The 143,836-nt window shown below is 40.9% G+C and overlaps 6 protein-coding genes and 3 long non-coding RNA genes across 12 annotated transcripts; 5 read left to right on the top strand and 4 right to left on the bottom strand.

Annotated features, from left to right (window-relative positions):
• Window positions 1-27,431: 27,431 nt before the first annotated feature.
• On the bottom strand, window positions 27,432-28,615 carry LOC133423558 (uncharacterized). The gene is made up of 3 exons (XR_009770820.1): window positions 28,257-28,615; window positions 28,067-28,128; window positions 27,432-27,444 (listed from the first exon to the last, which is right to left on the bottom strand). It is a non-coding gene; the product is annotated as an uncharacterized LOC133423558 (long non-coding RNA).
• Window positions 28,616-60,520: 31,905 nt separating this feature from the next.
• On the bottom strand, window positions 60,521-66,285 carry LOC133423304 (inositol monophosphatase 1-like). Its single transcript, XM_061713489.1, has 9 exons — window positions 66,113-66,285; window positions 65,411-65,515; window positions 65,140-65,279; window positions 64,945-65,049; window positions 63,253-63,298; window positions 63,041-63,149; window positions 62,816-62,924; window positions 60,980-61,131; window positions 60,521-60,873 (listed from the first exon to the last, which is right to left on the bottom strand). The coding sequence occupies exons 2-9, from the start codon at window positions 65,471-65,473 to the stop codon at window positions 60,746-60,748; spliced, it is 852 nt and encodes a 283-aa protein (XP_061569473.1). The 5' UTR covers window positions 65,474-65,515; window positions 66,113-66,285; the 3' UTR covers window positions 60,521-60,745.
• A 5,219-nt stretch (window positions 66,286-71,504) lies between these two features.
• Window positions 71,505-73,281, top strand: LOC133422979 (uncharacterized). Its single transcript, XR_009770791.1, has 3 exons — window positions 71,505-71,625; window positions 72,349-72,611; window positions 72,779-73,281. It is a non-coding gene; the product is annotated as an uncharacterized LOC133422979 (long non-coding RNA).
• Window positions 73,282-73,332: 51 nt separating this feature from the next.
• On the bottom strand, window positions 73,333-90,267 carry LOC133422978 (inositol monophosphatase 1-like). 3 transcript variants are annotated; one of them, XM_061713051.1, is made up of 9 exons: window positions 90,116-90,267; window positions 89,806-89,907; window positions 88,604-88,737; window positions 83,120-83,224; window positions 82,834-82,879; window positions 82,527-82,635; window positions 82,281-82,389; window positions 81,006-81,157; window positions 73,333-75,216 (listed from the first exon to the last, which is right to left on the bottom strand). In XM_061713051.1, the coding sequence occupies exons 2-9, from the start codon at window positions 89,866-89,868 to the stop codon at window positions 75,095-75,097; spliced, it is 840 nt and encodes a 279-aa protein (XP_061569035.1). In that variant the 5' UTR covers window positions 89,869-89,907; window positions 90,116-90,267; the 3' UTR covers window positions 73,333-75,094. The 3 variants fall into 3 exon arrangements, with proteins under 3 accessions (XP_061569035.1, XP_061569033.1, XP_061569034.1); XM_061713049.1 differs by having other exon boundaries at window positions 89,806-89,987; window positions 90,116-90,265; XM_061713050.1 differs by having other exon boundaries at window positions 89,806-89,987; window positions 90,245-90,261.
• A 2,339-nt stretch (window positions 90,268-92,606) lies between these two features.
• On the bottom strand, window positions 92,607-95,931 carry LOC133422977 (myb-related transcription factor, partner of profilin-like). The gene is made up of 5 exons (XM_061713048.1): window positions 95,769-95,931; window positions 95,465-95,528; window positions 94,886-95,019; window positions 92,792-93,609; window positions 92,607-92,707 (listed from the first exon to the last, which is right to left on the bottom strand). The coding sequence occupies exons 1-5, from the start codon at window positions 95,795-95,797 to the stop codon at window positions 92,682-92,684; spliced, it is 1,071 nt and encodes a 356-aa protein (XP_061569032.1). The 5' UTR covers window positions 95,798-95,931; the 3' UTR covers window positions 92,607-92,681.
• A 6,563-nt stretch (window positions 95,932-102,494) lies between these two features.
• On the top strand, window positions 102,495-106,579 carry LOC133423381 (ADP-ribosyl cyclase/cyclic ADP-ribose hydrolase 1). Its single transcript, XM_061713565.1, has 9 exons — window positions 102,495-102,543; window positions 102,665-102,788; window positions 103,432-103,558; window positions 103,647-103,797; window positions 105,003-105,070; window positions 105,212-105,285; window positions 105,373-105,465; window positions 105,746-105,832; window positions 106,174-106,579. The coding sequence occupies exons 1-9, from the start codon at window positions 102,495-102,497 to the stop codon at window positions 106,271-106,273; spliced, it is 873 nt and encodes a 290-aa protein (XP_061569549.1). The 3' UTR covers window positions 106,274-106,579.
• A 6,746-nt stretch (window positions 106,580-113,325) lies between these two features.
• Window positions 113,326-136,656, top strand: LOC133423196 (ADP-ribosyl cyclase/cyclic ADP-ribose hydrolase 1-like). Of its 2 annotated transcripts, none has more exons than XM_061713353.1 (8): window positions 113,326-113,563; window positions 114,259-114,385; window positions 114,475-114,610; window positions 117,096-117,178; window positions 119,052-119,125; window positions 119,650-119,736; window positions 136,170-136,253; window positions 136,331-136,656. In XM_061713353.1, the coding sequence occupies exons 1-8, from the start codon at window positions 113,385-113,387 to the stop codon at window positions 136,386-136,388; spliced, it is 828 nt and encodes a 275-aa protein (XP_061569337.1). In that variant the 5' UTR covers window positions 113,326-113,384; the 3' UTR covers window positions 136,389-136,656. The 2 variants fall into 2 exon arrangements, with proteins under 2 accessions (XP_061569337.1, XP_061569336.1); XM_061713352.1 differs by lacking the exons at window positions 136,170-136,253; window positions 136,331-136,656 and adding exons at window positions 119,833-119,916; window positions 119,994-120,311.
• LOC133423198 (ADP-ribosyl cyclase/cyclic ADP-ribose hydrolase 1-like) lies at window positions 126,718-133,238 on the top strand. Its single transcript, XM_061713354.1, has 8 exons — window positions 126,718-126,943; window positions 127,034-127,154; window positions 127,261-127,396; window positions 127,495-127,568; window positions 130,985-131,058; window positions 131,342-131,425; window positions 132,371-132,454; window positions 132,548-133,238. The coding sequence occupies exons 1-8, from the start codon at window positions 126,789-126,791 to the stop codon at window positions 132,603-132,605; spliced, it is 786 nt and encodes a 261-aa protein (XP_061569338.1). The 5' UTR covers window positions 126,718-126,788; the 3' UTR covers window positions 132,606-133,238.
• A 2,941-nt stretch (window positions 136,657-139,597) lies between the features above and the next one.
• On the top strand, window positions 139,598-142,435 carry LOC133423199 (uncharacterized). The gene is made up of 2 exons (XR_009770809.1): window positions 139,598-140,297; window positions 140,571-142,435. It is a non-coding gene; the product is annotated as an uncharacterized LOC133423199 (long non-coding RNA).
• Window positions 142,436-143,836: the final 1,401 nt, after the last annotated feature.

The following is a 143,836-nucleotide window of genomic DNA, read 5'->3' as shown; positions in this document are numbered from 1 at the left end:
TAAAAAAATTTAAAAAAAAATAAATATATATATATATATATATATATATATATATATATATATATATACTATATACACACACACACACACACACACACACAACCTAACTGACTCAAAATATTCAGATATCCGAACATCCGTCCGCTAAGTAGACGTCCCGGTTTCTTTTCTTGACATCCAAATAACCTTTTTCATGCGGCCAAAGTCTAAAATTATTTTTTTCAGCATGCTGTAATGTTTAATTCTACCATTGAAATGTAAAAATGATAATATGATACAATCTCCTCACTCTGGCGGCTACGGATTTTACCCACCGTCCACTTTGGCTGCTTCAAGGGAGACAACATGACACTTTAAATGAAGCAATGAGAACACAAAAAACAGCCTGCCAAATATGCAGATCAGTGCAAAACAATACATTCATTGTAGGTGACAGTATAAATGAGCATCGAGTTACTAGCACACTTAGAGAATACTACTGGATTCTCCATGAAAACAGTCAGTAACTTTGCACATGATTTAACTCCCGTTTTAACACTGAAAATGTCCACAATAACAGCTACTCTACATGCTCCTTATACTTCTGCAGCGCTGTCTGATCCAAGTCTGACAAGATATTTATGCATGTAGTTTAGGTTGTTATCTAAAGTAAAAGTGCCTTTACTGTAACGGAACTACTTGCTTAGTTGCTTTTTATGCATTTAAGTGTTGCAATAATATGCTTTCATGCCAATATAATAGTATGCATGTGTTATAACTAGGGGTGAAAGCAGACAGGAATGGCCTGGAGCGATGTTCTTGTTGAAGATTTCTTGACTGAGTGCAGTTCTGATAAGAGAAGAGCAGCTGCTGCTCCAGAACCAGTCACTGTAGCACTTTAAATAAGAAAACACATCTGCTAATGTTATGCTATCCTAAACTATACGTTGTCCCTTTATGAACTGCTTTCATGGTGGTCTAAATTATCAGGGTGGTTTTAATAGATGTACTGTAGCTGACCTACCGTACTTCCACTTCTGAGGAGCCTGAGCAAGCAGATGGTTATTACATTACTATATTGTGAGACAGTCTTGTTCTTTTTGTTGATTTGCATTCTCTGCATCTAATTGGCCGAGCTTTCACATAGACGTTGACTGCATTTATTTTTTTAATCAACATAACGAGGAGATTAGTGTGCATTAAAACTTCTTCAGGGTGCAATCTCCACCTACAACATATAAGTTGCAGTCTTTTCCCAGCCCTCAGTTTTGAACAACAATAAAACTTTTTTTCTTCTTTTTTTTGGGACGTATGAAGCTAAGACAAACGGTTGCCGTAGTTTCGAGAATCTACTTTTAACCCTGAACTGACAGCTAACCTCACCCTCGATATCCGCGATCAGCAAGTACAGCAGCTATAGACGCATAAAGACGTATTAGGACCATTTAAGAGATCATTTTAGAGACCAGGTGTTGTTTAAAAGTGTTTCCTTTGCTTTGAGTTAATCATCTCATGGCACTTTATATTTATTTTCGGGGGTTGTGAAAGAGTCAAAACACCAACCTCCATCACAGGTTCCCTTAAAAATATTGCTTACACAAATAATGCAACTTATCAAACGTTTGAGAATATGGTTTCTGTCATGGGAGACAAGTAGCCTACTCTGAGTTGTAATACTTTCAGCTCATTTTATTGATGACAGATAATTTCTCCATCAGGTCGATTAAACTCCTTAAAATGCATCTTAAAAGATGATTATCCATCCATCATTTATACCCGCTTCATCTTATTGAGGGTCAGAGATCTGCTGAAGCATATCCCAGCTTTCTGCGAACAGAAGGCAGGAGTAAACTGGATAGATGGGCAGAATCTTAAATGTAATATAAATGTCGTTTTTTCAAATGTTTAAAAATCATTCGAGTGTAAAACTACATCTTTGCTGCCTCCATCTCCTTCTTGGCGGCAGGTCAACTTTGATTTTGCTAAAACTTTTGGGTCTTCACCTTGACACCTCTCAAACATAGCTTTGTTGTAGATATGCTGCTATAGACCTACGCTGCAGGGGGACACCGACATTATCCACTGAGCGTTGCCCACCACCCCTCTTTCTCTACTCTTCGTCTTTTCTCATTTATGAATTATAAGTATCTCATAACCATCATTGCTCTCCATTGTAGTTTGTTGTGCTGGTCTGCCCACCTCTTTTTCTCTTCTGTGCATGTTTGCCGGCCGGAGCTTCAGGAGCTGCATGCTGACCTGTCCCCCCCTCTGATCATCCCTTGCTTCCACCTGTCTGTATGGATGTCTGGTAGATGCCCGCTGATATCCTGACCTGCAGAAGGTTAAGGTTTTTTTCCCACTAGGGGAGTTTTTTACCTGCCATTATTAGGGCCCGAGCACTGAAAGTGCGAGGACCCTATTGTATCTGTGATGTTTATTATTATTATGGGCATGCCAAGTAGTGGCATGACCATATTGCAATCGTCCAGAATGGCCCAAAGGGCAATGCTGCTAGCATGCTAAAGTCGCAAAAGTCCCACTGCGCACCAGCGGGTGTACAGCATGACCCCGCACTGATGTGGAAAAAAAAAATCCCCAAAAAGTAAAACACGGCCGAAAAAATGAGGAAAAACATGAAAATGAAGGCGATATATTAGTATCTAGAAAAGGTTTCCCTTTTTTTATTATTATGGGCATGCCAAGTAGTGGCATGACCATATTGCAATCGTCCAGAATGGCCCAAAAGGCAATGTTGCTAGCGTTTCGCTAACATGCTAAAGTCGCAAAGGTCCCACTGCGCACCAGCGGGTGTAAAGCATGACCCCGCTCTGTTGTGGAAAAAAAAAATCCCCAAAAAATGAAACACGGCCGAGAAAACCTGAAAAATGAAGGCGTTAAATTAGTATCTAGAAAGGTTTCCCTTTTTTTATTATTATGGGCATGCCAAGTAGTGGCATGACCATATTGCAATCGTCCAGAATGGCCCAAAGGGCAATGCTGCTAGCATGCTAAAGTCGCAAAAGTCCCACTGCGCACCAGCGGGTGTACAGCATGACCCCGCACTGATGTGGAAAAAAAAAATCCCCAAAAAGTAAAACACGGCCGAAAAAATGAGGAAAAACATGAAAATGAAGGCGTAAATTAGTACCCAGAAAAGGTTTCCCTTTTCTTATTATTATTATTATTATTCTTATTCCGCACTTTTTTTCGTCCGTTAATACGGCCCGAACCGCAACGTGCACCCATGCATGGCATACATCGTTGGATGCGTCTCCATCGTGATTCGATGGGCATTACTTTTCTCCGTAATAGGGGTTACCGTGGCAACGCTAGTTGCCAAAAAGCAAAAAAAAAGGCGAAAATTCCCACGCTTATTGCTCGGCCGAACTTTATCGTAGAGACATCGTTCAAACTTTCAAACACTCGGCCCGATAGTCACTAAAGGACCATAAAACTTCATCATGCTACTTATCACGGTTTTTGCGATATTTAACTTTCAATTTAAAAAAAAAATCAATTTTATTTTGGACGCTTGTTGCTAGGCAACGGTTTATCGTACAGACATCATTACAACATTGACAAACCCGGGACGCTTTGTACTGCAACATATTTTAGTCTCGTCATGCTTGCTATTACGGTTTTTGAGATATTCCACATTGTTCATTTTGATGCTAACGGAACTTCGGATGCTTGTTGCGCGGCAACGCGGTATCGCAGAGACTTTGATTCAACGTTAAAATACTCAGTTTGATGTGGACTACAACATACTGAGGGCTCATTACGCTGTCGTTTACATCTTTTGAGATATTGAAGCCAAATTGTCCCATTCTATCCGAAGGGGCTTGTTACCATGGCAACAAAAACCAATGCATTTGTATGGGGGAGCATGTGAATAAACAATCTGTTAATGCTGCCTGAACCGGAACGTGCACCCATGCATGGCATACATCGTTGGATGCGTCTCCATCGTGCCTCGATGGGCATTACTTTTCTCAGTCAAAAGTGTTACCGTGGCAACGCTAGATGCCATAAAGCAAAAAAAAAGGCGAAAATTCAGACGCTTATTACTCGATCGAACTTTGTCGTAGAGACATCGTTCAAACTTTTAAACACTCGGCCCGATTGTCCCTAACGGTACGTACAAGCTCATTATGCCAAGTATTACAGTTTTTGCGATATTTACCTTTCAGGTTTTTTTTTAATTTCCGTTTGACTTTGGACGCTTGTTGCTAGGCAACAGGTTATCGTAGAGACATCGTACAAATGTTTCCCGACTCGGCACGCAGTGGACTTCAACATACTCAAATTTCATGAAGCTGGGATTTAAGGAAATTTTATGTCAAAATCCAGGCCAAATGGCCCCATTCATTCGGATGGGGTTTTGTACCATGGTGAAAAAAAAAACCTATCCGTTAACGTAGCCTGAACCGGAACATGCACCCATGCACGGCCTACATCGTTAGATGCGTCTCCATCTTGCCTCAATGGGCATTACTATTCTCAGTCAAAAGCGTTTCCGTGGCAACGCTAGATGCCAAAAAGCGCGCCCCATTAATAACTATTGGGAGCACAGGAATGAATGAAATACAAGCGTAAAAACACCTCAAACTGACATAGAACCGCCCCAAACACAACCACTACAGCCCCAAACCAAAGCGGCGAGAGGGGACGAATGGGCGGTAGGGCATGCCCATATCAAAATTTCCAGAAATTTTCTAGTTATTATTATTATTATTCCGCACTCTTTTTTCGTCCGTTAATACGGCCCGAACCGCAACGTGCACCCATGCATGGCATACATCGTTGGATGCGTCTCCATCGTGATTCGATGGGTATTACTTTTCTCAGTAATAGGGGTTACCGTGGCAACGCTAGATGCCAAAAAGCAAAAAAAAAGGCGAAAATTCCCGCGCTTATTGCTCGGCCGAACTTTATCGTAGAGACATCGTTCAAACTTTGAAACACTCGGCCCGATAGTCACTAAAGGACCATAAAACTTCATCATGCTACTTATCACGGTTTTTGCGATATTTAACTTTCAATTTAAAAAAAAAATCACTTTTATTTTGGACGCTTGTTGCTAGGCAACGGTTTATCGTACAGACATCATTACAACATTGACCAGCCCGGGACGCTTTGTACTGCAACATATTTTAGTCTCGTCATGCTTGCTATTACGGTTTTTGAGATATTCCACATTGTTCATTTTGATGCTAACGGAACTTCGGATGCTTGTTGCGCGGCAACGCGGTATCGCAGAGACTTGGTTCTAACGTTAAAAGACTCAGCTTCATGTGGACTACAACATACTGAGGTCTCGTTACGCTGTCGTTTACAGCTTTTGAGATATTAAAGCCAAATTGTCCCATTCTATCCTATGGGGCTTGTTACCATGGCAACAAAAAACAATGCATTTGTATGGGGGACCATGTGAATAAACAATCTGTTAATGCTGCCCGAACCGGAATGTGCACCCATGCATGGCATACATCGTTGGATGCGTCTCCATCGTGCCTCGATGAGCATTACTTTTCTCAGTCAAAAGTGTTACCGTGGCAACGCTAGACGCCAAAAAGCAAAAAAAAAGGCAAAAATTCAGACGCTTATTGCTCGGTCAAACTTTATCGTAGAGACATCGTTCAAACTTTCAAACACTCGGCCCGATTGGCACTAACGGGCCGTACAAGCTCATTATGCCAATTATTAAAATTTTTGCGATATTGACCTTTCATTTTTTTTTTAAATTTCCATTTGACTTTGGACGCTTGTTGCTAGGCGACAGATTATCGTAGAGACATCGTACAAATGTTCCCCGACTCGGCACGCTGTGGCCGTAAACATATTCAAATTTCATGAAGCTGGGATTTAAGGAAATTTTATGTGAAAATCCATGCCAAATGGCCCCATTCATTCGGATGGGATTTTTTACCACGGTGAAAAAAAAACCTATCCATTGTCATTGTCTATCATGTAGCCTGAACCGCAACGTGCACCCATGCATGGCATACATCGTTAGATGCGTCTCCATGTTGCCTCGATGGGCATTACTTTTTTCAGTCAAAAGTGTCACCGTGGGGGGCGCTAGACGCCAAAAAGCGCGCCCCATTTTTAACTATTGGGAGCACAGGAATGAATGCAATACAACCGTAAACACCTCAAACTGACATAGAACCACCCCAAACACAACCACTACAGCCCCAAACCAAAGCAGCAAGAGGGGTCGAATGGGCGGTAGGGCATGCCCATATCAAAATTTCATGAAATTTTCTAGTTATTCTTATTATTCCGCACTTTTTTTCGTCCGTTAATACGGCCCGAACCGCAACGTGCACCCATGCATGGCATACATCGTTGGATGCGTCTCCATCGTGATTCGATGGGTATTACTTTTCTCAGTAATAGGGGTTACCATGGCAACGCTAGTTGGTAAAAAGCAAAAAAAAAGGCGAAAATTCCCGCGCCTATTGCTCGGCCGAACTTTATCGTAGAGACATCGTTCAAACTTTCAAACACTCGGCCCGATTGTCCCTAATGGTACGTACAAGCTCATTATGCCAAGTATTACAGTTTCTGTGATATTGACCTTTCATTTTTTTTTTTTTTTCCGTTTGACTTTGGACGCTTGTTGCTAGGCAACAGGTTATCGTAGAGACATCGTACAAATGTTTCCCGACTCGGCACGCTGTGGACTTCAACATAGTCAAATTTCATGAAGCTGGGATTTAAGGAAATTTTATGTCAAAATCCAGGCCACATGGCCCCATTCATTCGGATGGGGTTTTGTACCATGGTGAAAAAAAAACCTATCCTTTAACATAGCCTGAACCGGAACATGCACCCATACATGGCATACATCGTTGGATGCGTCTCCATCTTGCCTCGATGGGCATTACTTTTCTCAGTAAAAAGTGTTACCGTGGCAACGCTAGACGCCAAAAAGCAAAAAAAAAGGCAAAAATTCGGACGCTTATTGCTCGGCCGGACTTTATCGTAGAGACATCGTTGAAACTTTCAAACACTCGGCCCGATTGGCACTAACAGACCCTACAACCTCATTATGCTAATTATTACAGTTTTTGCGATATTGGCCTTTCATTTTCTTTTTTATTTCTGTTTGAATTTGGACGCTTGTTGCTAGGCAACAGGTTATCGTAGAGACATCGTACAAATGTCCCCTGACTCGGCACGCTGTGGACTTCAACATACTCAAATTTCATGAAGCTGGGATTTAAGGAAATTTTATGTCAAAATCCAGGCCAAATGGCCCCATTCATTCGGATGGGGTTTTGTACCACGGTGAAAAAAAAAACCTATCCGTTAACATAGCCTGAACCGGAACATGCACCCATGCACGGCATACATCGTTAGATGCGTCTCCATCTTGCCTCGATGGGCATTACTATTCTCAGTCAAAAGCGTTACCGTGGCAACGCTAGATGCCAAAAAGCGCGCCCCATTAATAACTATTGGGAGCACAGGAATGAATGAAATACAAGCGTAAAAACACCTCAAACTGACATAGAACCACCCTAAACACAACCACTGCAGCCCCAAACCAAAGCAGCAAGAGGGGACGAATGGGCGGTAGGGCATGCCCATATCAAAATTTCCAGAAATTTTCTAGTTATTATTATTATTATTATTATTCTCGCCGTAAATAAATTGCCTTTTTGGAGGCCTTAAAATGCTCGAAAACTCACCAAATTTTGCACACGCTTCCAGAGTCGCGTAAAATTACGTATTTTATGGGCGACAGGCATGGGTCGACAAGAATGGGCTCTATAGCGCCACCTATTTTATGTTTTTTGACGAGCCCCACAATATGGTTTGACTTACAGCAATGACCTTTATGTGAGTATTATATTAGACAAAGCCCTACAAAAAAGTATTTTGGACCCATGGTCTAAGTTACACAGGAAGTCCGGCATTTTGAACAGAAAATGTCATTTTTCATGAATTCTGATCATTTCTAGGCCTCGTACTTTAACGAACTCCTCCTAGAGATTTTATCGAATTGGCTCACAACTTGGTTTGTACAATCTAGACACATGGCCGACGCTAAATTGCGAAGCTTTTAAGTTTTCAGCAGAGGGCTTGACCGTAGTGATTCGGCGAAGTTTGAGGTCATTTTTAAGCCTCGCCATCAAACATCAATTGGCTGTAATTCAGCAATACATGATTTGATGTGGTTGAAAACGTATGTGCATGATTGTAGGCTGAGCCTGAAGACATCTATGGTGGAATATTCAGGATCGGTTGTAGCGCCACCTGTTGGCACCAGGAATTGTCATGTCTTGTAGTATGCATCTGTGCTCCAAGCGAGATGAGTGTATTGATCTCAAAGCTGGTCACTTTAATAGGTAAGACATTGACGATGACTGACAGAGAAAACTGTACGTTCTTATCGAAGGGCGTGGCCGTTAGAGGGTGTCAAATTTTGGTGTCTCGCCATGAACATAAAAGTTGTTGTAACTTAAACATAATTGGTCAGAATTAACCCAAAATCAATACATGTAATCAGGCTTCCATTCTGAACAAGTGGATATGACAATCTTGGATTGAAATCCATAGCGCCACCTTTTGGTCAGGTATACATTTTTCATCAAATTATGTGCTGTCATTGCTGTTTCGTTCATCCAATGTTAAAGCAATCGACACATATGATTGTCAGTATGTTCCTTATTGACCGTGTCGCGTATCGTGGTCAGAACTTGAAAGGAATTGGCATTTTTCGTCACTCTGAATTTTTTGGTAAAATAATAATTTAAAATCAGAGGTTTTGTTAAATGTCAATTAAATGTCAGATTTATATACCTTTCAACATGAATAAAAAATCATACACTGGTACCTATAGGTTTTTTTAAAGTTTGTAACTCTATTTTTTTCAAAATATGAACTTATTTTAAAATAAATCACATTTTTTTTTCTTATGTCCTTTCACCTCCGTAACTCCCTTAATATATTGTTTAATGTGTTGTTTAAAGCTACAGTTAATTCTATGAAATTGTGTCGAACATTATTATTTTTAAATAATATTTTTGTTCGATCAGTCTGTCTGACAGGCTGGTCTGATCCTTCTCTGTCAGCAGAGTAGAGGAGAGGGGAGGGGAGGGGCTGCAGCTCCCGCAGGAGGACGGGGGGAGGGGTGGTGGGGGGGTGAAGGGGCGTTGCGCGCGCAGCTCCCGCGGGGGGAGGGGCTGATGTTCAGCGCGGCCGCCATCTTGGTCGAGGCGCCGCATTGACTGCCTGAGAACGTCGGGCGTGGCCGCCATCTTGGATCGGTATCGCTAGGAGGTGTCTGCATAAGTAAAATAACTATAACTTGCTTAATTTTCAACCGATTTTCACGCGGTTTGCTTTGTTACAAACGGCAGACATGTAGCTATGATACAGGACGCTTGATGTACGTTAAATATGAAAGCTTTGATGCTAAAATACGTTCTGCAGGTAGTCACACTTCAGGTATACACACATAAGCAAGCCTTTTATTATTTTAATATTGCTGATTATGGTTTACAGTTTAAGATTCACAGAATATTCAGACAGAATGTGAAGCATGTGAACAGTGAATGTGAACAGAATTTTTTGAGATAGGATATTTGAGTTTTCTTAAGCTGTAAACCAGTGGTCGGCAACTGGCGGCCTGCAGGCCAAAATTGGCCCGTCTCCAATAATATCTGGCCCGTCAGATGACAATTGAAAATCTGATAAATATATAAATATATATTTTTTTAATTATTTACTATCACAAACACGACAATTTCATAGAGAATTCGAAGCCTTTATTTAGAAAAGATAAAATAAAATAAAAGTAGAATCTTCATGATTCCGGACGCACACAATTCTGTCACCTGTAGCATAGGGGGGCCTTAATTAGAGGTGCACACAAATATTCAGGAGTAACGTAGGCACAGACTCCCGACAAAACTCCTGGAGCTGTTCAAATGGTAAGACGTACTTGCTTGCTTTAAAGTGATTTGTTGTGGTTTAAACTGTGAAAAATACAACTGATAACTTACCTTGAGTTTTGCTGTTGGTCTTTTAAATGGTAAAACGTCCATTATATGTGTAAAAATACTAGGAAAATCCGCCTCATTTGCATATCCTCTCACTCTTCAGCAGACAGAGCTGCTGCTCCATGTGCACTGACTACTGTGCTACTGTTCATATCATGGGTTTTTCATGTGTTTAATGTCGTTCTGTGTATTTTAAAGAAGGACTGCATTTGTTAGTAGCTTGGCAGAAAATAATATTATTATCACCAAGTTACTTAAGCGGTTTCATAACGGAGCCACAGAGTAGCTAAAGCAGTAATAACACACTAATAACAGTCTGTAGCAAATTCAAGTTACTTTATTTAAACTAATGACTTTCTTAAACTACTTTTTTGTACAAGATATAATAGTATAATAATACTAGTAGCCTATAGATAAAGGGAAAAAAAGTTTTGTTTAGTAGAAAAAAAACATGTTTCGCCTGATTGATGTGATGTTCTACCATTCAGTTGCTCCGAAAAAAATTGGCCCGAGGGTCAATTGGTTTGACATAGGAAGTCGTAAGTGTCATTTCTGATATGCTTATGGGGGGCGGTTGACGTGAGTGCGAGGGCCCGTTCATCGCTGCTTGCAGCTTTAATTTATGTTATGTTTGTGTAATAATTGCTTGGGGGTCATGTTCTGGGTCTCTGCAAAGCGCCTAGAGACAACTTCTGCTGTAATAGACGCTATATAAATAAAATTGAATTGAATTAAATACCCCCCCCTAGGGAGCTACATGCATTTCAGATGTGAACCAGGTAATTCATGTATTGCAGTTCATCACCTGACCAATGGCTGTTGGTTTCCAAAGCAACTCGATCGACGGAAATGTTGGCCTAATAAATAAGTGAACAGTGAGAAGTAGCTGTGCAGGAGTCTTCTTGTTAAGTTTGGCTGCTGCTTTCCTCCTCTGACGCACCTTTGCAAATCCGGTGTGCAAAAAGTTTTCCACTTTGGATAAACCAGATCAGGTAAAATTATATCAAAAACCACTTTATCTGTGGTTAAACAGACATAAAGATACTACAACATGGCTCAAAATTGTTTTTTCGTCTCCATCACTAAATTGACGTCGATGACAACTATCTGAGAAGTGATTTAAAATATTTTTTTTTAACCTTTGTATCAGATTAGTTAAAATTATATAAAGAAGGCGTCTTTTGAACCAATTGCTAGCTGTCACTTTAGCTACTTAGCGCATAGCACTGTCTTTCCTTCCACGCTGTGAATACAGACCAAACAGTGCATAATAAGTAAGAAATGTTTTGTTACACTGTTAATTGTACTAACAGGCCATTGTGACTGGCAGGTTGGTCAGGAAGCGTCTGAGGATGAAGCTTAGCTAAGCAGCTCGTGCTAACTGTGTATCAGCTAAGCAGACATTTCTGATTTCTACACGAAACATTTGAAACGTTAGGCCCTGCTACAAATGTTTGCCAGCAACGAGGCTCATTCAGCCAAGCCACGGTGGATCATTTCAGGACTCTTCCGAGCAGAAGTGTACACCAAGAAGATATTTGAAAATGGAGGTCCCTCTGCAGCCCCCCTTTGCCAAGACTCGTCTGAAAGAGTAAAAGAGGAGCTAACTCTGACGAAACCACAGGGCACTGCAGAGCTGGACAAGTCGTCCTTGTTTTAACTCTGATATTACTTGTTTCAAATGCTACTTTAACGATGACATCAGATTCAGATTTGAACTGAATGAATATCAGCTGATGCAAGTTCCCAGCATGAGCTAAACCAAGCTAAAGTGGCTAACAGCATTAACTGAACTCAAGTGCTTGAGTCGCAGCAGCCGCCATGGCCTTCAAGTCTGCTTCTTCCACCCATCAGCAGCTTAAAAAGGGCTTCAAAAGCACTCCTCAGAAAAAACATAATTTCTGTCTCAAGGGGTTTTGAACCATATGACATAAAGTGATATTTTCTCACATATGAAACCCTGGCTGTCTTACTCCATGATTCTGATGCCTATATCATTATAAGTGGCATTTTAAGTACATGAAAGAATAATTAGCACATGAAGGGGTTCTCTTTTCTTCTCTGGTATCAATATCTTCACTTACCCAAACGGTTGGACAACAATTAATTTGGACAATCACTTCCTCAAGCTTGCCTTTTATACCTGTACCAAACATCTTGCACATAATTACAACATTCACGGGAAACAGTTGATGGCAGATTGGAGCCGTAATCCGTGACCAGTAATTATATCCAGTAAACTGGTTGTGTGATTGAATTTGATTAGTTAAAAGAAGCTCCTGACGTATTCTCTACTTGTGCCAGATGTCTAATAATCGATGCTACAATCGTTCCAAAGTTATAGCGCTGTAATCTGCAGCCATGCACGTGTGTTTCGCTGCTGCTGCTCAGATGTATGCTTCACTTCAAGAATCAGTCTGATCAGTGGCGCGTATGAAACAAATGTGGCACCGACTTTAACAGATGATGTGGATTCTTAGAGACATCTGCTACGTTTGTTAACATATAGTACATTTAAAGTCTAAGGATTATAAACACAATTTTAAAACACTTTTTTTTTAATATAAATTCTAGAGGTGTATGTAGTGCCAGGTTGCAGATATCTTGAAACTTCACATAGGATCTTCAGATATGCAACCTAGGTGGAATTTTACTCATATTTTCATTTCAGAAGGGATGATATTTCAATGATTTGTCCCCAATATGTTGAATCACATTTGTAGGATTATATCTTCCAAATGTTAAATCTAAAATAGTTCTCGTCTATGGAGGATAAAGACGAGGGTAGAAATAGAACCACATGATGCTGTAGTGACTTGATCCCACAAATATCAGTGTTTTTGGGGTTTTGCATATACACACCACAGAGGAATAAAAAAAAACAAAAGAAAACAATAGGACTGAAATGTTTGTCTTTGCTTACTGAACTCAGTCTGTGCACATTTGTAGCAGAATAAACAAGGGGAATTTGCTGCAAATACAGCTGTACTTGCTAAGAGAGAGAAGAAGAAAAAACAACCAAAGACCCGAACTGATCAAAGCAATTGTCATACATTAGATACACGTGCCCAGGTCATGGCAAGCGCTGTAAACTGTTACAGCCCAATGGCTCCCCGAGTTAAATTATGACTGGGAAGAACAATAAAAACAACCCAGGATCAAATGTTGATGCATCATTCCACAGCCCAGAGCAAAGAGTACAAAGAAGTTCATAAATTGAAGATAAATAAACGCTGCATTCACTCTCCCAACATAAAGTAATAAACATTTCCTGGTAATGTGACCAAGGTTATGTTCATACTGCCAACACAAATCTGATTTTTAATGTATTTAAGCACAACTCAATCTTTGAGCATGACCTTTTACATTATATATTGCAAATGATCAGATGTGATCAATGTAGTCTTGGTGGTGTTCGCTAATCTGCATGGTTGCTATGGTGACATACTAACATAAAATGGATTTAAGCAAACCATAATGGAGGTTGGCAGTCTGGCTTTCCCACTGTTGTAAATGTTTATGGGGAGCTGTGGTGTTTTGTGCGAGTTTAAAAAAAAAAAAAAAAAAACTCCAGAGTTGGAGGAGACTCCTCCTGCACTGCTTTAAAATCGGGCAGCTGTCGCCCTCCCAATGTTAGTACAGCAGGGTGCATGGTCCGGGCAGGTTAACTGTTAGCTAGCAGACATTTTAGGTTAACTAACAGCGGAAAGCTGCAGTTTTACGAAACAGAATTGTTTTGTTGCATAAGTCATTCAGAATGACATGCATCTGTACTTGGACTTGCATTTGAAAACACATCCATGTGTTTGAATCTGACTGCGGGGGGAAAAAAAAAAAAAAAAAAAAAAAATATATATATATATATATATATATATATATATATAAATAAATAAATAAATAAATAAATAAATAAATAAATAAATAAATAAATAAATAAATAAATTAATTAAATTTAAAAAAAAAACACATTTTGGCTCTTCAGACATAGGTTGTATAAAAAACGAATGGAAAGCCCCCTACAATGTCACAAATTAGGTTTTACATTGGTTCCGTCTCAATGTCTTTATTCATCCTCAGTACTGATATTGACAACAAAGCAACATCTAAAAGGCAGTACTGCCAGATCCAACAAGAGAACTGTTTGAGCTCTGATCAAACACCAGCTGGACCCTCAATGAGCTGATAGTTAACAGACACTGCCTTCGAGTCACGGGCCATCACACGCATTCAGGTTGAATCTGTCCATTCACCCTCATTCCTGATGCGACTACTGAAATTTGAAATGAGCACCACTGGAGCTGAAACAACGTCTGGCTTGACTAGTTGACCATGGCCGCGTGGTCCCTGAGTCCCAATGAGGCCGAGCAGGACCCGGATGCAGGAGAGCCAAGGAGGCAGGAGTTCCAGAAAACGTGATTTATTTATTCAAAAAGCCCTATTAGCCCATGCTGACCATGGATGAAGGTGGCTGCTGCCTTCAATTCAATTCATTTGTATAGCGCCAAATCATAACAAAGGTCATCTCATGATGCTTCACAACACGAAAAACAGAGATAAAAGTGATCAGATATAACATATCATAAAATAATGTATAAAAACACAAGCATCAGAAAACATCATCATCGGAGAAACAGAAGAACATCAAAACATCCAAAAAACACATAGGCTAGCTAACTCTAAGCATAGGATTTTTCATAGAGGAAGGTTTTAAGCCTATTCTTAAAGGCAGAGAGTGTGTCTGCCTTTCGGACCAAGACTGGAAGATTATTCCAGAGGTCAGGGGGCCTGAAATTTGAAGGCTCTGCCTCCCATTCTGCTTCTGGAGACTGTAGGAATCACAAGTAATATTGCATTCTGTGAGCGCAGTGATCTAGCAGGATAGTAGGGAACTATGAGTTCTGTGAGGTAGGATGGAGCCTGACCATTCAGGACTTTATAGGTGAGAAGGAGGACTTTAAACTCTATTCTGGCTTTTACAGGGAGCCAGTGTAAGGAGGCTAATATTGGGGTGATATGGTCTTGTTAGCACACGAGCTGCAGCATTCTGAACCAGCTGGAGAGACTTTAGCGTCTTGCTGGTACCGCCTGATAAGAGTTACAGTAATCCAACCTTCTGATTGGCTCAGCTTCTAGGTCCGCTCGCGGGCAGTTTTATCAGTCTGTTAAACAACTAACTATTCAGTCTTTATATGATATTACCTGATGAGGTTCATAAAAGTTCACTCCCTACAATTGATCTGGATGTAAAATCTAGCAACAAAGAGAGAAAAAAAAAACTGAAACAGACTTTAAACAAGTTTATTACTGCTGCAAAATGACACGTAACAGGGGTGTTAATAGAGATTCACTTGCTTTGTGAGCCAGCATCGAGAGGTCAGTCGAACAATTACTACAGCTTCTTCACCTGTTAGTTTGCTTCAGATTAGCGAGCTGGATGGAGCCGCTTCGTTCAGTGTCAAAAAAAAAAAAGAAAATGTATGTGCATATAACCTGGATATGCTGAAAATCTGATATGGGCCAGCAGATTGAACATGGCCCAATATACCGTATTTTCAGAATGGATTGTTTGATTAAAGATATGATGCATTAATACGTTACCCAAAACCACTATACATTTATGCAGTTAAGAGAAAAAGCACAATATTTTCACACAGTTCTGAGGGTAAATGATTTTGTGACTTTCAGCCCTTCTGACTTTCTACTCTTAAAAAAGGAAGCTGATTAACAGTGGTGGTAGGAGGCACATCTCTCTCCCTGCACAGCCTATTCTTTGATGTTGTTGTTTTTGTATGTTGCACCGCCCCATCATTTGAATATCACACACAGGGGGCCCCTGCTTGGCCACTTGCTGCGCCTTTGTTGCCGTGATTAAAGCAGGTGTCGCGCAGGGTTGTGTTTGTTAATGACAGTTTGCATTTAAATAGCTGTCACTCGTCTGTCAAGGGGAGGGGAGGAGCAGGAAATGTTTGTTTCTGGGCCTCCAACGTACTCAGAATGCATCTCTTTTACATAAGCTTAACCTAGCTTTGCAAATGAGCAGGCAAAGTTTTGCAGCAGTGTACCTGTAAAAGACTCTTCTGATGTTGGCAAGTGATGAAAGTCCAAACTTGGAAATCAAAGTGCAAGCTAACCCAGTTGAAATTGTTGACTTGAAAGTATTTGTTTATAGGCTTGTGATCTGTATATATTTTATTCATGCTCATTTCTGTTTCCTACATAGAAAATTCTGAACCTTAGAAAAAACGAGGTCACTGGGTTCAGATAAGAAGACAAATGTTCATATCTGTTTAGTTGTGCAGGCCTCTAACTACAGTAAATGGAAAGAAGAATACATTTCAGACTTTCCTGGGCCTCTAACTGTTTTATGCTGCAGGCACTTTGCCTGACCTGTTCTCCAGGTTACACTTAATCCAGCCCCGAAGTGGCTGGAGTTTCATCAGTCAGTTGCTCTCGGGTTGTTTTAGAGTGTGGATGTGTTTCTTTAACTCTTATTATGCAACTATGTTAAGTTAGGGAAATGTGAATTCTCATTCGACTTAGTTATCATTCTGATTGACATCAGAAACCCAAAGAAAAAAATGCGTTGGCTTGGATTCCAATGCTCTATCGGCTCCACTTTTATACCCACAAATCTACCCAGGGATCTTCATACCGATGGCCGAAATGCAAAGCCTCCGATCTTAGAAATGCTGTATCCTGAGAGAACAAAAATAAAAACGTGTTTACTCGAACAATGATAATCTTTAGGTAACATATAGATGTGATGTGACACTGCTTTTACTCATACTAAAAGGCTGACTAGGTATTAATGAGTTGTAGAGTGGAGGAGGATTTTTCAAGCCATCGATATGGACAAAAAAAAAACACACACACATTCTTACAAGCACACCCATCGGTAATTTAGACCCATCAACCAACATAACATTTATGTTTTTGGACTGTGGAAGGAAACTGGATCACCTTGAGAAAAGCCACATGAGCACAGCGTGAATCTCACTTCTGATGATCGATGTGTCCTGATGTTATGAAACACGGTTCTTTTCCCAAAGAAGGGGAAACTGTTAAAGGCAGCACAAATGAGTTTTTCATCTGAAAATATCCATTTCAATTTCATCAGAATTAATATTTGATTACTTTGAGGAAATGGCATCTGGTCTCACAGTCTCCCGCCCCTACTATCAGTAAGTAACTTGTGTCCCAGTTAAGCCTTGGAACAGCTGTATATCACTTTGCGGCACTAAGTCACAGAACACGAACGACTGAGCTAATTGGCAGAGCTGCGTGAAAATTATGGTAGAGACATTAAGAATCTCCAGAAAGTGATGACAAAAGAATAAACCAGGAATTGACCCAGCAAGAGATGGAACTAGAGGAAAACTTCAGGGTCATAAAAGCAGTTCAACCTCCGTGCCACTAGGGGGACCCTTTCATCTATTTGATGAGGACAGTGGCTATTAACGAACCCTAATAATAATAATAAATAAAGTTCCAAACCTGCAATCTTCTGTTTTGTTTCAATCAAATACTCACAGATCAGCAATGAGCTTTTGTGGTCTGGTGGTTTCAATATCAGTTTTGTATTTTAGTCTTGTTTTCTCCTGTCTTTGTTTTCGTCTTAATTTTAATCTTGTTTCCAATCCCCCTTTTACTTCTGCTGTGATCTGTTTAGCTTGACTTCCTGTTGTATTTTAGTCTTTTTACGATTGCTAACACTCAGGTTATCTGATGGATGGATGGATGTACATACATACACACATGCATATATATATATACACACATGCATATATATATATATATATATATATATATATATATATATATATATATCTCATAGGAAGGGTAGGCAAACAAAGAAGCCCTACACCTGTCCCTAGAGGGGTGTTTGTTGGTATCAGTTGCATGATTCAGTGGAAGAGTGCCCGACAAGGACAGCGAATGACTTATTCATTGGTCAGACCAATAACTGAGGAGTGTGCAACAGCAGTGCATCTAATGGAAAATAACATGTATACCACTGAAAGAAAAAAGATATTTCTTCTTCGAATAAACGCAGTGGAGAAGGAGTTTAGTTGCCAACTTATCACTCAATCAAACATGTGTCACACAGCCGAGCTATGGCATGTCGTAATCCTCTTTTAGCTAAAATGGAGTGAAACATTCCCGTAGGTGACGTTAACGACTGCCGGTGAGTGATAGTGCTGCAACTGGCTGTTTGTGAAAGCGAAAAAGATAAATAAAAAAGGAAAACTTCAATTGAAAACGTAATGTCCACCTAACAAATTAATATCCAGATATCCAAGCATTCACGTCCAGCCCTAAACACATGACGCAACTAGATTTTATGCATCACACTGCATTTGACAGGACAATAGAAAAACGGCTGCATAAAGAAACAAAAGAAACTGTAAAAAATAAAAATCACATTGCAGAGGTATTAACGCTAATCACTGCGTTGGACCCATATGTCAAGAACAATTGTATTGTCCTTGAAATGCAAATTCCTCATTACTACAACCGTCCTCCACTGCTCTGTTTGGTTATTTAGCCCTTGACGGGTCGGCAGCAGCCAGTCATTCATGAGCCACTTTCATCATACTAAAGTTGATAAAACAAAGTCTAACAAGGGGAAAATTGCCTTCTGGATGTAATTAGCCATAATCGTGCTGCTCTTTAGCAACTGGTGGCATTAGCTTACCTTCACTCTTAATCACGTTTTGCTGATAAGCACCCAAGGGTTTCAAATATTTAAATAAAGTTACTGCTACCTCTGAAGTGCATTAGTAGAGCATGAAGTATGTTAAGCAACTAAACAATTGGCCCAGAAATGCCCGTTAGCAGAAATGATGGCACTTTAATGACATTAGCATTGCTGATATAAAAAGGGCTAACTTAGGTTTCTGTGTAGGCTATTTCAGAAAATCTGTGCTTTCTCATGTGTGATAAGCTAACAAGTCAGAATAAATAAAAGAACAAGTAGTTACATATCTTCACTTTCAATCCCTCATCCATTGTTTTAAAAATATGTATCCAGCCTGATTCTAATTCTGTTTTTTAGCACTGGGAAACCAAGTTGCTCATTACACTCGCCTATTGATCGCCTCAGCCTGACAGAAGGGAGATTAGCAGTCAACTTTCAACACCTCAATCAATAATCATCTCCCTAATTGGGTATTAGTAAGAGAAAAGTGGACTTGCTTGTCACACAAACAAACAAAGAGACTAAAATTCAGTGTCTTGGAGCGCAGGTCTGCATTATTATTTATCTGAAGCTTACTTTTGTACCCCTTAATCTTAAATTAGAGGATTGCTCTTGTTAAGGACACAGTGTTTGTTTAACTGTGAAACATAATCCAGAATCGGCAGAATAATACTGCAAATGTAACAGGATGGAGACACATGTTCGCATTCATTTGCAGATTTTCTAATGCCAAACCACGTTTGAGAAAAAAGTACCAGATATTATAGCCACTAGTTTTTAATTAAAAACAGCAGCTTAAGTAGCCTAAATGAAAAATTACCCATCTGTAGGTGTTAAAATGAAAGATGAAGCAGGGCTGGGTATTAAGAACCTCACGATTCGATTCGATTTCGATTCTTTAGGTTTCGATTCGATATTGATTTAAATGCTTCGATATCGATTCAGTAAGACGTAGAAATACACAAATACCTGTCGGCAATTTTTCATTATTTTTATTTTCATGCCTATAACACGTGGCATTGTTACTTCACATATAAATGAACTGAGCAATTAAAATTAGCAACACCATAATGGCTCACTTGTGCATTTGTACTGTAGTACAAAAGTTAAAATAAAAAAAAACATGACAGTTCTGTGTCAACATGATCCGCAGGTTTGTCATGTTGCTGTTGTATTTTAGTTCTGCCTGGCACAACTTAAGCTGCTTTCACATAAAGCGCAGTTTGCGCCGCGCCCCCCACCGGGTAGGGCGCAGAGTCAGCCGAGATGTCGTCAAAGCGCAGGAAAGTGCAGCGCAAGCGCCGCGGCAGGCGCCCTCTCGCGCACCGCTGAGCTCGGCAGCCGAGCGGTCCGCTCTTGCACCGTGGCAGCACATACACAATGAATGGGATCGCCGGCAGAAGTCGCCGCATTGCACCCTCTATGTGAAAGGGGCTTTACACACCACCCTACTTTTGTCCGTTTCTCATGTTCCTTCTTTAAATGGGAATTCAAAATGAGTCCAAACGTCTTATCTGAAAGATTTTCCACTTGCCAGTGTCGCCATTTTATTGTTGTTTGGTCGCGTACAGCCACCGTCCACAAAATGCGAATCATAAGAAAATGTTGCGCACGGCCAGGCCAGGAGGTGAATCGATTCAGAGGCTTTGCTTAATCGATATTGAATTAGGGCGCGGATAATTGCGATGCATCGATTTTTCAATATTTTTACCTACCCCTAATATATATATACATATATATATACATACACACATACACACACACACACACACACACACACACACACACACACAGTCCAAAAAATAAAAATCTACTTTCCAGTTTCCAATGCAATTGAATGTCTTTTGGCTTCAGCACTGCTGCACCGGCACCGATTTTGGTGGAATATTTAACGGGTTTTCAGCGCTTTTTAAGTGAGTAAACAGAATGAGAGCACCTGTGAGCACCTGCTTTCAAATGTCCATGGTGGTCACTGGTCATACCCCTACTTGTATGGTCATAAACTATCATCGAGAAGAAAATATAAATAAATGAGCTATCATTTTTATATTTTTTAATTGTGGTAGCACGTTTTTTTTTTAATTGTCCAGTTTATATTTCTAATTTTACCCAAATATATGTAACAATAAACGATTCCTTCTCATCACTGCAGCATCGTCATCCATCCAGTCTACCAACAGCCCCGACGTGCCAGGAGAGTCAGATCTCACTCCCCCACCTCCACATCAGGAATCATGGAGACAGCCAAACAAAACTTCACCCGGCAGCTCTGCACAGCATGTTCATGGAGCAGGCAGCACAAGATAATGCCACCCTGTCAACAATTTGTGATGTGCTGAAAGAAGCAGTCGCCTGTTTTAAGAGGGCTATAGTAGCTTCAGAGGCAGCAGAGCGCCATGCTCATACTTTAGAACTGATAGCTGGAGATCGGCTGCCTAACCCCCTATCACCTCCTGTACACAGTCCCTACGTTCACGAGCATCACCACCATCCACGTCCTCCTTCTTCAATCCCCTACCAACACTCCCAGCAGTAGCATCCCTTTTCCTACCAACACTACCAGCAGCAGCTCCCTTCAGCCTCTAACTGGCCATTCCCACGTACACAACACATCCCATCATTTATAAGTCATGTTATTTTACTATCGTCAGTGTTATTGCTCTTTACATGTTCTTATTGTTATTGACACGTTGCACTAGTTTTTTGTTTCTTTTCTCTAAGATATTTTTAGATATTATTAGATATTAGATATTTGAAAATGTTGGTATCATGTTCATCGTGTTTTTTTGTTTTCTTTTTCGGGGGGAGGGGGGGTTCCGAGTATGAACCTTTTGTAAGTAATTACGTTAAAGTTCATGTATTTATATTTTATCAGACAGGTAATTCTCTAAAACTTTCAGTAAAGGTTTTAAAATACACCTTAATGTGTTGCATTACTGTTCAGTCGGTACGCATTGTTTACAAAGTTTCTGTGAAATTGTCACCTTGACCATAATCCTGAGAGGGCTATGGGTACGTGTATCCCTGGTTTGGGGATTGTGTGGGGAAACTAATGACCTGTGACCAGATGCTGGGCAAGCGCTTCTCTAATTACAAGCGCTCTTGGGTCTGCTTGATCCCGGGGGCATGCTTGGGGCTGTGGAGCATGGCGCTCTGTAGGATGTAATGCCACAGGTGGTAGCCGCTGTCTCTTCTCCTCACATGTGTTGTGTAGAACACAGCATGCGGCCACTGACATTGGCATTAAGTGGAAATCTATGTCAGACTATTTAGGCAGAACATGCCATCTCGCCTCCAGGTGTCACAAGGCATGCTCAACTTTCATGCAGATGGCACCCAAATGTTGATTAAATGTCTCTTGTGTTCCTGTCAACCTGGGACCCCCCGCCTCATGAGTTAGGGAAGAAGGGGATAAGCAGGGTCACCAGTAGGGAGTCTGGAATTTGGACTCGCTCCACTTCTTTAGTTGCTTGTGGGTGTTTAGCTGGATATCTGAAATTAGAGCAAATCCTAGCAGTGTCAAATAACATCTAAAATTGCAAGCCAAAAACACACTAAGGTATAAAAGAAATTGAGATGTGAGAAACATTTTTCAACTGGCTAATTTTTTTTTCATTTGTGTTTGTGTAAATATTTCATGCAAAATATACTCTGGTACTTTTACTTAGCTAGTACGTATTAATCGATCGTCAATAATGGCCTGCAGGACAATGGATGTCCGACCCTCCCTTTTCAAGTGGTCTTGGTAGCCAATAACCCGGGACATGTACAAGTTTGTGAGACCCGCCGATTGCACTGTACACCTGGGGTAGTATATGTGTCTTATAATTACTTTGTGCAACCTCCATGGCCTTGTCCACACTTGGGAACCTGTTGTACTCAGCGCAGGTAGCCAGTGTGTTGAGGGGTAATGTCCACTCGTTTCTGAGTGGGAACAACCTCCTCGGTTCCTGAAATCCAGAAATTCCTCACAGAAATTCCTGATTCGCTCCTGCCACCACACATAAGTATAGAATATAGAAGAATAAGAATTTTATAGATCTTGTTCAATCTCAAGATCTTCCTCTGCTTTGTTTGCGGGAAAGGTCTCCACCAGCGATTTTACTGCTGAAATGCTCGTCTGATTTATGTCTGACTTGGCAATAAAGCTTTTTCTGATTCTGATTCTGATTTCAGATTCTGATTCTAGGAGTCATACTAGTCTCACGTGACAAAATTTCAGGGGAATTACGCTTATTCGAAAAACCTTGTTCAACAGAAACACTGACCTCCTGCAGCACTACCATTATGTGATCCTTCCACGCGCTACGTCCAGAGAAGCCCCACCCTGTCTGGTGAAAAGAAGCGGCCTGCTCACTCCTCAGGTTAAGGAGGAGACCTGAGCTCAGCGCAGGCCCCTCCTGGGGTTGGTAGAGGGAGCAATGTCTACTTAGGTAGGAGCACTGGGTGATAAAATGGGGGAAAAAAATCAGGAGAAAAAAAAGGAGAAAAAAAAAAGAAATGCAACTTAAAAAGCCCCAAGCGTCAGCCTGCTAATTTGTGGTTGGGGCCAATGCAGAACTAAGATTTGTTGCAGTTCCACGACTGTCTGCTGGAGACTGGCTCCAAAAGCAAGACAATTTTCATTGACTCCCAAAAACATTTGGGGCTCAATCTTTAGATTTTCATGTCCATGACAACTCTGAGGAGGGGGTGAAATTATATAAATCCTCTTGGCATTGTACAAAATAAAGCAATAAGCAATGTTTCATGTAAGCACTTTTTGCTGCATTCTATGCATGAAGGGTGCTCTATAAATAAAGTTTGATTTGATTTGATTTGATAAATGTATTTCTAATGTGATTGACTGACAGCTGGCTCAGCCCATGGCTAGCACTTAACCATTTCTCATCCATAATCATAATGCCACCGCACATAACAAAGCAACCAGCAATTTGCACTCACCCAGCGTCAGCTACATGTGACAATTTTTGATTTCACCTTCAAGTCAACATGTTAAACTCTAAACCTTTCTCAGCATCTCTTGAGATATTTCAGCTGGGATCTGCTAAAGGAGCTGTTAGCCAACACTAACTTTCATTCACATGGTGGGCGTGTTCCTGTCAGCTTGTCGGGCAACGTGGCTGTTTCCTGTACGAAGAAAAAGAGGCTTCAAAACTGCTTTTCATAGTGGAATTACAAGATTTGCTGGACCCTCCCCGCTCAATAGTTCTTCAGCTCAGTATTGTCAGTGGATCTTTATACCCCCATGTAGTCAGAAGCGGCATTGCAACATCAGTTGCTTTCTACACAATTTTTTATGAAATAATATATTTTCAACGGAAGTTGCAACCAAGCTGTGCTTCTCTGACAGAAACTAAAACTATTGAGCAGTCATTGCATTATTTTGGTGCACATGGCATTTAAATGCAATTGATTTGTCACAGTCACTGTGAATGCCACACGCCACAAACACATTCTTTCTCTTCTCTGCCTCCTTACGTTACCATCTGGCTTCCTCCAATCAACAAAGATTTGAGGAAATCACAGGGCTCCTTCCTCTATGAATAAAATTGAAACAAATGCCCATTTGAAACCAAGAGTGTCTGCTTAATTCACAGAAAATGTGAGTCGAAGCTACTTTTGGAGGCAAAGACACTCAATGCATGCCCCATTCATAACCGCTAATGATGTAGCTTGTGTTAAATGAGAAGAAAGCAACGCAGCAGAGAATTTAAAGCGATAAAAACAGAAAAACAATGATGAGAATATATTATTGGATGAAAAATAAGCATTCCGTCTTAAAACTATGAGCTCTGAGCTCATTGTGGGCAGAGTATCATTTTTCTCCAAAGCTTTCAGTACACTGCCGGTAGAAAGAATTGAAATTAATGATATTTTCATTTCAATATTTAATCCTTCCTCATCAAATATTGTTGATTGGTCAAGAGCCATTTGCTTCACATTTTCAAACATTATATACCCCCTTTGCAACGTTTTCCAATATAAATTAAAGTGATCTTTGTTATTATCCTGCAAAGTGAGGACTTACTGTATCAAAACTGACAGTTTGTTTATTGATGGGCTTTTCAAGGAATAAAACAGGATTTATTCTTTTTATGCACTGTTATTTTTAAAAATCTTCTGACATGTTTTACATTGGGGCAGCACGGTGGCTGAGTGGTCAGCACTGTTGCCTCACAGCAAGAAGGTCCCCGGTTCGACTCCCAGCTCCGGCAGGGGCCTTTCTGTGTGGAGTTTGCATGTTCTCCCCGTGCTTGCGTGGGTTCTCTCCGGGTACTCCGGCTTCCTCCCACAGTCCAAAAACATGCACGCTAGGTTAATTGGTGATTCTAAATTGCCCGTAGGTGTGAACGTGAGCGTGAGTGTGGTTGTGAGCATGGTTTGTGTGTTTATATGTGGCCCTGTGATGGACTGGTGACCAGGGTGTAACCCCTGCCTCTCACCTGAAATGAGCTGGGATAGGCTCCAGCAGACCCCCGTGACCCCGCAAGGGATAAAAGCGGGTATTTAATATGGTAAGAACATGGCAAGTGTGAGAGTAGGGCTGGTGAGGGCCAGCTGAAATGCAATTCAGTGTCTTTGTGAAAGGTATAATGCTATAAGTAGTTCTGACTAAATATTCATATGTTATGAGCTAAGAGCGGTTTTATTTGTAGCCAGTAACGTGCATTTAAAGTAAAGACACTATAGTGCTTTGGTTGGTAGTAGATGTTTTTAATGACCTCAGTTCATTGAGGTTTTTAGGGGCACTTTGTTTACGTCAAGCTGTCTTAAGGTGTCACCACAGCATTTTAAATAGGTTGAGGTTGGACTTTGACAAGGTATTTCCAAAAACTTTTATTTTTTAACAGTATAGATTTGCTGGTGTGATTAGGATCATTACAGAATAATATTGAATTTTCCTGGTGCATGACCATGTTTGGGACAGAATTTATCTGCCGGACAGATGTCCTCACATTTGCCTCTAGAATACTGTTATACTGAGGAGTTCATGGTCAACCGAATGACTAAAAAGTGCTTTAGTCCTGAAACTGCAAACCGGCCCAGAGCATCACCCCTCCACTGTCGTGCTTGACAGTATGAGGTTTTACTGCTGAAATGCTGTTTGGCTTTTGCCACCTCCAGTCTCATCTGTCCATCTGGCTGTCACAGTTCTGGGTTTAAGTCACAGCTTTTACATGGTTTTTGTATTTACATCCTGTTTTATTTTGAAATCCCATGTCCTTGTGTTTTAGTTTTATATTGACTTCCCTTGTTCCCACACAGCAAAAAAACCAGGGTTTACGGCTGTGTATACCCCCGGTATTCCAGGTGCTAGCACGGGAATTTATGTAAGGTAAACCAGCCGAAAACTAAAAATTTCCCCGGTCCGGAAACACCCGTATTGTACTGGGACCTCCTGCTGTGTTTGGAGTAGCCAGCTCAGCAGGGTGCCATGCTGGCTATTGTCACACAAAGGTGGGACATTCCAGACTTGAGGGGGGCGGGGGGGGGGAACTTCACCCCCCCCAAGCCTCACCCCCCCCACACCTCCAAGTCCCACCCCCCCAACCTCCCCCAACCCTCACCCCCCCAACCCTCACCCCCCAACCTCCCCCAACCCCCACCCCCCCTACCCTCACTCCCCAACCCCCCCAAGCCCCAACCCCCCCCAAGCCCCATCCCCCCAACCCCCCCAAGCACAGCAACCTCTACTGGTGCAAAAGAAAATTGCACCCGAGAGGATTACTGCAAGCTACCTGCAGTTTACCAGGCTACAAATACATGCACATTTCAGAAATCAAATAAGCAACCACCTCAGTACAAGTAAATGTATTTATTGCAGAAAATTAAAACACAGTATTCCAAAAAGTTCAGTGTGTGTCCACATGAAAAAAACAAAAAAGGCACTTTTAAAAGCAAATCTCCGACAAAGAGATCAAAACTTAGTCCAGTCAGTGAGCACTTCTCTCTCTTGCAGTTTTTTTTTTTTTTACAGTTTGATCTGAATGGCCCCTGCTCCTCTACCAAACAGGTCAACTTAAGAGTTTAACAGAGCTAAAAACGAGCCATTGTCTCCCAGTGGCGCCGCCCGTTGCGTGGCACCGCTCTGCCCCAGTGACTGTCGCTGCACATGTAGGTATAGGGCTGAATTCTGCTTGTCTTTCCTCTGCTGAAGCACCTGGCACAAAGCAGAAGCCTCGTGTCTTTGGGGTGGAGGTGAAACTATCCACACCGCCCGTCCATCTACGACGCCATCTTCTTCTTCGGACATCAGGTCATCAGGTCACATTTCAGCGGGAGTCTGTACACATCTAGCCCTGGAGGCCAGCAACTGCAAAATATAGAGTAGCAATTAAAATGTGTATAATTTTTTACCAATATTCAATTAACACTAAATTAAAAACATCTCAGTTCCATATACTGTAACTCACTAACCCAAATATTGCTGTAACTCACCCTTGTTTTCCGTTGTCTAGTCTTCATTGCATTGTTAAATTTCTTTTTCTGGGGAGCATTTTCTGGCTGATCGAGACGATGGCTCCTTTTCAAAGACTCAAAATAAGTCTTGCAAGCAGCTAAAGCACAAGCAAAAATACAATTAGAATTTAATTAGTTTCAATATCTATTCAAAGCAATTCTAAAAGAACAAGGATGGATGTGCCTTTCTTTTTACCTGTTATCACGTCGCTGTCTGTGTCAGGAAAAGCAATGCCGACCTGCTCCAACATGTATGTCGTAACTGCAAGGTTATATGGAGAATTGATACTGTTGGGAAAGAGAGGAGCCATGTTAGTTGATTAAAAACAAACTCAAACCCCAAAGAAACCTTTTATTTATTTTTGTGTGGAGAAAATAGATCTAGATCACACGTGACTACACTGAGCACACGTGACACGTTACTAAGAATACTATAGAAATATTGATTTAATATAAATACCATGTCATAGCTATCTGTTTCTGGTTATTTTCATATAAAAGTACGTTTTTCAATGTTTATAATTATTCACAAGTATGCAGTGTCATAACTACATCTCTGACGTTGATAAAAAACCAAACTGTTTGAAAATCTGTTGAGAATTGAGCAAGTTAAGGTTGTTTAAGCAGTACATGCACCATTAAACACAATGTTAGAGTGAGCGAGCTCTCCTGTGGCAAGATGGCCGACGTGTGACGACGTCGCTCTGCATTGGCAGCAGCGCGGACGAGTCATCTAGCCTTTAATAAAGTCCATAGACATATATAAAGTTGATATATGTCTATGGTCCGACCCATCACTACTAAATCAGTTTGGTTTTTCAACAATTTCTTTCCTAATGCCGTTTATTCTTTTATTTTTTATTTTGCTGTGGTAAATTACAGTGATTACAAACAAAAAACATATATTTACCTTTGTTTTGGATCCAGCTTCATAGCGTTGTTTTCAGAATTGTGTAAACGTCTTACAGCCTCCTGTATAGATTAATAATACAAAGTTAGTGTGATTCTAAAAGTATTTAAGCATTATTACCTCATGTGGACATGCAGTTAAATGTAAAAGGAATTGTGCACAGTCCTTAGTCATAAGCAAACTTACTTACAGCAACACGTGTGTTCTTTGCTCTTTTAATCCGTTTTGCGGGTGTGGAATCGGAGCTGAAAGTTTCAACACGATCAGAGCTTAAGTTCTTCACTTCCTCGTCCAGTAGCTCAAATCTGCCGTCGATGTCCTGTAGTCTGCGCTCTATCTTTTCAAATCTGCTGTCTACTTTTTCTTCGAATTTCGATATTTGTCGCGACAAAGAATTTAAAGCATTAACAACAACAGATACACCTGAACCGGGACTTTCTCATGGGGAAGAAGATGGAGTTGACCGTCCTTGTCGCTCTACTGCAGGTCTGGTCGGAGTAACATCTGCTTCAGGTTGATTTGGATAAAAGCACAAGGACCGTTTATGCGACATGTTTTACAACAACGCAGCAGTATCTCCTCAAAAGCAAAAAAAGTTCTACCGGGCGGGAGCAAAACAAACAGTAACTGACTAGGACAAACTTTAAAGACCCCCGCAACTCTCAACGCTTTGAGACAGGAACCAATCACATTGCTGAATCAATTCTTAGCCACGCCTCCGCAATAACATGCGCTGTGATTGGTCTGTCAGGAGTGTAACAGTAAAAAGTGGGGTCAGTAAACTCCCGATTACAGCTCAGAAATGGCCGTATTTCACAGTAAACTTCTTTCACCAGTAAATTCCCAATAACAAAAAACAACATTTAGTTGAACAATGAACTAAACATAGCCTGCTCAAACTAAGCAGTCAGACTTTGTGTGGTATCCCTGAACAGCAAATGTAGCTTTCTGGTAAAAATGTGATTGTGTTGCAAAAGTGTTTTTGTAGAAAGAACACTGAAGTAAATGAGGTCAAGTTTGTGATCTGTTCATGATGGTCTACACATTCCAGTGATAGGCCCAAATCTCCATTTGCTATTCATGTGGGCCAATTGGGCATAAACAGGTTGGGGGAGTTTGAATGGTAACTCACAGAAGTGTTGATGGCCGTTTGATGGCTCTCGATGGCTGCATTTTTTGAACAAAGGCCTAACGGTCCCCTGCTGTTCCTCTACCCGTGGCAAAAAAGTGGGGTCAGTAAACTCCCGATTACAGCCCAGAAATGGCCGTATTTCACAGTAAACTTCTTTCACCAGTAAATTCCCAATAACATCTACATACACCCAGCAAACACGAACATTACCGGTTAAATGCTATGTCAGCATATTCCCATAAACTCATCTTTTCGTGCTGTGCCATCTGCCCTGATCATCTGCACCTGTGTCTCATCAACCCTTCTGTGTTTATCTTCTCTTGTCTTCCCCTTGCCCCTGACAGATCCGTACTGTTCTTACCACCATATTTCCTATCATGTCTTTTGGCAAGTTTAGGCTCTTGTCTTTTTAGTATCCTGTTCAGCTGTGCTTTGTGGTTACAATAAACCATGTTTTTGGAAATGCATCTGGGTTCGACTCATCCAAACCCTGACCCTGGCCTGGCTTCAGAAGGCTTGCAGTCTGTTCAGTTGGCATTTTTGAAACATCAGTCATACTTCCTATCCCTTTTGCAAACAGAAGGAAATTTCTCCAAACAGCTAGAAACTTCTTGTAATTTCGCTGTTATGGAATTTAATGTTAAATATCTGTGTTGTAGCTTTTTAATCTTTCTTATTTTTTGTATTTCTCTGAGCATTGCCTTTTCTGACCTTGGGGGAAAATGATTAGGACATTCATTCCTGGAAGGAATGGCAACTATCTTGAAGAAATACTCTTCATCACTGTAGAACTCTGTTTTATTTGGAAATTGTTTGACAACCACTTCAAAATTGCTGTGCATCAACAATCGCTTCTCTCTAAGCCACTCCTTATGTCTCTCTGTGTCAACGCACAGCTGAAAGCTCAAGACCGCAAACAACCAAAACATACAAACCCGCTAATGACCAATTAATCACGGGCCAATCTTAAAGTCTATGGGAACAGTAAGGGGGTACTTAGTTTTGCTTGTTTGTTTTTTTTTTATTTATACACTACCGTTCAAAAGTTTGGGGTCACCCAAACAATTTTGTGTTTTCCATGAAAAGTCACACTTATTCACCACCATACGTTGTGAAATGAATAAAAAATAGAGTCAAGACATTTACAAGGTTAGAAATAATGATTTGTATTTGAAATAAGATTTTTTTTACATCAAACTTTGCTTTCGTCAAAGAATCCTCCATTTGCAGCAATTACAGCATTACACACCTTTGGAATTCTAGCTGTTAATTTGTTGAGGTAATCTGGGGAAATTGCACCCCACGCTTCCAGAAGCAGCTCCCACAAATTGGATTGGTTGGATGGGCACTTCTTGCGTACCATACGGTCAAGCTGCTCCCACAACAGCTCAATGGGGTTCAGATCTGGTGACTGCGCTGGCCACTCCATTACCGAAAGAATACCAGCTGCTTCTGCTCTAAATAGTTCTTGCACAATTTGGAGGTGTGTTTAGGGTCATTGTCCTGTTGTAGGATGAAATTGGCTCCAATAAAGCGCTGTCCACTGGGTATGGCATGGAGTTGCAAAATGGAGTGATAGCCTTCCTTATTCAGAATCCCTTTTACCTTGTACAAATCTCCCACTTTACCAGCACCAAAGCAACCCCAGACCATCACATTACCTCCACTATGCTTAACAGATGGCGTCAGGCATTCTTCCAGCATCTTTTCATTTGTTCTGCGTCTCACAAACGTTCTTCTTTGTGATCCAAACACCTCAAACTTGGATTCATCTGTCCACAACACTTTTTTCCAGTCTACCTCTGTCCAATGTCTGTGTTCTTTTGCCCATCTTAATCTTTTTCTTTTATTGGCCAGTCTCAGATATGGCTTTTTCTTTGCCACTCTGCCCTGAAGCCCTGAATCCCGCAGCCGCCTCTTCAGTGTAGATGTTGACACTGGTGTTTTGCGGGTACTATTTAATGAAGATGCCAGTTGGGGACCTGTGAGGCGTCTGTTTCTCAAACTAGAGACTCTAATGTACTTATTTTCTTGCTCAGTTGTGCAACATGGCCCCCCAATTTTTTTTTCTACTCTGGTTAGAGCTTGTTTGTGCTGTCCTCACCAGAGTAGTACACACCGTTGTAGGAAATCTTCAATTTCTTAGCAATTTCTTGCATGGAATAGCCTTCATTTCTAAGAACAAGAATAGACTGTCGAGTTTCAGATGAAAGTTCTCTTTTTCTGGCGAATTTTGAGCGTTTAATTGACCCCACAAATGTGATGCTCCAGATTTCAATGTGACCCCAAACTTTTGAACGGTAGTGTATGTATGGTTTCATTTTTGATAAATAATAAGACAATGAAAAAATTGTGATGTTCATCTGAGGTTATTTGTTTATTTGTGTGTAATAAAAGAAATAAAAATCATTGTGCCATATAGTTGGCCCCTGGTATTTGGCAAAGGATTAAAAGAGTGTTGACTTCTGCACTTCATTGCATTACCACAGTCTAGTTTCGTTGAACAAAAATGTTCCATCTTTGATCCTGCATTGCGGCCTCACCTCGATCAGTGTATCAAGAAAACCAGGGGCTCCTCACACTTAGCAGGTCCATGTCTGTGTGCAGCAAGAATGATGTTTAATATCCAAATGTTAATTTTTCCCTACTAAATCTGTCTAGTGAGAGTACCTGGACAATAAATACCTTGTAATACTTTTTAGTTGGATATCACAGGTAAACCCACATGCAGAAAGATAGACGAAACAAATAGGTCCACGTATGTTTATTACTTGTACTAATATAAATGTTTCTAATAATGAGCTTGGGGTGTAGGAAGTCCAACCACAACAACAAAAAAATCCTTCAGAGTTGTCATGGACATGAAAATCAAAAAATACAAACCAATCAACCAATGGGCCGACTGAAAATTACCAAGGTGTTCAGAAAAAGAAAGGGAGGCAAGACTAAGTAAATTCACACGGGGAAAAAAGATTGGAATAAATGAAAAACAAGGGATTAAAGCTAAATAAGTTAGAGAGCACAAATTCTAAACAAAAAGAGCAAAGGACTGAACCAAAACTGCAGACCGTAGCGGTCACACCAAAGAATGTGGATTAATCATTAAGCTATGTAGAAAAAGTCATGTTTGTATGTGTCCATTAATCAGTCGCTTGTTGTGCAAACAAACTGCCATTTAGATACTTGGATCCTTGTACAAACCTTATTCACTGCTGCTTGGGTTTGTCATTTCTTTTTATGTGTTCAAAAGCAGCACAAACTATCATTTTCTGCTGCAGCAGTCTGTAATCACTGATTCAGAGCCTTTTGCTTGTTTTCTTGCATCTCCTGTTACTGCGTTACTGTATTCAATTTATCTCAAATGAACTCTGCAGAATTTTTAGTTTATCTTAAGGCTAAAGCGTGGGTCTTGACCAGACGCAGCGGGGGGACAGTGATAAGGACTAGCGGTCCATGCCTTGAGCAAGTCTTGACAGTAGGGGAGCTGCGGCACCCCATCCCCTCTACCAGTTCATCCAGCTCCCTGAGGACTGCTGGTAAACACTGCACACCAACCCTGAGGCCAATTAGCCCACAAGATCAGTCTGGTGAGAGCCCTGCCGGAAAGGGGAGGGGGACTTAATTCAAAGCGCAGGCTCTGCGAGAGTTCAGCAATCCTAATGGCTAAAAGAGCTTAGGTCCTGGGGGAACGGTTCAGGCTTTCAAGAAACAGAGAGGAGTTTTATTGTTTGCAAAAAAGTGCTGAAATGATGCTCTGTGGTGATTTTCTCATGACCATTTGGTGTTACAATATGAAAAATATCATGTAAAAAGAGGTATCTGCAGAGGCTTCCGGTCCATGGCCTCTACGAGCAGATCCACCCACAAACTGAGTATCTCTCCACCAACCAACATGTTTTTTGTTGGGGTTTTTTTCCCTAAAAATTTGGACAAAGATTTGTACTTTTTCTTCTTTTTTTCCTCTCTTTCTTTTGCAATCACAATACAGTAAACAAAAGCTAAACTAGAACTAACCTTGGAGCCTGTGAGACAAACATTGTTAATTAGCAGAATCGCACAGGTAACAGTTGCATGGTGCAGAATGAAATGATCTATTTGGGGCTGCTCTTGTTGACTCTCCACTTGACCCCTGCCCCGAGCAACCTCTCGGTACTTGCCGTGTTTAGGATTCAAGGTTTTCATTAAAGGCTACAACCTGCTTCAGCCTAAACACCAGAGAAAAACAAAAAAAAAGTCTCAAAATAAAAAGGTCCAAAACAAGATAATAGCGCCACTTTTCGGAGAAAATGACGCCATTAAATCTCCAGAAGTCGTCCAAAGTGCGTCGTAAGACTGGACCGTGGTTTGCTTGATTCTTCAGTTTTGGATCAAAGTCACTTATTTTGGTGTTTTCACTCCACTTGCTTTGGTCCACACAACCAAGAGTGATTGGTGTGTTCACACCCGCCAAATTTACTGCACCAAGCAGGAAAACCATCCCATGTTTGATTTAAGTGGATTAAAGTCTGGCGGGGTGAAGCCACCATGAATCACCATGGTGACTGATGGATACCACTTCTGATGTTTTGGATGTAGACATATCTTGCTGGTTTTGAAAAAAATGTGAGTATTCAAACTTGGGGCAATAACAAAATCTTCTTTACTGGAAACTGGAAAATTTACCGGCCCATGAATCATTGACTGTAAACCCCTCTGACACACATGGGGTGAACAACATTCCAGCATAGCAGTCATCAGCGTTGGACCTCTGATGCTGCTCTCGTTACATTGGAGCAGTCCCTGCAGCAAGGATCCAAACTCTTTTGGAAAGATTTCCCAGTCTCCAGCAGACACTGCCTACGTCCACTGTCTCAGAATGAGACGTTTAACTAACAGTTAGGGATGTCAGGACTGGATGGTTATTTACTTTTGGCCAAAGGTTATTAATGCACATTTCAATTCTACAGCTGTGTTGTTTGCATGCTGTGAAGATGTATGTTTTCTCGTCCTTCTTCTTTTTAAACCCTCTGTGCATTAATGGCTCCCCATACTGGAATACAGCTCTGTTTCTCTAAATCAGTGGGAATGAAGTGATGTCTCTGTTGCACAGTGGCTCTGAAAACTTCATCTATTGATGTGTGCTGGTAAACAACAAATGGACTGAGAATAAATACTGGTAGTTAAATAATGGTAGTTAACAATCGATTGGAGGGTTGGAAGTGTACCAGAGGCATACTGTATGTATGATATGGGTGTGTGTTTTTGTTTTTGAGTAACAGCTATAGTCATAGCTGTCAAGTTTTGGATTCAAGTGAAACATTTACATTTTCTTTTAATTTGTCATTTTCACTCATGTGGCTTTCTGCCCCATCCTGCTCCTCTATAGGAAAGTAAATTTGGTTTCCCATTTTTAGAGATATTTACACCAAGTCTTTGCTTTTTTGGCAGAAATGCCTCCTTTCTCGTTACATCCATCCATCTCTGATTTGTTGTTCCGAGTTTGCTACCGTTGTCGCCACTAACCTCGCGAGAACTGCCACCCAGGCTACAGCAGGGGGCAGTTCTCACGAGGTTAGTAACAATTCAGTTTGCGGTTTAAAAATTATCATATTATAAAACTGAAAATTTAGCGGAAAATACTAATGCGGGAGGAAGGTAGGAAAGAGGAGTAAAATACGGTAATTTCCGAGCCAAAACGGGAGACTTGACAGGTATGGTTATAGTGCCGTCTGTGTTAAGTGTATAACTGTCATCATCTTGGTCACTTTTTTGTGAAGTTATAATGTGAGATATTAATGCAGATTTTATTTTAAGATTATATGACTTGTTGAGTTTTTAGCTGTGCTAACAGATCAGTGTGACTGGATCTGGGTTGGCCTGGGAGGGTCCAGGTTGGGCCTTCTGATGGTCACTGACCAGCTAGCTTGCCTTTGGCCAGTGGCGGAGCTGGCAGCCAGGAGTGGCGCTGAGGGTGTGAAAGCTGCCGACTAGCTGAAGATCAAATGCCACTGCTGTCTACTGCTATGACCAAACCCCCGAGCCACACTGAGACTAGCCTTGGTCTTTTGGCTAGTTGATGGAAACGGGAGCTCCAGCAAAGCCAAGCTCGTGCTCATTTCAGCTACCAGAGTGACATCTGGAATTATGCCAACTGGAGATATTCAAACAGGACTAATTGTCAAAATTGGCATTTTGGATTTGCATGAGCTAAAATCACCAATTTGTAGTAGCTGGGGTAGGGTGGGCCTCTTCCAACTGGAGTTGGGCAGTCAACACCTCCCAACATGATATTGGTGATTAGGGGTGGGACGATACAGGTAACTCACGATTCAATACTGTGGCGATATGTGGCCCACGATAACGATAATATCACGATACACGATACTCAATATATTGTAAGAAATTTCATGAACGATATATGTGACTGAAAAAGAAAAAATACCCATAAAAAGGAAAACGTCTGTAGTTATGCATTTATTCAATACCAAAACTTCATACAATGTACAAAGAAAGTGCATTTGTATAGAGCCTCACTGCCTGCTAGGCTTGTAAATGTAAACACTGCACAGCTGGACAAATTGAAGTGCATGAACAATAGTGCAGTGACAACAGCGTAAATCTATTATGTGTGTTGTAATAAAATATTGATATTTGCTGTCAGTTTATCGATTATTTATTGCGACAGAGAGCGCAACAATATATTGCAATATCGATTTTTTTCCCCCACCACTATTGGTGATGTCACAGGATTTGTCCAGTTCTCCTTATACAGTTTTTACCATCAGGAGCCCTTTGAAACAGTGAAGCTAAATGTCCCAAAAGCGGTCCCAAAAGGATTTCAGTATAAAATCTCAAGATGTTAAGAAAAACACAACCCGACCAGAGCATCAGAAAATGATCCAACCCTCGTGACACAACGGACCCGCTACCGGGTCCAGCAGCTGGATGCACCAGTTCATGTGTGGAAAAAGTTACTCAGGTGCTGTCAGGGTATTTTCTTCCAACTGTTTCTCGAACAAGAAGCCCTAAAGCCAATATGTCAAAACTCCAAGTACGTTTTGTCAACAAAGTATTTGATTTATAACAACTTCAAAATACAAATGCAACAAATGATGGCGCCCCCAACATGAGCAACACTCACAACAAAACGCAACAGAACGCAAGATAAATTTTCTCCAGCCCAACGTAGTGGGTATCATATGAAACTAGAAAAGCTACACTTTAAGATGAGGCCGAACATAATCTTTTTTGGGCCGAACACTTCATGCCAATCTCAAAACAAACCGAAAGCCAAAATTAACATTTCACAGCCCGCACATCAGATTGCGAGTTCATCTCAATATACGTCAGCAAATCCCAAAACAATATTGACCAAAAGCAGTATATTTTATTTCCTTACCGATTCGTTGTCATTTTCAGTTTATCCACACCATCTTTGACCGGAATTAACAGCTTAATCTTTCATAGTAGTGAAACTGCTTCATCCGCCGTCATTACATATCCTGCGTCATTTTGTTGACTTCACGTGGCTTTTGGGAATTTACTTAGTTTATTGACAGTCTACATGTTGCAAGCTTTCAAACGAGATATTACACTTGAACGAGACTTCATCCATCAGGCCTCTACCATTGAGCGTAAACTCCATAGACATGTACGGGACGCGTCCGCCATCTTGGAGCGGGCACCCGCTCCACTCAGTGTCATCTGTCTGGCTGGCGCAGTTAAGTGTCAGCGCATTTAATCAGTCATCACTCGCAGAATACAAAACTGATTTTCAGGAGGGTTTTCTGCAAACGTCATACATCTAGGCATGATACCGGACACATGATTCAGCGTATTTTAATATTCATAGTAGGCTTGACAGTAATAGAATATTCTGGCATGTGAGTATGATGAGTAGGCTTTTTTGCAAGACACACAATATATATATATATATATATATATATATATATATATATATATATATATATATATATATACACACACACACACTAAAAGAAAATTAGATGGGGATAAAAATTGCATCTTTTTTCTTTGGTTTATTGCAATTTGCTCAGGCATATGAACAGTCACAATTTTTTGACACTGGAAATGTATGCTGTAAGGTCTTAGCTATCCATTGAGACCAATATTATGCATATTGTCCTTATAATTGTGGAGATATTGTTGATTTAATTTGGATAGGCCTGTTCAGATGAAATTCACCTCCAAAATCACCATTGGGGGTCAACAGCCAGGCTGATGATTTTGTTCTCAATACAGTGATTCTTTTGATTATTTCCTGTTTTGTTGATGGTGTACAAATTAAAAAGGCAAAAAAAAACCCACCGATGTGAGTTCAGACCAGCTCTTGTCCTCACCTCCGCCTCTGTGCTGATACTTCCTCAGTGTCATTATGCAGACATTTTTGGTCAGCTCTTCAGACACGGTCGAGCGCCGCTGAGAGAGAATCCATCCACTGTGACGTTCTTTTGTTATCCTCCGTGTCATGATGTTGATTGTGGACTCGCTGCCAGATTCGGACCATAAACCTTTGCAGTCACAGGCAGCCTAACGAGACACGGGCATGTATGCTCCAAGACGCCAAAACCGTGGCGTCTTTCTGCTTTCAGAAAATGAGAGGAGCTTCTTATAAAATGTCACTCTACAACAGAAGCCTGCGTGTCCCCAAGGAAACCGAGCTGGTACGGTCTGCCAGTCTATCACACAGGAGCACGCTGCTTTTGTGACAAACTGGCAGACTAACATCTCTCATTTCTCTAGCTCCTCTGTGCTCTTCCTCTTCCTCGACAATCCTCACAATAACCCCGGTGCATGACTACACAGCATTCCCCGTTGCTCTCTGCTGATTTGGTGCAGCGCACTGGTGGATATCAGTGCCCCAACACTCCACATTTGTTAAGAAAACATTTTAAATATACAGCAGAGAGCTGTCAAACCCCACGGATAGTTCAGTTGGTTGAGTGGGGGCACCGTATTCAGAGGCTATTGCCCTCGTGCAGGCGCTGCAGGTTCGAATCCCTGACTGCCGCTCTTTACTGCGTGTCTAGAGCCACTAGAATCTGAAAAATGAAAAACATTGCATGCATGACGTCTGAATACGGATTTTATTACTTCTCATAGAAAGTGGTGCATATCCTTCCTAACCTCCGGATCATTTGCCTGCAGCAGAAGCATCACGCTTTGGGAAAGTTTGCCAAAGGATAGACTTATGTGCTGACTCTATTTTAACAGGTGAGCTGCCTGGCCATCCTTAAATCCATCAGAGCCAGTATCCATTACAGGATCCATGAAAGGTGGGTGAGAAGCAGAAAGCACGCGGCGCTGCTTCACTGCACACCACACAAACCCTCCTCGCAGTCCGACTGGCAGTTGTTAAATTCACGCCCGTGTCAGTCTTCTTCACCATTTAGAGGCCTGTCAGGCGTCTCCTTCTGAGCTAAATTTATTTGCACTCGCTGATGTTTCAGAATGAAAGCGTAAAAATAATTCTCCTTTTCCCTCTGTTACACAGCCTTGAGGATGCACGGGAGGGACCGCGCATTCAAACAAATTTAATATCCATCCTGTTTTGTACTAGCAGCAGCACAGCACGACGAAGGGAAGTGAGTCATTGTGCCCCAGTGGCATGGAAGTACCCAAATATGCAAATGAGTGAGTCGGTGCAATAGATTATTCAAATGCATCAATGCACTGCCTCTAGGGTGGCCCCGCCGCTGAGTCGTGGTCACTCTCCGTGTGTAATAAACCCCTCATGCTGTGTTTCCTTCCCAGTCAGGGGGGACTGTTGACTCTTTCAGACATTAGGGTGATGCAAGGTGACAAGGTTTTACAGGGAGTCTTGTAGATCACACACAAGAGATGAGCGGCTCCTACAGATGCTTTCTTTTCTTACTTATTGGGAATAAAAATATAAATAAACAAAATTACCTAGTCTATGCTGTTCATTCTTGTTATCGCATTATTCAACCAAACGTCATCTTTTTTTGTTGCCTTTTCATAAGACGGTAATTTCAAAACAATATGAGATGCTATGTAATGTAAAATTTAAAGTAAATGACTTCAAAACTCTCATAAATGCATATTTTAGAGAAGATATAAAATATTTAAAGTGATGTGTAAAAATGAAAAGCCTTAAAAAGTGAGTGGCTGTAATAAGAAATACCATCTAGGATGCGTTATCTGATAACAGGTGTGAGTCTCTCAGAGCTAAAGATGGACAGAGGTTAAGCAATCTGCAAAATAATGCAAATACGAATATATTGTAACATTTTAAGAAACAACAAACAGCTTGTTTGTTAATAAAACTATGTTCTTATTGAATTTATGGGCTGTGCATCCTCTGCAACATGTGTTCCTCTTTCTTGGAACACATGTTTTCCTTTCATGGTATTTGCTTTTAAGGTCTTGGGGTGCTAGTCCCCAGGTGGCTTTGTTGGCCTTTATTTTTACTATTTTACACTCATATGGCCCTTCTGCACTAGTACCGCTTCAGCCCGACTCGCCTCGGCGTGGCTCGTCCTGGCTCCACCAGTTTTGTCCTCGTTTGTTTTTCCACAGCCAGGTGAGAAGTGGGCAGGTTGGGGTGAAGCTGCTGTGACGTACGCGATTGCGCAACACCTTTGTTTGTGTCGGCGCTGATCAGAAATCAGATGGAGCCGCGAGCGGCTGAGAAAAAAACAGCCTGTCGACATCCCTTTTTTAATTCTCTCGTCAGTCACCAGGTTTATGAACATCTGCACCTCAGAGTTGGATCATGAAACAGACGTTTGCGCTTTATAATAAAATCGCCGCAAGCCGCCAGTCGCTCTCGCGCTGACTCCCGCTTCCTGAATCAAACGTCTGACGGCCCGCCCCCCGACCAATCAGTGGCGCGGAGGGTGATGCCTGTGATGATGATACAGGCAGCTGATTGGTTGGGGGGCGGGGCCGTCATCACCCTCCACACCACTGATTGGTCGGGGGGCGGGTGTTGCGCAATCGAGTACGTCACTGCAGCTTCACCCCAACCTGCCCACTTCTCCCCTGGGGGTGGAAAAACAAACGGGGACAAAACGGGTGGAGCCGCGCCGAGCCGTGTCGGGCTGATTAGGTACTAGTGCGAAAGCGCCATTAGAACCTCGCCAGAATGGTTACAGAAAAAGTATCTGCTTGGAGCGGCTCTACCCGCCTCAGCCCCTAGTGCAAAAGCGCAAGACGGGGGCGAGGCGGGTAGAAGCGAGCTGAGTAGATACTAGTGCAAAAGGGCCAATAATCACCCCGCTCTGCCACAGATACAATCCCCCGTCCTGAGTAAGCACCAGGTGACTGTGGAAAGAAAAACAATCCCCTTTACCAGGAAGAAACAGGTGTGAGTCTCTCAGAGCTAAAGATGGACAGAGGTTAAGCAATCTGCAAAAAAATGCAAATACAAATATAGTGAAACATTTCCAGAATAATGGAAAACTGTCCTGACCGGCTTGTTTATGGGAGTTTATTTTGGGGAGTGGAATAGATGTCTCAGAAATTCATGTATCAGATATGATACAACTGGCACAATAAGGTTCAATTCAATGACTCTTTGTTTATATAGTGCAAAATCTTCTCAGGCTACTTCAACAATAGTTTAACACGTTCCAAATTAGTCAGATTGATACAAAGACAGTGGAAAGGGGAGTTTTTACCTGCCTGCCCTTGTTTTTGTTATAATTGCTCAGGGGTAATTTGTAATTTATTTAAAAACAGGGACAGTGCACAATAAGACATTAATCTTTTGCAAGAAAATATGCATTGGTCATGTTCTGGGTCTTTGGAAAGCGCCTAGAGACAACTTCTGTTGTAATAGACCAGTGTTTCCCAACCTCGGTCCTCAAGGCTCACTGTCCTGCATGTTTTACATGTTTCCCTTCATCATCACACCTGATTCTAATTAATGGTCCTAATTAGCTTGTCATCAAGGCCTGCACAATTCTGTTGAGGACACAGCCACTTGTATCACGGTGTGTTGAAGCAGGGTTACATCTAAAACATGCAGGACACTGGGCCTTGAGGACAGAGGTTGGGAAACACTGTAATAGACGATGTATAAATAAAACCGAATTGAATTGAAAAATGCAATAATTTTGGCTTCGCTAAGGAAACCAACAGATTGCATCAAAATGTTTCTTCGATATATAGTGGGGTATCGTGAACACGCCCAAGAAGCTCAGTCAGGCTCCTGATGCCCAGGTGGATCATATAAGGCTTCATTGGGCCATTTTCCACAGGCTGCTTTCATTGCTGGTTTCTGCCCTCTTGATTTGTTTGGGTGGGTTTTCTTTCTTTTGGCCTCATTTATATGAGTTTGACTCTTAGTGCTTTCGTCTGTTTGTTTATTGGGGTTTTGAGTTTGTTTTTGCCATCGGTTGTATTTGTGTTTTGTTGGATTTTATTAACCTTTTGGATCTGTGAACTGGGTGTCATCAGGTGGGAGGCTACGCACCGTGGCGAGTCCTCACTCCTGCATGACAGTATAGGCACTGGGACACTTTTAATTGCACGCTTTGTGTGTGTTTGTAGTGCTGCACCCAGAGGAAGGAAGAGGGACACTTTTCCTAGTAGGCTGCCTCCCACCAAGGACCCCGGCTCAATCATTTTAGTTTAAACTATCCCGGGGGTTAGCTTGTTTGTTATCAAGCTATGCTCTTATTGAATCTACGGTCTCTACGTCCTCAATCCTGAACCTGTGTTCCTCTTTCTTTGATTCTTAGTTCATGGTATTTGCTTTTCAGGTCTCGGGGTGCCAGTCCATGGGTGGCATTGTTGGTCTTTATTCATTTTTTTACACTCATCATGCCGCTCTGCCACAGCTACAATCCCATGTCCTGAGTAAGCACCAGGCGACTGTGGAAAGAAAAACAACCCCCTCTACAACCAGACCCAGAAGGCGGCAATCTGCCTCGACTGGTTGGGGGTTGAGAGGACAGGAAAGAGGAGAGAACATCCACAACAACAGATTAACAACAACAATACTGTGGTTAAACTGAGTTGGAGTGGAAGAGAACAGAGTGAGAAGAGGTTTGGGATTATGGGAGGTTTCCCAACAGTCTAGGCCTAAGGCAGCATATCTTAGGGATGTTTCAGGGCACCCGAGACATCCCTAACTATCAGCCTTATCAAAAAGGAAGGTTTGAAGCTTAATCTTAAAGGTTGAAACAGTACTTTCTTCCGGGTGAACTATAACTGATACTCCCTTAACGGCAAACTTGCAAGGTTGCAAGGTTGCTAATTCTCATACATTGGAACAAAGTCCCATTCAGACCTTGCAATGTCATGTGTCCTGAGAAATCTGACCACGGGTGGCCCGCGCTGTTCACACCTAGCATTTAAATGCGAACACAACTGCGTCTGGAGTGATCGGATCTGACCTTCCTGTTCTTTATGCAAATATAAATGCAGAACATCTTCACTTGCAAACACTAAATGTGTTCTCCTTAATCCCAGAAGCAGCAGCTGAAAATAACCAAGGATAACTCAGCGAAAGAAAAAGAACCAACACAAACTTTTTCTTTTTTCAAAACTACACTACAGTAAGAATCAGACAAAAAGCTACACAGAGCTGTTGCATACAAGCCTGGTTTAAAGGGGGTCAAAAGTGGTTCTCGAGTCCAAATTGGCAAGTAAAGATAGTTTGTATAACCGGCATGTCCAATAAATGGTGGCAGGGCTATCTATCATTCTGTTATCATCTGTCTGAACTGGAAAAAGAAGTGTGATGATGACAGGAACATCGTTACGAACCTGAACTGGTGCATCTTCTCATCCCCCATTTGATGTTGATGATTATGAGTCTAAAAACGGCAGAGAGGCCCCACAAATGGGCCACACCAGAGTTGACTGACAGTTACCAAGATCAACCTCATTATTTTTCACTTGAATGCAGTTGCTGCATTCACACTGACCCAAGAAAACCGCACTTGTGCACACAGTTCCAGTGCCAGATTGAAAACACCCTGAAATCATGATCCACATGAACCAAATAGAGTACACGTTGGGCCTTTAAGCCCTGTGATATGAAAGTACAAATATGCAATTACTTGACTGTGCTTTTGTAAAATGATAACCATTCAGAGATGATCATTGTAGATTTTATCCAACTTTTCTCAAATAGAATTAAGAGAACAGAAACACAAAGCTTAAATAGGTAACAACAATTAAATCAGGATATGTAGTGTTGTTATTCGTTTTTTAGATTGGTGATATTGATTTCTCTGTAAATAAAAGGTTAGAAAAACTTAAGATTAAAAAAACTCAAATAAAAATGCATCAAAGGGAGTTATTTCCCCTCAACAGAACACTCAAAATGCCTCATTTGCTTTTGGTACTTATCTACAAAAACAGAAGCACATTTACATAATGTCTGGTACTGCCTAGTTTCACAGGCCTCAGCTCGGGTTGGACCGACTGGCAATTAACAGAGGCATCACTATGGTTACCGACAGTATCATCGTGATATCTTTGATGGCATATGTAGATAATGATATGTTAAATAACCAGTGCTGGTTTCTCGTGCTCGAAAGGCATGTGCACATTGTGAGGGGTGAATGGGTGAATGTATGGGAACATTAGCCTTGTTAAAAGAGTAAATGATATTTTATGGTTACCGGTGTTCTGCATAAGCATATCAACCTGCTGCCTGGATGTTGCGACAATACCCGACAACCACCACTTATTTTTAAACTCAAAGACGAAAGGGATGTTGGAGGAAGGGAAGGTTATAAAACTACTGACTGACTCTCCCGGGCTGCCTCTGGCTCTCAGATCCAAACCAATTAAGCTCTTTGGAAGTTTGAAAGACATCTACTTTCTTTTTAAAAAATTGAAAAAACTCTCAATTTCCTGAAACGGCAGCACACACCTTTTTCTTTGTTCATGCAGTGCTGGGCACCATCGCTGGCGAATATTACTTAAAAAGCGAGGGAAATTGCATTTGTTTCCAGAAAAAATGCATTTTACCGCTGCACAAAGACCCTAGAAGACCCTGAAGCACCGTTGGAAACCCTTGAAACGTCCAAAGATATTCATTTTAATCAGAATTTGTCACCTGATTAGGGAAATTCTTTCATTTCCAGGTATTTGTTCACAATAACGACAAAAGATTTAACCTGGCAAAGCAAAAAGGTGAAGCTGCAACAATTTGCATGGTTATTTGTCAAATTACCTGCTAACAAGAACTCGCACTACAGCAGCTCAATCCATTTGTCACCCATCCAGGGTGTCATCTGTTAATTGCCAACACCTACACAAACACCAGGCAGGGCTATTGATTCGCCGTTCCCACATGTCAAACATCCTTAGCGATGCGAAGAAGTTGGTAGTGAAAGACCACCCAATCAGAGGGCGGCATCCCGCCGGAGGAAGTGAATTTACTGGGACTAGTGTGGGACGCTGCACCTACTGCTGTGCTGGACCAGAAGACAAACCTCCCTGGGTGTTTAACAAGTGCAGACAGGTGACTCGTGTGCGGCGAGGGCACAGACGAAAAGTACAGCATCGGCAGATGTAATTAAATGTCTGGTTTTAAAAAGAATAGATTAAGAGTGTGTTTAATAGATCAATAATGATGGACAGATAAGACAAAGACGATTAATCCAAGTGCTTAGAAAGTAAAGCACTTAGGCAAGCAATTAATATATCAAGGAAAGCCTGCAAGGACAAAAAAATCTGTTGAAATAAGTGTAAGAACCGCTTCAATGGCTATTACTTAGGATTATCATCATTGATTTCTGCTATATCTGTGAGGGCCTGTGATGTTAAAATCCCTATCGATTCTCAACCTTTTAGCAGCTTTTGATAGACATCCCTCATGCGTCGCTTCTCATCAAACATGGGTTTAGATTTCATTACAGTGGCCCTATTGTTCTTCCTTCATTTCCTCAAGGAGGGTTTTGTGAATTATCGATCTGCTCCAGAGAGGAAACATAGGTTCACCATATGCTTTGATGAAATACGTCTGAAATTTTCTACCGGAGTAATAGTGCATCCAGAACAACTGGGACTGGGAGCCCCCCCAAGTCAATATGGCTGCCGGCCAGGACAAGCTAATTTCTTTGGCTTTGATTCAGGATGCTTTGCATAACACGGCTCACAAAAGGGAAAAAAAAAGGGCGGGAGGGGGGAAAATAAGCACTGATAGAGGCGGGAATAAAAGCAGCTAAGCTTACTGTATATAATAATCCCTGCAAATCACCAAGAGGCTGCTGAACTGTACTCTAACTTACTGGATGAATTATTGCTGTCATGCAGTTGAAGTAACCACAGGGCTCAATTACCTAATGATGACGGCTAATGGTAACAAGCACAAATTAAAGGTTTCCTGCCTTTTCCATTTTCATCGTGGCGGTTGTTTACTGTGGTTTTATGTCGGACCCACGGGATCTGCAGGCTCAATCTCATGTAGCCGGCTTTGTTTCTGGCTCTATTGAACCTGGACTCTCGGTGGATATCTGGGAGCTTTTCCTGCTTGAGATGGTCTAGTTTTTTTTCCTGTGTTCAATTTCATTGCACTTACGGACATGCTTTTAGACGTTAACTGGAAGAAATTGGGAAATCAAGCAGCTTTTCTATCTTGGACTATTGCTTTATTGCTCTCTTAAACTCCCAGGCCTGCCGATTGTAGTGTAGTAGTATATAACACACATTTCACACTCAATCATTGCATTATAATCTGCTATATCGAATTTAAAGGGAACTCATGATGGAGGGAAAAAAATAAAAACAACACTTTTCTCTGTGCTTTGGAGCATCTGTTGGGGTGTATGTGAAGTGACTCCGAACCCAAAATGAAGGTAAATCGCATTTTGTGAATGATTCACGTGTTCTGGGTAACGTTACATCACAAACGCAGCTCAGAGTGGAAATATCTCGCCTCGCCTTTTTTCATCTGCTCGCAACTTTAACTTCAAATCACGATGTACTTCAAAAGTCAAAATCCTTTTGCTCTTTGCATTGCTGAGAACAACAAATTTCCATCTTCACTCATACAGTTGATTTGTCGGAATAATTGATTACTTTTGGGAAGCCTCATCCAGCTCTTGTGGTCTCCTGTCCCCCGACCATTGGCAGAGTAACTTCAGACTCCCGCTCTGGTACTCTCCTCCATGGCACCATTCTGCCTCCATTAAGGATTTAGAGTCAATTCAGATCACTCAAATGTTCAGACTCTGATCTAGCAAGTCCTTTGGAGCTGTCTATCCTACAAACAAACAAAGAAATCCTGCCAAAAGTTCATAGATAATGTATAGTCTCTTTTACATTGGTACCCGTGTTTAACACCTGAATCCTGTCGTCTATCCTTTTTACATTAACTGACACTGGGTCGGGTGTCGAGCTGGCCCCGGTATCAACTCACCTCTGATGGTTGACTTGATTGCGGGTCAGGGGTAGAGGCTGATTCCTGATGTAGCAAGAACGAAGTTCATTTCAGCCAGGGCATGTCGTACTTGAGGAAAAAGTCAACTGCAGAACTCCTGAAAGTCCTCAGACGCCCATCCCACCGCAGCACCCACGTGTAGCTCTTGCAGGATGTCACGATTGGTTTTGTTGAGGACCCAAACGCAGGACAGTAGGAGGCAGGAGTTCACTAAAAAGCAGGATTTATTAAGCAAAACCAAAAACGCTGCTGAGCAGGATAAAAAAAGTAGGATCAAAAACTAAACAAATGGAAACACGGAGGGAGCAAACAGTACGGACCAGCAGGGAGCAGGGGAAAGACAAGACTAGATATACACAGGGGATAACGAGACACAGGTGCAGACAATCAGGGCTGATTAGAAACAGGAGGGACAGAACTGAAACTCAAAACAAAGGGAAATGTCAAACCCTGACACAGGATTAAAGATCAGAAAAATAAGCAACAGTCATATGAATGCTGAAAACCCTGGTGTGGAGAAATCATGTGGTTTTATAACCCATCATGAAAAGAATATGGATCAGTTTGACTCAGGGGAGCTGAAAACATTGCAAAAGTCAAGATGTGTCAGGACTGGGAGAGAATAATAATTCTCTGACCTGTCCCATATTAGTAACTCAGAGACAAACACCATAAAATATCAAGTTGTACATAAAAGTGATTGTGTGTACAGTAGATACAGTGCGGTCCATGACATTTAAATGGCTCTACGTAATGATCCGCCAGGTGCTGCTGTGATTTGTGTCGCTTTCTGTTCCTAAACATTGGTCACATTTCGAGAGCGGCCCTGTCAGGTTGATGCCGTTCATGGAGATTCTTCACAGGAAAAAAGAGAGGAGGCAGATATGTTCATGCCTGAAACAAGCCACAGCTCTGAACAAGTCCAAAACAACCCTCAGCAGAGAACTTCATACAAAACAAGTCCAAGGTTGCTTATAATTGTCAATGTAGCCAATGTAGCACATGTACAGCAACAGCACGGTGACAATGGCAAAATGACAGATGATGAGTTGATGAAGGAGTTGGAGAATAACATGTTTGAAGTGGAGGAGGAGGAAGATTTGTCGATACTATTTGAGACTGCCGAGGACATGGAAAAAAGAGCTGCTGCACAAACATCTACACTAGTGGAAAAGCGTGGCTGACATCTGCGTTTCCACATTAGCCACACCCACCATACATCTCTGACCAATCACACAACAGTTCTCGCACACCACATGAGAAAAGTTCTGCACAGATGTGTCGAGAGCAAGCTCCCAGAACCCCTAAACCAGAACTGGGAGAACACATTTCTCTGCTCTTGTGGGGTATGTATCAGCCTTCGGCCCCGTTTACACGGAGCAAAAACTGAGGCGTTTTCATGCGTTTTGGCCGTTCGTTTACACGAAAACGCAGCTCAAAGCCCCCAAAAACGATCATTTCTGAAAACTCCGGCCAAAGTGGAGATTTTCAAAAACTCAGTTTTCACATTTGCGTCTAAACAGAGGAAAACGGAGGAAAACGGAATAAAACAGAGGAAAAAGGAGGGAAACGGAGATTTAGGCTTCAGAACGTCACATATGCACCAGAAACTCACCAGCGTCATGTGTGCGACCTGTGTTTACAATTAGTTTGGCCACCGTCAATATTTTCTTGTATTTTACCTGTTTTATATTCTAAAGTCACACTTAAAAGTAACTCCACTTCTCTGTCACTCCAAACGAAAGACTCTCGTTCCGTCTTGGAAATCAGCCTTAACTGGAAGTTACATGTGTCATTTGTTGATGTTTTTTCCAGGATTCTGATTGGCTGGCATGACGTTAACAGCGTTTTCATGCGGGTTCGTGTAAACGAGGATATTTTTGAAAACGTAGACACACACACACACCACACACACACACACACACACACACACACACACACACACACACACACACACACACACACACACACAGTCACTTAGTCACATGCATATACACACACACACACACACGCATGATCATATACATACACACACACACACATAGACATACACACTGGCTTGTTCACCTGCATGCTGGCTCTCTAGTTTTTCGGTTTAGGTAGCGGTAGCGATAGCTTAGCTCAGACTGCGATCAGATCTCAAGATTTAGGTCGATTGCTGTTATTGTTTTGGTTGGCTCCGTGCCGGTTTCGTGCTTTGTTTGTGTTTTTTTTTTTTTGTTGCAGATTTCCAGTGCTTGACGTGTGTCTCCGTGTGTTCCTGCTTCCTGGATTGGCAGTGGATGTCGTCACCCCGTCCCCCCCCCCCCCCCCCAAAAAAAAAAAAAAAAACACTGGGAAAAAAAAAAAAAAAAAAAAAAAAGAAAACGTAGAGGGGAAAATATCCGTTTTTGTAAATACCCTGCTACGTGTAGCCTAAACGTGGCCTTAATGCAAACAGAACTCACTCGGGGTGGCAGGTTGTTGGTGGGATTTGTTGATAACAAGACGAGGATGTCCGGTAGCTCCTCTTCCTCAGAGCCGTGGTTGCCATAAATCGGCATATTACAAAACTGCAATCTGCAGCCGGCTATTGGAATAACAACAAACAAAACTCGGGTCATTAACAAATTGAAGAGCCTCAGAAAGAAGTTATTTTCGGTCAACGAACAAAACAGCAAAATAATTGCCCCCCACTTAACACTGGTAATATGACATTTGGGCATTAATATTTCCCCCAGGCTGTCAGAGCTCTTTAATCTTAATTATACTCCTCTGCTAAAAAAGATAGAACACGATTTTAAACGCTAGACTAATCTTTCACTGTTGATCATTGGCCCAATTTCTGCAATTAAAATGAAAATACTAGCTCAAAGTCACTTTTTTTAAAACACTCCCAACAGACAATTGGTTTAACTAAATTAACTCACTCAATTGTACATAAAATTGCAGTGGAAAAATAAAATCTCCATATCAACTTTACAAAAAGAAAAAAGCATTAGGCAGTCTAGACACTCCCAGCTTTCATCATTATTACTTAGCACATGAACTATAATATCCTGTGAAATGGAGTTCAAATGAAAATCTAACTCCTGGATAGAAATGAGACAAAGCTGATGCAAAAATACTTCCATTCTTACCCATTTCAATCAAGAAAATGGATAACTGTAAAAATATCACAATTAAATCGACTCTAACAGCCTGCTGGGAAGTAAATAAAATGACAAAATCCTTATAAACACCATGTAAACATTCCCCAATTTGGCATTATCCTGATAATCAACTACACAATCTTCTTCCCTTCATGTCAGCTAAACCTGCAGCACTTGTTCCATAATAACCAGTACTGGCTGGCGGGGGGTTTCCTCCCCTCCCTCCTCTGGTCCTCCGTGGAGCTGCTGCTGGCCGGGGTTCGGGTTTCTTCCTTGTCGACTTCTGTTCTCTCGGGTGGCGTGGTTGTGCCGTCCCTCCTCCACTCTAGTTGCAGTTCAGGTAAAGTCTTGTTTTTTCACCTTGCACACACAGATTTACACAGACATACACACCTGCTCACTCACCTACATGCTCACTCCACAGTTTTGAGGGATAGATAATCGCAGTAGCCTAGTCCTGATTTAGTTTCAGAGACCTGGAATGGTTGCTGTTTGTGTCTCTGCCTGTTTCCGTTTCTGTTTTTTTGTTTTCTCTCTTGCAGATTCCAAAGGCTTGTATGCCCGTTCTGTTGCAGAAAATGATTCATTTGATTTTGCTTTATTTTTAGTTTAGTTTAGTTTAGTTTATTTGCACATGAAAATATACAACCGTTTTAAAAGTACAGACAAACAGTATGTAGAAAAAAAAGGAAATAAAAAAAAGAAATACAATATAACAGAAAATGTGCGGGAGTAACCAAAAAAACCCATAAGGGCTTGTCGAGTGGTCCACCTATAACGAAACAAACAATATCTACAGAAATATGTAAAACATAGTACAACTAAGGAAAATAAGCTACCTGTAAATTACTAGAAAACAAAACAGGAATTTGATGAGGATGTGTCAAGCCGTTTGTCAATACCAAGTTTGGACTTGTGTACTTAAAAGTTCATACTTGGCAAGTAGGACTAAAGAGAATGTTCTTTAGAGGACAAGAGGATGCGGTTTGGTCTTTCTGTAATTGGAAAAGCAGCGTATTTGTGCTCTTGATGGTATCACAGCTCAGCTAACAGGCTACATAGTCAAAAATGTCTACATTTTGAATGAGCAAGAATGAATGCTTTGAACATTAATACATTTCAAAATGGACCATAGAGTCCTCTGGAAAACGTAATTATAACAGTTCATATGTCCTTTTTAATTTGTTTTATGCTTCCAACCATGAAATAGATGAAATTCACTGGAGGTGAAAAGAAAAAGATAACTGAAATAACTTCTGAGGAAATGTTAAATAGACTATATCTTGATAACTTGAATACAAATGTGTACTTAGGAGAAATATATTCTTGCATAAAAACATCTTAAAACTACATTCTGTACCACAAAAGTAATGTTGTAACTTTTTGTTTGACTCCTTCCTCCTCCGCTTACTTCTAGTCGTTGACGAAAAATGCATTCTGGGATCAATTACTGTGTCAAGTCTCAGAGATGTGTCCAAGTTACAAGACTTGGACTCGAGTGGTTTATTTGACAACTTCAGAACTAAGCTTCGTAGTGCGTAGGATTCATACTAAAAGGGTACGTGCGCTCAAAAGCCCAAAATGGCGTGCGCACAAAGAAATATAAAAGATTTATAAAACCGTGTACACGCACACCTGCACGCAATGTTCACTTTATAAATCACAGTCCAGCTGGAAGGTTGCGCAGGTGAATTCGCCTCATATCCCGCCCTCTACACGCCCACTTTCTACCATGAATGGGCAATGCAAAGTACATGGTGATTGTATTTGCATATAAATGAGCCTGCTGAGCATGCGTAGCGGCTTCCTGCAGCCTGTTTCTGCTGTACGTCAGGATGAATGAGATGTGTCGAGCCAGGCAACCGTGCCACTAAATTTCACGGAGACTGAGATCGAGATGTTGTGGATGAGGTGGAGGCCAGGAAAACCACATTATTTGGTGGTCACAGTAAAAGTAGAAAAAGTATATAAATAGTATGAAATAAAGCGAGTGAGTGGCAGCACGTCGTTGCTGCCCGTGAGTGCCACGGACAGATGGTGCAGAAAAAAAAAGAAGTGGTGTGATTTGAAGGTGGAGGCCAAGAGGTACGGAGCCCTAAAGGGACATGGATTTCTTTTATATATATAATGAGTTTTACGTGCGCGCTTGAAACCTTTAAGGCTGATTTATGGTTCCGCGTTACACCAACGCAGAGCCTAGGGCGTAGGTGCGCCCCGCTGCGTACCCTACGCCGTAGGCTCTGCGTCGTTTTAACGCGGAACCATAATTTAGGCTTAGGTACAGGTTTCACGCGTGCGTTAAACTCATTATATATATAAAGAAATCTGAGTCCCTTTAGGGGCTCCGTAAAGTGGCCCGGCACTCATTTGTTCTGTCCTCAGTCACTCTACGGTTGGAAGCGGTGGGTGAAGAGGAGGTTCCCGGCGTGTCCTGGCACTGCGGCTGCAGCAGCAGCAGCACCAGAGTCCTGACTGACGCTGTGCTTCAAACACAGAGGGACACGATCAGCGCTATTATATTATAAGTCTGATATGTGATGACATTAAGAGTATGACATGAATCTGGCTTCATTTCACCACCTCACCAGCCTCCCCATATCTTCAGACTGTTCGTGCGCGAGGGTCAGGGTTGGCGTAGGTATACACACATTTTTCGGTTCGTTTTTTCTTTTTAAATCCCAACCTTTGCGTAGAAGGTGGCTTGCGCATCTTTCAAGCCCTGTTTTGTGCGCACGCAAGCTTTATAAATGAGACCCCTGGGCTTTTACACCAATGACTTGTGACTTCACTTAGACTGACTCTGTTGACTTGAAAACACTTGATATTTTACCAAAACCCCATATTGTTTAAAAAAATATTAACAAATCAATGAATTTCCCTCATCACAACTTAACAATTGCAGACTGTTTCTCTCTCAGGTACTTGTGAGTGCGTGAGCTTTCAGCAGCCAAACAAAATAATCCAGAGACAGATTTTGTTCTTTCTAACAAAAACAGGATGTCGCAAATATATGTAACATGAAGTGAAATACAATGAGCAAAGCGCGCGGGTCGAGGATCACAGACGGAGATGGAACAACGTTAGAAGTTGCAGAAAACAACGATAGATTCTGCTCTCATGCTGTGCTGAGCTAAGGGACTTTAACTAACTTTAGCTCATCACCAAATGTTCTCCAGGTTGGTTTATAACGCTGTTTGGCTTTAATGCGTCTCCCATATGTGTCATGTTGGACTTTAGTACCTCAATCGCATCCAAGATGAATATGCAGCCTGTTTGCTCAGGATTCAGAAAGAGAGTTAAGCTTGTACTTTTTCACTGAAGCATTTGTACCAAAGCATGTATAGATATTTAATAGGACGATGAGGAATTTATGTCAAATTGTGAAGAAAAACAACATTATATGTCTCTTTTTAATTCATGTAAACAGAATGCTGTCATATTCAACTCAATAATACGTTAACTCCCAAAATGATATTGTTGCAAACAGTCAGTCAGTGAGTCATTGCCAAAGATTACTTTCTCATCTTTTGTAAAATGAAATGAAAAGCTATTTTGGATCACTTTACCTTGAGCGCTGAATTATTCTGCCTTACAAAATAAAGCTTGAAAGAAGCAGCACTTTGATTTTGACAGTTTTAACACAATTTTTTTTTCCTACTTACACATCGTCCGCACATGTTGTCATTGTCATATAACAGTAACTTTCTGGACAGATGGTAAGCTCATGCATCAGTCACTTTTCCTGTATCGTCGTCTTTTTTTTTTTACACCTTTACCTTTTCCTGAGCTACCTTGACAAAGCTCTTCCTTGATTGGGACAAAAAAATAGGCATAATATAGCAAACGTTTATGGCATTATGACTGATTGTTATGATTACGCGTAGGAAGGCGGCTACTCCAGAGGTGCGAAGACAGACAGTCCTGTACATGGACTGTCTGAAGATGTGATACGGCATTTCAGCTCGGTATAGTTTAGATGCACTCAATTTTTATACACCATTAGGCATCTTAAATCATAGAAAGTGGATATATTTGTATTTCTGTCTGTCGTTGTGGTGGAGTAAACTTTTCCATTAGAAAAAGTTAGAAAAAGTTTGGTTTTATTCTTTTTTATTATTATTATTGTTCATGCAAAAGCAGCACAATAAAATATTCAGGAAACAATTTTGCAGAAACCTTAACTATACTGTTTGTATACTTTTGGTCCCATCAGGAAATCAAACCTCATCAAATTGGGTTTTATCTCGGTACAAACTGTGCCTTCTCAAGACAATAGTGGTAGCCTTAGTTAGTTTTGTCTGTAGGACTTTTAAGGACATTTTTTTTTCCTTCAGAGAAAGATCCCTTTATACATAAAGGGAAGATTTGAATGTAACATCTTGAAAAGGTAATGGGCTCAGGCTCTGTGCAGATGGCACCGCGGTGAACCATGTTGCCTGGAAGTGGGAGGCTTCTGGTCCCATTTCCTTCAAGTCTGCCTGGGCCTTTGTCTCATTTCAAAATCCTGTCTGCAGACTTTTGTGTTGCTTTTTATTTTTTGACGTATATTGAACCTGCCTTTGACAGGTCCTTTTGGTCAGACTCATTTTCATTCTCAGTGCTCTTTACTCGCATCACTGACTGATTGTATTTCTCTGCTGGTGCTATTTTCCTGAAAAACTTGTGACATTTCATAAAATGTAGATACAGAAATAAGTTCATACCTTGGTTTTGACCCAAATATGTCACAAATTTTGACGTGTAAGACAACTTAGAACACTAAATGTGAAAAGATGGAGTTTCTGTCCACTAACAGGGGCTCTTTTATCAAGGTATATGGCTGTTTTTTTTAGCCTGGACAGTCACACTAATTTCTTTTCTACGACACAAAGACTTTGTCTGGTTCCTCTGGACTCGGCTTTAATTTCAAGGTGAGCTAAAAACATGTGACTTAAATAAAAGAGTGACACTGAAACCTCAAATAATGGAAACCAAAGCAGCAAATGAAAATGATGGTATGTCTGGAAAGGCTGTGAACAATAATGATATTGTGTCAATTGGAGTGCTATTGGAGAGTTCCTGTTCACAGCCTTATATGCAGTCACAAGTCATGTATTTTCTGAATGTCATCATTTTCTCCTCCAAACTTTAGCTGAACCTGTCTTGCTACTGAATTGGCACCACCTACCACTTATCTTGATGACTCAACCTCTTAATAATCACATACTGTGTAGCAGCAGTGGATGGAAACAATACTATTCTCACTTAGTCAGTTTTCAGAAAGTTTGCCTGAAGTTCATGATATATTAAGGGTTGGAAGTGCAGCAAATATTTATGCTAAGCTTGTTTACTGCTCACTGAGCAGATCTCTCCAGATGAGCACTGGATCTGATCTCACCCTTTAACAGTTTTAAATAGTCATGATTATCTCCGTTTAAGTATGCACCTCTTCTAATCAAAACGCTTTAAATCTTTATCATATAATTTGCATCACACAAACAGCCAGAAAGCGGTGAGATGCACAGATGAGGTCCGTATATTTCATCCTGCTCGTCTCTGTTGGACAGGTATATACTGTACATCCAGAGCAGATGTAGACAAATGTGGTTTGAACTAAATCCTGGTATGTGTGCCGCTGAAGATGTAAAATCCCCCCCGGGGCTGTGATGTAGGCCGCCAGAATTTCCTCTGGGAGATTTAGGTTTAACTCCAGTGAGCAGCAGTTGTTTTTATATTTCAACACGCCTCTGATGTAATTGTTCTAGTCTTTTACAAATCATCGGTCTGACTATTTTCTTTACCTTTGTTCTCACTCATTATTTGTTTTAAGTCTAAGCGCTAAAAAGGCCAAAGCAAAGCTGCTTGGTTAAGAGACATTCATTCGGTTTTGAAATAAATACAGACTAGAAGATCATCCTTATATGGTGACAACATGAGAGAGACAGCAGGGAGTTAAAGGAGACCAATTATTATCTTTTACAGAAGGGTTAGCACAATTTCCTGAGGTGTTAATGAAGTGCCCGTGACATGTTTTGGTCAAAATAAAACAGCTTTTTTTTCAACCATGTCTTTGTAATTGTGATCAGAGCAGCTGGTGTTAGGGGGCGGAGTCAGCCACTCAGCTTTACTCCACCTCCCGCTATTAAGGAGGGTCCTTTTTTTAATCAGTGTTACAGCTAAAGATGGAAAAGCTGGATGATATTACTCCGATCTGGGTCTGTGATGTCACAGTTCCCAACAAATCTGCATGGCTCACTGAATGCATATCGTTGGACGAAGGCGTCTTCAAACAAAATGACAGAGTTGTGTTGTTTTTTAAGAAGTTTGCCTTGGTTTTCACAACAGAATAAAAGTACAGAAAATGTGTTTTCTTTTTCCAAATATGCTCTGCCAAGACCTTAGCCCCTGGCGTAGGTCGGCGAGTCGTAGGTTGTGTGACTACAGGTCCCAGTTGGACCTCATCTGGAACGGTCCTGAAAATATCCACACTTAGCTCCTGGCTTTTTCAGCTCACCCACTCATGAAGAGCTGGGCGGTTACAGACGTACTTATGCGATGATAATTCTAATTTCAAATGTTGTTTCAGTGATGACATCACAAATGATCACTGCGTTTAGCACAAGCCGCCTGCTGATCAGTTACAGTAAGACATTATAGCCTATACCATCAATCGAAAGACAACACCCCTAATTTTAAATAAATGTTTTGCTTTATATCATTTTACCTGACGTGGTACAACAAAATCCTTCCCCCATGTAGCTGTAACGAATGTGAAATCTAGCTACTGAGAACAAAAATATTTCTGAACCAGGCTGTAAATATATTTATTTTGCTGCAAAGTTGAACATTTTATCGTAGAGGCGAGTGGAAATTCACTCCCTCCAGTGGTCAGTCGAGGAACTGCAACCAAACGAACTTCCACATTGGCCTCAAACTGAAAGGTCTCTTGACATGTCCAAGTTTCACATTTGTGGAAATATTATCTACATGTGCTCAGAGCCGGATTAAATAAATGGACCACACTAGGCAGACTGTGATTTTTGGGCACCCCTCCATCGATGTTATTTATGAATTGAAATCTTAAACTTACCAAAGTTACTAATAAAAGTGAATTCACATTTTACATAGCATAGTCATAGTCAAGTTGGTTCTTTGTATTCCAAAATAAGTCATGTGTTGTATATTAAACAGTCTATCAGACTATTTTTTGATTTTTATTATTTATATGTTATTACACCGCTCTATTAAATAATAATAATAATGAATTTAACTTGTAACGCACTTTCCATTCAATGAATCTCAAAGTGCTACACTTAGACCATTATTCATTCATACACATTCTCACTGGTGGTGATAAGCTACATTTGTAGCCACAGCTGCCCTGGGGCAGACTGACAGAAGCGTGGCTGCCATTCCGCGCCAAACGGCCCCTCCGACCACCACCAACATTCATACACATTCAAACACATTCACACGGGGCAAGGTGGGTAAGGTGTCTTGCCCAAGGACACTACGACAACAACTGGGATGGAGCGGGATTCGAACCGCCGACCTTCCGATCTTTGGACGACCCGCTCTACCACCTGAGCTCAGCTACTGCCGCCCCGAAATGCTATTAAATTATCCTTATCGATTGCGAGTATCATTGTTATGGTATTAGTACCAGTAAATCACCAATAGGTGTCAGCATTGCTATGTAAACAGAGTAAAATAAGATAAATGTTTTAAGCTATTGCATTTTGCAGAAAATCTTAATTAAATGTGTTGATTAAATTGAATAGTTAAATAAGAAGTCAAATCTACAAAGACCAATAAAAATTGCAGTAAGAAAAAGTGTGCTGTAGTATGTATGTCTGTATGTGTATGCGTATGTATGCGTATATATATGTATGTATACTAAATATAGTAATAATGCACATATATATATATGCCTTAGGTTTTTACCGGCATGGTATCAACCATTAATATGTGTGCAGACAAAATTTTTTTTTTTTTTTTTTTTTTTGTCCCTCTGTCTGGGCCCCTCTCCTGTCAATCGGGCCCTAGGCACATGCCTAGTTTGCCTTTGCGTTAATCCGGCTCTGCATGTGCTCCATTATGTTTAAAAATCTTGTGACTTCTTTTAACTTCTTTTAATCTTCTAATTAAACATGTAAAATGTATGTTTGTCTTTAAGGGATAATCTCACAATATGCATCTGACACGTTTATAAAACCACTATCATGGTTCTTTTATCTTGTCGCACTAAAGATACGATTATTGACTAATACGCTGTTTTTACAGGAGCTCATTATGCATTATGCCTGCACTCCAGTTTCAGAGTTTATAGACATTGATAAGTTACTATAAAGCCCAATAATGTCTTTTTAACTGCTTACAGCAACGACAGATACATTATTCCTAATGTGCTGCATGTCAGTGACATAAGTGTTAGCATCCAATTCAAGCTAAAATATCATCAACAGTTTATTGAGTATTATTTTTATTACTATAATTACGTGATATTAATGAACACAGTCTAGAGTTGAGTTACGACTGTTTTATTACGTCTTATTATGGCCTCAGAAAATTAAATGGGTCAGATTTACATCAGGTATAATATATAAATTCATTCTTGAGTAAATATGCTAAATTGACTTTTTATGAACTTCTGTGGCTCTCTGACCTCTGTGGCATTTACTTTATTGTCCTACAAGGCAAATTCCAACCATCCGGTACTCGGGGCAAATTCGAGCAAATGTTAAGTTATACTATATTTGCAACTATTATCTGCTCCGTCCAAAAGCAACAAAAAGGGGCCTCATAGATGCTAAAATGTCAGAGAAAATAACGTTTTGCTACATAAATCTTTCTTCTTTTTTTTTTTTTTAAATATCCAGCAAGTCCTCAGACGTCTCCTCGGGCACCACACCAGTGGCAGATGTGTAGGGGCATAATTACACAGGGAATCTAGCGGTTATTTATGTTTCAAAGGCAGCGGTGTAAACATGATCATAAGCCCGTCACCCCCTCAACCAGCCTCCTGCTGTTATTGTTGTTGCTGCTGTTGCTCCAGTTGTTTGTCTCGTCGCTCCGTTCGCCACTGCATCTGCTTCACGCGTTCGGCTTGCACTTACACCTTTTGCCATTTGCGGCCTAAGCCGGCTGCTCATTTACAGATCAGAAAAAGTATGGCGGAGAAGATATTAGAGATGACCTCATATCTTTGGGTATTGTTGGATTAGGTGTTGTTCTCATCAGAGGGGATAGAGAGTGCGTTCGTTAAGACAATAAGAAAGTACTGCAACACACCAAAGCTACAGGGCAGTTTAAAATAATTATGAGAACTGCTACAAGTGCAGGAGGAGCTGCTTCACGTCCGACTGCTGATGCATCATTGACCTCTAGTGGTGAAGCATGGTGAAGTCTGAGCATGATGAAGTCTGGGCACGGGAAAGATGCTGCCCTACCTCTCCCAGGTGATTTTAAGTGGGAATTATTTACAGCGGCAAGAAGAAGTATGCAAACTCCTTGGATTTAACTGCTTTTTAAATTATCATAAATAGTATTTTTCTCTGCACTTTTTTTTTTTTTTACAATTACAAGGATATGAACTCTTTCATTTCTGATGAACATATTTACCTTGTCATTGATCTGTCAGGGCAAAAAATAAACTAATTGAACATTTTAACTCAATCATGAGCAACAAGCAGTTAATCATGATATTGACTTGAGCTTAAACATTTACAGGATGTCTGGTGTGATTGATGCCTGGGGTCTGTGGTCCATCGTACGCGGTGGTGAGTCTTCTTCCTGAACAATCTAACATTTGTTTCATCAGGCTATGCAGCTTTTTTCCATTGTGGATCGCTCAGGTGCTTTTTGCTAATCTTGAGGTCCAGCAAGGGTTTGTGTGTGTGCGTTTTCTCTGTGGTGTCCTGCTCATGGACATCCTGCCTGATCGCCGACTCGTGCGTGGCAGACGCACGAACAGAGGTGTTTATCAGTTCCGGTGATGTTTTTCAAGCCTTTAGATGTTCTTCATGGATTTAACTTTATCTTACTGAGGATTCTGCATTGTGTCTTTGGCGTTACCTCGGCCGTGTGCCAGGAAGGATAGAACCATCTCTAATTGTTTGTCCAACTGTGGACAGATGGGTGACTAAACACTTTGAGGGTATACAGCCAAGAACGCTTGACCTGAATGTGGCCGGAACGGGAAACAAAGTCACCTCAAAGTGTTTCTGATGCCACGCATGGTTCACATCTGCTCGTGCTCCTTGTGAACTGACTTCAAATGTTTGAGGTTTTTCCATTAAAATGACCTCTAAACCACACTTGTGGTTTAGAGACTTTGAACGTTTAAGTTGCATTTAATAAAAACATGTGAAATAATAACTGTTTGTGTTTCAAAAGCCTCGGCACACTTTTCCTCTTACTGGGACTGAGATAGAAGATCACATTGCATTTTATGTCGAGTTATTGCATTAAAACCTGTTAATTGTAAAGCGTTAACATACTTTTCTTCTCAGTGACTGCATCGCTGCCATATATCAATGGATCCTAGTCACCATTGATGGGAAGCAGAATTTAATTTCTGTCTCATAATTACACATTAGCATCAGGAACAGGAGCCCAAATAGCATCAGCTTCATGCTGGGCTGCTATCATGTCTCTGCTGTGAAGGTGGGGTGGAAACCTAATCATCAACCAGGTGTAGATGTGAAGCTGAATAAAACACATATTACACAAAGGGAAACATGATAAGGGCTGGGGAAAAAAATGAGCAAGTATGAAAATTATATTGAAACCCAAAACTGTTAAGTGCAAATTAACAAGTGCCTCCCTCTTCAATCACAGACGGATCACGAGGGGCAATCAAATTTATTACATCGTTCAACTGATGACGACATTATAATTAATGAGCAAAATGAACACCCAATGAAACACATGGGACATTATGATTTAGATAATAAAAGGGTGATTACAGCATAGTAACATTAATTGGATGGCATTTTTCTTTTAAAAAAAGGCTTTTTTATGTTCATGGTTTGCAGCTATGTGGTTGTCATTCAGCGTAGAGAGTCTTCTCATTTCTTTGGCGGCGGCGCATCGTCCCTCGCCGATGGGAATATTTCAATTTCCTTGATGATCCGTTTAGCAATAATCTCGTTGTTTGCCGACACCATCCTTCGGGACATCAAATCGAAGGGTCCGCCTGAATCGTCAAACAGAGGCGTTATTAAGAGGGTTGCGCTTCCACTCACTGTCCTCAGAAACAAACCCAGAGAATTGTATAAACTTGTCAATCAGCACAAACACACCATTCACATCTAGCAGCAGGCCTCCTGCTTCCTGGACGATGACTGCTCCGGCAGCGATGTCCCAGCAGTGGATCCCGATCTCAAAGAAGGCCTCCACCGCCCCGGTGGCCACCAGACACATGTTAGTGGCGGCTGTTCCCGACCCACGCAGCCTGGCAGACCGGACGGAGGTAAAAATAACACAAAGGACAATCAGCAATCATTGAAGAGGAAGAAAAGCTAAGAAAATGTATTTCAGGCTGATCCACAACAAAAGCAGTGATTACTTTCCCCCTTTTTTTTCCCCATTATGACCTTCAATTATTGTATGCAAGGAAATGGTCTTTTTTTTGCCTATTTTTGTTCTTTAAAACTTTATTTTGACTATTTTCAACTTATGACTTGTGAAGTAGCTGTGCTAGTTTATTATCATATTAAAACTGAAATCCATAGATTTCATTAATTTCTAAATTAAATACATGACCTACATTTTAAACTCACAAAATTGTAAAAATTCTGAAGTAACCTTACGTCAAAGGTTACGATTTTAATTAACTGCAACTTTGTGCTGTTGATTAAGATTAAAGCTTTTGTTTTGTTCACCTTGTTAGTTTTAAGCTACTTTTTTAATTTGTTTTATTTATTAAATTTAGCATTTATTATGTAGAAAAACAATGGCATCCTTCTAGGAATCAACATGCAGCTGAGGAACTACATGGCTTCTGTATTTAAGATATTTTGATAGATTGGGATGTGAAACCTCTTGTTCCTCGTATTGTTTTCTGGGGACGGCTGGGACACGCCCACCTGATGTCAGTCTTTCAGCCTGGCTGACTTAAATAAATACTATGTTACATTCATAGGATGTATCGATCTGACTAAAAATCGAAGTGTCGCTTCAAAAGCGACACCGGAAACAGCTTTCTGCTACCAGTAACCCGGGCTGGAGAAGGGCTGAGGGCAAATATTTGACACAACAGCTCCCAATTCAAATGTTATTTCAGCAAATCACTGTCTGAACCCAGTGGTCAGTCGAAGAACTGGAATGTTCCCTCCTTCCTGGACGATCTCAACACAAATTAGTTTGATTTTGAAACTTTATATCACATAACTGCCTTTGTGAGATAAATTGGGGAAAGACAAGAAATTTACTGTAAGCAAAGCTATGGGGATTAGTTTAAAAGTACATCACTGCATTAGCTGGTGGATTTTAATTAAGTGGATGTTAATTAAGTGGACAAGATTGAAAAATAATTAAACTAAACCAAACTTATTTCAGTTGTAAAGTCATTAAGTAGACTTCTGTTTTGAACCGGCATTATACAAAGAATGTGAATTGAACTGAATTAAATCAGCATTCGCCTGTAAAATGTCTTGAATTCGAGGTCTATATAGAGAGAAAATGTTAAATCACCCTCAAATATTTGAGCAACTGATTTTGGTTGAGTTTCATCACTGGCTATTTCAACAGCTAACTGCCACTTGTTACAGCTCTTTGTATTTCTGTGCACTAAAGTGATGCAAGTATTGCAGAATCGCATCACTGCAATCACATAAATGCAAATTAGAAAAAGAAGAACACTTAGTGTTCATAAATCCAACCAAAAAAGCCAGTGTCAGTCAAGGGAGGTAACTGGTAATTAATTAACTGATAACTTAATCACTTTGTCAGACCAAAGTAAAACGTGGCTCGGTGTGATTTCAGGCGTACCGCGTCGTAAACTGTATGTGCTGTTTTGCTAAATTTATAGATTTTAATCCATAAACTGAGTAAGGCAGCAGGGGTAGTATCACACTGCATTTTGGCTTTGAAATCCATCACGCTGTGGAGATAATAATGCGAGCGCACCAACTTACCCATGGACTGGGATGCAGAGAATCTTTTGCATGGTGGAGAAAATCTTTTGCACTTTTTCTGGGCTCCTATCAGTTCCATGCTCCGAAATGATAATAGACTTGTTGATATCTACAAAGACAGCATGCCAAAGGGTGCACTGTTACTGGTTTTCATTCAGAATGCAGAATAAAAGCTGTTGACTCGTGCCGACTACAGATAAGTGCAGGATAGGGTAAATAGTGTACCTTTCACATCAGACACCTGAATTTGTTCGTCATTGCAGAAAGCTCCCTTTCCCCTCCTGGCCTTATACATTTTATCTTCCAGGCAGCTGTACACCACACCGAACTCCAACTATAAACAGATGTCATATATTAAGGTGTCGCATGCAGCAGTACGTTTGGAGAAACTCCTTTTCATGAAATGTAATTTCTTTTTCATGCATAAATTCCCATACCTGTTTATTGACCGCAAAGGCAATCGACACAGCCACAAATGGGAATCTGGAAGTAAACAGTCACATGTACTTTAGAATAATCTTTTTACAAGGACATACAAATACTCAGATATCTAATTGGCTCATTGGCAGCTTTATGCCGCTGTTGTCCCCAGGTCCCATCAGATGCAGAAGTGATGTGGGCTGGTTGCCCCATCAGAGTATTTCAGAAGCAGAGCATTTCTGAACGCTGCCTGTTTGCCTGGGTAAGATTACAAGTTTACCCAAAAGTTTCGAGATCACATGAGAATGCAATAATCTGACAGTTCTCATCTCATCCTGGCAAAAATGTGCTTTTCAAGTCTAGATGTAACCTTTCCTCAAACGGCTGATATCTCTCCTGAAACCCTCTGCGTTGGTTACCCAGGAAGTAACCTATACCTGAACATCCCATTGACATGCTAGTCAAGGTCAAGTTATGGTGTTTTATTTTAAAAATCAACCAAAGTCATTTCAGTAAAAGACCTTTTTAACTTTTTTCCTTATTTCCACCTGCCTGATGAAAGTCATAACATTCCCGTGTTCAACACAAGAAAAAACAATTTGTTTTTTTATCAAAAGGACTTGTTTGGTTCTAATGACGTTAATGTTGCTAACACCAACTTATTGTTGCCAAAGGAGGGAAAATATTTTTTGATATGTCAACGCTTGTAGCTTTAACTGTTTCCCTACAAAGTCAAACAACTGAAATAAGTAAAAGTCTTGTTACTGGTGTTGTGACAGGCAGTGCTGGATGCCAGCTCAGCGTTCTATGTTTTCTATTTAGTTAGCTTAGCAGAGCTAAGCTAACTGTCTTCAAACCAACTTTACTGCACACATTAAGAACATTATATGCATCTCAAAATTGTAAAGTATTCATTTTTACATGATGCTAAAATGAAGCTGGATTAGACATTTCAGCATTTGAAATGACCCTTATCCTAACAAAGCTAATGATATTCATAAATGTAGCTTTAATATTATCTATGTCGCTCTGCTAAGGAAAAATTGTACTATAATTTAAAGTTATGGTGTGACTTTGTGGTGAAACAATACATATTTTATTTATTTTTACATAATTTTGAAGCTATCTTAACAGGGGTGATGAAGATTGGTGATCATGGCAGGATCTCTCCCACGTGATTCCTAGCAAACTAAAAGAAAGTTGACCTGTTCCACCGCAGTATTCATTTAACACACCTACAACTGTGCATGGGTGAAACTTCACACGAGTTTCAGCAGGACTTAAAACAGCTTTAAAAACACAAAAAGCAGAATGGTCATAAACTTTATTTAGCTGGGACCATAATTTAACGAGTTCCCATAGGAATTCATCCCAAATTGATTCAAGAGATGCAAAAGTGTTTTTTTCTGTTTTCTAATTGTTTGCAAGTACATATAAATCTGGAGATTATTAAGTGTCGGAACAATGATCCCTGGGAGAATTGGACAATTCATCCTGTTCCCATGATAGCCTATACCAAAATAAATCTGGGGCATATTTGACTCTGGGAACATAGAAATAGTTGTGAGGTAAATGCTTTAAAACTCAAAGACTATTTGAGCCAAAAGTGCAGGAGAACTATAACTACTATTTACAACTAACTCATAAACTACTCATTAAAAAGAACCCCCCACAGTATACAAACTAGTGCTTCAGTCGAACTGTCTTACCCGTGTACAAAGTTTGTGGTACCGTCCACTGGGTCAATGATCCAAGTGGGCTTATCTGTCAGGATGCACGCCTCTCCCTTTGCAACCGACTCCTCCCCAATGAAGCTGCAGGAGAGAAAAGGCGATGGATCACTGAGGACCATCAAGTCCTGACAGGTCATAGTGAAAGCGTGTGCGCCTGCCTGCGCGCCTCACCAGTGTGTGCCCTCTCCGAATTCCTGTTTCAGAGAGCCAATGATGATCTTCTCCACCCTTTCATCAGTCTTGGTGACCAGGTCCACAGTCGAGCTCTTCGTCATAATCTTTATTTCACTCTCGCCAGCTTTCCGAATTTCCTGACCAAATGAAACATCATTAAGTAAAAGGTGACTTTGACTAACTTAATATTTTGAACATCACAAAGTATATCATTCGTATTAAAATTGCATGTCTAACGCCTAAGAAGAAGTAGATAATCAAGCCGTACCTCTCCTGCTTTTCTGGCCACTGCAACAGCAAAGTCGTACGCCTTTTGCCACGGGTCTGCCATTATGTCTTTTATGGGGTGCAGTGGGTGTAAGTTAAATCAAACCTGTGAAATTGAAGCAGTGACTCATAAACAATTCATTAGTCATTAATAAGACATGAAGTTCAAATATATGTAAAGCAAATATGTCTGTTAAAGCGTTACAACAGCATTACTCCAAAGCTGAGTGATTAGACCCCACTATTACTGCAGCACGTGTTGCGTAACGTTTCCTCCACAGGAATTTGGCAGTCCTGCACTGATCTAAATCATTCCCACATGATATGATGCTGCATGTTTTGTTGAGATCCGTCATTGTTTCTCAGTAAGAAGTAAGAGAGAGAACAGATTTGTCTAATTCTCATTGTAGCTTTGAACGGCACTCCCTGTTCCATCCGTAGCTTGTAAATGACCTCCACAAGGAAAACGAGGATCTTATATCAGTTAGAGTCTCGTTAAATTTGAAAAACAGGAAAGTGGTCGTTAACATATTAAGTTTGGTTTAAATCCACCCAAAGTTAAACTGATTTCCGCCACAAGCGTGTCAGTCTGCAGAGGGAGTTACTGCAGAACATACCTGACACACTAAGTCATTCCTTCACATCACACACATCGTTTGCAGTTTTTCTGCTATCAGAGTGTCAGAGCAAATGCTTTACCTACCTTGTGGAGTGGTGCTTCTCTCAGATGGCCTCCGAGTTCTGGTGTGGCTTCTCTAAAGAGGCAAAACCTGAAATTGACTCACCGAACAGATGAGGCAACTTAAAAAGCTGGCACAAACAAAGTAGGAAAAGTACAAGTACCGCCCTCCGCAGCCTTCTTCTCGACAATCAGAAGAGAAAAAAAATCCAGCAGTCTGCCTTCACAAAAGCACATCTGCAACAGCACATGTCCCCTTTTATTTAAAGTAAGAACACCTAAGGTTGAGCAAGTGGAAATTTTTTTTTTTTATTCTTGTGGGTTTGCCACAGGAAGACACACCCTGCTCCATACAGCTGGCATGAAGGCTTAATACTGAATACATTCCCGAGCATTTATCAGCACAGGTTTCAGGAGGTGAAAACGCTATTTTCTTTCTTTTTATTAAGAAATTAAAAGGTCTTCTCCAGTTTTAAACATGAGGATGTTGGTTTTTATATTTCCTGTCAGTTTTGCAGCTATTGAGCTTCAATTTTCTTTCTGCTGGGGAATAGTTTGCGAGGTGCCCTGTTGAGTCGCTGTGGATTATGTGGCTGTTTCTCAGTGTTCCCGCTGGAAGTTGGATCAAGTCTTGACAACATCCCCGTGAACTGAGTACGAGTTAATACCACGGATATACAGATTTAGATCTGTTTGTGCATTAAAGTCTGGCTCGACAGTCGCTGCGCTCTTGAAAACGTACAAAAAAGCAGAGTTAAATCTCCGATTCTGCTCTCAGGAGCAAAGTAGACAATGTTTCCCCTCCGGGAGAGAAGTAGATTTAACACTCATTCCCATGCATAAGTCACATAAGTCCTCAGGGAAGGTAAAAATATGATTTTCTGAATCATCCAGCTCCCTGTGAAACTGGCAGTTACAGAAATTCATACTTTGCAGTAAGACATGATGTTCAAATTAGAGATAAAGGCGTTTTTCTGGCGTGTGACCTCAAATCCGGGTACCTGTATGGTGGGTAAAAGCATGTTAATGCAGAACTTTGCTGCCTCTGTTTGTTTTAACGTGACAGAAACATTCTTGTTCGGACTCGATGCTCACCGTGACCACACCTTGCATAACTCCCTGCCTCATGTGTGTTGCAATACGACAAAACCTGCTTCTGCTTTCCTCTTACAGCAGAAATGCCACGATGAGTCAAGAAACCTACAGCACAGCCTCCTGGAGCACGTTGCCCATTTTATATCTAATTTTTACTCGGTGGCAGCTTTGCTAAAGAATGGTAAAGCCGGGAGAAAACATTCTCTTCCTTCTCTTAAATGAGTTATGGATTTACAAGAAGTCCTAATTCAGGAGCTGCAGCTGAAATAAACAAACTTGTGTTGATTCTGCCAGATCAGTGCGGGGTTACACTGTTGAAAGCTGTCTTTGACTGGGAGCAGCAGAAGAGCAGTTGTCACCCTGTTGTCTCTGTTGTGCACCGTATATAAGTCGCTCTCAGAAATGTGAGGAGACACACGGAGGGAAGTGATAGGACAGGCAAAACAAATGCATCAGTCCTGCTGTCTCCCCGGCAGCTCCGTTATGAATAATTTATCCAGGATGACGGATGTTTTTGGATGTTTGGTTCCCCAGGATCACAACTGTAATTGAAGATGCTGAACTTGCTGAAGGTCAATGGGACTCGCTCTGAAAGATGAGGCCCTTTCGTAGTCATCAAATCCCTTATGAGTTATTTAACTATTCGCATTCCTGTGATGCTCTACAAATGCAGGATGATTATTCTGATATTACTGGTATTACAGCAGCGTTTTCTACTTTACTATTTTTCACATCACATTTTGGATACAAAAAAGTTTAGTTTGACCCCTGTTAAAATTCATGCATACAACTAAACACTTCCTGGAAGTCCTTCAAATTAAAAGCTCTGCGGCATTTCAGTGGAAAGAAACCCTTAATTTTGTGACAGGGCTTTTATTGTGAAACATCTGCCTTCTTACCATTAGCAGCTACAGGCTGACAGGATTATATGATGATGTTGTAAAACTGGCTACATTTGTGGGAAATAATTCAGTCTTATTACTTTTAATCAATAATACTTTATTAATGGAAATGACACAGCCATTCAAATTCATTATTATGTTGCTGGAAGTCTTAAGTGTTGACTAAAGTTTTCCTTTTGAAGCTAATGCAGAAGTGCAGTTTTTCAAACAACCATGGTTAGCCGTCATCACTTAAGCTACATGGCAGATCCAGTGAACTTGACCTGGGAGCTCTTACAGGGACCAAACAGTATGATTAACAGTACAAAAAGCCATGTTAGCTATCATATTATCATTTTACACTGAAACAATGGACCAGCTTAATGACTGGCTGGAATGGTCTCTGGGTAAAGATGATCAATACGTCCATTTTAGCTTAGCTTATTATGACAGCTTATGATGCTAATAAATGTTCCCTTACATTCATTTTAATCAAATCCATCCATCCTAAGTTCAACTGTCACTCCTGAAATAAAACGAGGATTGTCAGAACTGGAATGAGGATTGTGTGGATGGGGCTACTTTAGCATGAGCTAAGATACGCTAAATTCAGTAAGTAAGGTCAGAAAGAAGTGTTTCAAACAACTGGCAGGCTTGTTTGTGAAACCTACGTGTGGCGTCACAGAAGGGTTCGTCCAGTGCTCTTTAAACAGTCTTGGTGCAGACAGAAATTATTTGAATGAATGCATGATTTACTTATTTTAAAAAAATTGGATATTAATGAGCATTTACATGTAAGTATTTAAGATATAGCCAGGTGGCTAATTTCCATCTCCACTCCAATTTCCACATTGTTGTCAATCAAATAAAACCATTAGAAACAATGAACAAAGAAAACAACCAAGGAGCAACATTATATTACACACAGCCAAAGGATTATATTGCACAAGACCCATAGGTTGTATTGCACACTCCCCATGACACACCATTGCACATGTAGGTGCATGTATTGCACTGAACTAAACTGTATCATGCATGGACTATTGTGCCCATTTAGCGTACATAGAATATATTTACAGTATGTAGGGGCAGCTGTATAATTAACAAGTGGTACTCCAACAGTAAAACCAGACACCTCCAGAGTCTGCTCTTATCAGCCTATTTGGTATTTTCTTGACAAATTCTTGAAGGCGGGGAGGAGCTTGGCCGTAAAAAGGTGTTGTAGACCAGTAAAGAATTTCACAGAGTTTTCGCAGTTTAGTTCCTGTTTCTTTAAGATCAGACAGCGATGATGCAGCGTCCTGTATCAGTCTGTAATGAGACCTGACAAGATCAATAAAGACAGCAGTATATTGTGTAAACAATGTGCAGCTCTGACCATTATGCCTAGCAACTGATGCAACATTCTTCATTGCACCACCAGAACAGAACCAGACACACCAACCAGTTCACTTTCTTTAAACCGCTGGCTCTGATGCTGCAGATAGGACCGCAGACATGCAATCCACTTTTATGCAACACCTTGGTGCAAACATTTACCCCAAGTCTTGTCAAGATGAACATCTTGCTCAATTACTCCTGAAAGCTTCAGTGTTGCATCTCTGGTTAAGTCACTTGTCCATGTGAGCACCCATATGTCTGTGGTCTTCCACCACCTTCCTCTCTCCTCCCAGGATGCATGTTTGGCTTACCCATTCTTCCATGGGAAATTGTTCCAACTCGTTCAAATTGCAGGGTTTTCAAAGTGGTTTGAAAGTATAAAACCAGCTCCGCAGCATCATTCTCCCACCACCATGTTTTACTGTGGTAAGTGTATTTTGGGTTGAACGTCTCTCCCTTTCGTCACCGAACAAAAGCAGCATCCATGTGTATCATTAGATCAAAAGGTCAAAACTCATACTCATGTTTCCGATATTCACGGGGAAAATTCACCTTGCAGGATAACTGTGAAAGCTACTGCGCTAAAAAGCTCAAACAACAGTCTTCTGTGAAACGTAGTGTCAGCGATCGTCTTCACTGATATCCACAGATGCTTGTCAATGTGTTTCACTATTTTCATCTCCAAAGTTTTGGAAATCTTGAACAAAAGTCCAGATTTTTCCTCCTAAACAGCAATGATGCAACCAACAGCTAATGACGACACAGTCAAGTGCTTGGAAGTGGCATTGCAGCCTTTTCCCTTCAGAGGAGCTTCTTCTATCCAGGCTGATGGTTTTGTTTGTTTTCTGGGATGGGATGAGCTTGGCCATCCGCTCGGTGAAAACTCTCTCTCTTATATTCAAAATATAAGAGAAAATAGCTAAGGTGGCTGCAGAATTGCTAGTAGCAGCTTGGGTAAACATGGCTGCCTGCATGGTGATATTGCTCCGTAAGAGGACTCTTTCAATCGAGTGTTGAAGTGACGCAAGTCCTGCTCATGTCTCATGGTTCAAATGTTGATTACGTGCTCAGGTATGGTTTGAAAGAGTGAAAAAAAGCACTTCAGGACTAACCAGTTTGACCACTTTAAACTTAAATATTTATTTTACATTCAAAAGTAAACATAAAATGAAACTGGGATGTTAAGGACAATGTCTCAAGCAGAGACAACAAGTTCTACCTGCACATGGTCTTTATGTTTACACGTATTCTCAACTTCCATCATCACCTTCTCTTTTTCCATTTAATTATTAAAGGATTCCTGTGACCTGATGGAAAAAATGATCGATGAAATACTTCAGAATCTGCAGTCAGTGAAGTATTTAGATGGTTCTTGGGGAGCTGATTAGAACATGCAGGTCAGCGGGGGGTCCGCCTTCAGGTTGGCCCTCTCAATGCAGCAGAGCTGAGCGCAGCTCCGGGCCAGCAGTGAGGGGGAAGTCTCTGACGGAGAGCTGAGGGGCGTCTGGTGGCAACCCGTCATTACTCCCCCTGGGATCTGCTAAGTGGACTTCAATTGAGAGTTCGATCACCCAAACAAAGTGAGTGAAAGTACTTCAAAGCCCGAGTCCTACACGGTATCCGTCAGCAGAGGCTGACGTGTGTGATGTCCACAGCCGTGGAGTTGTTCCTCTCTGGTGCAATACTCCATCCTGAGCCAAGAGAGCAGACACTAAAGTGAATTATTCATCCGAGGCTGGGCTGGGTTTATCTTTTTTTGAATGAACTGGCATAATACGAATTAGGAATTGAACTCAATTGCAGGTATCGAGCCATTGAGCAGGTATCGTTAGCTCTCACCGGAGCGACTCGCTTGCCGAGTGTGAAGCGGAAGGAATGAGCATCGGCACCTCCAAATTAGAGGCCGTGGTTCTCAGTCGGAAAAAGGGGGAAAGGGGGGGTCTCTCAGAGTCAGGAGTGAGGGTGCCGCCTCAAGTGCAGGAGTGTAATGAGCGAGGGAAGGATGGAGCAGGGGATGGACAGCTAGTGCAAACCGTTCTGGTCTCGAGAGAAGCTGCTGATAAGCCGCCTGCGGAGAGTGGCTGGACTCTTCCTTCGATGAAGGTGAGAAGTTCAGTCCTCGAGGAGCCACTTGGACTCGAGCCGCTGCTCCTCAACGCCGGAGAGGAGCCAATTGAGGTGGTTAGTATGCATCCCGAACATCCCCGTGGGGACGTGCTTCAGGCTCTCCAGCTGGGAGACGGCTGTGAGACGGACCTGGGACACGCTGAGGAGATTATATTTCATGGCTGGTCTGGGAATCCCTTGATTTCCTCCTGGAAGCGCTGGAGGAAGTAGCCGAGGAGAGAGGAGCTTTCTGCTCTGGCTGGAGCAGATCACTTTCAAATTGACTTACTGAAAAAACAAAAAATGACATCCCTTTTTTATACTGAGCTGCATGTAAATGTGCAACCTCATGTCTATCAAACACTGAAAACATTTCACATCGTACAGAACCTCTGAGGATCGGGAACACAAACATAAGGGCACACATTACAAAAGTTCTCAAGATGTTTAGGTCTGAACCAGAGTGGTGGAACAAATGCCAACAACGAAGGCAGCAAAACATGACAGATATACACGACAAGTACAGCACACAGCCGGGTAATGAGGGGAAAAAAGTGGCTTAAAAAGCAGACAGTCGGAGAGAAAGCTCAACAGAATCTGTCAGAGCTGCGCAGAGCCTGACTGCAGCCTCCAGAGGTTCATGTGTGGTATGTAACAGGAAGGCAGAGAACAATGCTTGGCACATCCTCCCAGAACCCGCTCATAGTTGGCCGTGTCATTTACGACTCTGCACGCAGTGGGAGAACATCTACATTTAAAGGTGCAGGGAAAATGAAGGCCTTGTTGCTGTTGTTGCAGAGACCCGTGAATGCTCCTGCGCTCCCGGCCTCAGACTAGCGCCCACCACTGACTCCTGCAACATGTGAGATCTGGATCTGCTCGGGTGAAGCCTTCTGAAACCATTACGCTGTTATCACCAAGCACAAGCCGGGACACAGAAGTCCACGGGGAGCGTGACCGTGGGATAGTCCGCAGAGCGTATCAGGCTGGGAGGAGGCGGCGGTCCACCGCCGTGGCTCAGTGAAAGGGCAGGGGAGACGCCGCGGAGGACTTTACATGCTGTAATGGTTTTTATATCTCTACTAAATCACAACAGCAGCAGTAGCTGTTTTTCTCTCTTACTTTACATTTCACGAGAGACCTTTTTTCTGTTTATTTGGTTCCCCGTCTGCCACGAGAGACACTTTTTTCTTGCTCGTGCCTTCACTTCACACATTTGTTTTTCTAGGTCAAAGCAACGCGACGTGGATTCAGGCCGCTGTGAAGATGTGACGAGGGCTTAAGGAGCGCGGTGACAGAGAGGCTTCTCCTCCTTCAACAACACATGCACGTGGGAAGGCCTTTTGTTTTCTCACGATGGAGGAGCAAAACCTCACTGCAGCGTTTGAATGAAGGAAGACGAGAGGAGAATCGTCTTGACAGATTTTATTATCCTGCTCTCTTTCTTCTTCTTTTTTCACATATTTCACAGGGGACAAGTCATGACACTGCGCTCGCATATTCAGTCACGGAGCCTGCAATCTGGCCCGTCAGCATATTTCCACTCAGCCCTCACTTCTAATGCAAACGATCTATTATTATGTCTCCGGTTTCTGACGGTAACATGTGCTCGCATGCCGAGGCCGGTTTCTGCAGGGCTGCAGTTTCACAGTTCTCTTCATGAGAGAGAAAAGCACAAGAAATCTGGGAGTAAAAAGATCACTTATAGTCATTTTTATTTGCTTTTTTAAGTACATACTTACAGAAGCAGATTAAACATGAATAATCCACATTTCTAATTTCAAAACACCACCCATGTCTTTTACTTTGGGAAGCAGTCGTACAGTACAGTAGGTACCGGTACATATGCAAAGTCAGTCATTTATCCTAATTACACACACTAAAACTTAACGACTCTCTGTTACACAGAACGATCCAGTGCAATTAAAATTAATGAAATAATAAAAACGCAGTCTGAATGCATTAATTCTTTAGCTGCTTTAACAGTTGATGTATTTCGTTTTTTTCTGATTGAAACCACTGAAAAAAGAATAAATAATAAATGGCTGAGTGATTAGAAACAATGCAAAAAGAGTGTGTACATATCTGTTGAACTATGTTAAGGCTGGATTATGGTCCTGCAACAAACCAACGCTGAGTGTGCGCCGCAGCAGGTTGTGCCAGGTCGCGTACGCCACGCCGTGCCTGCGCGCACCTCCCACAAATGTTAACTACGCGTTGAGAGATCGCAGACCAACGCTGACCCAGAGGGCTGTGATTGGTTTGCTTGGTAGCAATGCATTTCCGGTTTCGTGAAGCACTTTCAGCGCTCTTTTCTTCGTGTATGAGTGATTTTTTTTGTTTTGGTTTTTTGCACAATAGTTGTCCTTATCTCTTTGATTCACTGTGACTGGAAAAGTCGGATAAACCATTCAGGAAAACCGCAGCGAAATGGAGTGACACAGAAGTCCGAAGGGTTCACAACGGCGTCACGGCAGCGGCGTGTGCTCTCCGTTGTTGTAGCGCAGAACCATAATCCAGCCTTTAGTAACGCCCGGTTTCCTCTTGCCCTCTGTATGAAATCAGAATGCGCCCCCGGTGGCCAATGGCGGGAACTACAGCTCTGTATCAACACAGACCAATACAGAAAATGTTTGCACTTTTAATCAATTGGAAAAACAGAAAAAACATCAACAACCCTACAGTTTATATTATCAGGAGGTATAGAGCAGAAGAATATTGGAACTTAAAAATAATAATATAAATAAAATAAAAAAATCTGTGCATTTTTAGTTGTTGCCATGGGAGATAAACTATTCTTACGGACGGCCTTCACTGTCACCTTGGACATTTTCACTACATAAATAAAAGAAACACCTGAAAGACGTTTGTTTTTTAAAAGCTTGCTACTTGTTTATGTTGTGCTAGTTAGCACTGCACGCATTGGGGCAAATAACTACAAAACAGCCGAAGGAGAAATTTCACAACCGTGTTAGAGATTACAGACGATCCCAAAGGGCCATCTGTCCGTTTTACTGCTGAAACAAGTGCCAGACAGCGAACAGGATATTCACTATTTATGAAATGACACCTTAGGTTTTGATGCCAAGCTGCCAGTCTTTGAAGTACAAATCCTGCCCCCTGGTGTCCAGTGAGAGCAAGTGGAGCGTCTTAAGAACAGACTGGCTCATGACTAACACTAACCATGTTGTTTTCTGGGATTCTCTCCCAGAAAAACTGGTCTTTTAACAGCTGGGACTTGTTATAAGAGGGAATAATGCTCTGAAAAGCACCAGAAGGCAGAGCTGTGTGACTGCATCTGGCCTTACGGGGGCTCCGGCAGGGATTAACGGGCGTATCGTACACACGAATGGGCAGAAACAAGCAGAAAATCGTTGAATGCATCCTCACTAACAAACAAGGTGACGTTAAGAAATCTGGAAGTCTAAACTCTTCTCGTGAGGTATGTGTGTCGCTTTGGTTTTGGAGGCAAAGGCAGACGTGCGTCCTGTTAAGAGCCGAGTGTATTTACATGACTGGAGCCTGGTGAGGGAAGTTCGGGAGGTTATTTTTCCTCTGCGTCGTCCCTGCCGACGGGGAACTCTGTTACTTCCTTGGCTAAGCGTTCGGCGATGGCCCTGCTGCTGGCGATGATCAGCCTGCGAGACATCAGGTCAAACGGTCCACCTGGTTAAAGGAAAAAACAATTATAAACGACCGCTTTTCCATGAAACCACTTCATGTCATCTAATAGTATCATATATGCAGTGAACAGAGATTGTAGATTATCACCCGCGTCCAGCGGTTCATTAAATGTTTCATTAAAAAAACCCAGATTTATACATTTTTCTGTTCCAGTTTTGAGGTTTCGTTGCTTAAAGGATTTTCCAACACATCTTAACGTCGGTTATGGTGAGTAACCATGACGATGGGAAGGTTGTCTGCATACGAGAGCAGCTGTAGAGCAAAGAGGAGACATTTCAAATATTTTCTTCTCCAAGTTGTCATGGAGATCGTGGAGTCACCGGCACATGAAATGAAAGAGCTTGAGATGCTGATGAAGACGAATCTGGACTGCCAGGCGTTATTAGTTTCAGCAAGACGAGGTGGCGGCAACACATTCTGGGCTGCAGCTCCTCTTTACCCAGCTGTCACACCGGAGAACGGCAAACAGAGAGACTAAAGGAAAAGAAGCCGCAGCTGAAGCTGTGAAGGAGCGTCGCTACACTCCAGATCTCTCAGGACGTTAGTTGCCCGGTTACAAACACCACGCTTCACGGAGATCTCAACCACACCTCTCTCCAGGACACTTCAACAGGTTGGACTACTTTTATTTATCATCTCCCACTCACAGTTTACAATACATTTCCCTTCGTTAATTGATCAGTCACTTCCACCTGAATGAATAATAGTAAAACAACCCCAACAATGAGAGATAAACTTAACCTTAAAAAAACAAAACAAAAAACAAAAAGAGCATCATGTGTTTGTTGTTGTGGTTTTCATGGTTACAGAGTCGGAGCTAAGTGTTCACTGTTTACTGAAGCATACTCATAAATTAAATACTTACCTGCTGTACTCTACTGCCCTTGTGCTTTTTATTATTTTACCTCTTTTCTTATCATTTCATTTCACTTTGTTATTTACTGTTTAATTATTGTTGCCGCTTTTAATGTTGATGTAAATCACTTTTAATTACCTTGTGTTGAATTGTGCTATAAATAAACTTGCCTTCACGCCCTCTCCTGCACCATTTAGTCGTTGTCAAACACCACATTAGCGGTCTATCCCTTTAAGGACGCGCCGCACACCCAGGTGGGCGATTCAGGGAGTCGGCGTCACGCCGTTCGCTTGGAATGTGCCCAACGAGTCTTACGGGTTCAAGGTTAGTCCATCAGCTGCTCCACGGCGACTTTCCAGAGCAGGTTTTAATGATGGGGACCTCCGTCTCCTGCTGCTGTGGCTCCTTGTCGGCCGGCTCAGAATATTCACGTTCGTGTTGACTACCATGACACGGTTGTTGGGTCTGAGTTTACACGATCAAGAAGACAGAGGTTTTCCAATCTTATGGGAATGATCCGACTTCAGCTGAACAGACTTCCTGGGATAGTACTCCTAGCGCTCCCTCCAGGCCGTCTGTCTCTACATTCTCTGGACTCCATTGATGCTTTTAAGAACGAACTTAAAACCCACCGGTTTCTCCAAGATTTTAAACTTTAGTAGAGGGAGGGTTTTTTTATGACCATCATGTTGATTTTATGTACTTTTATTCTAAATTTTATCAGTATTGTCTTGTTTTTAAATCGTATTTCCACTTTTATTGTAGTGTTTTATTTGTGTTATTATTGATGTTATTTTATTTTTTGTGTGAAGCACCTTGTGACATTCCGTTGTCTGTGAAAGGTGCTATATAAATAAACTTTACTTACTTACTACTCCTCTACGGGTTTTGTTAGGGAATGTTTTTGAGTAAAATTAGGGAGTATTCACCCTCGTCTGCCGAAGCTTTTGCACATGGACCCTCCGGCGGACGGATGGGTGTGCCGGAGAACCTCACGCCTGTGCTTCAGTCACTAAAAAGAGCTGAATTACTTTGTGTGACGAACGACGAGCATCTGTCTCTATGATGTACTTAGAAACAGCAACCACGACAAAAAAAAAACTCTTAAAAAGCAATGATGGGAGGTGACTCAATGTGAAGTACACGATATCCTCTGAAGCAGCTCTGGAGATGTGGGAGGAAGCTGTCGATCACACCAATCTGAGCTACAAACCCCCCCAAAAAAAGAAAAACCGGCTGATCCGACCCGCTAATGCCAGGACACACGGCCGTGTTGCTGCGGCCACTTCACCGGTGCTAATGGATGCAAATATCCCCGACCGGCAGAATCAGCACACCGTGTCCCTGGAGAGGGAGTTCTCAGCAGAAAGTCACGCAAATACATCCACATCTCGACCGCATAGATGTGCAAAGTTTATCAGAACTGTGGACGGCGACCTCCCAGAAATCCCTGAGACGTGGCCAGCTCCGTGTCTAAGGGGTTCGGCTTTGCAAAGGATCACTGCCGATGTCTACTTTTTCTTTTGTTTGTTTGTTTTGGGCAAAAACAATGAAAGCTGAAGTGGTTGAGGAGACAAGAACTCAATTATTTAGTGACAGACTTTCATTAAGCTTGCATATAACAGCTATAACGCGTCTCCTTTGGTGTCATCATAGTGTCTCTACGTCTTCAATCGAGTTATCGGGACTTCGTCAGGATCAGGGCTCATTCTTCACCTACGTAAGAAACTGTTGTCATAGCGATTTCAGTTGCAGCACTTTAACACTTAAACAAGGATCGTGAAAATGGTACAGTTGACTAGTTTAGCTGATTTCAGATGCTCGTCCCTGGTTCTGAGAGCCGTCTGCTTCGGTGGACAGGAGCCTCCTGAGGAGCCCGGGATGGTCCCGACATCCAATTATGTTTTCTTTTTAAGCACTTTCCTCCAGAAGTGCTGGGGAGAGTAATACCTTAATGTCCTGATTACGCTGCCGCCGCCACAACCCCGCCTCGGATTTAATATACCGAGAAATAAATGGATGAAAGGAACGACACACAAAATATAACTCTTTTATGAAACTGTTCTAACTCAGTTGGGTGATTCTGTCTTTCACGTCTTCCAGATTTAAAACTCCAGATGCTACGGTGTGAATGTATAAATGTATTCCTGGACTGCTCCGCTCATATCTCTGGGAACTCTTGCTTCTTAATCAAAGTTATTACGCCTGTTGTTGTGAAAGTGAAAACAGAGCTTGGGGGGAAAAACCTTTAAATATGCCGCCCCGTCATCCTGGCATGACCTTCAGGAAGGTTGGAAAATGTCGGGACTAATCCCCTCCGGTGAGTTTAAGTCCATCTTAAGGGCCAGAGATGGTGCGGGTAACTGCCCAGACTGGAGCTAAACCCTGGAGCTAAACTGTGTTGGAGTATGGCGGTCGTGTGGGATGTGATTGTGACGTAGTGACGTGTTCTGACGCAGCGTTCCGGTCAGGTCTCTCTTAGAACACAGATTTAAATCCAAGTTGTAAAAGAGGAGTGTTATAACTTTTTTTTTCATTTTAAATCTTTAGATAAGATAATCCTTTAATAGTCCCACAGAGGGTAAATTTGCAAATTTGGAAATTTGATTTAGTTAAATCAAAGAGCTTAAAAAAGATATTACTATTATTTTCTTTTAATCTTGTGGGCCAGATAACTAGTATATCATCAAAAAATACCTGCCATTCATTCAATAATGGTAATAATAATTACTGGGGTCTTATTTGTTTCACTGGTTGATGAAACAGTTCATCTGATACATTTCTCTGCCTAAGTGTCATAGTGTAACATTTAAAATTAGACTGTTTTGTATAATTAGACGGCAGTAAAACAACAACAACAACAAGACCATTCTTGTTTATAGATTAAAGTCACCTTATTGCCAACGCCACTTCTGCTCACATGGCGACAAAAAGCATTAATGCGTTAATGAGTGGGGACGGTCCGGCACGTCTGATACCAGCGCTTAGTCCCACTCCAGATGCACTTTATCTCTTCTTAAATCTAGGGGCGACCACAAGGGGCTACGCCCGGCTTCATAGTCTGATAGGAAATCTGGAAAAGAAGAAAACTGCAGTTCCTCAACCGACCACCGGGGCTGGCTCCAGGAGTGAGTCAATAGGCGCCTGCAAACTGGCGTTCTGTAACGTTCACGTAAAACTGGGCCACTAGTTTTACTTCAGAGAAAAATCCTGCAGTTGTGGAAACACAGTGTGACGCCAATATTTAGTCCCGATCATTATTTTCTTCTTTCGTGTTTGTCAATAACTGTCCGATTCTTTGGCTTGACGACGGGTGACATCATCCTTTTGTTGACGTGAAAGGATGCGCTTCCAGCCGCGGTCGTTTAACAGTTTCTTCATTTGTTTTAATAATGTAGCACCTGGTTTTCTCTCGTCTGAAATTAAGACATTTTCTTATTCCTGCATCTCCCCAGTTCAGCATTGTTAAATTCTTTAGAGTGAGTGAATAAGAATAATAATGAGATGTACAGACACGTGATGCACGTACGACGTGACCAGAAAGTTACTCGGTTAAAGAATAGGGACACAACTGGTCTCTCCTTTTTTACTCCTTTTAGTCAAGTGCGGGAGGTGGAAAAAAAGAGGTGATCTGAGTTTACACCTTTTACAAAAAGGAGCTCTTACAAACAGTCATTGAAATCAGGAAAAGGGAGGAAATGTTCTGCAGAGAAACTCCAGCATGAAAGGGCCTCATGTCCACTGAACCTCCAAAAGCAGCACAAGTAAACTCATTTAGAGTCTGGTTCCACAAAGGTAAGGTCTCCGTACCGGATCTGACGACTCTACAAGTCGGATGGGATTGTTGAAAGTCGTCAGACAGAAACACCAGATAAAATTAAAATAAAATTAACTATACACACATTTATGTCTAGTCATGAGCAGGATCTTTGAAGCCACTTGCACCGTCAGGACTTCTGAGTTGTACATAGAGACCTAGCAGAGCATTGTTGTGTTTATGGTTAACATTATTCAGCTTGTTATGTTAACTGTACTCAGATACTGCTGCAACTGGTTTCAGATTGGCCTGGAAGAGCTCAAGGGCAGAGCTTAGCAAGGATTTATCCAGAGTTTAACCAGCCAAGCTATAAAAGCGTGCTTGGGCGTCCAGGCCTGCTTGTTCACCATAATTGTTCAGTTTAAGATTAACCAGGTTCAGTTCTTACCAACATGGCACCGTGCAGTAAGACTTAAAGAAGAGGCTGCTCAGAAAACCTACAGATGTCACAGGAGTTTTAGTCCAGTTCTTTTGTCTATAGTGACACATCTTTCCTGCTTTACACTGCCCCTCTGTGGTCAGAAACGGTAATGCTACATGAAGCTTTGAAACAGTTGTATTCTGAGATGCATACGTGCACACAAAGCTGTACCGAGGCACTAAAGAGCAGAATGAAGTGACATGCACATTTCTCACTTCATAAAATAGCCTGTTTTTATGAAGCAATGTTATTTGGTGAGTGCATCCAAGTCTGCATCACTGGCTACATGTTATTTTCCACCATCCGTGCAGTGCAGCTTCCTTAGCAAAGCAAATGTCAGGACAGATGGTTTTTCAGTAGCACTGGCCCAAATTTCAGATCAAAATTCCCCCGTTTCAAGCAGCAGCAGCCGCCCTTTCCTCTTCACTGCGTCACAGAAATGTATGAGCAAATAAAACCTAATAACAAAAACTATTGGTAGCAATAAATAATTCATAAACAATAACTTCTGTTGTGCTTCCGCTGAGAGCGGAGCAGCCAGCGTGCTCTGCTTTGTTCTCCTCAGCAACCCTCCCCTTTCTAATTTCATGATGAGACTCCGTGGCATTTGAAAAGTTCATCACGAGTGCCGCTGTGATGAGGAAGAGGAAGAGCTCCGCTCTTCCTCGAGGACTAACCTGAAATGTCCATGATGACTCCTCCGGCCTCGGTGACCACCGCCGCCCCTCCAGCCATGTCCCAGCAGTGGATTCCCATGTGGTAATACGCGTCGGCCGAGCCGCACGCCACCAGGCACATGTTCACCGCCGCGCTGCCCGGGGAGCGGATCCTGCACATGGAAATGTCACGTCTGCGTCAAACTTGGTTGGTAGCTACAGCCCTCAATCAAATCAAACCTTTTTTTTATTATTTCATACACTGGCCTCACCACACTGGCCTCAGAGTAAAACACCCTATTTGAACACAGTCAACAACAATGAAGCTCGCTCCCTCTACTTGGTTACTGTTAGCTCAATTTAAACTTTGAACTGGCAGAGGAAGTTCAATCATGTTGTACTTTTTCCTCTAAATATCACGTTAATCAATATGGGACTTCTCTGTTGCTCAGCTGTTATTTTACATTTTTAAAAAGATTATATTAATTCTTGCTCACAGAGACGATGCCTTTTCTTGTGACAGCAGATAATGTCGCTGCTGATGCTGCATTTAATGACTGATGGGAAATTAGAGTTTCTCACTTTGGATCACGAATACAAAATAAAAAGGTAGATCAGTCCACGTCACTACTTATTTTGTATAAAACTGTGGAGGGGCAACTTGATTAAAACACACGTGAAAGGGATAGGGAACTCTTTTTTAAAGCCATGGAAGTGGATTCGAGTTCTACCTCCTAAAAAACGACTGAAGTGAACATCGCTGAGAAGTGACCGGTGGTGCTGTAACCGTGTGGCATTTTGACCATGGCACAAAAATGTAATTAAGACCTCAAGAAAGTGAGTAAAAATAGCATAATATGGCTCATTTAGCCATTAAAGATAGAGTTCAATGTTTCTTAACTGAACTTTAAATTAATTGTAGATATTTCCATTTTTATCTCTTTTATTTTGTGACCACCATCTGTTTACTTACAGTCTCTAAGAGTTTCAGGAAACCTAGCAGGTGTCTTATTGTGAAGAAGGTAAAAAATAAATAAATAAATAAATAAATAAACAAATAATAATCATGTTATAAGCAACTTCAAATAAAGTACGTTAGGTAATATGCTAATGGTTACTTTTCTGCAGTGTTATCAGCTGTTCTTTATTGCCGTGATAAACAAGAAGCTGCAAACACGGACAGCTATTACTGCCGTGTTGTTTGAAGAAAAATACCTGCATTAAATCAAACCGTGGTTGTAATTCTGTTTAACAGTGATGCTTTAAAGTATCATAAACACCTAAGCTTATATTTACCCATGAACTGGGATGGTGAGGATCTTCTTGACGTTGGCCATCATTATGTTAAAGTGCTCGGGATCTTTCTTGCAGCCCATTTCGGTCAAAACCAGAGATTTGCTGATATCTTGGAGGAAACGATAATAAAAGTCATTTACTTGATTTAAAAGGACTTATTTGGAACAAACAAAGACTGCCAGCTCCTCCTGGTGGCCGTTCTCTATGACTGCACCACATAAATCTGGTTTGGCTGTCGGCTTTCACCTTCCTGTCCAGACACTTTGATGGGGACCCCATTGCAGAAGGCTCCTTTCCCTCTCCGTCCCGTGTACAGTTTGTCCTCGATGCAGCTGTAGACGATCCCGAACTCTATCTGAGACCGACAAGCAGCAAAGAAAACTGCAGTGATTAAAGTGCTGTGGGAGGAGGGATAAAAATAGAACAGCAGCTGAACAATAGCAGAAATTTACTGCACTATTATTTATAAACGCACAAGGCAACAATTATGTGGTTTATAATCAAGAAAAATCAGAAGGGAGAAGAAGTGTTATTTGCATAAATTAAAACTTACCTCTTTCTTCACTGTGAAGCCGATTGATACAGACACAAACGGGAACCTGCCCGGCAGAAATACACAATCTAAAACATCTGTTTAATGAACTCCCTTCTGATTCAAGCTCAGAGGAATCAGTTTCTATTATCAGTTCAGTTCTATCTGGGTTGTCTAATTATCCCTGACTGAGAGGACAATCCAACAGGGAAGCTAATTAAAAGATAAAAATAGTTAAGGAGGGACAGGGATTAGACGGAGCCGGTACGGTATCGGGATTTCTCAGCTGCTCCTGTGACGGCGGTACCTGTGAACGAAGTTGGTGGTCCCATCAATGGGGTCGATGATCCAGGTTGGATTGTCGGTGAGAAGACTGGGGGCCCCTGCTGCCACCGACTCCTCTCCTATGAAGCTTCAAATGAAAAAAAGGACAATTGTAATTTCACTGTGTCTAATTCATTTTCTCTTTTCTTTTATAGTCTACGATGACATCAAATACGGTTTCCACGGCACCAGACTAGAGCTCAACCGAATTATCGGCTGGTCAATATTAGTGTTAATACCAGTTCATCCTATTGGTATTATAATGACTGATGAATGACTTTTCTTTTCTTTGTAAAAGGAAAATAAAAACATGTTTGAAGGCTGTATTGTGATTGTATATTTTGTCCACTAGAAGGCGTTCTTGGCAAAAGTGGTGGAAACTCAAATCACACATGCAGAACTTTTAAATATTTAGTTATTCAACATGGTATTTGTCATGAAAATACAACAAACATAATCATTCGATAAATTGAAAATATTGTATTTTTTAGTCACCAAATATCAGTATAAGTATTAATATTCAGTATTATATAGAAAATTATTAGGATAAATGCAGGTTTTAATAGGTAAAATGAAACACTTAAAATATTTTTTAAGACCATTGTGACTGAAATCAAAGACTCATTTCAAGTCCATACTAGTAAAAACAATAAAGTCATCTTCATTTTTTTGTTTTTCCAAGTAACTTCTCTCTAATGTGGTAAAAAGCAGGCTGTTGTGTGTCTCGTGAACTGGGACTCCAGCCAGACGCGCTGAACTCGCTCCTCTTCCCAGAATCCTACGTGCATGTCCAATTGTTCTGATTTGATCTTTTCATTCACGCTTTTAATCGAACCCAAATAATCTCATCACATTTGGCCAAAAAACCCAACCAAACGAGTCATCTTTACTGCGTTTGAATGTTGAAACGATGTGCCCTAACCCTCATTACTGCCACAGAAAGCACAATCGATAAAACCTCCACTTTCAATATGTAAATAATACGTGGAGGTCGTGATTCCTGTGAAGCACAAAGAATCGCGATGAGCCGCTGCAGACCGGGTCGAGGAGGGTCGCCCTTTCTAAGCAGCTCTGGGAGATGTTTGCTGAACGCTGCTGACCACGTGTTCATGCACATTGGAGTTTGTACGAGACTATTGTGCCAAACATTAGGAGCTTTTGTCTTTTTGCACCAAGTACAAAAAACAATTGATTTTAACCACATTTTTAATTTATGTTTGTGAAGACGGCGCTGATTAAGGAGGAAGTGCAAACCTCTCGCAGCAGTATTTGTGTGACAACGTTGAAATTGGCAGAAAAGGTCACGTCATGCTGCTCTTTGTACTTTTGTGACTGAAAGAAACAACTAACCCACGAGTAAACGTGATTACGGTAACTCATTTAAAGGCGAACACAGGAATGACGCCATGATTAGGACCTCACTGCATTCATTTAAGAAATCAAGACATATTTTCGGATGTTTGTATTTTAGACTTTTTAAGACCCTGTTGACGCCGATTCTACACCCGCCGCGTCTCTCTGATGATGTTAGCCGCCGGTTCACTGCTGCTTCACACGGCAGCGGCCTTTACGCTCCAACTTCTCCTCACCTGGCATCTGTGCGTTTGTGTGGAGGAGGTGCTCATTTCTCCTCCTCTGATGCATCCCGGCAGCGTGGACATGGATTTGTAGCAGCATATTGATCCTCATATTTGACTAAACGCAGTATTTAATATTAATTGATTCTCTAATCTGTGTTTAAGATGATAATACAACTCACCCGATAAACTTTCACAATGAAAAAGTTATTCGACAGACTGATTGCTTGATTGAAGGCTTAATGTAAAGTCATTTAATCTCCTGGACTCTAATGAGATAAAGGGGTTTAGAGATGTGGTTTATCTGATCCATTGATTGATAAAAGACACTCAAGCATTTTATGTTTTCTGTTCATAAGAAGCATCTGTAGAGGCGAGCCTTGCTTCCCTAAGTAGATGATCTGCCCAAGTCTGGAAGTGGATTCAAAATGATCTCAATGTGTGTTTCTGCATTTAGGTGAACTGTTTACTTTGGCGCTGTGGCTTCTCTTTCTAGAAGTGGGCATCCAGTAAAAATGACTCCAAAGATGAAACGCAGAATCAAATCTGTGAGGTAAGAAAGAAACCAGGAACCCAGGGGTGACGACTAAAGGCTCAAAGACATCACTGGAACTGGAAAACATCTCTGCTCGTGGGGCCACCGTACACAGGTCACTGAGCGGGCAGGAAAACAACAGAGGAAGCTCCTGCTTCTGCTGCCTTCGAAAATGTCCTCAGAACTATGTCAAAAACGGAACAGATGACCAACTGGATGCCATCAACAAATGTGTCTGAGCTGAAGCTGCTGTGATCGGAGACGTGAACATGGTGCAGGTCTGATCCACAGCATCCAATCACACTTGATTAAAGTCACTGCTGCTGAACAAGGCGATCAACTCCAAAGGTTCACCTGCATGTTTCCAGCAGCACTGTGAATGTTTGGTGGATGTATTCAATAATGACACAGAACATCAGAATCGTTCGAGTGCTATTGGCAGAAACACGTTGCATTTGTCTGACATTGTGACCCAGAGGAAGCTAAGGTCACATATTATTAGGGGTGTAAAAATATATCGTGCCACGAAATTTCGCGATACAAAAACGTCACAATACGTGTCGTGGAGGTGACAAACTGTATCGCGATATTGGGTTATTAATATTAATCTATTGTGTTGACTAGTAACGCGCATCTGACCGCGCCTCGACCCGCGGACCAAAATCTTACTCTGCTCAGAAGAAACTAGTACCGTTTTGCGGTCCCGATCACGGGACTCTGGTGGGTTTATGTATGTTTATTAGGGGTGTAACGGTATTTGTATTCGTCCCGTCCCGTCACGGTACGGGCGTCACGGTTCGGTACACGCAGTCATACGGCGAATACGTCTGACTGAGTTAAAAAAAAAAAAAATTTTTTTTAAAATCAATCATCGTTTTTTTTCCCTTATAAATATCAAAAGTCACGTTCCATTACAGACCTAAATGTGTGCTAGTCTGTGCATATCAATAAATATATGTGCAATTCATATATCATCATAAATTGTAGGCTATAATAACGATAAAATGTTTTAATTCTTAATTTACAACTGTCCTGAACGCATCAGGTGAGCCGACGCAGATTGGGTGTAAAGCCTGATTTATGGTTCTGCGTTAAATCGACGCATACGCCGTAGGGTACGGCGCAGTCTACGGCGACGTTATGCGGCGACGCGCAACCTTCGCCGTAGGCGCTGCGTTGGTGTAACGCGGTACCATAAATCAGCCTTAACAGTCACAGCAAATTTGCGGTGAAGGAGATTAGCGCTAAAGTTTAAAGGGATTGTGACATGAAAAACACATTTTTCTTGATTTTTTGTGTTTTGTTGGGTGTCTTGACATCAATTACACCCAAAAAACAACGAACTTTTAACATTCAGTGTATTGTGTGCTTTCTGGGATTTTCTGCATAACTATGCAAAAACGGCGCATGTGGTTTGGTGGCGGATCGTTACGTAACGATCCGCTAAATCACCGCCCCCTCCACCCAGCTCCCTGCCTCCTCTCCTCTCCAGTGCACCATAAAGGCTGATTTATGGTTCCGCGTTACAACGACGCAGAGCGTACGGCGTAGGGTTACGCGGCGACGCGCACCATACGCTGAACCCTACGGCGTAGGCTCTGCGTCGATTTAACGCGGAACCATAAATGAGGCTTAACACGGAGCAGTTTAGAGCCTCTTTTGTTCTAATCACCGGAGGAAAACTGCTAAGAAGACCCGCGGCCACTGACTGGACTTAAGATAAGGGGACAGTGCTGCTTGCATGCCTTTATTTTTATGATTGTTTGCTGTGGTTCGCCCTCCTGCTTTTCCGTGCATGCTTCGCCTGTCGCTCCGACGCCGCTGTGAGCGTATGGCTGGAGGAGGAGGAGGTTGGGAGGAGGAGCGGAGCAATGATTGACAGGAAAGGGGGGAAAGGAAGCATTTTTCACGGGGCAAAAAATCACTGTAATAAAAAGCCAGGAAAAGAGTACTAGATTGAAGTTTTTCTTGTTACACTCTTTTAGACACATTTGAGGGATGTTGGCCAAGACTTTTAATAGTGTTAAAAGCATGTTAAAAATGATGTCACAATACCTTTAAAAGAGGACTAAATTTGTACAAAGTTTTGAATGTTACCCCGTTTTCCACGTTACCTGGATTATTTTGGGTTATGGAAGAGTCAACTACCGTTGGTGAGTGAGTGTAACCTTCATAAATACTTTATTTATCAGAATGTGTCTTGACCAGCTGCCTGTAATGTGCTTGTGTTGTTGTGAACGAGACCGCCGAGTCTATTCTCTGTTATAGAGCTCAGAAATGATGTTACAGACCGCTGTGTCTATCTATCTAAATAGATGGTGTAATTTTAGACCAGTTATGTTTTTTTTGTATTTAAGCTGAATCAAAGATGAACTGAGTCAGTCTGTGACTCTGAGTTTTCAGCGCCGTGTGATTGACAGCTGTCAGGCCGATGTGTGTGTGTGTGTGTGTGTGTGACTTTACTCTGCTTTCTGCAGCATAGGCCTATAGGCTTGGCTCAATAAAAGTGAGAATAAATGTAGTTTGATGGGTAGGATGATGTTGTTGAACGTTAAAATGACTATCATAAGGCCCATGGAGAATGCTCCGCCCCCAGACGGCTCTGCCCATATGCAGCAGTAGAGGAGCCCGGGTTCAAGTATTTATTAAAAGTGCTCGAGCCTCGTTACAATGTCCCATCCCGCGCTCACATAAAAAACATAAAAAATTAAAAACACTAATGCACAAGTTAAATGTTTTATTCTATTTATTTTACATTTTAATAAGAGATGCTTTTTAGTTTTGTAGCCAATTGAACAAACTTTAACTTTCAAATGCTATGATCAAAATAAAGGAAGAAAAAACTCGTCTTGTACATTTGGGACTTTTTGTATTTTTTTTCCCGTTGTACCGAACCCGTACCGAACCGTGACCCCTGTACCGAGGTACGTACCGAACCGTGACTTGTGTGTACCGTGACACCCCTAATGTTTATGTTTACTTATGTAGGCTGGTCTAGAGTTAAGCCTTACCTTATTAAATTAAACCATTTTAGGTCTTAAATTTTCAGGTCGTGAGTAGAATAAACACGGGGACAACTTCTGTTGAGTTCGAGAGTACTTTAATGTCCCTCAACAGTGTAGGATTTTAGAACATCAACAGAGCAAGAGTTAACGCTTTTATAGTTACAGCTTGTTACATCAGGAGTTACCATCCCATCTTTATTCAGAAAGAAGCTTAAACTGCTACGGAGCAACAGTGATGTGCAACGAGTCAATAAAACATAATATAAATAGAACTTTCTTGAGACAAAAATAAAACACAAGAAATGGATTTGTCCTTATTTGGTGCCTGAACAGTGATAATAAAACAGTACCTGTGCGTGGGGTACTTCTCCTTGATGGCGTTTATAATGAGCTTCTCCACTCTCTGGTCCGTCTCCGTCACCAGGTCAGTCGGCGAGCTCTTCTGCATGATTGTTATGTCCTTCTGGAGCGCCTCACGGATCACCTGGCAGGGACACATAAACCACAGTCAGGGGGGGATTTTTCTCAGGTGACTGACTACAGCTGGTGCTTTAATTAGCTTTCAATGGCATACGCTGAGGTGACATATTGTTGGACACAGAAGAAAAGGTGTCTAGACTCGGTAGTCGGTATGTTTATGGATATCATTATTGCAGCGCAGATGGAAGCCTCTTCACTGACTAATACTACAATATTACTGACACACATTACACCCAGTATGAAAGACAACTCTACTATGAAATATCCACAGGAAGTAGGATGTGGAGATGCTCAAATTCAAGGATCTGGTCGACTTCAAAACTTTACAAATCATGCACAAAGCAAATCATCATCAGTTGCCACAAGACATCCAGAAGTTGTTTCAAATAAAAGAAAATAAACATAATCTCAGGGGAATATGTAATTTTAAAAAACAACATGTACGAACAAACATCAAAACCCATTGTGTATCAGTGAAGGGAGTCAAATTGTGGAATAACTGTAAAGATTAAATGAAATCATGCAAATCACCAAGTAAGTTTAAACAAATCTTTAAAAAGACTACTCTGTATGGATACAAAACGGAAATGGACACATGAACTGACAGCCAGTGACCAAAGTGCCTTGCTCAGCTGAACCACTTTTTCTTTTCTTTTATGCTTTTCTTTTGAAGTTGTGTGAAATGAAGAAACGGTAAAAACAGAACATTAGAAGGGGTAGGACTAGAAAAGTTTTTTGAAACTTCATCCTACACCCTTTCAAACAGGAAATATTTATCTACATATAGATTTGTCTCTTTAATTTGCTTTGTTTTGCTTATGGTTTTCTTTGTTGTTCTTTGTTTTTTTCGGTATATACATTTTATGCATTCTGATTATTTTGTTTTTGTTTTAACCTGTTTGAATAAATAAATAAATGAAAAATGAAATGAAATGCTTTCCCCCTGCAGGCACAGATCCCTTTATATGCCTCATTTCGTTTATTTTGGATAGCTCTCTCCTGGACATCATGCACATTTAACCTGGCAGTCAGATTAAAACATAAAAGTAGTACTTTGATAGTGTTTTCTTACCACCCCAGCCCGTTTGGTGACCTCCACACACAGATCCATACATTCCTGCCATGGATCAGTCATTCTGATGATGATGATGAAGATTAGATGCAATGAAGATTCCTGGAGCAGAAACGACTTCCCTCATTCACAGGAACATCCACTTCGTGTTGTAATACCACACAGGAAACACATGCAAAAGACTGGCCACAAAAAACACGAATTTATATTAGTTATAAAACAAAAAAAAAAGCTCAGTTAAACAACTCAATGTAGCCCCTCACGTTAGCAGGCAGCAGTGGATGGTGTAAATAAAGAAGATTTGACCTACTTCGCTCCAACACCAGCATAAAAAGACATTAAATGCTTTATCAGGAATTATGCAAAGGCTCTAATCTGAACGTTTTTAAAAAAGAAGACTTTATTTTGCACGATTGCAGCGAGCTGAAGCTAATCTGACCTGACTGACGTCGGTATTGACTTCCCGTCGTGGGTGGGCGTGGGTAAAATAATACTACGTTTTCATTGGTCAATCAGTGCCGAACTCCTCACCAATCACTTGGCTCATTAAGCGTCACGTGGTCTTACAGTAACCAATAACGTTGCTCCGAAAGCCGAGGTTGCGGTAGAGTCTTTATATTTTTTATTTTTTTATTGAAAATGTATCGTTTACATACAATAAAGCAAAGGAACCATGATAATGAACTTAATTACACAAGGCACATAGAATATAACCAGTACTGGAGTTGAAATAAAAACGGTCCAAACACCAGCAAAATAACTTATTTGACAATTTTCACCTGTTTCAAGTAAATTTTCACTTGAAATAAGTAGGAAAATCTGCCAGTGGGACAAGATTTATCTTGTTCCACTGGCAGATTTCCCTACTTATTTCAAGTGAAAATCTACTTGAAACAGGTGAAAATTGTTTTTTTCTTCCAGTGATGAGTCTTGTTTTAAGCGTAATGATATTTTTTTACTAAATTGAGACATTTTAACTAGAAATAAGACAAATATTTTTGTTAAGATTTTGAGTTTTTGCAGTGATCCATTTTACTTATCCTGTGAAGGACAGAGTCATATTGATAAGTTCAGAAAACTGTTTTTTATTGTTGTGTTTTGATGTATTTGATGTAAGCCCAGTGGATATTTAAAGCTTACAGAAAGCTGCATTTAACTGCTGCTATGTCATTCCTGCAGTATTTCTGCAGGTGTTTTGGTCAGTGCTATTATTTGTAATATATTATATTATTTGTAATCAGCACAAATTATCTGTCCCCATATGATAAAATCCACCATCCCCCCTGATTTTTTTTTTTTACAACTCGAGTACTGAATATAACAAACTATTGAAAATTATAACTAACATAAATAATAAATAAGTAAATAAATAAAATAAATTCAGACATAAAATAAATAAATGATAAGAAATAATATCAAATTAGGGGTCCTCAAATATTTTCAGTTCTTCATATGCTCTGAGGATGGACAATGCAGTTTTTTTCCATATTATTTTATAAGCATTGAGATGATTGTCCACAAGGTCTTTTTTAAACACAGAGAAGAGGGGTTTCATTTTCCTCCCTTTAGATGTGTGGATGAAGAATTTGATATGACCTCCTTTTTCGATCGGCTCGCCACTCCTAATCTAGGTCTGGTTGCAGCTGAGGAATCGGAACATCCTATCTCAGTATTGGAACTTGAGGCAGCAACTAAATTGTTTGCAAAGTGGTAAAAGTCCAGGCCCAGGTGGCTCTCCAGACGAATGTTATTAAAAGTTCTGGAAACAACTGGGCCCCCATATTACAGACGTTAACTGAGTCTTACAGTGCTGGCACACTTACCCACACCCTAAACTAGGCTTGCATCTCTCTGCTCATAAAGAAGGATAAAGACCCACTATCAAGTGGTATCGACCCATCAATCTGTTGAATGTTGATTTCAAGATATTGTCCAAATTGTTTGCTCTTGGAACGCTTGGAAGCTATCCTACCTTCAATTATATCTTTAGACCAAACTGGATTTATTCATAATAGAAACTCCCTTTTCAATCTTAGGAAGGTGTTTAACGTGATTTAAATTCCCCGTCCAACTGCTCTTCCAGAAGCTCTGATAGCTCTGGACGCCAAAAAGGCGCTTGACAGGGTAGAGTGTGATTATCTTTTTTTTTATTATGGGGAAATTTGGTTTTGGGGTCAATTTTGTTTCATAGGTTAAGTTATTATATGCTTCTTCTCAGGTCATGGTCAGGACAAATGGTATAAACTCTGAATATTGGCTGCGTTTCCCAGATTCGTTAAGAAGCTCTTAAGCGCTAGGAGCTTCTTAGGAGCGGTCTTAAGAGCACGGTGAAAGAAGGATGTGTTTTCCAGACTCGTTCTTAGCTTAAGAAGATCTTTCACTAGGAAGGAAACGTAAGATTGCCCTGACCCGCTCTTAACAGCCTTCTGAGTGACCACACATGACAGCTCCGTGTGTGCCAACTCAGCTGTGGGGCAGAAGGCTGGCGGAGTAGAGTTCGGCAGGAGCATGTTGTGGCTACCCTTTCCAGAGTTACCTCGTGACCCCGATAACCAACCCAGCAACCCCACAGGAGGAGAGGTTCGATGAGGCCTGGACACACTAGGACCGACGTTGAACGGTGATAGGCAGGTGGAAGTCTCATTACCGATGTATCCAGCGTTCGTCGGGGGGGCTGTGCTTCTCACCTATGAAATGTCACATGGCTGTGATTGTTGTCACAGCCCTACTCCCAACATTAAACCCACTACCATCACCAAACACATATCAACTGTCATGTATACGGAAATTACACAAAATGATCCACACAACATAGGGTTAAAAAGGAAAAGTAGTTTATTAAAAAAAACTAAGAGAAACAAAAAGCGTTGGCACCGTTACTGGGCGTCTGCATCTGCATCACCTGCAATGAAGGGAGATTGATTAGTCAAATTGAACGGGAAACATTGTGCAATGCGGAGATTAAAAAATAAATATCCCCCCTTACCTCCATCCCGGGGGGGGATTATTGGGACCGAGATGGAGGGATGTTTGAACTGCGCTTCGGCAAGTGCCAGCTGCCTCCGTTGCAGCTCCAACTTCTGGCGTTTGATCTGAACCATCTCCTCCTGGAAGGCAGTCTGTCTCTCCAGTTGGCCCTCTATCCCCCGCAACAGCGCCAGCTTCTCCCTCTCGAGACGCACCAGCGTCTCGCTGCAGGTGCAGGTCGTTACGGGGGGCCGCCATGTTAAGCCCCCCCGCATACGGACACAGGGCCCTGCTGCAGGGACAGGGCTCGATCGTGCGGGTTCGTCCTCTGCTGGGGACGTGTTTGCCGTCGCTCTGCTCCCTGATGGCTCCTTCTCCTGCTCCTCCTCGCCCTCTGTGTTTTCCGAGAGCCCCTCGTCCCCCAGCAGATCGATGCCCCCACTAAAGCTTTCAGAGGCCGTCTCTGCGATTATGGTAAGGACTCTTTCCTCGTCGGAGGTGAGGATTGTAGCAACAGGTGCGCCACCCTCCGTGTCCATGTTCTCTTGCTTCACCTTTGCACCTTTTTTTTTGGTTTGGCTTTGGAACTCCTGCCACTTCTTTCTTACAGAACGCCAGTCTCGCAGGCCACAGGGACTAGCGGGGGACATCTTTTTGGCTATGGCCTGCCAAACTCTGGTCTTTAATGCAATGTCTTTTTTGCTATTTGTTCGCCCAAATAACACGTCGCGGTGCTGCCAGACCTCGTCCATTAATACGACCATCTCCTCTGCGGTAAACGAGGGTGACCTCTTGTTCCGTTTGCTGGCTGCTTTTTCCATTCTCACACGTGTGTGCCTGGCCACAGGGGGGTATATATATGCATTAATGGGTTTAATTACTACTTGGATACACCTGTTAGCTGTGATCACGCACACATAGCCTAATTGCACCTGTGTGTGGGGACAGTAGGGGGTTGTGTGTGATTAATGCACTGATAAAGTGGATGGTGAATGATTTGCCTGGCACCGATTGATTTAGTTTCAGAACCACGGCGGTGGACAGCTCCCACTAAGAGCTTGTTAAGAAGCTTCTTTGGCGGGATCTTAACAAGGTAGTTAAGGTTGCATCTGGAAAACACACCTATCTTAGCGCTCCTTCTTAGCCGAACCCTACTTAAGAGTCTTCTTAAGTCCTTAAGAACGATCGAATCTGGGAAACGCCTCCATTTTTTTTTACATCGTTCTACAAGGCAAGGCCACCCATTAAGCCCACTTCTATCCGCTATTGTGATGGAGCATCTGTCAATTGCTTTGCGGTCTCATCCTGAGATATGTGGAAAGATGTGTGGAACAGAGGGTGGTGCTGTATGCAGATTATCTTTTGTTGTTATTGTCTGATTTGTCACGTTCCATTCCTGCAGCCCTCTCAATCTTATTTTCTGGATATAAATTAAATCTTAGCAAGAATGAGATACAGTTAATGGAGTGGGCGGATTCAGACTCACTTCTGCTTAAACATATTTCATTTAAGATCTCAAACTCTGGCTTTGTTTATCTTGGAGTATATGTTGCTAAAACTTTGGATATTCTTTATAGGAAAAAAAATATTTCTCAGCTCTCAAGAATTAAACAGGATTTTGAGCATTGGTCTCTACTAAATCTTTCCATATCAGCCAGGATAAATGGAGGTAAAATAAGCATTTTTCTGCACTTTTTATACTTATTCCAATGCATTCTTATAACAAGAGGATTTTCCTTCCTCTTTTTTTTTTTTCGTAAAGTAGATAGTTTAATCCTTGATTTTATTTGGAAAGGAAAACTCCCAGCTTGCGCCGGCAAATTTTACGGAGGGTCAAGGCTTTAGGTGGGAGGGTATTACCAATCTTTCTTTATTATTACTGGGTAACAAATAGAAATTTGACCTTTTGGGTTAATTATGGAGATGTTGGGGCACCAGGAGTTACCATCCCATCTTTATTCAGAAAGAAGCTTAGACTGCTCCGGTGCAACAGTGATGTGCAACGTTTCAATAAAACATTTTAAAAATACAAAATAAAAATACAAAGAAAATGAATTTAGAAAAATGGATTTGTCCTTATTTGGTGCCTTGAACAGTGATAATAAAACAGTACCTGTGCGTGGGGTATTCCTCCTTGATGGCGTTTATAATGAGCTCCTCCACTCTCTGGTCTGTTTCCTTCACCAGGTCAGTCGGTGAGCTCTTCTGCATCCCTGTTATGTCATTCTGGAGCGCCTCACGGATCACCTGGCAGGGACACATAAACCACAGTCAGGGGGGGACTCAGATGACTGAGTACAGCTGGCGATTTAATTAGCTTTCAATGGCATACGCTGAGGTGACATATTGTTGGACACAGAAGACAAGGTGTCTAGACTCTTTATGTTTATGAAGTTCACTTTATCCGGTGTGTGGATATCATTATTGCAGCGCAGATGGAAGCCTCTTCACTGACTAATGCTACAATATTACTGACACACATTACACCCAGTATGAAAGACAACTCTACTATGAAATATCCACAGGCAGTAGGATGTGGAGACGCCTTCCCCCTGCAGCCACAGATCCCTTTATATGACTCCTTTCGTGTATTTTTGGTCTAACTCTCTCATGAACATCATGCACATTTCATTTAACGGACATGGCAGTCAAATAAATGTGTTAAAGTAGTACTTTGATAGTGTTTTCTTACCACCCCAGCGTGTTTGGTGACCTCTGCACACATATCCATACACTGCTGCCATGGATCAGTCATTCTGATGATGATGATGAAGATTAGATGCAATGAAGATTCCTGGAGGAGAAACGACTTCCCTCATTCACAGGAACATCCACTTCGTGTTGTAATACCACACAGGAAACACATGCAAAACACTGGCCACAAAAAACACGAATTTATATTAGTTATAAAACAAAAGCTCAGTTAAATAACACAGTTTAGCTCTTCACGTTAGCAGGCAGCAGTGGAGGACGTAAATAAAGAAGGTTTGACCTACTTCGCTCCGATACCAGCATAAGAAGACATTCAATGCTTTATGGGGAATGAAGCAATGGTTTTAATCTGAACGTAAAAAAAGAAGATCTTATATTCCACGATTGCATTGAGTTAAAGCTTGTGAATCACGTGTCATTATTGATTTCCATTATTGTGGGCGTGGCTTATTCTTCTTCTCCTCTGTTTTATTGGCGGATCGCAAACAACTTTAAGGTGCATACCGCCACCCACTGTACAAGAGTGTGTAATCATCATTTCATTTAGCCTGTTTTAAGTTCTATTTATCAGCCTAGTGTCTTTTAAGAAATTAATCAGTGCCTTTCTGGTGATTTCAACCCCCTCTCCCTCTGTTCCCAGGATTCCCCTCAAATTCCACTCACATCCTGCCTCTCTGACTTTTTCCTGTAGCCTTTCTCTTTCTATTTCATATCTGTTACAATACATTAGAATATGTTCACTGTTTTATTTTACTCCACAGTTCTCACAATTATCACTGTCCCTTTTTCCCATAACATACAAAGTGCCATTTAATCCTGTGTGGCCCAGTCTGAGTCTTGTTATGACTATTTCCTCCCTTCTGTTCCTTTCTGTATAATTCTTTGTTATGATAGACTTTTGTATTTTGTGATATCCCTGTCCTTTCTGATCTTCCTCCCACCTTTTCTGCCATATTTCCATTCCTTTCTTCTTTATTACTGCTTTGCCTTCTCCTTTTCCTAATGGAACTGGTATTGTTATTTCCTTTTGCAATGCCATTTGTGCTAATTATTTATCAGCACCCTCATTCCCTGTTACTCCCTCATGTCCTGGTACCCAACAGAACTGTACGTCTATGCCACATCTGTGTATTCTTAATAAACTATGATAAATATCTATGAGTAAATCTTCTCTGCAAGTTGTTGTTGATTGTATACTTTCCAATACAGCTATTGAATCTGTGCATACCACCACCATATCAGGTTTGACCTCTTCCACCCACTGTAACCCAATAAAGACTGACACAATTTCTGCTGTATATACTGATAGTTGATTAGATACTCTTTTGGATATATTAACATCGAACTCAGGGATATACACACCTATTGCCACATAATCCTTTAGATTTTTTGACCCATCTGTGTATATTTTCAGGTAGTTGTGATAACTATTTTTCAAGAATACACTCGCTTTGACTCCTACTTCATTCATTCTCCATTCTTTTTTCTGATCCAGTATGTTCATGTTTATCTTTGCTTCTAAAGGGCAATAAGTATATATTAATCTTTGTTCTAAGTACAATAAAAAAACGTAATCATAAATGTATTAACACATAATTAGTTTGCTGTTTATTTCTTCTTTTTAAATCTACCCATGACTGCTATTGTCCCATGAACACTTTAACAAACATGTATGCGTTAGGTTGTATCTGAGGCTCCTCTGGTCAGATGAAACCATGGACACAGCGTCACACAAGCGACAGAGGGAACATCTATCAACGCTTAGTTCAAGCACGGTCTTTGGTGGTCTAATGGTCAATGAGGCGGGGAAATGGGCCTTACAGTCCATTTCAGTTCAACAGTGGATAATTTAATAAACGCAGTGGCTTTAAATAATGTTTAACTCTGCAACTTCAGATAGCTTAAATACAAGGATGTGACAGATTACTGTTATTTACTGTAGCGATTAGCGAAACCAAGCTATAATTATGAGATTCTTTCACCTGAGCCATGACTGCTCCAATTAGATCTGTTGTTCATGTTCACCGGCACAAAATCATTGAGCTAATAACACACAGACAATCAGTCAATGCCGGTCCTGCGTAGGCACAGCTATTCAGTGGTGTTTGAAACTGCTCGTCATGCTCTGTGCTCTTAAAACTAAAAAAAATGTTCTCCTTTGTGTCCTCGTGCAGTGACATGAATACACTGTGCAGTTTGTTTTGGCCACTGATGAATAACTCAACTTCGGTGATAAATACCAAAAACATTAAATGTTTGACGGCTTATTATTAAACACAAATGCTCTGAAATACACATCCAGTCTTGTTTCACTGATTGATTATACATGATATTTGTCATCATCCTATAACAATAACCCTGTACCCCCTTTTGTTTTTGAAATGTATGAAATTATGAATGCCTTCAAAATTCAATGAGTGAATGAAAATGAGTTTGACATGCCTGCTCTAAATGGTGAAGGAGAACTGAGGCCACACTCAAACCTGCTCTTGTGTGAGGGTTTCCATTCCTGGAGTGGGTTTGTGGTGTTGTTGTGAACTTAGACTTCACATGTAACCCATACAGCCCCGAGCTGCCAAAGGAACTCCAACATTACAACTGCAAGGCAGTTTTTATTTGTTTTTTATTTGTATAGCACATTTTATGTACCAGACAATTTAAAGGTTTTTACATAAAAACGTTAAAAAGTGCATTTGTAAGTAAAATAAATTAAAAGCTGAATAAATAATTAAATAAACATAAGATAAAAAAAAGGATAAAACTGTTCAACACTTGAACCCACTCTACGTAACAATACTGCTGATGACCACATGGGGGCATAAACATCTGCTAAATTCACAATACTGTGTGTTGACAAGACTGTAACTATTATTATTAATCAGTGCGGAACATCTTGCAAATATCCAATAGAGGTTCAGTTCCTTGTGTTCCCTCCTTATGCACCTCACCAACTGCACTTATAAAAAAACTAATATTTATTCAGAACTAGGAAAATTGTGTTTTTTGAATGCTGGTTGGATATGTTAATGGAGAAGTCATTAATGTAGCAACGTGGTGCTCAACACTTTTCTATTTTACTTCCGTAAAGACCTAACAGATCTCAATCATTCTTAATTTAAATAATATTTATTTAAATAATATTATAATTAGATTGGTTTTTCATTTTGTCTTCATCTGTAAAACTTTAAAAGATGTGCTTTCTTTTTGGCTGTATTTGCTTTTAGTCAATTCATGGACCTTTTAATGTAGAGAGGGGGTAATAAAAAAATAAGAAGAAGCTAAAACTGAGCAGATATTGAACCCCCCCAGTCGTCATCAGCGAGAGGTTGACGTTGATATTGACAGGCTGTAAAACTGCTTAGGGATTACGAAACTTCACAGTCAGTCAGAAATGATAAGATGATCTCTCTTTTTCAGATTATAGAAGAGTGTACAAGTACAAGGTGCATTCCCACAACCACACAGTGTTGTAAATCATAAACTACAGCATGTCCATTCGGTCAATATTTTAAATACATGATTTTAGGTACATGATAAATCCCCCGATTATTATTATTATTATTATTATTATTATTATTATTATTACTACTACTAATAATAATAATGATAATAACAATAGTGACCATAATCCATTGACTAGTTCCTCTGTTCAGCATCTCTCCATGTTAACAGACTAACCTTTATTGAAAAGCAATAAAAACAGAAAAGCTGGTTAGGGTAAGAAGAATACTTTATAAATCGTGCAAATCTTTGGACAAGTGGAAACCTGGGACATTTTGAAACTTTGTTATGTCTTATCAGCTCAAAGATGAATCATAATGACGCCACAGTCATGGAGAGGACAATTAATTAATACTGGGCGAAGCAGTTGATGCTTTAAACATTTCTCTTTTTTTTCTTTTCAAAAGGCCAAAAGGCAGCACACCTGTAACAGAAATAGAGGTATGACATGAAACAAGCACATACTGTCCTCGACTTAAGCCATTAGCATCTTAACATTCTGTCTAAAGTGGGTCTTGGTACTCAAATATTTGCGGCGTTTGCATTATCTAATTACTGCAACTGCTGTTGCGTTATCGTGTGAGAAGATTCCAACTTGTATTGCAGTTTCTGTTGCGACAGAACTGGTTGTCTCCAGTACAAGAAAAAAGGGAAAGGCATTTTAAAAGCATGTGCTTGCATTTTTTTTTTTTAATGTTTTCACCCAGATCAAATTAAGCAGCCACCCTAAATCTAATGCAGAAGAGTCGTATATACTGTATATGTAAAACCAGAGCTTTTAGGCATAAAAGTCAATAGAGTTTAAACTGAAGTATCTTGGCCAGCTCTGATAGGCTCGTATGTGCCTCTCATATAACAGAGAGATTAATAAAAAATGATGATAATCAAATAAAATGGATGGATGTACAGTAAGGCCAAAGTTTCAGCAGTAAACTGGACTTATATTTTGTCATGTAGTTAATGCAACAGCTTCAGAAATAACACACACGCACACTTTGTTTGGGGAGATTCCTCCCCGTCATAATACTATAATGGGAGTCATGTGGATCTTATCAGTGCAAGGGGATGCTGGGAAAAGAAAAGTGTCCTTTACAAATGTCCAAATGTTGAGAAGGATATGTGTTTGTCAATTTTGTGCTTCGAGGAAGGTTACTCATGACATAAAACCTCAAAATATGTTAACACAGCAATCTGTCCACATCCAACAGCAGATGACCTTTCATATTCTGGTGAGCATTTACATTTTGTTTTATGACTTTATTCACTTTGTATCTTTTGTTTTTTGTTTTTTTTGTTTTTATTTATTGCATGGCATCTTCACAGTAATTTGAAGTAGTCGATGTTTTAAGAGATGTATAAACAAGCGTTTACATGTATGTGCTTCGAAAGTTAACTTGTAAAACATTCAAGTAGAAGTCGTCTCAGTGTCTGATGAGATGCTTGTGGTGACATGTCGCAAGACAACACACGCAAGATATGTGGGAAAGTATTTGTGCATATACAGTAAGGCTATTAAAATGGAGCCAGTCGTATTAATCTTGTAGTCACTCAAGAATGTCCCCCTGGTGCAGTCCACAGTTGTTACTTTTCCTTTCATGCTTCTCAACAGAAATATAGGTTAAAAGTGGTCCAGGTCTCGCCATCATGCGTTTTGAAACATTTGCATCCCTTGTGCTGACCAGCTTCATGATATGTAAGGATTAACTCCCGGTGATTACGTCTGCTGCACAGGACAGGCGCTCTCTTTGCTGCAAGGTCCTTTACCCTTGGCGTTAACACAACTGAACTCTTTCCTAAAGAACTGCAGGGAAATAAAATACACAACAAATTGAAATTCACCAAGTAGCAATCTGTGGTTTTCCTTTGTGGGGCTCGTGCGGAAGTGCCTTTCCTGTCAGGACGACTGAGTGCCAGTTACAAAAGTGAGTCAGTGTCTACTGGCATTATGTTAAAATATCAAAATTTACAGCAGAAATAGAGAACCATTCTTCAGGTTGGTTCCAGGTTTGAACTGCAGTTCCTCAACGGACCACTAAGGACTGGATTCAAAAGCGATTAAAACAGTTTTGCAAACAGAAATAAACATAATTCTTGACTGTCTCCATAGCTACATTTCACATCCACGACCAGTATGCAGGAAGTGAATCCATACGTATCTCATCACTTAAAAGGAAATGAAACCTCAACTGGATGCTAAGGTGGGAGCTTTTTATGAGTGACACCTGGATTTCAGTCAAACAGGTAGCTGTAATCACTATGTGATTATATTGTGGTCTTTGGTGTTTTCAAGCAGGGTAGGAAGATAGTTTGCTGTTATGTCATGACTTACTGTAAAGGAGGGTAACAAAGGGGAGCACGCAAGCATACAGTTATCTGCTCCTTTTGGGTGTGTGATTACAAGTCGCATTTCCATCACCAGTACAAATGTGCAAAACCTAAATATTGCAAAGAAAAACCTGTAATGGAAATATTTCACCCTTTCATGAAGGGGTTTTTCAAAAGTTTTGATAATCCGGTTTAGTGCAAAACTGTAATAATTACACTTTTTTTGCATTTGGTCGTCTCCCTCACCACTGGATGTGACGTAGTCGGTCAGTCCCAAGCCTTAAAAATCTAGTTACCAGCTGTTTTTAACCTTATATAATAATTATTATATAATTTGTCCAAAACTCAAGAAGTTTCTTCCCATCTTCTTTAAAATTAGTATTTTCTTTTCCTCTGATTTGAAGAGAAGTCTTGCAGGATGAGATACAAAGAGTTACAACTAGAGAAGTAGGAGAGTTAGGCTCATAAAAAGACAAACATGTTCAATGGAAACCCCCTGCAGCGGTACCTTTATCGCAATTTCAAAATTGTTCCTTCTGTTTCGTGAAAAGGTGCCATGGAAGTCCACCAACAGAGTGACACAAACAGTAATGGACATGTTTAAATGCCAACTGTGATGAAGGAGTTGTGCCTAGTTATTACATAAAAACTTAAATCACATTTTATTTGTGTACTGAGGAGGAAGAAATATAATTGGTTGCTTATGGAGGAACAACCGCTGTCAAACACTGCTGCACCCTAAGAGAGCAATCCTGTTTCTGGTCGTGGACACTGTTCCGTCCATCCCTTGGAGTTCAAACCATTATCCGTGTCTGACAGCAATGCATTATGGGAAAATAGATGCTCAGAGATTTAGGAGTCTAAATATATTGCTTAGTCTGATAAAATGGTGAGAGTCTGGTCATGGCAGTCACCATGCAAAGAGAAAGTAGCTGCTGGTATACAGATTAAATGGTAGAAGTTCTTATCAAGAGTTAAAGGAGTGAATTTTTAGGTTGGTGACATAAAATACGTCACGTGTTGTTTGTGGTTCACAGCTTATCAGTCTCGTCAAACAAGCACAACAACATACACAAAAGCAGTTTTATTAATTTTATTTTTGCTCATCATCAGAAAGCCGACTGAAACCTTTACAGACACGATCTTGACTGAGGATCTGCAGGCTGGTCCAAGGTCTCGCCATCATGATCGGTGCTACCCCTGCCCCCGTTGTGCTGATCAGCTTCACAATATGTACGTAAGTCTTCCTGATATTCCCGTAGTTCTTTTTGTCTTGTTTTCCTTTATTTGATGAGCCACTTCTAAATGTGAGGCATAATGTCTTCTTTCTTTGATCTTTGTTGTTGATTCAAAGGGTTTTTTGTGCTTCAGCTCTGCCACGCTCAAGTGCTACCGCAGCTCGGCACCACTCCATACATTAAACACATTGTGGTGGGAAGATGTTACGCTTACACCACAATAGTAAACCCCAGCTTAAGGTAATGTATAGAATATGCATCTATTTACTGCCATCGCAGAACAAAACTTGACATTTAGCATGTTTGATGTGTTAATTCAAGACTCACACGTCAGTTAGGCCCCAAAGCAAAACCATCCTGGCTCTTCATTGAAATCCACATGAAAGGCAGTTTTGATGTAATGTTTGGTGAATAAGGGCGAATAAGCTATTTTTGTGTGCTTAGCTTCTGTATGAAAGAATAAAATAAGTAGAGAAATGGTAAATCTTGAATGAACCAATGAACCGAAGAGATAAGATATTGTACCATACGTCAAAGAAAAGTATAAATGATGTAACTTTGATTGATTAAAGACCAGCTGTGCTTGTTTATATGTAAAGAAAACAAAGAATACCCTGTTAAAACATGTTTCTTCTATGTTGTTGTAGTCTAAGTGATTAACTGTTTCTCAGTTGAATATTGATAAAGGTTTAAAAATAAAGATGACACTTTGCTACCAAATCTCTCAAAAATATGATAGTCCACAGAAAGATTCCTTCAGATATCCCTGGATAAGATATTTTCTAAGGATGAGATACAGAGAGTTTCAGAATTTCAGAATTTTTGCTAAATTTTTTGCTGGTGACATGACTACCGTTACCATTTCTGTCTTTTTACTTCACAGGTATGATTGTGAAGAAATCTGGAGAGAGTTCGAGGAGGCGGTTATTCATCGGTCCTCTTGTAATGTGACGGTGGACCATTACTATCAGCTGTTTAATGCAATGCCTGAAAGCTGGCCTTGTGACAGGGTGAGCACAGTGGCGATGATGGTGCCAAAATGAAATCCATAATTGTTCATATTCTCTCTGATCACCTTAATTTTTTTTTTTCATTTAGTTCCTTTTCTGGAGTAAAACCAGGACTCTGATGCACAGTTATGCAGCTATTTTTCGTCACTTCTGGACGTTGGAGGACACGCTGGTCGGCTACATGTTCAATGACCTTGTCTGGTGTGGCCAAGACGAGGACTCTGGTAGCGTTTTCTTTGGTTACTTAACAAAAAAACAAAAACAAACAAACAATGCCTTAATTTAAAAAATAAAATAAATTAAATATATATATATATATATATATATATATATATATACACGTGTGAAATTATAATTTAATGTTGTTTAGTGTCAGATTATCCACCTCTCAACTTTATCATTATTATTTTCTTGGAAAGATTGTATTATCAATGCTTAACTCAGTCAAATTGTAAAATTAATGTTAGCATTTTTTCATGAAATTTCGTAGCAATTTCAGTTTATTTGCCCAAGTTATAAAAATTATGATTTTTTAAAATTTTCTAATTATTAAAAATGTAATTAAAAATGTAAAAACTAATTAGATAAACAATCAAAAATGTCAGTTCTTTATTGTTTGTTGTTTTCTTTATTGCTGTCAACAGTTAGCCTCAATCGTAAACTAGCACGATTTGTGTCATTAATAATAGTCTACAACCAATGGTAACTATAATAGCGGGTAGTGATTAATTACATTTCATTTGTGCAAACAGTTCACAGAAATGAAGTGCAAAGTTACACTAATAGTGTCCGACAGTTTGTTCTGACGATGAGTGGAATCCAATTCCCCCTTCATTGAACTCAACTATATAGCGACTTATTAGGTACCCCGGATGGTGGTTTTGGCCAAAAGTAGGGAACTAGATGACGTTTCCTTAAAAAAAGCAAACTAATACGGTAATCCCAAATTGAAACTGGGCAGCACATGGCTTGGTAGCTACCAGCTGCCTCACAGCAAGAACCTTCCTGGGTCAAATCTCAGCAGGACTCTTTCTGGGTGGTTTTTATATTTTCTTTCCACACTTGCATGGGCACTCCGGCTTCCTCTTACACGCCAAAAAAACATCCATGTTATGTTATTAATTGATTCCAAATTCCCCACAGGAATGAGTGTAGTTATTTTTTTACATGTGGCTCTGCGAAGGACTGGCAAATGCACCTCTGCCTTTAACCCGAAAGAGAGCTGGGATAGGCTCCAGCAGACCCCTGTGACCCTGAACAGAAATGATATGGGATGGATGGAACTGAACCTCACAATTTAAAATCAAAAAATAAACTTCCAGCTTTAATAAACTGCTGCCTTTGTATTTGAACAGTCAGCTGTAGTTGTTTTACTCACTTTTCATTGTGATTATTCAGTTGATTCCTAACATATATTCACTTGATGCAGGTTTTGATTTTACAGTATGTCCGTTGTGGTCAGCGTGCAGGAATCATCCGGTTTATTCCTTGTGGAGGAAGGCTTCGCAAAATGTGAGTTTAATGTCTCAAATTCAGAATAGCTGCATCGTAACACTCTGCACTCGCTTTTCTCCATAATTTCTCTGTGTTATAAAACACAGTTTGTCTAATTTGATTGACTTTTATTGGATTTTTGTTTCATCCATTTGTCAGTTTGCAGAGATGGCATGTGGCAATATCACTGTGTTACTGAACGGGTCGATTATTAACGCCTTCAACAGAAATAGGTAAGAATCAGTGAAGGAGGCAAATGTAATACTGGAATTTGTTAAATATTAATTACAATCCTTTCTTTGTTTTTTGCTAACACACAGCATGTTTGGAAGTGTTGAACTGGACGGTCTGAATCCCCAGCGAGTGGATCATGTCAACATTAAGGTGGTGACCAATCTGGAGGGACCACGCATGTGAGGATAAAGACAACATATTCTTCTTTTCAATGTTTGGAGCATTGCATAGTTTTAGGTTTTATAAGAAGTTGTACCACTCAATTGATGATAGAGAGATGTCATACATTACAAAGCTAAAAACCCACAAATGTCCAACATTTGTTTTTGCCTTTTCTTGAAATGATGGGCCTCAAATGTTATCATCTCCCACTGATGTTAAAAAACATCATTTGAGTAGAGAAAACGCAGGAAAACAGAGAAAAACATGTTCACATTTGACTATTTTTCTCTTTTGCAGAGAATCGTGTCATCAAGGATCTATTGCAGACCTGATCCAGATCCTCCAGTCCAGGGGTTTCCGCTGGACCTGCTCAGACCACGACGAGTAAGTGACATTTAAAGGCTTACTTACGCTGTGAAATTTTGCGTGAAGAATGTCATCAAATCACTGATCATCACTCCAAACTGGTGGTCTTGGACTGCATAATCTTCATATCAGCAAACTGTCTGGCAAATCCTGGAATTTAGGACTAAATTATCATAATGTGGCAAAAGAAAAAAAAAATCTACATTATCACCTATAATATTTATCAATATTATAATTAATTTATTATTATTTTTATCATTATTATTATTTATATTATTTGTTGTATTGATTTTACTGGTTGCTTCAAAACAAACTGTCAGAAGGGTACAACTTAGATAACCAGTATTATTTATCCACAGGACCCTGATGATGCTTCAGTGTATCCAGGACCCGAAGCAGCGCTCCTGCCAGACGTGTGCAAACAGACTCCTGCAACCAAAGAGCCTTTCTTTCAACTGAGTTACCTTCAAATACCATGGGACGACCATGGTGCTATTAAGCTTAGTGTGGGTTCAGTGAAGGTCAACAGGATTTCGATATAAATCCACAATGCAATTAAAAGAACCGCTGAAAGTGACAAGTTATCCTTTCACAAATGTCACACTGGCAACTCAAATGAGTTTCTGTTTAGATCGTTAATATTTGCTGTTTAAATAGTCATGTCCAAATGATCAGTAACACAGTTAAAAGGAGCAAACCTCATAAAGGAAATAGAGTAGAATAGAATAGAATAGAATGCCTTTTATTGTCATTTACACATGTACAGTGAGCTAAACATATGTATGATGAAACTGGAGCATTATATATCAACAGTATAAATAATAAATACTAAATGTGCAAAATATAAGATAAGGTTATGTAGATGACCGAATAGCAGGAGGTATTGTTATTGAACAAAGTCCAGTTGGAGGGGGGTTGAGGTCGGACTGTAATTACAGCATTTCGGGCTTTTGGGAAGAAACTGTTTCTGAATCCAGAGCGTCAGATTTCGCATCTGAAGCGTCTCACTGAGGGAAACGGGTCAAACGGGAAATAGGTCAAAGCCAGGGTGGGAGCTGTCCTTGGTGATATTCTTGGCTCTGCTGAGGCAGCGGGAGGTATAGATGTCCTTCAGGGAGGGAAGAGGGCAGCCAATGATGTTCTGTGCCGTCTTCACCACCCTTTGGAGTCTCTCTCCGTCTGTTGTGGTGCAGCTACCATAACATACTGTGGTTTAGTACGTCAGCAGGCTCTCAATGGACACGTGGTGGAATATTAACAGCAGGCTGGTCCAGGTTGCACTTCCTGAGGACCTTCAGGAAGTGTAATCTTTGCTGGGCCTTTTTGGTGATACTTCACAACGAGGTTGCTGTCATTTGCCAGGCTGCAGTCATGGGTGTAGAGACAGCACAGGAGGGCCGAGTCTCACAGTCTGGGGTCGGTGTCACAGTTTTGTTATTTAGTTCCTGTTTTATTTTGAAACCCGTGTCTTTATGTTTCAGTTACGTCTTGACTTCCCTTGTTCCCATCTGCCCTGATTGTCTGCTCCTGTATCTCACCAACTCTTCCGTGTATATCTTGTCTTGTCTTTCCCTTGCTCCCTGCTGGTCCATACTGTTTTTTATCTTCATGTTTCAGGTCTGGTTTTTGGATTTTGTCATGTTTGTGTTTTGGTTTGTTGCATGCAAAGCAGCGCTTTTGTTTTGTTTGATTTTAAATAAATCACTATTTCTGGAACTCCTGTATCCTGCATCTGGGTCCTATCCTCACAGCCTTGACAGTCGGTTTGTAAGGAAGTCTTATCCAGGCATAAGTTATAGGGGGAGGCCGAGGGTGTGCAGTCAGAAATGCTGCAGGACCAGAATGTGATGACTCTATAAGCAATGGTATAGTTGCCCATTGCAAACAAATCAAATGTTGGGAGCCTGAATCGGTTCCATCTATCCATTCATTCATTAACTCCCATTTATTGGGGTTTGGGTCACTGGGGAATCAGGCCCAGACCTCCCTTAAGCCAGCAACCTCCTTTAGCTATTTTAGGAAGACACAAAGGCCCATATAGACCAGGTGAGAAATATGATCTCTCCAGTGTGTTGTGGGCCACCCTCTGGGCCTTCTCCCAGTTGGCAACGCCTAAAACACCTTCCCAAGCAGGCATCCAGGAGTCACAGTAATGAGATGCCTGAACTACCTCTGCTGCAGGGGGAGGGAATCCTTGTGCTCAAGTGCCCCTGTCTCGCATGTTTTAGATGTTTCCCTGCTTTAACTCACACGCTATGAATGTGGGTAACAGATCTGTGCAGACCGTGATGACATACTGAGGACGATCATTAATTAGAATCCGGTGTGTTGATGCGAAGGAATATCTAAAACATGCAGGACAGTGGCACTCGAGGACCAGGGTTGCCTACCCCTGCTCTATTGGCTATGTGATTCTACTAGAAGTCATTCTCAGAAGGTAAATTTCTCACCCTCTCTTTATAAAAAGTGTCCAGCAACCATGAGGAGGAAATTCAGTTCAGCTGCTTGTATTCACAATGTGGTTGTTTTGGTCACTACCCAGTTCATGACCATAGGTGAGGTAGGAACAGAGCTCAACCAATAAACTGAGTCTTTGCCTTTAGTCTGAGTACAGAGGACAGAGTTCGCACTGCAGAGGCTGCACTGACCCACCTTTTAAACTCCTGTTCCTTCCCTCTCTTGGGATCAAGACCCTGAGATACTTGAACTCCTCAACCTGACGCAGTACCTCTCTCCTGACCCAGAGAGGAATGATTATCATTGCTGCTGCTTCACGGATGACTGGGGGCCGCTCGATTGAGAGCTGGTGATCCCTGACCAATGTCTCCAGCTGGACCACATCATCTTCAAAAAGCACAGATAGAGTCCTGAAACCACGTAACCCAAACTTCTCTGCCACTTGCCTGAACCTAGAAATGTGGTCCTTGAAATGTATGAGCTGAATCAGGGATAAAGGGCAACCTTGACAGAGTCCAGCTTCCACTTGGAATGAACTTCAACTTACTATATTTTATTTATTTTATGTATTTAACCTTTATTTAACCAGTTAAATCAGTTGAGAACAGTTTCTCATTTACACTGGCGACCTAGGCAAGAGGCAGCACAAAGAGTCAAGCACATACAATCAGTGAAACAATCAAACACGATATATAAAAAGCACACAACAGATACAGTAGAGGAATATGGGTAAAAAGTGGTCCGGAAGAGTTACAAACATCTGCAATGCAGACCAAACTGGAACTGGATGGACCATATAAACTAAAATAATATATTATATAGTAATTGTTACTCTCAAAAGTGGTTTTTAATGTCAATACATAATGAACACAACATTTGGATTTTCTGTTTATTATTTGACATGTCAGGCATCAAAGGGTTAAATAACCAACATCACAGTTAAAAGTTTAGTCTTTATGAATATAAAACCTCAGGTTCCAATTAAGGTATTCAAACATTTCGTGTGTGCAAATCAAAACACAGTTGACCTTCTGTGACATTTTGCAATGTATCTTTTTATTTGGAACCATCATGTTCAGTTATTATCAATGGATCATGGGGGCTTTTTAGATCAAACAAAGTTGTCGTTGACTCTGCCCTGTGGTTCTCCTATATTTGGATTATGGCATATCTCAACATGCAACAATACTGACAGCTCTATGATCCTTTCACTGAAGCTAGAAGCCATCTCTCAATGGCTGCTTAACTGCGACTTCTGTGTGAATCATTTTGATTAACTTCTTTTACCCTCCAGGTCTTTCCTGAATCTGGCTCTACCTGTTATTAGAGCAGGATATATTTTCTTTTCAACATTTCCATGAATGGCACATCAGAAGAAGTCCTCAGAAGGCTTCCATGATTAGCATTGTAATTTTGCATAGTCGTAGATAATAGTTTTTATATCATGATGGATTGATTGTCATCCAAACAAGAAGACAAGCCTGTTCACGAGCATTATGGAAACAGTTTCACCATGAAATAGATACTAGGCCTCGAAGACATCAGTTTTGGTCTAATAAAGTTTCAAATATGACTCCAAAGTGCACCGTCTTGTCTAAATATGTGGGCATATTTACTGTAATGGGCACACTGTATGGCACATGATTGCATGATTTTTAAAGAACAAGATTTAAGATGAGGGGCAATCAAGCTTTTAAGGTTGCTGCACCTAAACTATGCCACAGCCCTTCACCACTTGTGAGATTTGTGGCCACTTTAATCATTTTTAAATAATAACTGGAGACTCAACTGTTTTTTCATTTGTCTCAGGTTGCACAATCATATCCTAATAGTTTTCAGAAGTTTTATCATCTAAATATTTTAGTTTATAAAGTGAAATTAGATTTATTCTAATCCAATAAATGTTATTTTACTATGCATAATGTATCTCTTATGAACTGTCTTTTGTCCTGTGAAGCCCTTTGGTTTGAATGTGCTGCATAAAAAAGTTGCGTGTCCAGTTGCTCACATATTTGTATTTGAAAGGATTTTGTCCATTGGCAGGACAACAAAACTTAATCATTTATCAATATTATATTATACAAAGATGGTTATTATTATTATAATTATTATAATAATAATAATAATTATTATTATTATTAGTAGTAGTAGTAGTAGTAGTAGTATTATTAGTAGTATTATTATTATGTATAGTATATCTTATTATTAGTATAGGTATCGGATAGGTGAATGGATGAATGAATGGGATGCCTGGGTCTGGGGCCCTCCGTTGTCGGGCCTGCGCGGGTGTCGGCCTGTTGGGGGGTTCCCTCTCTCCGGGCCCGTCTCCGGTCCCCCCCCTGCTGCCTCCGCGGCGGGGCGCCCCTCTGGTCTTGGAGGGCCACTTTCGTGGGGGCGGGTGCACCTGCCCGCGTCGGCGGCCGGGGCGGCTCTGTCTCTCCGGGCAGGCTGTTAATTTGTCTTTCTACAATTTTTTTGTATTTATTACCGGTATTATTATTATTATTATTATTATTATTATTATTATTATTATTATTATTGCTATTGTTATTGTTATTGTTATTATTATTGTTATTGTTATTAATATATATATATATATACGTGTGACTGGTTAAACGCATATGTAATTTGTAATTTATTTTTTATCTACTTTATGAATTGTGATGGTATGTTTGATTTTGTATTTTATTGTCTGGACTCCAGGAAGACTAGCTTTCGTTATAGCTAATGGGGATCCTTTTAAATAAACAAATAAACTTCATCAACAAGAAGAAAGGAATAGAATAGAATAGAATAGAATAGAATAGAATAGAATAGAATAGAATAGAATAGAATAGAATAGAAGAGAAGAGAAAGCCTTTATTATTATTATAATGATACAATGAGATTAGGCAGCAGCTCCATAAATGTTTTACTATGTAAAAAACTAAATAAGAAACAGGAAACATAAATATATATACACTATGAAAATTAGTGAATGAGAGAATATTGCACATGAATGGATGAAAGAATATTTAACATAAATGTGTGAAGAATATTGCACATAATGGATGAAGAATAAAAAATATTTGTAGCTTAAGAGCTCAGAAAGTTCAGAAAGTTCACAGCTTTGGGAAAGAAGGGGTGTGCATTGCAAGATGGTTTTTCAGGCCAAAGCGTACAAAATAAAAGTTTAAAGTGAGTAAAATGAACATTTGAACGGTTCTTTATAAATTATTGTAATCTTTAAGGTCATATAACATTTAACGTCATATCTTCTTGTTTTGACGTTAATTCAACATATCAATAGTTTTGATATCACTTATATCACTGTGCGACAGGTGCGCGCTCCCGCGGCTGTGACTGCAGCGGGTTCCCGTTTCTGTCACGACACCAGAGCATAAACAGCTCCGACCCTTTTTTTTATTTTTATTTTTTATAATTTAAATATACAAAACAACAGGTATACAGTAACAAACAGCACATTGTCGACAGTACATACAAGTATATCAATTACATCAGGGGTAGTTATATATATTAAATAAAAGTAAGTCATTATAAAAATGGTTTAAGAAAAAATAAAATAAATAACTAAATAATACATAAATCGAGAGTACAAAAAATGAATAAATAAATAATCATAAATAAAGCGGGATATTATGATCATACTAATCCATTATTTTTAAATTCTCATATTCTGAAGTTTAGAAACTTGGTTTATTATAGAACAATGCAAATCATGTTTAAAGCAAAAAATAAAACACTAGCAGACAGTGTGCAGAAGTTTTTCATAGCGTCTGAGAATAAATATGAGTTAAGAGATGGATGCAGATTTTTGTTACCAAAAGCGATAAAAGAAGTTAAAAGAAGATGTATTTATTTTAAAGGGATCCAGCTGTGGAATAGTGTTGATCTCAAACTTAAGCAATGTACTTCCTTTATTATGTTCAAAAAATCATTATGTGTATTTATATTTGGGAGTTATGGCTGTAATTGAAAAAAGGGGAAAAGTGTGTGTGTGTGTGTGTGTGTGTGTGTGTGTGTGTGTGTGTGTGTGTGTCTGTGTACAAGTGTGTTGCAGATGTATGTAGCCTACAGTATAAAGTAAAAAAGTAAAAAAGAACAAAAAACAAACATATAATATATACATATATGTTATATGTTTGTTTTTTGTTCTTTTTTTCTTCACACTTCACAGAGCGGGTGGTAACACTTTGTTTAATCAACTTCGGTCTTGAAATGTTTGTGTAATTGTTGTTCCTCATTTAGTAAGTTTGTATTGTCCATTACCTACTGGTACTGTTGTTCTTACCATCACTGACGTGTATGTATGTACTATATGTCCATGTCCATTATGTCCATTACCTTCTGGTATTGTTACTCTTACCATTGCTGGTATTTATTATAAATATAAGTTAACGGTTTATTATAAATATAAGTTAACGGTTAACTATAAATATTACTATATACATTGTTCCTGCATTTGCAGGCATTGTGGCCATGAAATGCATCTGCATTTCGTAGCCACAATGTGTGTGAATTTAGGTGAGGTGAACTGTAGAAATCCAGAAATTTTTTTATAATTTGATATAGGTCTTTTTTTCATTTTTTTGGTTAAAATGTTGAGACAGGAGGAAGCCTTAAAAAAAAATCTGTCAAGTTGTTAATGAGAAACAGGGGTGGGATTAAATAAATTTTCTTCTTCCCACTCCCTTTCGAGTGTTGACGAATTAATTTGTATTTTGAACCTGCACCTGATAAACCTGATAAAAGGTATTTGTTTAATTTTATGTTGCACGCAGGTAACTTATGTTATGTTTATTGCTCGAAATAAATAAATATGAAATGAAAAATGAAAATGAAATGAACACTTGACTTGAAGGTATATATATGACTGAAATAAACTTTAACTAACTAACTAACTAAATCAAGCAGGGGTTGAACAGCTCCGAGCTGCTTGCGAGACATCAGAAATAGTGATCCCACCGCGTCCTCGCTCCTGATTGGCGCAGCGCCACGGGCGCGAGCCTGCCGACGCTCTCGCGCGCTCCGCGGTATAAATAGGTCCCCGTGAGGAGGTGGTGGGAGTGAATCAGCTGGTGACGGTAAACAACAGTCTCTGGTCCCTGCACTCATGGAGGAGCAGTACGGCGGGCTGGACAAAAGGCTCAGGAGACGCCGGCTGCTCATCTTCCTGGTCCTGCTCGCTGTGGTTGTAGTCATCACCGTGGCCGTGGTGCTGGGAGTGACGCTCCGACCACGAACAAATGAAGTCAAAGCCACATTTTTGGAGAGGTGTCAAAAGTTCAAAGAGTAAGTTTCCTTTTTGTTGTTGTTGTTGTTGGTGTTTTTTTTCCCCCTCATCAGCCTGTTGGTAGATCAGCTGTGGACTGGACATAATTAAACAATTAAATTTCACAGCTTTGAAGGCAATCATAATAATAATACATTTTATTTATAATGCACTTTACATTCCTGAGAATCTCAAAGTACTACAGTTTGATAATTAAAAAGGAAACAGAAATAATAAAATCCAGATAAAAGGGATAAAAGGTCAAGACATGTAAAAAGAGAATAAAACTTGGCATGTCATCATGAAAACAAGGCATGTCATGATGGATGCCTGGAAAGTCTTGGCTGGAGCTTTTACTCACATCATTGATACCGGAGTGCGACTCTGACAAGGCTCAGCGAAGCAATCACGCTCCCGGAGATGTTTACTCCGGCACTTTAAAACCAACATGTTGGACATTTTTTTCTTTTAATATTATTTGTTCTTTTGTACTGCACCAATCACCACAACAAATTCCTTGTGTGTGTTAAACTACTTTGCAATAAACTTATTTCTGATTCTGATTCTGGTTTAAAAGTAAATCAGAGTTTGGGTAAAGGTCAGGGTTGCTGTTTTCTGCAGGGTCTGCACTATACATCAATAATTGACTGGAGATGTGATTTTTGGATGAAATGTGTTGTGTATTTTGATGAAAATGTTGCCTTTTACCTTCCAGTTACAACTGTGAGAAGATATGGGATGCATTTCGACAAGCTTATGTCGGCCGGGATTCTTGTAATGTTCCCGTAGGCGCCTACGATGCTCTCTTCCTTGAGGCGCCCTTCGTTCCATCGTGCAACAGGGTAAAAAAGACATGCCAACTTGTATTGTCGTGCATTCTGCAGGGCTGATGTTGCATTGAGGTGTGGTAACTGTTTTGTTTGTGGGTTAGGTGATGCTCTGGAGTAAAACAAAGGATGTGGTCCATGCCTTTACTGCCAAGAGAGATTGTTATGTCACCCTGGAGGACACCATGCTGGGATCTGTCCTGGATGGGCTAACATGGTGCGGAAAGGAGGGCAGCAATGGTAAGAGTCTTCACTTAAAAACTTAAAAACACAACTGATTTGTTTAGTTCCTTTCAGAGGAAAGAGGAGGCGTAGCTCCTTGCTTGTCACTTCCCCATCCTTTTGAGTCAGCACGGTTATTATCACTGAGTTTCAAAAAATATTCCCTGCAAAGCATTTGCAACATTCAGTCTTCAAACTTTAGCATTTTGTCTGAACATGGGGGTAGATTTACCGTAATGGGCCACGGTTGCACAGTTATCCAGTTCTGTTCCACATCTGCACCGATCTACAGACAAAGGCACAACCGTCCTCCTGCAATAGTGACAAAAGCAGCAGCAGTGGCGAATAGTCTACAGTCAGAAACAACAAAGCATGTTTATAGACTGGATACAGGTGCACCAGGTTTCCTTATAAGCTGCAGGGCACTTTTGCATGTACCTGGTGACCTGTTCACTAGAAGAGGTTGTAAGAGCCAGTTAGAGTTTGAAAACAAACAGAAAGTACAGCCTCCTTGCTTCAGAAACATCTCCGAGGCCACAATGATTAATGGCTCCTGCAAACTGCAGTATTTTCACATTCCTATAGGATATTTATGAGTCAGATCTGCTTAATGCTGGGGAAAGCCTCAAAACTAGCGTGCACAGACTGTAGTACGATGATGCCCTCTTGAGTTAAAGACTACATGCTGATATAGAGACTAAACAAACAAAACATTACAGTAACTTACTCTGTAGTAGCTTTTATGTGTGCCGAAAATGCTTTTAAGAATCAGCTGTGATGCCGAATGTGGTCCATGTCATGCTGGAGAAAAGCCAACATGGGATGCCAGTTTTGCAAAGGAACCTCGAGGTACATAGTTGTAATACTGTGATAAGACTCAAATGCAAATACAAACAATGTGTGTGACAACTTGCAATGCCTTCATAGTGTGGACCTCTGTTGCCACAACTCCATCAAATCAGATTTTTTTTCTCAGATTTAAAGCTTGATCTCTCCTGCATTTTGTTTTTTCAAGGGATTGTACTGTAGGTGTTGCATTAAAATATCATTTCAGGTTGTATTTTAGTTGGCTAGTTAGTACAGAGGGTCGTACACTGCCTGGTAAAGTCTAAAAGTTATATCAGAGAAGCTTTGGAGACCAGTGTGACTGACAGTCAGTACATTTACATGCACTAAGAGAAGGTCGAATTATTGCCTTAGTCCGACTGATATCAACATTTTAAAAACCATGTATACACTTTAGTCGGGCTGTAGTTGAACTGAACTGGAGCTCTTGAAATCAAGCTATTAGAGCCAGATAACGCGGTCCTATTTTGATTTAATCTGCATTTACAAACCAGGGTAAGCCGAGCCAGTGACTGGCTGGGTCTCCCCCTTCCAGATGTGACGAGACCGCGAAATCGGGAATAAAAACAGTCATGGCATGACAACAACACAGTAGCAGAAGAAGAGAGCTGCTGCATCATTGGTGTCCATATCTTTGCATGTTGTTGTCCTCCTTATACGTCTGCTTCAAATCCGTAGCATTTGTTTACTAATTGTTGTAACTAACCAGAAGAATGCCAATACGAAAGGGCGTGTAGCGCCACCTAGCGTCGCAGAGTCGAACGCACCTCACTCTATAATTCGATTCTCTTCCGCACATATATACTCGTATTTCTCGGAAACTCCAGTTAAATCCTTAGCTGGATTATTTCCAATAGCTTGATTTAGATGTGCATGACTGTACTGACTGATCATTGAGCCGCTCACATTGTACGTTGTTTGAGAGCTGATCTGGACTCCCGATGAAAACTGTACACAATTCTTTCACAACAGCCATCTTTTGTCTGAGATGGCCAAGAATCTTGCAGTGACTCGTAGCGTTTAAAGCATGCAAACCATGCACCAACATCCCACCTTCTGGACTGAAACAAACGCAGGAATGACATGAGTTGCAGTTTGTGTACTGACCACTAGGGGCTGGTTCCAAACGTGAGTCAATCCCCATTGATCCTCGTGAAAAAGTCCAACTTTGCATCAAAACAATCGTTTTTACAGCTTGGCTCAAAAACACGGTTTTGGTCTCTGTGGCTGGATTTCACATCTGTGATAACTTTCACAACTGTGGCTGACATACGGTGTCCGGTTCAATTCGTGCAACATGGGCACAAAGGAAAAAGAGTATCAGGCAATGACTGGTCACTAGAGGATGGGAGTTTCACAGTCCAATGACTTTGTTGGGTACCACCCACTGACTGGATGGTATTTTAATGAAAGATAATATGTGAGTGATGTAAATCTTTCATGCCTGTATAATAACCCTCCACTTCTTTGATTCCTGAACTTCATGCTTATTATTATTTTTAGACATGAGATAAAGAATAACTCTACCCCCAATGGTGCACATCTCCTTACTTTACCACTACTTTTCTGTTCATTTTGGTTCTGTTGTGTCCTGTTGCTTTGGTTCAATTTGTATGAGTGGCTCACCAAAGTTGAACATGTGTTGCTGTTGTCATAGAAACATTCACCACCGACTGCCCGGGATGGACAGAATGTGAAAACAACCCTGTTCGCTCATTTTGGAACCAAGCCTCAGCTGGTGTGAGTAAAATAAAATAAAACACTTAATAGTTTTTCCCCAAAGAGACACCATGGCTAAACAGACAGATGTGCACCGTGAAGTCCAGGAAATATCTCCTGATAGTGGTGGGGAGGAGGAAGGAAAAAGGTCCCACGGCTGGTAAATTCATCAATGAGGCTTTGTGTCAGTTTCCTTGGAGCCACATTACAGAGCTCGCTCCAGATTGAACAGCGACCCACACATTCAGAGAGGCCCTGCTTCGGTTTGGTTCGTATCTTCAAAACAACATTCAGAGACAAATACCAACCTGGCGAGAACAAACTATTGACAGAACATACAACGTAAAAACTGTAAGAAGGGAAAAAAGAAAAGCAGTTCAACTTGAAATGACTCGGCACTGATTCACATCAGCTGTTGGTGGCCTCTTCAGCAGGAACACAAATATTATAAAGTACATAAAATCAGTTAATTTGACTCTTCTGCACCCCTTTTAATGCTGAAGATGTTTACTGATACTTCCATTACCAATACATTTATTTTGTGAAAGATAATGATGTTCATCTTCCTCATAGAAACACCAATTGTTCTTTATCTCCTGACATTCTGCAACTTCTGACATCCAGGGGAGATGCATTACTTTCGCGATGGCTGAGTAGTAGGTTTAAATAGTTCAGATATGTACTGTAGCTAGATGGCATATTTAGCTTGAGGCTAAGGTATTACTATTATTATTTCTGGCAGTTGGTGCCGCCTAACTTTTATTAAAGACTCGCTTTGTGGATTTCAGCCCCAGCCCGAAAATCCTGGATAGAAAAATATCAGTTTCACTTGAAGTCCAAGCTAAATATTGCAAAGGTTTGTGCTTCTTCAAAAGGAAGTATAAGACATTCTAAACATAGTATCTAACTTAGAAATGTTTTTCTTGCATTCAGTTAATAATATTCCCTCACCAGCATCTGCTAGATGCAAATATCGTTACACAAACGCCATGTCTCCCAAAACCATAACCAACATTCAGCCAATCATCAGCAATCGGAATCAGAATCAGAAAAGGGTTTATTGCCAAGTTTTCACACGAGGAATTTGTTATGGGGATTGGTGCAACACAATACAAATATAAAAACAAATATATAAGAGATAAAATGAAATGTATAAACAATAAAAAGTATAAACAGTAAAATAAAATGTAGACCGGAAATGTACAAAATTAGGTTTTAAAGTGCCGGGTGAGTCTGTACAAAAGTGACTTAGGAACTTAGGATAGGTAAAAGGTATAGACAGAAGGGGAGGGAGGAGCTTGCTGCCCGTGTTCAGGTATTCAAATGCCAACACATTCAACGGCAATCAGAAATGGCTAACGCTGCCTTTAGTAGTCAAACTCATCAATTCATTTTGACACAGTTATCAGAATTTTAAATGCTTAACAGCTATTTTTATTTTAGAATTTTTTAACATCAGCTATTGTTTTTAAATATCAATATCAAGTCTGGAAATGCTCCTTGTTTTAACTGTGAAATCAACCGTGAATCTGTTCTTGATCTAAAGTGTCTACATGAAGAAACGTGTGCAAGTGGTTGTCAGAACGGTGCTGTTGACCAGATGAAGTGCATTTAGAATAGAATAGAAGACTTTATTGATCTCCCAGAGGAGAAATTCAGTCGTGCAGCAGCCAAAACACACACACACTTTATACAAAAAATGTAAAATAGAAATAACCAATAAATAGGTAAATAATAAAAAGAGCAATATAAAAAGTAGAAAAAGAGTATGTACAAGAGAGAAAAAAATAGTAAACACTCAAAAAAATTGATAATATTTACAAAAAAATTTACAAATATTTGTTGGATAATTCTCAAGTGTATTTTCCTTTTAAAGTCCTCTGTGTGTGTGCAGTTTGCAAATGCTGCATGTGGTGATGTCACAGTGTTGCTGAATGGATCCATCCCCAAACCTGTGGATCCGATGAGGTGGGTTAGACGTCACTTTACTCCTTTGACAGGTTCAAGGCGTAATTATCTTTTTCCTTATTAATTATTAAATTAATGCAACAAAACAGTTCAACAAAACAGACTGACCAAACAAATCAATTGGTGTGTTTAAAGCAACAGTATGGGCTAAAGATGGTTTGAACTCCTTTGAAAAAACACAGAGCAATGAAAATAAAGCTCCAGAATGGTCATTTCTGCTGAATAACATCCAACAATGTACAAGTATACACTACTGGATACTACAGCGAGTGAGGACACTGATCCTGTTATCTATCTTGTCTGTACATGACCTGCCAGCGCTTTTAACAATTTAATTTAAAGAGTTTACTCATTAGACTGAAAGCACTTTGGTCTGGCTCCAGGTGCACGTCCATGAATTACTCTCCATTTATTATTATGAAGGTAGGTTTTAATCCGAGGAGAGGCTGAGAGCCAGCAGAGCTCTTTATAGCAACAATGTTGTACTTTATTAACAATTAACCTTTTTATCTTTTTTCCTTCAGTATTTTTGCGAGCATCGAGGTGAACAGGTTACACTACAACAGGGTGAAAAAGCTGAAGGTTGTTCTGGTCATGCAGGAGAACCCTGTGTAAGATTTTCCTGTATCTACAAACTTTTACCAAAGGCTAAACAATGGGTATCCTGATCTTGAAATAAGCTCTTTTATTTTTTTTGTCCTCTTCAGTGCAAACTGTAAAAGTGATTCTTTAGTGGCCTTGGAGGCAAAGCTAGATCCTGGAATGGAGTATAACTGCAAGGAAGTGCCTGAGTGAGTATAACGCCAAGAAACCCACATGTTGTGAGCTTGTTTATGTCTTCTCACAGCACACTGATTTATTCTTCCAGAGCTCAGATTGAAGAATGTGGGTCCGACCCAGAGAAACCTTGTGGATCCTGCTGGTGAAAACCTCTGACCATCTCAGACAGAGCAGATAACCTCCCACAGAAAGAACAATGACTCTTGTTTTGTACATGACTTTGAAATATTTTTGTACGTCTGGGCCAGTTTTACATAAAAAAGATGAGTGAATCTTTCTTTCATAAATGTTGGAGATACTTTTTGAATGAGGGTGAACCTTTTACATGTTTTTGTGTGTTTTAACTGATGATTTTATCTCCTCTCGCTGGTGGAATCAACTGTATTTCTAAATAAAATACTAACATATGAGATCGTACATGTGTTCTTGGGTTTTAAATAATGGCTGCGTGACGCTTGCGTCGCGTCACTTCACATAAATGCATGTGAATGGAAAAATGAAGCAGTTAAAACGTAGGAAAACTGGCAACGGGATGTGATGTGGTCAAAAACCATTGTGGCTTCTTCAATATAAAACAACCACAAAGTAGCCGTTCATAATTTGAAGTCAGAGGCTTCCGGGGGGTGGAAGTAACATTAAAAATGATTAAAAGAAATTTTGCTAATTAAAAACTGTTAAAAACCTTGGTCACACTAGCAGTATGCAGAAGTAAGATTCTAAAGAATAATCGACTTAATAAACTTTCAGCCAACTGTGGCGTATTTATTACAGCTTCAGCGACGCACATACAGGCTGCTCTCATCAACAGGTGCAGAGGACAGAGAGAGTGAGCAGGGCGCGAACACACCCTTTTATATGACGTACCGCTGACGTCATCACGTCAGCTCCTCTCACATCAAACAGCAGTACAGTAACAGTCATATATTAACATTTAACACTCCCACTTATGAATGTTCTGTATACTGTACAGTCTTTACAAAATCAAATAAATAAAAAATAATAACATGGCAGTCAAATGGTAAACATTTACACACCAAACATGACCCCTACAAATTTCCTCAACTTTAACTTGGAGGCAGGTTTGGTCATTGCATCTGCAACCATATCATCTGTGGGACAGTAAACCAGTGTCATCTTCTCCTCTCTAATAGTGGACCTAATGAAATGGTATTTAATGTCCACATGCTTACATCTTTGCCTGCACACAGGATTTTTCGTGCAATAGCTCCTTGGTTGTCTTCATAAACCACAGTTTTCAAGTACTCATATGTATCAATACCTTTCAGTAGTTGCTCCAGGTAAATACACTCCTGTATTGTCAGAAACGATCCAGGATCTTTCCCACATACCTCTTTTGTGACATTTTTACACAATCGCCAGACTGGCTGAAATCTATACCCAGAAAATGTTTTAACCTGCCTAGGTCTTTCATCTTGAACCTGGTGGAAAGCATGCCTTTCACTGGCTCTAGGCTCTTGGTGTTGTTGGCTGCGATGATAAGATCATCCACCCAGATAACAATTATCACCTTCCCCGCCTCCTTAGACTCTTTAGAGTACACACAGTGGTCTGCAGGGTTCTGTGTGAAGTTGTCTTCTATCAGGCATGTGTGAAGCATCTCATTCCAATTATGCCCTGACTGTTTCAGGCCGTAAATGGATTTCTCTAGTTTACATACTAGCTTTCCTCCCTCCTTTTCATAACCCTCAGGCTGTTCCATATAGATATCTCTATCTATGGGCGCATGCAGATACGCCGTTTTCACGTCCATCTGGTGTAAAATCAAGTCGTCTTGGGCTGCCTTCTGCATCACCACACGAACACTGGTCAGGTTTGCTGTAGGTGAGAATGTTTCACCATAATCTATCCCCGCTCTCTGGCTGTATCCTTTGGCTACAAACCTAGCCTTGTATTGCTCATGTCCGTCACTGTCCTCTTTAATGGAGTATACCCATCTTCCTCCCACTGTCTTTCTGCCCTCTGGCAACTTAGTCAAAGTGAAGGTCCGGTTGTCTTCTAAGGATTTAATTTCCTCACCCATCGCTCTCTGCCATTTTTCTGACGCTGATGATGTCATGGCCTCTTTAAAGGTTGTCGGTATACCGCACACCGCTCTATAGCAATAGTCTATGCTGGTGAGTGTACTGTCATCCTCCTCAAAGTCCTCCTGAGTAACATAATCCCTCAGATACCCCGGCGGTTTACGCTCTCGGGTTGGATACCTCCCACTGCTTGAGGCATGTGACCCTGGGGTGCTTCTCGCCACTATCCTCAGTTGACTGTGGGCTAACAGCCCGCTCATCTGTGCTCACACTAGACTGTGGTGTATCTCTTTCCTCACCACCTGTTCTAGGGTCCATTCCCAGCTTTTGCGTCTGTGTCTCGTTCTCACATGTGGTCTGGGTGACAAACTTCACCAGTCTGTGCTTCTACACTTTCCCTTTATCGGGATAATAAACTAGAAAAGCAGGACTGCCCTTGTCATGCCCTACAAAAAGTCCTCTACCACACCTGGATTCCAGCTTACCTCTGTCCTGTTGGTAGGCGTAGCACACTGATCCAAACTTGTGCATCCTGGCTAGATTACACTCTTTCCCCGTCAGTGCTGTGTATGGGGTGGTACCTGTGTGCTTATTAAAGCACCGGTTTCTTGTGTACGCTGCTTCCTGAACAGCATGGTGCCACAGACTCTTAGGTAAGTTGCTGTCTATAAGCTTACATCTGGCCATCTCGAAAAGAGTACGTCCTTCCCTCTCAGCTATCCCGTTCTGATGCGGGGAGTAAGGACAGGACGTCTCATGTCTGATCCTGTTCTTCCTCAGTAGTGCCCGGAACTCTCGGTTAATGAACTCGGTTCCGTTGTCTGACCGTATGCATTTTACGTTGCCATAAGGCGCTACATCGGCTAAAAACTTCTCAGTAGCCTGAAGTGCATCACTCTTCGCTCTCAGAAAGTAAACAAACACTACCCCGGTACACACATCTGTAAAAGACTGCATATATTTAAAACCGTCTATAGACTTGTTGTTTACTGGACCAGCAAGATCTGTGTTCACCATCTCAAGTGGTTTATTTGCCTTTTCAGTTGGACCTCTGTTTCTCATTTGAGTGAATTTTCCCTGTATGCACACATCACATTCTTTATCAGGCCTGCGCTTTGCACCTTTAATATGCATGCCTACTGTCACATCCTGCAATTTCAATATATCCTCGTAATTGCAATGACCCATTATCTCATGCCATGTCTGGATATCATGGCTGACATTGCACACATCATATTCATCACACTCGGTTTGCAAGTAGTACATTCTTTTACTCACATGAATATTAAACCTTGTGCCATCGGGGGTAACAAGAGCATCTTTACCTTCCTCAAAGAATACTTTGGCACCATTAGCAGTAGCACACTTCACTGAAAACAGTTCTTGAGGGAAGGAAGGGATGTAGAGGGCCTTCTTCAGCGTCACCTTACACCGGCGCCCCTCACTGTCTATGAGGCACACCTGTGCGTCTCCCTTACCTCGTGCCAACCCGAAAGTGCGCTTCCCGTCTGCCAGCTCCATGCTGTGCCTCTCCGGCTGGAAGTCGCTCTCAAAGCTCTTGAACCGCGTCTTGTCGTTGATGATGTGGGATGACGCCCCGGTGTCCACAATCATCCCCTTTCTCAGGACCTGCTGCGCTGACCGGCTGCCGCTCTCCGTCTCCGCTCTGAAGAAGAAGTCGTCTCCTCCCGCTGCTCTCCGTGCGTCATCTCGGTCCTCTCCGTGGCCGCCGCTGTATACGCCATCTTGGACCCGCGCGTACCGAGCGCTCTGTCCACGTTTCTTTCTGCACACCTTGTCTGCATGCCCGGAATGTTTGCAGAAACCACACCAAACCGCCTTTTTACAGGCATCTTTCCGGTGACCGCTCTCCCCGCATCTCCAGCACGCCAGCTCCGTCGGGGGTCCGCTCGTTCTCCTCTTTGGCGCCGCCCGCGCTTTCAGCACCCTTTCTCCCGCCTCCTCGGCGGCTGCGTTGGTGTCCTCCGCAGCCTCGAAGTTCCGCAGCTTGGCCTTGAACTCTCCCAGCGACATGTTCACTGAGCCGTGCGTCACCATCAGCGTGAACGGCTTGTATTTCTCTGGTAGTCCCCGCATAATCATCGCCATCATCAGCCCTTCGCTTGGCGCCTCACCTGCGCTTTTAAGCGCGGTAATAATCTGCTCTGCCCTGATAATATACTCCGTCACAGTCTCTGTGTCAGCTTTCTTCAGTGCAGTCATTGTTATGTACAGGGAGACGATGCGTGGCCTACCTTTGACAATATAATGTTCCCTCAATACTTTGAGGCTTTCCCGGCCCTTATCCTTTGTCTCCCTGAATATAAGTCCGAGACTCGTGTTGTCGAGAAGCGGTGCCAACGCGCAATATGCGTCGGCGTTCAGCTTGTCATCCAGGGCCCGCTGCTCTGCTGTCAAGGGTCCCGCTGGTTCTTCCAGGATAGTCTTTTTCAGACCCGCTCCATGCATGCAGCACAGCATCCTCTCTTCCCAGAGTTCATACTCCTCCGCTCGCCCGTCAAACGTGGGCCACTTGCTCTTGCTTCTGTTCGTCATGGCTCGTGCTTCGTGGCTGCCCGTTAGCTCAGCTTTAGCTCCGCGTGGTTCTCCCACCGCTAAACTAGCTATACTTTGCAGCTACCGTTACCTCACCGCACCAGCAGGCCGGCGTCTTACTTTGCTCGTCGTCGACTAGCCTAGAATCTATTTCGTGACCTGGGCCCATAACCTGTTAAAAACCTTGGTCACACTGGCAGTATGCCGAAGTAAGATTGTAAAGAATAATCGACTTAATAAACTTTCAGCCAACTGTGGCGTATTTATTACAGCTTCAGCGACGCACATACCGGCTGCTCTCATCAACAGGTGCAGAGGACAGAGAGAGTGAGCAGGGCGCGAACACACCCTTTTATATGACGTACCGCTGACGTCATCACGTCAGCTCCTCTCACATCAAACAGCAGTACAGTAACAGTCATATTTTAACATTTAACAAAAACAATCTATAAGTAGTATGTAATTCAAATGTAAAATAGCAACAAACTGTGTTGCTTTGATAAGCTCTTCACCAGAACGAGTTGTTCCAATATTCAAAAGTGGGACTCCTCTTTCTACTTGTAATTACAGGCCTATCAGTATCTTACCTACAGTGTCAAAGGTTGCAGAGAAATTTCTAGCTGAGCAAATCACCTGCCATCTGAATACTAGTTAATTTGCCCTGCACCCAATGCAATTTGGCTTCAGAGCCAATTATTCAACTGAGACAGCCAACTGTTTTTTCACAGAAAACATCAAATCTCTATTGGATAAAGGTGGTATTGTCGGAGCTGTGTTTCTTGACCGTAAGAAGGCTTTCGACACTGTTAATCATAGAATTCTCATGTTTAAATTGTCTAGCTTTAATTTTTCTACGAATGCACTAGAATGGATTGAATCATATCTGTTGAATGGATCTCAGTATGTCAGAGTACAGAATCATCAATCAGCTGCCCTCCATCTGTCTACAGGTGTCCCCCAAGGATCTATCCTGGGCCCATTGCTATTTACATTATATATCAATGACGTATGTCCTGACACAAATATCCAAATGTATGCGGATGACACTGTAATTTATGTACATGGAAGAAGCATGACACAAGTTGCCGATGAACTTACAAACTCCATGGTTCATGTAACGGCATGGTTAAAGCAATACTTTTTGCAACTAAATGTGTCTAAAACAGTATGTATGTTTTTCACCAAGACAAACAGTTCTACTGTAGAGCCTGATGTCTTTGTTTCAGGGGAGAAGCTACAGGTCGTATCTGAATATAAGTACCTCGGAGTGCTGATTGATTCAAAACTTTCTTTCAAGGCTCAGGTGAAAAAGGTCTGTAACCGGGTCAAGTTCAATCTTTCAAATTTCAGGTTCATTCGAGATTACATGTCAACAGAGGCAGCTAAGATGTATATGCATTCTATGGTCATATTCCCATATCAATTACTGCTTAACAACCTGGTCGCAGGCTAGCACCACTACTCTAAAACCATTACAGTCTTTGTATAAACGAACACTCAAAATCCTTGATAAGAAATCAGTACATTTTCATCATTGTCCAATACTAAAAAAATATAACTTGTTGAGTTGGGAAAATAGGATTAAATATGTAGATGTTTGTCTTATGCACAAGATTATATACGGCCTGACTTCTCCTCTACTCAGACACTTTGTCAAAATTAGAACAACTGCTGATTGGTTCACAAGAGGTGCAGCAAGAGGGTATTGTATTATTCCACTCAGAAAAAGTGCTTTCAGTCAGTCTGCATTCTCTGTTAAAGCTGGACTAGAATGGAACTCCATCCCTGCAACTATCAGAGAACTGGACACATATCGTTTATTTAGAGCTCATTTAAAGAAATGATTGATTAATACTCAGCTCTGTCAGCACTAAAACTTAATTGCACCTTTCTGTACTTCTGTACTTGATGTACCTTTCTGTATTCTTACATCTGTCCAGGGACTACAGATGAAAAACAGCCTCTTGGCTAACTCTGGCACATTTACAGCAATGTCCCTGTCAAATAAACCAATAAATAAAATCTGTACTGATGAAAATGATTATCAGAGTATTTGTGACTTCTACTGCACTGACTTTGACAGAAGAAAGTATAAACTTACTGTCAAAGGTGCATTAACAAGCCCTTCCGTTGATGATGTCAGTCTGATAAGGCAAGCTTTATAAACACAAACTTTGACCACCGGCAAAGCACATGTGATCGCTCCTACGTTATGTGCAGCTAGTTTCCTATTACAGGTCTGCAAAATCAACTCGGATCATTTATTTAAAAATTGAACCATTAAGATGGACCTAAGAATAATATTGGCCATCACCTGTGGCGTCATTTTTGTCCTTGTTGTCATTATTGTTCCACCGTCAGTGCTTCTCTCTCCTCGAACCTCCCAGTTCAGGTCAACATTCAGGAAGAAATGTCAGGCATTCTCAGAGACACCCCAAAGGTAAGCCTTTGTGTTTAAAATGACTTCCTGTTTGATCAAATACCATTTGCTTCACAGCCAGTTTCCACTTTGTTGGGTTTTTTTTTCCAGATGTGACGATCTATTGAGTTTGTTTGAGGATGCTTATGTGGGGCTGGACTCGTGTGACTTTCCGTTGGATGCCTATGACCAGCTCTTTACGAAGAACCCCTTCACACACTCATGTGGCAAAGTATACCCCAGTGATTTCAGCACTAACTGGCACATTATTTCAAGAAAAACATATTGTACCTCCACAATGCACAAGTTTTAACATCGTGGTGTCATTCTGGGATTAGACAATGTTCTGGAGCAAAACAAAAGGTCTGGTCCATGAGTTTACTAAGAAGAGGGATCATTTTATCACCTTAGAGGACACGCTGCTGGGCTACATAATGAATGATCAGACCTGGTGCGGAAAGAAGGGCAGCAAAGGTAAGAACAGGTTCAGTTATAGATGGCAGATTCTTCTTGCAGGTTTGGAAACTGTTCATCGCAGCATGCACTTTAAATTAATCTGGATTTTGTTTTAGAAACCTACACCTATCTGTGTGACAAGTGCATAATCAACCCTGAGACTTCATTCTGGAGGAAAGCATCAGCTGAAGTAAGTAGCAAAATGGTAAATGGTGCATTTAGCCATCATGTTTCAATGAATTAAATCCCTTTTGGACTGCTTGTTTTACCCAAAGACTGTATAAGAAGAACTGGACGAATTCTCTGTGACGTCACCCTTGTCTGAAGAGTGCTTTTGAAGCATCCTTTCGCTCATAATCCAACTAGTCTGGGATGCACGCCCACCTTATGTCAATCATAACTAGCCATTTTAGCTTTGTTGGCTTACCTTACGCTAACGTATGACACTGATTCATATTACTTTACATTCATCCATCCATCCATCCATCCATTTTCTGCCGCTTATCCGTTCCCGAGTCGCGGGGGCAGCAGCCTCAGCAGAGATGCCCAGACTTCCCTCACCCCAGACACTTCCTCCAGCTCCTCCGAGGGGAGTCCGAGGCGTTCCCAGGCCAGCCGAGAGACATAGTCTCTCCAGCGTGTCCTGGGTCTTCCCCGGGGTCTCCTCCCGGTGGGACATGCCTGGAACACCTCCCTAGGGAGGCGTCCAGGAGGCATCCGGTACAGATGCCCAAGCCACCTCAGCTGACTCCTCTCAATGTGAAGGAGCAGCGGCTCGACTCCGAGCTCCTCCCGGGTGACCGAACTCCTCACCCTATCTCTAAGAGAGCGTCCAGCCACCCTGCGGAGGAAACTCATCTCGGCCGCTTGTATCCGCGATCTTGTCCTTTTGGTCACTACCCAAAGTTCATGACCATAGGTGAGGGGAGGTGCGTAGATTGACCGGTAAATCGAGAGCTTAGCCTTTCGACTCAGCTCCTTCTTCACCACGACGGTCCGGTACACCGACCGCATAACTGCGGACGCTGCACCAATCCGTCTGTCAGTCTCACGCTCCATTGTTCCCTCACTCGTGAACAAGACCCTGAGATACTTGAACTCCTCCACCTGAGGCAGGACTTCTCTACCCACCCAGAGAAGGCACACCACCCTTTCCCGGTGGAGAACCATGGCTTCGGTTTTGGAGGTGCTGATTCTCATCCCTGCCACGTCGCACTCGGCCTCAAACCGTCCCAGCACATGCTGAAGGTCCCGGTCCGATGAAGCCAACAGCACAACGTCATCTGCAAAAAGCAGAGATGAAATCCTGTGGTTCCCAAACCGGATCCCCTCCGGCCCCTGGCTACGCCTAGAAATCCTGTCCATAGAAATTATGAACAGGACCGGTGACAAAGGACAGCCCTGCCGGAGTCCAACATGCACCGGGAACAAGTCTGATCTACTGCCGGCAATGCGAACCAAACTCCTGCTCCGATCATACAGAGACCGGACAGCCCTTAATAGAGGGCCCCGGACTCCATACTCACCGAGCACCCCCCACAGAACGGCACGAGGGACACGGTCAAATGCCTTCTCCAGATCCACAAAGCACATGTAGACTGGTTGGGCAAATTCCCATGAACCCTCGAGCACCCTGCGGAGGGTATAGAGCTGGTCCAGTGTTCCACGACCGGGACGAAACTTTACATTCTTTCTTATCAAATCTGTCCAAACATCCTCATGTCAAACGTTGCATTGCAAGGGTTGAAGGGAGGACTGGCAGATCTCTGCTGAGACCCCCGGTCACTTGGCTGGGTTTGACCCGTTGTGTCAGTGAACTGCAACTTTTCTTATTTCATTGATGGCTTCAAGCTGGATTAAATGAACTTGGTTTTATTCAGAAGGACTTCGCTCTAACCTCCATACGGGGCTGGTTGTGGGAAGACCTGCTGAGATGATAATCCTCCTAGCGGGTTCTACCATAAACGCAGAAGACTTATGTAGTAACTTTGACCTCCCTGAACAAGTACCCACCACTAGAAAAGATTTCTTCTTGAACGACAGCCAAACAGCATACAGCATAGCTGCGTCAGATCCTGAACGGCACCTCTCCTGCTATGATGGTCCCAGTGGCATGAACTGTGACCAGACAACTGAATGTTCTGTATTTATAGAACACACCTTTAATCAAACGTAATGGAAGTGTAACACGCTGTAATTATATCAGCTACACCTGTTATTTTAATGTAATACAGTCATGTGTTAATTTTAGGACCTCCCTTTTAATTCTAGGTTATTTTTGGTGCAAAATGTAATTAAATGAAAAATGAAGCTGTTAGCCGGTCTGGAGCATTCAGATGTGTATTAATGCAACGCCAAGAGGGAAAGCCATTTGCAGTCGTCTCAGAGGAGCAATTTTTGGTGCACATTGATCTGTAGAGGGTTGTAAAACAATTAAAATAAAAAAAGGCACAGACTGTTCAATGCTCAGAGAAATGCAAAGCACAGTTAGAAGAAGAGTCAACAAGTATGGTTTGTTAGGAATGGTTCCCAGGAGAAAGTCTCTTCTGTGTAACAGGAAACATGGATTCCAACTCATTCCAACTCAAGGTTTGGAACGATACCCCTGAACAAACTGGAACAATGTCTAATGGACAAACCATTAGACATCTGCATACCAGAATATTCTAGAGGCAAATGTGAAGACATCTATCTGACAGCTAAAGCTCAGTCAAAACTGGGAAGGAGGACGATCCAAAAACACACTAACACATCTACATCACTCCGCATTGATATAGCAAAGAACCATGAACATACTTGCTCTCAGATGGGCTGGTCCAGCTCTGGTGGTCTTTTCCCACTTTGCCATTTGTGGGAAACGGAACCCCTGGGACTGTTGAAGCTTTTAGACCTGGTTTTAAACACTTACTCCCTCTAACTCACAGCACAGGTGTGCCATGTAGGTTCACAGAGAGTAATTAAACCTCAATCACTTGCTACTTTTGGTGACAAGCATATGTGATCTTGTATAAACGTGTGTTTGCTTCTCGAAACTTTGTCTGAGGCTGAGCTACTAAAATACTTTAGTAAATATTTCAAATATCTTACAAAGGCATTATAGGGTAAATGTTTACTATTCAAATGATTCAGACTAAAACCAAACATTAATGGGTTTGGAGAGGAGCTAATGAAGAACAGGATCCAGAGCAGAGAGAGGAGATGTCAGTGGTTGACGTTTCCCCCAGTTTGTGTTTCTGTTTTGCCCCGGCTGTCTTCCATCTGCCCTGATCGTTCACACCTGTGTCTCGTTACCCCCTTGTGTATATCTGGTCTTGTCTTCCCCTTGCTCCTTGTGGTACCGTACTGTGCTTCCCTCCATGTGTCCTGCCAAGTTTTTGCTTACGGTTTTTGATCCCTGTTTTTTGATCCTGCCAAGCAGCGCTTTTGGTTTTTGGTTTTAGTAAATAAACCCTTTTTTGTTGAACTCCTGCCTTTCACTCTCCTGCATCTGGGTCCTCACCACACCAGCCCGACAGGAGATTGCTTTTTTATAGATTTGTTTCTTATATTTTCTCCATCTGAATAGTTGAAATATGTGTTTATAATATAGTGTATTTGTAAATGTAGTTTGCAGATTATGCCTGTGGGGATGCCAGTGTAATGCTAGACAGACGGACCCAGGAACCATTTGATCCTACCAGGTCAGTAACAATGAATAACTCACAATGGCAGGATGTTTGACCTATTATCAACAAGAAAAGCATTCATATTCCTTCACTTGTTTTATTTTTGACACGTTGATACAAAACATGCAAGTATAAATCCTTTGAATATGCCTTTTTTTTAAATTGAGCATTTTTTTTATATCAGAAATATTCTTTTCAAAATGCAGCATATGAGTGACAAGTCAAACTTCCAATGGCTGTTTAACTAAGATCCTAACCCATTTTCCATTTCTTCCTGTATTTCTTTCTGTTCACCCAGTTATTTTGGTGCTATTGAAGTGAAGAGACTCGTTCATCCCAGGGTGGTTAACCTGAAGGTCATTTTGGTTACTAGAGACAATAAGTAAGACTTATTGGTCACCATTGTTACACTATCTCTTCTTCTTCCTGTTTAGTGCTGCAGTACTTTTTTTCTTTCCACATTTCTTTGTTGACTCGACAAAAAGGGCCCAGTTTGATCAGAAGTAATATAAAGTGACGTTAACTGGCAGAAAAGATTTGCAATAAGCTAAGCAAGCCAAACTAAAATAGCTAAGTGTCACTGAAATAAGGTGGGCGTGTTCCAGTCAGTTTGCATGGCTGCAGGTTCGACCCTTTTGCACCATACAAGGAAAACCCCGCGTGAGTGAACCTGATAACAGGCTGAGTGAAAATGAAAGTTTCAAATTAGCATTATTTAACTGAAGTCCTCTTGGTTGGTATTCCAGGGACTTATCCTGGTAACACACGTGCGGTGAGACGAAAGAAACAGCTTTCTTTTTAAACTCAATGTCTTGACTCCATTTTTTCCATTTTTAGACAAAACATAAATCTGTGTATTATTCTTCCTTTGTGGAACAATAGACAAAAAGAGAATAACTGTATTTATATGTTTTTCTTTTGCTTTTTCGCTCTTTTTAAAAAAAACAAAATGAGAAAAAAAACAAGACAGAAACTAGAGTTGTTAGTTTTGTGTGTGCAATGGACTGTTGGGAAAACAAGGAAACACATGTCAAGTGTGATGGAAAGTTGCAGGTTGTCAGGTAAAAAGTGGTTAAATGGGTTAAAAGCTGAAAGCTTGTGATCAGCCACCTGGATGGGAGGAATTGAGAGCATTTGCCACACTCGTGTCACTAAAGAGTTTCAAAGCTAATGTTCAGCATTAGCTGGATTATATGGCTCATATGTTGCAAAAAAGAAAAAGCTCCAAAAAATGAGCTCTATGTAAATTTAATGATCACTGTGTTTACAACGAAAAGAAAACTATGTATTTTTATGTTTATGCTCCCTTTGCAATTCCTCTGTGCAGCTTAAACTGTAACCGAGAGTCTCTGCAGCTGTTGCAGAACATGCTGGATCCAAACATCACCTACAGCTGCACGCCTGTATCTGAGTAAGTACCGGACATATATCAGCAGAGGCTCTGTTGCACCCTGGGACTCACTCCCAGAGCGCTAAACCCAGTTTCCTTCGTCTTTAATTGCAGGTCCCGTATCCGCTACTGCATTGAAAGGGGTTTAACCACCGAGGCCTGCTGGAGTTAAACCTTTCTGACATCAAACGGTCAGAAAGAAGCTGGGAAGACATGTGTTCTTTTTCATTCTGTCACAAAACTCAACAATATTCTTTTCATTACTAGATTAACTGCAAGTACAGCCGGAGCACTTGCTCTGAAACAGTCATGTGTCATCTTTTAATCCTATGGTTCCTTTTTTGGGGGGATTTCTCAGCCATTTCTCGTTCCAGCATAGCTTTGATCCATTCAGGCATTCAGGTTTTGGCTTGTTTGGTTAGACACCACTGCGTTTCATCTGTGTTGACGTTTACGTTTTTCTTCATTCACACAAATGTAGATTTGTTGATTTGCTTTGGATTATTTTCCTGTTGCACGACCCAGTTTCAACAAAGTCTGAGATGTAGCTCTTGTTTTTGTTTGTTTAACCTTATATGGGGTTGATCATTAGCAGCATTTGGCTTTAACTTACTACCTTTAAACCTACTGAAGCAGTAAGGGGATACTTAGTATTGCCCACATGTTCCTTTTCTCTTTGTGACTTCATTTTTGTTAAATGTGTAATTATTGACTCAGATCTGAACTTCAACAGCCATCTAAAGTTTATCAATAAATCTGCTTATTACCACCTGAAAAACATTGCTAGAATTAAGGGGATTCTGTCTAAACAAGACATGGAAAAACGTATTCATGCGTTCATTTACAGTAGGTTGGATTGTTGCAACGGCATCTTTACAGGCCTGAACAAGAAATCTATCAGGCAGCTGCAGCTGATCCAGAACGCTGCAGCCAGAGTCCTTACAAACACCAGGAAACTGGACCACATTACACCGGTCATTAAATCACTACACTGGCTTCCAGTGAGTCAAAGGATAGAGTTTAAAATCTTACTGCTGGTCTACAAAGACCTGAATGGTCTTGGACCAAAATACATGCTTGATCTGTTAGTTCCCTATGAAGATGAGGTTCATCTGGATCTGGTTTGTTGTGGTTCCCAAGAACCAGAACCAAGCAAGGTGAGGCAGCGTTCAGTTAGTCAGTTTTCAGTTGGAAATTTCCCCTCTGTGGGACTATTAAAGGATTTCTTATCTTATCTTATTCTGCTCCTCACCGGTGGAACAAACTTCCTGTAGACCTGAGGTCTGCTCCAACTGTCAGCTCCTTTAAATCAGGCCTAAAAACATTACTGTTTACTGAAGCGTACTCTTAAATTAAATACTTACCTGCTGTATTCTACTGCCCTTATTTTTAACAACTTGTGCTTTTTATTATTTTATGTCTTTTCTTATCATTTTATTTGTTATTTACTGTTCAATTGTGTCTTGCTGCTTTTAATGTTGATGTAAAGCACTTTGAATTACCTTGTGTTGAATTTTGCTATACAAATAAACTTGCCTTGCCTAAATAATCAAAATATTAAAGCCACAAAGAGTTTGACTTTTCCTCACACTTAGACTCACCATGATTAGATGAGAGCGTACTAACTTTTACAAGAAATTATAATATGCAGTTTATTTTATTCTGATTTTAATAATTACATCTTCTGTGCTCTATTTATTTATTAAATAATCTCACTGGCAGGGACCTTGTTCAGATTTACCAGGTGTTTTCAGGTGGTCAAACATGGTTGATTTGAGGAAATTGACGGCCTTTGTACGAACAGATAATCTGAACATATATGATATAAAACACCAATTGTTCTTTATCTCCTGACATTCTGCAACTTCTGACATCCAGGGGAGAGGCATTACTTTCACAATGGCTGAGTAGTAGGTTTAAATAATTCAGATATGTAGCTAGATGGCATATTTAGCTTGTTGTAGGCTAATGTATTGGAGATATTTCTAACTATTTCTGGCAGTTGGTGCCGCTTAACTTTTATTAAAGACTCGGTTTCTGGATTTCAGCCCCAGCCCGAGAATCCTGGACAGAAAAATATCAGTTTCACTTGAAGTCCAAGCTAAATATTGCAAAGGTTTGTGCTTTTTAAAAGGAAGTATAAGACATTCTAAACATAGTATCTAACTTAGAAATGTTTTTCTTGCATTCAGTTAATAATATTCCCTCACCAGCATCTGCTAGATGCAAATATCGTTACACAAACGCCATGTCTCCCAAAACCATAACCAACATTCAGCCAATCATCAGCAAGGGGAGGGAGGAGCTTGCTGCCCGTGTCCAGCTTTTCAAATGCCAACACATTCAACGGCAATCAGAAATGGCTAACGCTGCCTTTAGTAGTCAAACTCATCAATTCATTTTCACACAGTCATCAGATTTTTAAATGCTTAACAGCTATTTTTATTTTAGAATTTGTTAACATCAGCTAATGTTTTTAAATATCAACACACATTGTGTTTCAGTCAATTCACTGAATTTGCTTTACTTGGACTTAAAATGATTTTACAGGATCCCCAACTTTTTTAGATTTCATATCATCTGTGTGTGTGTCCATCATTTAAACGGGATGCAACATGTTTTTTTAGGGCACTTTAAATAGCAATACAATTTTTGACCACATGCGGGCATGTAGCTCTGTTATGTTGATAAAACAGCCACGGACAGCACTATTCTAATGATGACTTGTAATACCATTTCGTTCGACTAGCGCTTAGCTTTGTGTCCCCCATGTGGTCAGTAGTGGTATAGCTACATAGAGGGACTTTAAAAAAGGGAAAACTGGACAGAGTAGTCATTTTCATCATTTTAGTGTGACTTCACTACGTAGCGGAGAACACTGATGATCATTTAACCTCACATTATATGATAACAAAAGAGCAAGATGCTGTTCATAAAATAAAAGAGTCTGGAAATGCTCCTTGTTTTAACTGTGGGATCAACCTTGAATCTCTTCTCAATCTAAGAGTGTCTACATGAAGAAACGTGTGCAAGTGGTTGTCAGAACGGTGCTGTTGACCAGATGAAGTGCATTTGTTGGATAATTCTCAAGTGTATTTTCCATTAAAGTCCTCTGTGTGTGTGCAGTTTGCAAATGCTGCATGTGGTGATGTCACAGTGTTGCTGAATGGATCCATCCCCAAACCTGTGGATCCGATGAGGTGGGTTGGACGTCACTTTACTCTTTTGACAGGATCAAGGCGTAATTATCTTTTTCCTTATTATTGCAACGAAACAGTTCAACAAAACAGACTTACCAAACAAATCAATCAGTCCAGAATGGTCATTTCTGTTGATTAACATCCAACAATGTACAAGTATACACTACTGGATACTACAACGAGTGAGGACACTAATGCTGTTATCTTTCTTGCCTGTACATGACCTACCAGCGCTTTTAACAATTTAATTTAAAGATTCATTCAATTCTCATTAGACTGAAAGCACTTTAGTCTGGCTCCAGGAGCACGTCCATGAATTACTCGCCATTTATTATTATGAAGATAGGTTTTAATCTGAGGAGAGGCTGAGAGCAAGCAGAGCTCTTTCTACCAAAGAACCATTATAGCAACAATGCAGGAGAACCCTGTGTAAGATTTTCCTGTATCTACAAACGTTTAACAAAGGCTAAACAATGGGTATCCTGATCTTGAAATAAGCTCTTTTAATTTTTTTGTCCTCCTTTTGTCTTCTTCAGTGCAAACTGTAAAAGTGATTCTCTAGTAGCCTTGGAGGCAAAGCTAGATCCTGGAATGGAGTATAACTGCAAGGAAGTGCCTGAGTGAGTATAACGCCAAGAAACCAAAATGTTGTCAGCTTGTTTATGTCTTCTCACAGCACACTGATTTATTCTTCCAGAGCTCAGATTGAAGAATGTGGGTCCGACCCGGAGAAACCTTGTGGATCCTGCTGGTGAAAACCTCTGACCATCTCAGACAGAGCAGATAACCTCCCACAGAAAGAACAATGACTCTTGTTTTGTACATGACTTTGAAATATTTTTGTACGTCTGGGCCAGTTTTACATAAAAAAGATGAGTGAATCTTTCTTTCATAAATGTTGGAGATACTTTTTGAATGAGGCTCAACCTTTTATTACATGTTTTTGTGTGTTTTAACTGATGATTTTATCTCCTCTCGCTGGTGGATTTAACTGTATTTCTAAATAAAATACTAACATATGAGGTCGTACATGTGTTCTTTGGTTTTAAATAATGGTTGCGTGACACTTGCGTCGCGTCACATCACATAAATGCATGTTCATTGAAAAATGAAGCAGTTAAAATGTAGGAAAACTGGAAACGAGATGTGATGTGGTCAAAAACTGTTGTGGCTTCTTCAATATAAAACAACCGCAAAGAAGCCGTTCATCATTTGAAGACAGAGGCTTCCGGGGGGTGGAAGTAACATTAAAAATGATTTAAAAAAATATGGCTAATTAAAAAAAATCTATAATTAGTATGTAATTAAAATGTAAAATAGCAACAAACTGTCTGTTGTTTTGATAAACTCTTCACCAGAACGAGTTATCTGTACTGATGAATGACCATCTGAGTATTTGTGACTTAGGAAAGTGTGTGTAGGACTTGAGCCTGACCAGCTTTGACAACATTTCTACTGCACTGACTTCGACAGAAGAAAGTATAAACTTACTGGCAAAGAAACAAAACAAACAAGCCCTTCTGTTAATGATCACAGTCCACTGATAAGGCAAGCTTTATAAACAACCTTTGACCACCGGCAAAGCACATGTGAACGCTCCTACGTTATGTGCAGCTAGTTTCCTCTGTTACAGGTCTGCAAAATCAACTCGGATCATTTAAAAATTCAACCGTTAAGATGGACCGAAAAAAAAAATTGGCCATCACCTGTGGCGTCATTGTTGTCCTTGTTGTCATTATTGTTCCACCATCAGTGCTTCTTACACCTCGAACCTCCCAGTTCAGGTCAACATTCAGGGAGAAATGTCAGGCATTCTCAGAGACACCCCAAAGGTAAGCCTTTGTGTTTAAAATGACTTCCTGTTTGATCAAATACCATTTGCTCCACAGCCAGTTTCCACTTTGTTGGGGTTTTTTTTCCAGATGTGACAATCTATTGAGTTTGTTTGAGGATGCTTATGTGGGGCTGGACTCGTGCGACTTTCCGTCGAATGCCTATGACCAGCTCTTTACGAAGAAGCCCTTCACACACTCATGTGGCAAAGTATACCCCAGTGATTTCAGCACTAGCACATTATTTCAAGAAAAACGTATTGTACCTCCACAATGCACAAGTTTTAACATTGTGGTGTCATTCTGGGATTAGACAATGTTCTGGAGCAAAACAAAAGGTCTGGTCCATGAGTTTACTAAGAAGAGGAATCATTTTATCACCTTAGAGGACACGCTGCTGGGCTACATAATGAATGATATGACCTGGTGCGGAAAGAAGGGCTGCAAAGGTAAGAAGGGACTGCAGATGTAAATTAGCCTGTATGGCTAAATCTGGCACATTTACATGATGGACTCAAGTGCTCATGTCAATTAATGTGCGTTGTCCCTCATAAATAAATAAAGAACAGGTTCAGTTATAGATGGTAGATTATGTTCTTGCAGGTTTGGAAACTGCTCATCACAGCATGCACTTTAAATGAATCTGGATTTTGTTTTAGAAACATTCATCTATTGTAAGGTGGGCTGCATGTGCATCAACCCTAAGGATTCCTTCTGGGAGAAAGCATCAGCTGAAGTAAGTAGCAAAATGGTAAATGGTGCATTTAGCCATCATGTTTCAATTAATTAAATCCCTTTTGGACTGCTTGTTTTACCCAAAGACTGTATAAGAAGAACTGGACGAATGCTCTGTGACGTCACCCTTGTCTGAAGAGTGCTTTTGAAGCATCCTTTCGCTCATAATCCAACTAGTCTGGGATGCCGACTGGTGCACGCCCACCTATGTCAATCATAGCTAACCATTTTAGCTTTGTTGGCTTACCTTGCGCTAACGTATGACACTGATTCATATTACTTTACATTCATTCTTATCAAACCTGTCCAAACATCCTCATGTCAAATGCAGGGGTTGAAAGGAGGATTGATAGATCTCTGCTGAGACCCCCGGTCACTTGGCTGGGTTTGACCCGTTGTGTTACTGAACTGCAACTTTTCTTATTTCATTGATGGCTTCAAGCTGGATTGAATGAACTTGGTTTTATTCAGAAGGACTTTGCTCTAACCTCCATACGGGGCTGGTTGTGGGAAGCCCTGCTGAGATGATAATCCTCCTAGCGGGTTCTACCATAAACGCAGAAGACTTATGTAGTAACTTTGACCTCCCTGAACAAGTACCCACCACAAGAAAAGATTTCTTCTTGAACGACAGCCAAACACAGCATACAGCATAGCTGCGTCAGATCCTGAACGGCACCTCTCCTGCTATGATGGTCCCAGTGGCACGAACTGTGACCAGACAACTGAATGTTCTGTATTTATAGAACACACCTTTAATCAAACATAATGGAAGTGTAACACGCTGTAATTATATCACTTGTTATTTTGATGTAATACAGTCACGTCTAAATATTAGGACCTACCTTTTAATCCTAGGTTATTTTTTGGTGCGTGACACTAAAAAATAAAATTTAATGAAACATAAAGCCAGCAAGGGGGGGAAGTAATGTGGGCAAGACTAAGTACCCCCTTCCTGCTTCAGCAGGTGTGCAGACCTCTATAAAACCAAGCTGTTAGCTGGTCTGGAGCATTCAGATGTGTATTAATGCAACGCCAAGAAGAGGGAAAGCCATCTGCAGTCGTCTCAGAGGAGCAATTTTTGGTGCACATTGAGAGGGTTGTAAAACAATTAAAAGAAGAAATTGCATAGACTGTGCAATGCTCAGCAAAGCAGAGTTAGAAGAAGAGTCAACAAGTATGGTTTGTTAGGAATGGTTCCCAGGAGAAAGTCTCTTCTGTGTAACAGGAAACATGGATTCCAACTCATTCCAACTCAAGGTTTGGAACGATACCCCTGAACAAACTGGAACAATGTCTAATGGACAAACCATTAGACATCTGCGTACCAGAATATTCTAGAGGCAAATGTGAAGACATCTATCTGACAGCTAAAGCTCAGTCAAAACTGGGAAGGAGGACGATCCAAAAACACACTAACAAATCTACATCAGAATGCCTGAAAACTATCCGCCAAACCACTGCAATAACATCTTCAGCAGCGCTGTAAGCCATATGTGTTCGCTCCACATCGATATAGCAAAGAACCATGAACATACTTGCTGTTCCAGCTCTGGTGGTCTTTTCCCACTTCGCCATTTGTGGGAAACGGAACCCCTGGGACTGTTGAAGCTTTTAGACCTGGTTTTACACACTTACTCCCTCTAACTCACAGCACAGGTGTGCCATGTAGGTTCACAGAGAGTAATTAAACCTCAATCACTTGCTACTTTTGGTGACAAGCAGTGAGAAATTTGTGATCTTGTATAAACGTGTGTTTGCTTCTCGAAACTCTGTCTGAGGCTGAGCTACTAAAATACTTTAGTAAATATTTCAGATATCTTACGAAGGTATTATAGGGTTCATGTTTACTATTCAAATGATTGAGAGTAAAACCAAACATTAATGGGTTTGGAGAGGAGCTAATGAAGACCAGGATCCAGAGCAGGGAGAGGAGATTGCTTTTTATAGATTTGTTTCTTATATTTTCTCCAACTGAATAGTTGAAATATGTGTTTATAATATAGTGTCTTTGTAAATGTAGTTTGCACGTTATGCCTGTGGGGGTGCCAGTGTAATGCTAGACGGACGGACGGAGGAACCATTTGATCCTACCAGGTCAGTAACAATGAATAACTCACAATGGCAGGATGTTTAACCTATTACCAACAAGAAAAGCATTTATATTCCTTCACTTATGTTTTATTTTTGACACGTTGATACAAAACATGCAAGTACAAATCCTTTAAATATGCCTTTTTTTAATTGAACGTGTTTTTATTTCGGAAATATTCTTTTCAAAATGCAGCATATGTCAAACTTACAATGGCTGTTTAACTAAGATCCTAACCCATTTTCCATTTCTTCCTGTATTTCTTTCTGTTCACCCAGTTATTTTGGTAGGTTTGAAGTGGGGAGACTCGTTCATCCCAGGGTGGTTAACCTGAAGGTCATTTGGGTTACCGATACTAAAGACAATAAGTAAGACTTATTGGTCACCATTGTTACACTATCTCTTCTTCTTCCTGTTAAGTGCTGCAGTACTTTTTTTCTTTCCACATTTCTTTGTTTACTCGACAAAAAGGGCAGAAAAGATTTGCAATAAACTAAGCAAGCCAAGGTAAAATAGCTAAGTGTCACTGAAATAAGGTGGGCGTGTTCCAGTCAGTTTGCATGGCTGCAGGTTCCGACCCTGAAAACCAGGCTTGAGAAACCTGCAGCGTTTGTCCAGTTCCATCTGATACAGTCTGACACTCAGCCTGATAACAGGCTGAGTGAAAATGAAAGTTTCAAATTAGCATTATTTAACTGAAGTCCCCTTGGTTGGTATTCCAGGGACTTATCCTGGTAACACACGTGCGGTGAGACGAAAGAAACAGCTTTCTTTTTAAACTCAATGTCTTGACTCAATTTTTTCCATTTATAGACAAAACATAAATCTGTGTATTATTCTTCCTTTGTGGAACAATAGACAAAAAGAGAATAACTGTATTTATATGTTTTTCTTTTGCTTTTTCGCTCTTCTTTTTTAAAAAACAAAATGAGAAAAAAACAAGACAGAAACTAGGGTTGTTAGTTTTGTGTGTGCAATGGACTGTTGGGAAAACAAGGAAACACATGTCAAGTGTGATGGAAAGTTGCAGGTTGTGAGGTAAAAAGTGGTTAAATGGGTTAAAAGCTGAAAGCTTGTGATCAGCCACCTGGATGGGAGGAATTGAGAGCATTTGCCACACTTGTGTCACTAAAGAGTTTCAAAGCGAATGTTCAGCATTAGCTGGATTACATGGCTCATATGTTGCAAAAAAGAAAAAGCTCCAAAAAATGAGCTCTATGTAAATTTAATGATCACTGTGTTTGCAACGAAAAGAAAAGAAAACTATGTATTTTTATGTTTATGCTCCCTTTGCAATTCCTCTGTGCAGCTTAAACTGTAACCGAGAGTCTCTGCAGCAGTTGCAGGACATGCTGGATCCAAAGATCGCCTTCAGCTGCACGCCTGTAACTGAGTAAGTACCGGACATATATCAGCAGAGGCTCTGTTGCACCCTGGGACTCACTCCCACAGCTCTAAACCCAGTTTCCTTTGTCTTTAATTGCAGGTCCCGTATCCACTACTGCATTGAAAGGGGTTTAACCACCGAGGCCTGCTGGAGTTAAACCTTTCTGACATCAAACTGTCAGAAAAAAGCTGGGAAGACATGTGTTCTTTTTCATTCCGTCACAAAAGTCAACAATATTCTCTTCATTCCTAGATTAACTGCAAGTACAGCCGGAGCACTTGCTCTGAAACAGTCATGTGTCATCTTTTAATCCTATGGTTCCTTTTTTGGGGGGATTTCTCAGCCATTTCTCGTTCCAGCATAGCTTTGATCCAATCAGGCATTCAGGTTTTGGGTTGTTTGGTTAGACACCACTGCGTTTCATCTGTGTTGACTTTTACATTTTTCTTCATTCACACAAATGTAGATTTGTTGATTTGCTTTGGAATATTTTCCTGTTGCACGACCCAGTTTCAACAAAGTCTGAGATGTAGCTCTTGTTTTTGTTTGTTTGTTTTTATTTCTCTGAGCATTATTGAACAATCTCAACTGAAGCTCAGAAAGGGACATCTGCTCCTTAGAAAATGTGCATGTATTTAAATTTCTTTCCATCTGTTATTTACTGTTCAATTGTGTCTTGCTGCTTTTAATGTTGATGTAAAGCACTTTGAATTACCTTGTGGTAAATTGTGCTATACAAATAAACTTGCCTTGCCTTGCCTAAATAATCCAAATATTAAAGCCACAAAGAGTTTGACTTCTCCTCACACTAAGACTCACCATGATTAGATGAGAGCGTACTAACTTTTACAAGAAATTATAATATGCAGTTTCTTTTATTCCAATTTTAATGATTACATCTTCTGTGCTCTATTTATTTATTAAATAATCTCACTAGCAGGGACTTTGTTCAGACTTACAGGGTGTTTTTTCAGGTGGTCAAACACGGTTGATTTGAGGAAATTGGCCTTTGTACAAACAGATAATCTGAACATATATGATATAAAAGTTTATTTTATCATCACAAGTAGCAGCCACTGTTTCTAAATCACATCGAAACAAAACAAAACGTGAAAAGTTATCCCTGATTGTGATGAACATTAAACATATATTGGTAAATCTTTCCATTTTCTCACCTGAATACCACATTTACTTTCTTTTTTGATTCATATGAAACTGCAGCCTCCCACCAAAAGTTACTGACTTCGACGTATGCAAATTGACGGGTCTTAGCAGAATAGAAAGTGTTTCTAACAAAATATCCGACCTGCTCTGTGGTTTGAATGTGTAGGTGTAGGCCACAAAGAGGCTTATCTACTGTGTGCGGCGCCACGGACAGGATCACACAGAGCGTATAGTTTCAGCAGTGTGGGACTGTTGCGGCAGGAAGGAGGAGGCTCATCGAGCAAAGCTGAACCTCCTCTTTCCTTTTCTGTGACTTGCTGCTGTGTCACACGTACCGTAAATGAGCCGGTGCTGGGAAGAGCCGCGCGGGGCTCTCAGTGCACAGGTGCTGCATGAAGAAGGCCCCTCTGAAAACCACATCATGGGATAATGCGACAAGTACTGTAATGTCGGTAAACATGATCGTGTTTTGAGTCACGGCTGCTGCCACTCATATGACAACACTAATAATCACTTTGCTGAGCTTTTAAGACAATGAAAAAGTGCTGACGTGGCAACACCGAAACCTGCAAAGTAATTTTCTGACACTTAGACATTTATCTATTGTTCACCTGAAGTTAGGGACAATTTATTTTCCTCCAGACCCCGCCTTTGAGCCATTACCCAGCCCACTTACTGTCATCATCCCGCCCACACACAGTGTCTCCCCTCAGGCATAAACAAACTAGAATATTTTGTTGGGCGGTTATGCAAAAATGTGAGGATATTCCCTGAGTTTCAAGCTGAAAAGGTGTTTCTGTGTGACATATTCAATCATTTGTTAACCTATGCTAATTTCCAGCCATCTTATTGTAGTAACTCTAGAGTAGCTCTGCATCCATAACCTCAAAACAGGTCAATTATTTCAGTTATTTCATAACAGGGAAGGAAAAGTTCAAGGAGAGACTTTTCTGGAAAACAGAATAATTTGTTTCACAGGCAGAGATCAGTTAG

The sequence above is a fragment of the Cololabis saira genome, chromosome 22, assembly GCF_033807715.1.
Source record: "Cololabis saira isolate AMF1-May2022 chromosome 22, fColSai1.1, whole genome shotgun sequence".
Classification (NCBI taxonomy): Eukaryota; Metazoa; Chordata; class Actinopteri; order Beloniformes; family Belonidae; genus Cololabis; species Cololabis saira.
The sequence above is the reverse complement of the archived record's forward strand: the minus strand, read 5'-3'. Positions and strand labels throughout refer to the sequence as shown.

Excerpts from the sequence above, each read along its gene's own strand:
- LOC133423304 (XM_061713489.1), bottom strand. The coding sequence starts at position 65,473 with ATGGCAGACCCGTGGCAAAAGGCGTACGACTTTGCTGTTGCAGTGGCC. Across the intron at positions 63,150-63,252 it reads CCTTTGCGGTCAATAAACAG|TTGGAGTTCGGTGTGGTGTA; the intron begins GTATGGGAATTT and ends ATCTGTTTATAG. Across the intron at positions 62,925-63,040 it reads TCAGGTGTCTGATGTGAAAG|ATATCAACAAGTCTATTATC; the intron begins GTACACTATTTA and ends CTGTCTTTGTAG.
- LOC133422978 (XM_061713051.1), bottom strand. The coding sequence starts at position 89,868 with ATGACTGATCCATGGCAGGAATGTATGGATCTGTGTGTGGAGGTCACC. Across the intron at positions 83,225-88,603 it reads GAGAAGTACCCCACGCACAG|CTTCATAGGAGAGGAGTCGG; the intron begins GTACTGTTTTAT and ends TTTCATTTGAAG. Across the intron at positions 81,158-82,280 it reads CTCACCATCCCAGTTCATGG|GATCCGCTCCCCGGGCAGCG; the intron begins GTAAATATAAGC and ends TTCCATGTGCAG.
- LOC133422977 (XM_061713048.1), bottom strand. The coding sequence starts at position 95,797 with ATGTCTTCTTATGCTGGTATCGGAGCGAA. Across the intron at positions 93,610-94,885 it reads GAGGAATACCCCACGCACAG|GCACACACGTGTGAGAATGG; the intron begins GTACTGTTTTAT and ends CCCTGTGGCCAG. Across the intron at positions 92,708-92,791 it reads AATCCCCCCCCGGGATGGAG|GTGATGCAGATGCAGACGCC; the intron begins GTAAGGGGGGAT and ends CCTTCATTGCAG.
- LOC133423381 (XM_061713565.1), top strand. The coding sequence starts at position 102,495 with ATGATCGGTGCTACCCCTGCCCCCGTTGTGCTGATCAGCTTCACAATA. Across the intron at positions 103,798-105,002 it reads CTCTGGTAGCGTTTTCTTTG|TATGTCCGTTGTGGTCAGCG; the intron begins GTTACTTAACAA and ends TTGATTTTACAG. Across the intron at positions 105,466-105,745 it reads AATCTGGAGGGACCACGCAT|AGAATCGTGTCATCAAGGAT; the intron begins GTGAGGATAAAG and ends TCTCTTTTGCAG.
- LOC133423196 (XM_061713353.1), top strand. The coding sequence starts at position 113,385 with ATGGAGGAGCAGTACGGCGGGCTGGACAAAAGGCTCAGGAGACGCCGG. Across the intron at positions 113,564-114,258 it reads AGGTGTCAAAAGTTCAAAGA|TTACAACTGTGAGAAGATAT; the intron begins GTAAGTTTCCTT and ends TTTACCTTCCAG. Across the intron at positions 119,126-119,649 it reads AAACCTGTGGATCCGATGAG|TATTTTTGCGAGCATCGAGG; the intron begins GTGGGTTAGACG and ends TTTTTCCTTCAG.
- LOC133423198 (XM_061713354.1), top strand. The coding sequence starts at position 126,789 with ATGGACCTAAGAATAATATTGGCCATCACCTGTGGCGTCATTTTTGTC. Across the intron at positions 127,155-127,260 it reads TCACACACTCATGTGGCAAA|ACAATGTTCTGGAGCAAAAC; the intron begins GTATACCCCAGT and ends TTCTGGGATTAG. Across the intron at positions 132,455-132,547 it reads AGCTGCACGCCTGTATCTGA|GTCCCGTATCCGCTACTGCA; the intron begins GTAAGTACCGGA and ends CTTTAATTGCAG.